At 36.2% G+C, this 144,179-nt stretch overlaps 7 protein-coding genes and 1 non-coding gene across 17 annotated transcripts in view; 4 read left to right on the top strand and 4 right to left on the bottom strand.

Moving 5' to 3' along the window:
- The window catches only part of LOC142984842 (lysosome membrane protein 2-like), a 36,086-nt gene extending 32,225 nt beyond the window's left edge, over window positions 1-3,861 (top strand). The window contains exons 10-12 of the mRNA XM_076132689.1: window positions 530-680; window positions 1,290-1,386; window positions 1,770-3,861. Coding sequence (XP_075988804.1) covers window positions 530-680; window positions 1,290-1,386; window positions 1,770-1,985 — 464 coding nt within the window. The 3' untranslated portion in view covers window positions 1,986-3,861. The remainder of the gene's footprint in view (window positions 1-529; window positions 681-1,289; window positions 1,387-1,769) is intronic.
- A 2,071-nt stretch (window positions 3,862-5,932) lies between these two features.
- ifc (delta4-sphingolipid-FADS-like protein ifc) lies at window positions 5,933-30,191 on the bottom strand. Its single transcript, XM_076132649.1, has 7 exons — window positions 29,890-30,191; window positions 16,765-16,941; window positions 12,502-12,641; window positions 11,878-12,091; window positions 10,079-10,144; window positions 9,112-9,257; window positions 5,933-8,404 (listed from the first exon to the last, which is right to left on the bottom strand). The coding sequence occupies exons 1-7, from the start codon at window positions 29,969-29,971 to the stop codon at window positions 8,264-8,266; spliced, it is 966 nt and encodes a 321-aa protein (XP_075988764.1). The 5' UTR covers window positions 29,972-30,191; the 3' UTR covers window positions 5,933-8,263.
- An 808-nt stretch (window positions 30,192-30,999) lies between these two features.
- RpS3A (ribosomal protein S3A) lies at window positions 31,000-36,454 on the top strand. Its single transcript, XM_076132553.1, has 7 exons — window positions 31,000-31,158; window positions 31,461-31,557; window positions 32,653-32,738; window positions 33,545-33,640; window positions 34,469-34,616; window positions 35,667-35,828; window positions 36,286-36,454. Exons 1-7 carry the CDS (start codon window positions 31,097-31,099, stop codon window positions 36,427-36,429), a joined length of 795 nt encoding a protein of 264 aa, XP_075988668.1. The 5' UTR covers window positions 31,000-31,096; the 3' UTR covers window positions 36,430-36,454.
- Window positions 36,455-37,539: 1,085 nt separating this feature from the next.
- On the bottom strand, window positions 37,540-46,332 carry pasi2 (Protein). The gene is made up of 6 exons (XM_076132713.1): window positions 46,037-46,332; window positions 45,153-45,285; window positions 44,593-44,722; window positions 43,334-43,428; window positions 41,519-41,755; window positions 37,540-40,906 (listed from the first exon to the last, which is right to left on the bottom strand). Exons 1-6 carry the CDS (start codon window positions 46,102-46,104, stop codon window positions 40,811-40,813), a joined length of 759 nt encoding a protein of 252 aa, XP_075988828.1. The 5' UTR covers window positions 46,105-46,332; the 3' UTR covers window positions 37,540-40,810.
- Window positions 46,333-49,196: 2,864 nt separating this feature from the next.
- On the bottom strand, window positions 49,197-51,806 carry LOC142984935 (cysteine and glycine-rich protein 1-like). Its single transcript, XM_076132816.1, has 5 exons — window positions 51,604-51,806; window positions 51,042-51,227; window positions 50,437-50,592; window positions 49,727-50,023; window positions 49,197-49,335 (listed from the first exon to the last, which is right to left on the bottom strand). Exons 1-5 carry the CDS (start codon window positions 51,722-51,724, stop codon window positions 49,328-49,330), a joined length of 768 nt encoding a protein of 255 aa, XP_075988931.1. The 5' UTR covers window positions 51,725-51,806; the 3' UTR covers window positions 49,197-49,327.
- Window positions 51,807-52,545: 739 nt separating this feature from the next.
- dia (diaphanous related formin 1) lies at window positions 52,546-122,205 on the top strand. 10 transcript variants are annotated; one of them, XM_076132460.1, is made up of 27 exons: window positions 52,546-52,671; window positions 54,324-54,387; window positions 86,198-86,377; window positions 86,971-87,072; window positions 87,734-87,930; window positions 89,327-89,492; window positions 90,188-90,328; window positions 90,770-90,878; window positions 91,408-91,516; window positions 92,233-92,361; window positions 93,029-93,159; window positions 94,120-94,298; window positions 94,757-94,811; window positions 95,533-95,577; window positions 97,028-97,066; window positions 97,592-97,752; window positions 98,332-98,463; window positions 99,235-99,335; window positions 99,651-99,828; window positions 100,589-100,765; window positions 101,622-101,774; window positions 102,266-102,384; window positions 103,081-103,216; window positions 104,234-104,398; window positions 106,890-107,563; window positions 108,270-108,349; window positions 110,026-110,316. In XM_076132460.1, the coding sequence occupies exons 2-27, from the start codon at window positions 54,325-54,327 to the stop codon at window positions 110,127-110,129; spliced, it is 3,825 nt and encodes a 1,274-aa protein (XP_075988575.1). In that variant the 5' UTR covers window positions 52,546-52,671; window position 54,324; the 3' UTR covers window positions 110,130-110,316. The 10 variants fall into 10 exon arrangements, with proteins under 10 accessions (XP_075988575.1, XP_075988573.1, XP_075988579.1 ...); XM_076132459.1 differs by lacking the exons at window positions 52,546-52,671; window positions 54,324-54,387; window positions 110,026-110,316 and adding exons at window positions 66,582-66,838; window positions 113,428-113,506; window positions 114,671-122,205; XM_076132458.1 differs by lacking the exons at window positions 52,546-52,671; window positions 54,324-54,387 and adding an exon at window positions 66,578-66,838.
- TRNAE-CUC (transfer RNA glutamic acid (anticodon CUC)) lies at window positions 100,389-100,460 on the top strand. Its single transcript has one exon. It is a non-coding gene; the product is annotated as a tRNA-Glu (tRNA).
- A 2,635-nt stretch (window positions 122,206-124,840) lies between the features above and the next one.
- On the bottom strand, window positions 124,841-142,926 carry nau (myogenic-determination protein nautilus). The gene is made up of 4 exons (XM_076132624.1): window positions 142,238-142,926; window positions 132,258-132,389; window positions 127,072-127,177; window positions 124,841-126,568 (listed from the first exon to the last, which is right to left on the bottom strand). The coding sequence occupies exons 1-4, from the start codon at window positions 142,517-142,519 to the stop codon at window positions 126,486-126,488; spliced, it is 603 nt and encodes a 200-aa protein (XP_075988739.1). The 5' UTR covers window positions 142,520-142,926; the 3' UTR covers window positions 124,841-126,485.
- Window positions 142,927-144,179: the final 1,253 nt, after the last annotated feature.

Raw genomic sequence — 144,179 nt, 5'->3', positions numbered from 1 at the left:
TAGTTTTTTTGGGTCTGGTTGTACTCTGTGTCCGTTGTTTGTATGTTTGTAAAAGTCCCCACGAGACAACCGGCAATTCATAGTGCGGAAGTTGTCTTTTTAACTAAAAAAACGAAGCTATCAGCGCCATTTAGTGGTGCTTTCTGAAACAAAAGCCCCCTTTTCAAAAAATGACAGTCTGAAACGCTGCGACGAGGGCTCAGGTTCCGATAGTAATATTGGTATTTTCCTATTTCTATCGGAATATTTCTCAATAGATGTATATGTATATCAGCCTAGTGTTTCTTCCAACTATGTTGGAGTAGGCTTCCAGTCTCACCGGATGCAGCTGAATACCAGTACATTACATGGAGCGACTGAATATCGAACCTCAACAACCCAGTTACCTGGGTAACTCGATACCCATCAGTAACTATTCGGGCTGGTTGTTAATAAATGGCGAAACGAGAGTGTATTTCATAATATGGCCTTACACTTTCAGGAATTACAGGCATATCTATCTTACATCATTTCTTATCTTCATCAACAGGTGCTCCAGCATTAGTCTCGTTCCCTCACTTCTACCTCGGCGACCCAGCTCTTCGCGAAGCCGTCACCGGCATGACCCCAGACCCTCAGAAACACGACTCCTACATCGATCTGCATCAGAAACTTGGCATTGCTCTCAGTGGAAAATCAAGGTGTGTAATGTAAAAAAAACATGTACAAAAACAATAAAAACAAATGTATGAAAATTACCAACAAGTTTTTAACAAATTTGCATGAAATTTGGTATAGAGATACCCGAGAAAGGACATAGGCTACTTTTTACTCCGGGAAAATGACGCATTCCCAGAGGAAAATTCAGGTGGCGGACGAAGTCGCGGGTAAAAACTAGTGCCTAATATACGACGATTTGGACAGGTGAAAGGTAAGGTTGAGGATTGAAACCTATGAAGCAATTTGGGAAAGACCTTTGCCCTACATTGTACAGCATAAATTGAGAAAAAGTATGTGTTGTGTATAAACGCTGTATTGAAAGACTAAAAACTAATAACGCCATCTATCAGTGAATAGCAAAACTAAAGCAACAGAAGTCGCTACGAATATTTTGGTATTCGATTTTAATGTTTTTAATTCAGAAGAAGCAGCAGAGATATATTTTTTTAAATTGATAGTTCCATTACCTTTTTATCAATAATTGGAGCTTAGCGAAAATTGGAATTTCCAATTAAGGTAGCATTTTGTTAAAACAAAAGTATGCTGTCTTTTAATAAATAATAATTAAATGGTGTAATTACGTTTTACAGCTTACAAATCAACATTCAAGTAAAGAAGAGCAGCATGTTCTCTTCTCTGAACTTCTTGCCTGAAGGAATCATTCTCCCTATTGCATGGATTGAAATGGTAAGTGTCAAACTTTAATTCCAAATATTATCAGCAGAAAACTAATTAAATCGCCATATTTCCTACCAAAATTGTTGGACATAATACCCTACAAAGTCCCTTGTAATTTTAGGGACAAAAAAACGCAGTATATAAAATTGTGTTTGGGTAACTACACCTTTTAGCATTTAGGTAATTATACAATCAAAAGGCTCCCTAAATTATGTTTCCCTAGCCTTAGCGAGTAAGTAAACCGTGGAACTAATAATGTTTTTTTCACCAAAAAAACAACTAAATATTTTGCTATGTTTAAAAATCAAAATCCTCAGAACTAACCACATTGGAAAAATGTACGCTCTTTTTACTTGCAATTTTTATTTCTAACTTTCCTTTTATTTTCACAGGGTGTTGAAGAATTACCCGAAAGTCTCCGGTCCCTCGTATACCATGGAACTTATTCTACGGCAGCCGTTCAACTCGGCCTTACAGTAATATGTATAATGGCATTCGTAGGCTCAGGCATTTGTCTCCTTCTCACGTACGTCAGGAGAAAACAAAGGCCGTGCGCCACACTCAAAGTAAAAATCGAAACTGAACTCATGAACAAAAATCAATCATGAATAATTTAGAAAAATATCTGTGAAAAAAAATTGTAAATAATTCCAAATGTTGTCTACCAAAGACAACGACGCCATTTTGTTTCGCAACTTTAAAAGTTCTTACTCTTTGGTATTGTCTGGTTTCCCGCCGTTCGACTGTCTTGCCAATGTAAAAAATCGAACATTTTTGGCGTCCACAATGTATACTGATTTAAAATTATGGTTAAGTTATTTTAGGATTTCTAACTACATATTATTGTTACCTAATAGGTTTTAAAATTGATTTGTAGGTTTACGTACTGTAACCTTTCTAATTTCGATACAAAATAACTTAAAGTGAAGTATGGTCAACGTGAAAATTATGAATACACACAACAGAAATGTTTTGTCACATCATGTTTAAACGCATTTTAAAATGAAAAAAGTGAATTAACTATATTAAATTTAAAGTAATTTTACAATCACTGCATATTGTTTGTTGACCAATATCAATAATTATCAATATTTTCATACAAAAAAGCTCAAATTCAAAAAGGTGACAGTGTACCTATACATATTTCTCAAAATAGCAGCAAGCGTAGAAGGCAAAACGTTAATATAATAGACATATAGGTACGCGGAGTGCGTGTGAGGGAACGAAAGGACATCGTTGTTACGTCTCCGTCACACGCACTTCAGTTCTTATTTTCACGCCTTATATAAGTCTATAATCATGACCAATTTTGTAATTTTATAAAAGAAAATACCATTTCTTTATGCATTTCTAAAAACATAATACGATTTAAAGTTATTAAACTATCGCGGTTTGTACACATAATACTAAATTGCTAACCGGCTTACATCGGTCAAAACGTCGGGTAACAAATAAGGTATCGTACATACATACATAATGACAAATTTTAATAAGGTATTGTACATACGTACGTACATAATATCACGCCTGTTATACCCGAAGGTGTAGGCGGAGGTGAATGAAATACACCCTTCGCTATTAACAATGTTAGTCCCATGTAATAGGGGGCTAGCCTTTTGCCATAAATTACATAAGGTATCGTAACCTTTGAAATTCTCATCGCGTTAAAGACCCGCTTAGTAATTTAGTATTATGATACAATTTTCACGCGAAATTTAGGATAAGTATAGATTTTATTTTAATGTATAAAAGCACAGGAATAAGACAAAGAAACCTATTGTAAATTATAATTTAATATGAATGGACGAGGGAAGTACAAATATAATGATGAATGAAATGATTTGATTTTTAAACATCAAATCAATGCGTAAGAGATCGAATGATTGATTTGATTAGTCCTAAGAGGGTTTATGAATGTATTTTTAAGGTTTTTAACCGAAATAAAGATTTATTTTAGTAAATATTTGTCGGAACTGGAATCTCTATAGGTTATAATGGCTGGTCTCAATATTATATCTTCAAATAGGGAACTGTAGGCTTGCTCCCGACAGTATCGAGTCAAAAATCAAATTTGATTGCTATGAACAAATGTCAAATCGTAGTTTTGAATTTGAACCTTTTCAAACCCATAAAGCTACTTAGCTCGGACTATTTCAGTTCTATTTTGATACCTAATTGTAGATATACTATTCTGACTGTCCGTAAAACTATTGCAAATTTATAATAGTTATGCTACTCGACACAAGATGTCACTACTGAAAATTGGTGGCATCTGAGAGTTCGTAAACGTCTTATATAAATTAAATATATACATAGGGAAGTTTATTGTATTTTCAGATTTTTATAAAAAATGTAAATATTATAATGCATTGCAATTATTCTGCTGATTTTTAAGTACAATTTCCAATATAACTTTGTTACATAAGTATACGTAAAATATAATCTTACAAAAGAAAACTGGTGAAATACAGATTTATTTTTAAACTTGTTGTTTTATTTTTTTCTTTTTCCAGACTTGGGAATTCACTTCACAGACCGTCATCTCATATTTTTAACAAATAAGTGAATGGGGTCGAATCACTCAAGACAAACATTTGTGAGACGAGCTGGACTGTCATATGAACAATTTAAATATACATAAGTACATTAAGTAGGTACCTACCTATATAAAAAAATACCTTTACAACGAGTCGCTATCATGGCTTATTTCGTTCAACATTTATGGGTAGGCAAGACTTCCTTAGTTATGTGACAAACAGAAAAATAAAATACTTGATATTTTTTTATGTTACACATAGGTACCTGCTAGGTAAATAATAAAGTTATGCATTCAAAACAGAATCACTCCGTACAAACATTCATTCATACGTATCACTTCGCCATGACTACAAACTATAACTTACGTGTACGCTGGAGCGGGAACGTCGCAAGGCTCGCTATCGGCGCCGGCGCGTCTCCTGTGACGACACTGACACTTCGTGCGGTGAAAACATAACTACCCACTTACGAGTTATTATCACTTAGGTATTGTTACTTATTAATCATCACTAATCACTTCGAGTGCTTGGAAAAGTAATGCACAATGTTTAAATTTTCACGTGTTTAATACGCCATTTTAACGGATACTAAGTTCTAATCGGTGTTGCATATTAGCGCGATTGCTAATAACAAATCTCCGCCCGAATCCAAGGAACGTATACGGTGTATAAGGCACCGTGAAAACAACACAAACACTCACTACCTAATAATAAAAATACCATCAATAACACTATGGCGTCCTTATCGCAATAGGTAAACACTTAACGATTTTAAACTGTCGCGACTTGTACACATAATATTATGACAATATTGTGTGAATACAATATTATGACATTTAATAATTTAACATTGTAATGCGATCGAAACGTCGGGTGAACATATAAGGTATTCTAACCTTTAATTTTCAATCGCGATTAAGACCCGTTACATTATAATATTAGGTAAACACTTATTATTATGTCTTTGTTACACAAAACAGTACGATACTATTGTCATTTAGGTACTAAAGGTTACTAAGTTCGTCACTACCCTAATATAAGATCCTTTTGTATATATTATCTTAGTAAGCAATAAATGATTTGAATTTAATTATACGAGGAACTCAAACAAAAACCATAAATAAGCCATCTTTTTTCGTAAGGTTATATTTTTTTTTTAAATTTTAGCGCGCGAAATGCACCGGTAAGTGCGTCAAGGCCACAGGTTTGGGCGGCACTGGCGGGATAAGATCTAAGGCGATTAACACACTGCCCCGCATCATGCTGCATATTGCGTGTCGACGCACCTACGCGCGTTCCTGCGGGAGTGCAGATCTGCATCATCGTGCGGGTTTTTTGCGCACTCACGCGCGTAGGTGTGTTTTGTAGATTCACGCACGGCGGCTCTCATTTATTCGCCGTTCTCTGTGGTGGTCGTGCAGTACTGAGCATCACGATAGTCTTGATAAAAATCACGCGCGGCACTGCGGGATTCGGTCTGCCATACCTTGCGTCTCGCCCCGTACCTACGCGCGGGGGTGCATGTTTCTCCGCGTGTATGCGCGTGATCCGCATGAACGCGCGTGGATGCATTTTCTGTGTGTTAGACTGTGCGTGTTTTCCATACAAACGGAGATACTTACAAGCAACGTTCGAACACGCATTCACGCGCTACGCTGCGTGGTGCGGGGCAGTGTGTTAAGCGCCTAAGTGCATCAAAAGTTGCGGTAACGTCAAATAGCAGAGTCGCAAAGAAAGAGAGGTTTTATTGTAGTAACATTATTTCTCATTTTAGTTTCATTGATTCAAATATCATATGACTCGTGAGCCAGGTGAACGAACTTTACTCGAGTTGGTTACGTACAGGCTGTGAAAATTTATTGATAAATTTTAATTGGTAATAATATACAACAATTTGTATTATTGTTTATTATTCTTCATTACCGAATTATAAACTTTAAAAACAACTTTATTAAGAGTTTTACATCATTCATTTTCACAGATGTTTTCATAAGGACCCGTAAAGTAAAACAGCAAAATTATTGAAATATATTTTATTACAACGAGTTACATAAATACACATATAGAAACATAGATCTTTATAATAAGGTCACTAGGTTTGCTCGCCATTGTATTTAGTCAACATTCAGTTATATCGATATTATTAAGTAAGTTTATTTAGTCGATTTTAGACACATAGACAACGCAAAATACAAGAAAACTAGCTTCGATTTAGTACGTGAAGCAAGTCTTACACACAAAATATATGATGCTAAACAATTCCATTAAGTAGTTTCTATGTGCGTTTAGTGTTCGTTATTGTATGTAAAAAACATACAACATTTACTTCTATAAAATTAGTTGAATTAATGGGCAATCTGTCTATAAATCGACTAAATAAAGAATCGATTGCAATATAATCTTATAGTAAGGAGTAACATTATTATGACGAACGAATCGACTAACTATTTGGTATGTATATAGTTCCCTTACTAATAAACTGTTTAAAGCGTTGACGTATTCGTTTATTCCAAGACCCTCATGGCCAGCGCGGTAGACTCAGGGCCTAACGCCTTCCTCATACGGGAAGGAGACTCTTGACTCTTGGTTAAACTTTAATGAATACATCGGTAGCTGACCCAATTTTAACCCAAAAAAGTAGTATTTTTCTTGGTCTGATTTCTAAAATGTATTACTGAAAGTTTCATAAGTTTAAGTGTTATGTAGTTTTTGGATTAGAGAGTAACAAACATAGTCACAAACCTTCCCCATTATAATATAAGTAGGTTTGAAAAAAGCAGACTTAACCAGTGTATTAGTAAGGGAAGCAAGTTTCAAAATCATAAATAATAACAATTAATGACTGCGAAAACAATTATTATTACTAAAAAAAATACTTTATTTGTGATACATATGCAATAGAAATTACTTTAAAACGATGTGATAAGTAAGAATTTGATGAGTATCGCAAATTTTTATCAAAATAAGGACATTGTGTATTTTTTAAATATAAAAGTCTTACAATTCTGATGTTTTAACATAACATGACGTACAAATGATATAATTAATAATATCTCAATTTTTGCGCCGGTTTCCGGTATCCAATAGATAAAGTTCGGCCATTATTCCTCTTGTTATCCGATACTTATCCAGCGGTTATGAAACCGGCAGATTTCTAATCTATACTAGCTAGTTACAAGCTCGTGTCTTCGCTTAAAAATGCAAGAAGTAATCTATAGAAACAAATATGAAGGTATCATAAATATCAAATGGGGTGTAGAAAATACCCCAACAAAAAACAAAGGTTTTTATACTATCAGTAACTGTTTGTCACATATTTCTAAATATGCGATTATCTATGTATATAAAAGGTACATATCACTGGGGTGCGAGAAATACCCCATACCTGTAAGTATAGTCGCTTTAATTTACCAGAAATAAAGCAAGCTACAGTTATAAAAGCTAATTTGAGTGGGGTGTCGAGGCACCCCAAAACTAATTCGGGTATTCAAATGAATTTAGTTACATAAATGAATATGATATATAAATATATTTTTAAATTAATTGGAATTAGAAAAATGCTCAACAATAAAAGAAAAAAGATTTAATCGAAAAAATAATTCAGTAATAAAATACACTACAAAGTCTTTAAAAATATCAGATTGAAATAATTTTCGTAATTATCAATTAAATACAAATTTTCGTAAAAAACACAATTACTTATATTAAAAAAAAATGGAGACGAAAAATACGAAAAATAAAATACTAATATAATAATTTCACCCGATTATGCTTAATAAAAATACAAATCTTAAATCAAATCCATAACTCGATAAAAAAGATCAACAATTTCTTATAATACTAAATATTTCCATTTACATTTCTCTCTAATAGATGGCGCTTGTGACATATAAGTATATATTTTCAAAAAAATATCTGTCATTTACACAAAAAGGTAATTATTTTTATTAAATGCAGTTGTACTGACTTAGATATAAAACACGAAAATGCATTACAGTTTAGCGTAGACTTTTATCGAACAAACAATAATTATATATATTTATATAAAGAAAGATTTAACACAATCTTTTAAATTTATGTTAGACCTCAAATACCAGCGATATTGAAAAATCTTAAGAAAACAGCAAAACAAAATCAAAATAATGCCAAACTGATAAACGTCACTATTTCCAAACAAATTAAATATCAACAGATATCGTTTCCATACCTAAAGTTGTAATCTACACCCGGTAGATGGCACTAACTAGATTACCTACACTTCAGTAGATGGCGTTAGTTGGTACTAGTTCGTGTACTACTCGACAGATGGCATTAATCACAAGCGCGATCTAGGATTATCTACTTTGGACTTAGCTCTCCAGACCGTGGTGTTTGCGCTTGATCCTCGCGTAGGGTCCAATTTCAGGGTCCTTTACGAAATCGTATAGGACCTTAGACCAACTGTTGTGTTGTGGTAGATTGTCGTAGAACTCTGGTGCTATGCGCTTTACCTGGAAACATGAAATACATTTTTATAGTTGAATATATAGTATTGTATAGTACAGTATCTATATTAATATTTATTATGAAGCTGAAGAGTTTGTTTGTTTGTGTGTTTGTTTGATCGCGCTAATTTCAGGAACTAAAGGTCCAATTTGAAAAAATCTTTCAGTGTTAGATAGTCCATTTATCGAGGGAGGTTATATCTATATCATCACGCTACTACCAATAGCAGCAGAGTACCAGTGAAAAATGTTACAAAAACGGATAACATTTTGACCCATTCTCTCTTATGTGACACAAGCGAAGTTGCTCGGGCTCACCTAGTAATATAATTTATAAGAATGCAGAGTGCAACGCGTTATCATAGTCATTTTAAAACTCTGAATTCTTATTCCACTTAAGAATATTGCGAAAAAACTGATATTTTAGGCAAGAAATGTACTGATAGTTTGACATCGAGGTTTTTGGAAGGACCGAGGTTTTTAAACTTATTTATTTTAGCCACCTCACGTGCCCAAAAACTGGAATAAACCACTTGTATTTTGCTTGTATAAATAAAAGTTAAAGCCGTCTACTGTATTCCAAAAATGTCGATACATCAATATCTGCAATCACAACTGTTATACGTCAACATGCGCCGAAACGTCAAGCAAACTAAGATTCAAGTGTATATTTTCATTAATTTCTTTATAATATTTTCGCTTTAAGATCTTACCTCAGGTAACCTCCTGCCAGGCACGGCTGGGAAGTCATGGTGCTCATTGTGATATCCCACGTTGAACGTGATCCAGTTCAACGGACCATAGTACGAGTACGTCTCGAAACCTTTGCAGAACATGTAGTGTTCTGCTACGAAGTGTCCTGAAACAAATGGGAGTGTTTATTTAATAATTAGCTTCTTAAAATATCGCCTACTGATGTTTTTTTGAATAAAAAAGTAGTCCAAGCCTATATTTAGCTGCCGGTTTTATTGAGACCAGTCAACTGTGTGTGGCACGTGTGTGCACAATACACAGGTACACTCTCTATTCCATCACTCTCATAGTCCGGTGGGACGATAGACACGACCAGTGAGAGGTCAGGCGCTGGCGAAGGCTTTACGTGCTCTCCAAGACAATCAGGTCTCCTACGACAATACTGATCATTTCTAGTCAGAATATTCAACAATAACTTTTTGGCACGATTCGGCAACACGAGATTTTTGTGCATCGCATACACTATGAAAAGGCTCCATGCCTTATTTTCAAACTCAATGGTTTCACACACCACTTTCAAATATCTGTCAGATACATTATCAGGTGGAATATTAACAGTTGTTTTAATACACTTGCTGTCACTTTATTTAGCAGATAAAGGTGACTGACTGACTGACATAGTGATCTATTCAAAGCACATCCCAAACCACAGGACGGATCGGACGAAAATTTGGCATACACGTAGGATTTTGATAAATTCTACCCCCAAGGCGATAAAATGGGGGATGAAAGTTTGTACGAAAAATCTAATACAAGTCATAAACCACGTGCACGAAGACATAAACTGTTGGACTAATCCTTAGTATTTACTAGCGTTATAAACTGCCTACACGACAAGTTATATCCCGTAATTCTTGCTTATAAGTGCAACAAACATGAATAAATTCTTCGCAAACTGTTGCCTAAATAATGAAAGTATGTACTAACCTGCGACTGGATGAACACCCATAGCTAGCAACGCTCCTATAATAAGGTATGCAAGGACTTTCCAACCTGAAACAAATAAAGAAAAACATTGAATAATATCTATATATTAATACTTGAAGCAAAAACTTTGGACCCCGTGTTACGAAAAATGCGCGGGCGCAGAAGTATGAAAGGAGATCATCCATTTTGGGCCTTTTTTCAAAGTGCCGGCCAACAAAAAAAAGTGGCATGTATCAATAGAGCTAGCCATTTGAAGCAATAGTTAGTATGGCACGAAACCGGTAGGATCGCTTTGAACCGAGTTATACAGGTTTGAAGATTCATAATATTTAAACATTAATTCATTTCTGAAAGTGCTGTGAAACATAAAATAATGATTTATTTTGCTAGAATTAACTATCTAAAGCAAATGACCACTCTGAAGTTGATTTAAGGTCGTAAGCCCACGTATCAACTCGGAAACGGGTCGTCAACGTATCAGCTCGAGATCATCAGTAGGTATTATTTGTATGTAATTCCCTACTGTAACACACTTATCGGAATCGTTATGTGATCGCCCCGGCTCACGACCATGGGAGTGGTTCGTATGCACATTATGCATACACCAGCACCCAGGGTGGAGTGCGGGGCTATGTGCAAATTCCGATAGAATTGTGGGCATACCTTCTAAACCGCAACATGTGTCCTCATAACAAGGGCCCTCATCACAAATCGTGCCCGAAGCACAAAATATTGTTCCACATGCCGATGAGTCGGACATAACAACCCAACGGCAACGCTCTAGATGACCTCTTACCTAGACGATGGTTTGATAGTTGCACACAACCGAGGGTGCGGCCCCTTAGGTGCGAGTTTGATTCCCCCAGCGCCTCAATGCGTCGTCACTGGACTGGTCACTGGCGACGAGCGCAAGGTCAGCGCATCCTCCCTTAGCGAACCCAAGGGGCCGCACCCTCGATTGTGTGCAACTAACAAACCATCGTCTAGGTAAGAGGTCATCTAGAGTGTTGCCGTTGGGTTGTTATGTCCGACTCATCGGCATGTGGGACAATATTTTGTGCTTCGGGCACCATTTGTGATGAGGGCCCTTGTTATGAGGACACATGTTGCGGTTTAGAAGGTATGCCCGCCCTTCTATCGGAATTTGCACATAGTCCCGCACTTCACCCTGGGTGCTGGTGTATGCATAATGCGCATACGCACCACTCCCATCGTCGTGAGCCGGGGCGATCACATAACGATTCCGATAAGTGTGTTACAGTAGGGAATTACATACAAATAATACCTACTGATGAGCTCGAGTTGATACGGTGACGACCCGTATCCGAGTTGATACGTGTGCTTATGACCTTAAATCAACTTCAGAGTGGTCGTTTGCTTCAGATACTTAATTCTAGCAAAATCAATCATTATTTTATGTTTAACAGAACTTTCAGAAATGAATAAATGTTTGAATATTATGAATCTTCAAACCTGTATAACTCGGTTTAAAGCGATCCTACCGGTTTTGTGCCATACTAACTATTGTTTCAAATGGCTAGCTCTATCGATACATGCCACTTTTTTTTGTTGGCCGGCACTTTGAAAAAAGGCCCAAAAATGTATGGAGCGTGGATGATCTCCTTTGGCTCACTTACAGTTTATGTGTAGGAGTGGATCGCACAAATGATGTGGGAATCGAACCCACGATCACCCGACGCAATGGTAACCATAACAACTGCGCCACGGAGGTAAGATTTTAATACCAATTAATAATATACTGCAAAAATTAAACCAGAAGAATGAAAAAAGCTACTCACCAAAAAGTTTCACAACAACAGCATCAAAAAACAGTTGTATAATTAAATTAATTAGTTCCATAGGTGTGGGAGGTTTGGGCCTCACGACCAATGGCCTGAAGGAGTAGAAGAGGGGTTGAAGGAACAACCAGAGTAGCTTCCCTCCCGTTGTACAGAATAACTTGGCTTCTATGAGCGTTGGGAGGTCCGTGTCGATTACCTCGTCACCTTGGTACTGAAAACAAACATGAATAATTAGGGATTGAAATCTTTCAGTATGCATTTTAAGATCGGTATGCGACAGAGACTTGCTACACACACTGCCGTCTTCTCACTATAATGCCGTTATCTACAAGAACAATTTTGTAGATAACGGCATTTTGTTTCTAGATATTCGCGAAAAGGAGCGAGAAAAGAAATATGCAATGCTGTTTCCAGATGCTGCTAAAGATATTTCAAATTGCAGTTTCCAGATAGTTACGAAACAGCATTGCATATTTCTTTTCTCGCGCCTTTTTTTTACAAGGAAAACTTAGGAATTGAGCCGGCTCCAGGATTCAAACCCGAGACTTTTGCCCGCCAAAAACATGCACTATAAACTACAGGGGCAGTAGCATAAATTAATAAAAAAGTAAAATAACTTACTCTGTGGTGTTCCAAGTGATATTTCTTGAAGCTGATCGAGATTGGTATCCCTATTGGAAGGTTCGCGAAGAAACCAAATAATCTGTTCGCTAACGGCCGATTGTGTCCAAACGCTAGGTTATGTGAAATTTCGTGGATAGCTGAAACAAAAGAAATTAAATATTATTTATTATGTTTTATTATATATGTATATATTTACTCGTAACTGGCGGTCCTGTATGATAAGATGTATGTATGTGAATGAAGCAAGGGAAGTTAGTGAGGATCGTACCAAGTGGCGTTCTTAGGTCTCTGCTTACCCTTTGCGAATAAGGCGTTATTTATGATATGATAACATCGCGCATGTTATACTCAAAGCTTTATGAAACACACCCACGGTTCACCATTAACAATTATTATCCCATGTGATACAGGGCGAGTATACTGCCATATACCGGGCACGTTACCAAACTTGGAAATACTATCAAAAAAATATTCTGTTACAAATTAGAATAGACCGTTAAGTCGTACATTGCGCAACCCGGGAATCGAACCTCAATCAGTTGGATACACTAACATCTCGGGATCTCCTCCCGGAATGAGGGAGGAGTTAGGCCTTGGCCCCGCTGCCCAAAGTCGAAAACACTACCTACGCGCAACAGAGGCAGTATAATTTTAAAATTCTCCGGTAACTTAATAAAATACCGTATTATTTATAGTAAATATGTCTAACTTAGATTTAACCTTGACGACAGGTGACCGACTGATTGTAAAATAAACTTCATGACTAAAGAAAACTGTATTATTTGACCTTATCAAGGTCGAAGTATTGACCGGAACGTAAACGAGAATATTGGGCAATTAATATATGAATAATTTTATTAGTTTTTAAAGTTAACGTGAATAACAATTAAAATTTAACACAATTTTCTGATTTAAGTATTTGGTTTTTAATAGCCTGTTAATTTTTTTAAAGACATTTCTGGCACTAATTTTGCTCTTGTGTCGCGGGAACATTTACATACATACAAACAACGAACACAAATTACAACCAGACCCGAAACAACCTTTGTGGATCGCACAATAATTGTTCCGTGCGGGAACCGAACCCGACCTCCCGACGCAATGGTAGCGGTGTGGCGACCTTAAACACTTTGTCACAGAGGCAGTCAAATAAATTTTGGGCTTGGTTTATTCACGCGAACGTATTATATTCGCAAGCAAAAGTTTATAAATGAGAAATCATATTTAAAACTAGCTGACCCGCGCAACTTCGCTTGCGTCACATAAGAGAGAATGCATAATTTCCCCCGTTTTTGTTACATTTTTTGCTGTTACTCTGCCCCTATTGATCGTAGCGTGATGATATATAGCCTTCCTCGATAAATGAGCTAGAGATTAGCGCGTTCAAACAAACAAACAAACAAACTCTTCAGCTTTATAATATTAGTATAGATTCTATAGCTAGCTCGCTTAGGAGAGTTTACCATGGATATAGTTTTAATCCCTGAGTAACAGAATAGGAAAACCGCGAAAGTCAACTAGTAAGACATTAAGGAGAGGTTCAGTGAGTAATTGAACAATACGTCACATTATGTATTTGTCCTTGTACATAGCTTGGAGTACAGACGTATTGAAGAATTACGTAATATAAATAGCGCGTCCCATTATGTGACACAATCAGTCTAGCCTTTCTTCCAAGGGAAGATGGGACTATCTTAACGTGCCGCCCGAAATACTGAGGAACTCGGTATGTATAACATGGTCTCTCTGGATGTGTCTCTACGGAACAACCTCGGCAAGCGTAGCTTAACCTTAGAGATCGATTATCGTTGTTACTTAGCCACAAGCTCCTCCTATTCACAATTTTTAATAGCGACGTCACATTATGTATTTGTCCTTGTATATAACTCGGAGTCATAACAGACGTATTGAAGAATTACGTAATAGCGCGTCTCATTTTATTTTGTGACACAATCAGTCTAGCCTTTCTTCCAACTATGTTGGAGACGGCTTCCAGTCTCATCAGATGCAGCTGAATACTAGTATTTTGCATAGAGCGACTGCCTATCGGACCTCCACAACACAACACCTATGAAATAACACCATAACCCTCATTAAGACTGGTTGTCAGACTTTCAAGCTTCTGACTACTGGTGACGATTTGTCAAAGATCTTTGAAAATGGGACATATAGGACAGCCTACAATTTAAAATGCTACCCGAAAAACAAAGAAACTCGTTCTGCATAATATGGTCACCCATCCACAAAACGACCTAGGCAAGCGTAGCTTAACCTCAGAGATCGATCCGCGCGGCTGTTGTTGCTTAGTCACTAGCTCCTCCTATTCACGATTTTTTAGATACGTCACATTATGTATTTGTCCTTGTACATAGCTTGGAGTCATAACAGAGATATTGAAAAATTACGTAATAGCGCGTCTCATTATGTGACACACCAATCTTATTTACAGGCTTTATGCAATTCATTCGTATAGTTTGTGGTCAACCTAGTATCAAAGTTGTTCAGGCCGCCCGAAGGCCTTTGACATGGCTTAACGACTGCTATCTTAATTGACGTCACCCGCTCTCCTTGCCTACTAATATTAGGTCGGGGAAAATGTCTTTTCGCATTATAGTATGTAAGAACTTGTAATAAAATCTCTTTGGCTTCAAGAATCACAAATAACAGTACACGGTTCATTAGATTTCTTTCAGTGAGCTCATGAGGTACCCAAATATCGAGCTTTTTTTGTGTAGAGAAAAGATTTTTTTGCAAGTTCATCCATACTAATATTATAAATGCGAAAGTAACTCTGTCTGTCTGTCTGTCTGTCTGTCTGTCTGTCTGTCTGTCTGTCTGCTACTCAATCACGCCTAAACTACTGAACCAATTTGCATGAAATTTGGTATGGAGATATTTTGATACCCGAGAAAGGACATAGGCTACTTTTTATCCCGGGAAAATGACGCATTTCCCGGGAAAATTCAAGTGGCGAACTAAATCGCGAATAGTCAATATTATAATGACATTGAAATAACAAAATTTCGTTGTCATGGCAACTGTTTTAATGGCGGATATGCCTTAGCGCGAGTTCGTTATATTAAGAGATATAAATAATTTTGAGAATATTTTTCGTGAAAAAAACATATTTTATATCATCACGCTTCGACCAATAGGAGCAGAGCCAGAGAAAATTTTGACCCATTCTCTCTTATGTGACGCAAACGAAGTTGCGCGGGTCAGCTAGTACATACCATAATGCGAAAAGACTTTTTCTCTGACCTAATATTTACATACATAAATTACGGCTGTTATACCGAAGATTTAAACTGAGGTACATGAAACGCACCCACGTTTCGTCATTAACAATGTTACTCCCATGTAAGAGCCAGCCTATTGTATGTATGTATTAGGTCGGGGAAAAAGTATTATCGCATTATAGTATGTATGAACTCGTAATAAAATCTTTTCTCTACACAAAAAAGCTCGACATTTGGGTACCATTGGGATTTTTAAAGCCAAAGAGATTTTATTACAAGTTACTATAATGCGAAAAAACTTTTTCACCGACCTAATATGTAAATACTATTTGTACAGTTATCAAAGCTTAATGCATTATAGTTGCCATACTTGAGGTGAATAGTACTGACACAAACGATGACAAGTTATTGTTTCAAGTGGATACGTTTAAAGATAGTTTATCTAACTATCTGTAAATAAGGTAAGTGGTTGCAGATACTATTGAAGTATGGTTATCTGCATAATACTTAGCCTTACGTAACCTTTTAAAAAGGGGGATTTTCTTAAATATATTTTTTGTACAATTTAAAAGATAATATTTCCCTTTTATCCAAATATTTTACCTTTTTCAACAGAAAACTTTACCTTGCTTAGCGCGTATGACGACAAATACTCTAATTTTGCCCTTGATTACCAGAATATGTTACCATTTTTTTTAAGAAAATATTACTCAAAGCCATTCAACTCTTCATTGGAACGTGAAATAGCCAATATTTGGCCAGATCAGGTTCTTTATTGTATTGATGATAGATATTTTCTTTTCATTCCAGCTATTTTGTCAGACCAATAGAGTTAATTTAAAGGCTAGGGGTAGCAATAGTTAACTATAAGAACTAAAATTTACCCACCTCTCAGAAATAATTACCCACTTTACAGAAAGAAAACACCTCTTACAGAAAAAATACCCCTTACAGAAAAAAATACCCATTTCACAGAATCAATGACCCATTCCACAGGCAAATTTACCCTTTTAAAACTTACCCAACATAAGCGAATGGTTGATGACCCCGCCGAAGCAGTACGCGACGACCAGCAGCCAGGGCCAGCTCAGGTGCTGTATAAACGGTAGCGATATGAACTGAACCAGCACCATAGCAGTCACCACCCATTTGAAGAGAGGATCGTAGCCGAACAGCTTTTTTATTTGGGGATATTTTTCTGAGGACAAAAGGGAAATATATTAATTTTTAATAACAAATTATTTGCAAAAATAATTGTAGTGATAGCCGAGTGGAGTAAACATTCGCCTTCCAAGCAAATGATCCAGGGTAAATTTAAAGTAAGTTAAAAATCAAAAAATGTATCAAAATCATGTTAGTCAGTAAGAGCGCATTCTCGCCTTTAAACTAATAAGTTTGGCGAATATAAACTAGATCAAGGTAAATTGTAAAAGTATAATTAATAAAATTAGATATGAGACGAAACGGCATACTCTTGTAAAACTTTTTTTGATTTCATTCTGTTCTTTAAAAAGTAAAATATTGGAGGGTAATGACCCTTAAAAACATTATGCAATAACAAGAACATTCGTACACAGTTGAAAATGAATCATAATAGACTCAATGTATAGCTAAATGATTGTAATTGATTGAGCGCCGCACTGTAATGTACCCATATATCTATCTACTAGCTGACCCGCGCAACTTCGCTTGCGTCACATAATAGAATGGATCAAATTTTCCCCGTTTATGTAACATTTTTTATTGCTACTCCGCTCCTATTGGTCGTACTGTGATATTATATAGCCTATAGCATTCCTCGATAAATGGTCTATCTAACACTGAAAGAATTTTTCAAATCGGACCAGTAGTTCCTGAGATTAGCGCGTTCAAACAAACAAACAAACATACAAACAAACAAACAAACAAACAAACTCTTCAACTTTATAATATTAGTATAGATTGTTTGCTACACGGAACAACTAACACAAGAGCAAAGGGCATGTCGTACTATTTCATTGAAAATGGCTGCAATAAATAACTAAACTATACTAATATTATAAAGCTGAAGAGTTTGTTTGAAGGCGCTAATCTCTGGGACTAGTGGTGCGACTTGGAAAATTGTTTTACTGTTGGACAGACTATTTATCGAGGAAGGCTAGAGGATCTCTCTAACATCTCGCTACGACCAATAGGAGCAGAGTACCAGTAAAAAATGTTACAAAAACGGGGATAATTATGACCCATTCTCTCTTATTAACGTTCTGCATTCATACACATAAACTGTAAAGGTGTCTGCCCACTATCCCGTAGCATACCATGACCGTACTAGGACCGTTTCAGACAAAAAACTATTCTTTGTATTGAGAAGTATGAGACTATGCCCACTAGACCGTTCCTTCACCGGCCGACACCGTAGCGTGCCATGCACGGGCCGCCAACTATTCGTCGGAGGGAATATTTTGCCGGTGCGGACACGCTACGTGCATAGCACGCGACGATGCCAGACCACTGCGCGCAGGCGGCTAAACGGTGACTGAGCGGGGAGTATGACCGTTGCAAACCCGTTTTAAATGCGTTGTAGCAGTGTTTCACCACTTTCACGCGTCTACGCAATACTGATATTTGTACGAGAATGAACCGATGCTTACGAGTGTATTGAAAGGATGCCTGCCGTGTTACATACGGACATCATACTGAGTAAATACGGGTTACATACGGGTCGTAAACGGGTTCAGAACGCTGTCGGCCCGCTTCAGTGGGCAAAATAGAGCGTATCGGATTGCTTTCCGTGCCGGATACGTTCCTAGCACGGTCATGGTATGCTACGGGATAATGGACAGAAAGCTTAAGTGTGCGAAATTTCATACTTTTACGTCCGCACATTTTTTGTAAAAAGGGGTCCAAAGTTTTTGTCACAAATATTAATATTAGGTCGGGGAAAAAGTATTTTCGCATTATAGTATGTATGAACTTCTTGAATCTTTTCTCTACACAAAACAGCTCGATATTTGGGTACCTCACGAGCTCACTGAAAGAAACCTAATGAACCGTGTACTCATTTGTGATTCCTGAAGCCAAAGAGATTTTATTACAAGTTTATACATACTAAAATGCGAAAAGACTTTTTCCCCGACCTAATATATGGATACATAAAGTAATTCGACGCGTGCTATATGTAAAATATTACGTGATAATCCTCACGTTTATTGATAGGACTATAATACAACAATCATAAATTATTTAATCATTAGCATCAAAATAAATATCTCTCGAATTGCGTTCTTTTGTTAGTCACTTCTTAATCTTTTGTTTATGCCTATGCGTGTATTTATTGCATGTAGGTATAGAGGTAGAATAGGGTGATTAATATGAAAGAGTTCGCAAACGGGGTGTAACCGGCATTTGAGTGTGCTCACAATGAAATAAAAGTCCCCAGACAAATAATGATAATGTTGTCCTGGTCGATTTCGGCTACGGCGGCCAATTTCATTGAAACCAGCCAATTGTGCAGGACACAGGTACACCAGCTAACTGTGCGGGACTTTGTTTATACGAAGTGCACAATACACAGGTACACTCTCAAATCTTTTACTCTCATAGTCTGTTGGGACGGCTAAACCGACGCGACCAGAGAGAGGTCAAGCGCAGGACAGACGGCTTTACGTGCTCTCCGAGGCACGGCGGCTCATTTGGCCGTGGGCTCAAGTCTTTACCGCACCCTCATTTGAGAGGAGACCCTTGCCCAGCAGTGGAACATTAATGAGTTAAATTTATTTTAGCATTTTTATATCTTACTAGCTTTCGTCCGCCATTTTCCCAAGGGAATGCGTCATTTTCCCGGGGTAAAAAGTACCCTATGTCCTTTCTCGGGTATCAAAATATCTCCATACCAAATTTCATGCAAATTGGTTCAGTAGTTTAGGCGTGATTGAGTAACAGACAGACAGACAGACAGAGTTACTTACGCATTTATAATATTAGTATGGATCATCGTCTCAGTTGAGCCGTGACACACACGTTCGCCAAAACCTCAAATATTACATACACAAATGATCATAAATACATTCCACGAGCAGGTGTACATAATACTGATAAGATAACGTTTAGTGCTGTTTTAACGATCACTCATTACTAAATAATTTGATACGGCGATACTCAATGAAAACTGTTGCTTATCATTGCGTAATACGCATGTTATGATCGAAGATGTAGGCAGAGGTGTTTGAAATACATGCAAACAAGTGCAAAGTCCGCACTTGGTCAGCGTGGTGGACTCAAGGCCTAACCCCTCCCTCATTTTGGCAAGTAGGGGTTGCCATCTCTAAAATTTGGAAAACCGGACAAGACGCGTGAAAACCCCGGATTTTAGCTCGGACGCTCCCCGGATGCCCACTGAACTAGGACAAATCCGGGGAAACCCGGACGGATTGCAACCCTACTGGCAAGAGACCCTTGCCCAGCAGTGGGACAGTAATGGGTTATTACTATACTCGGGCCATTTCGAACGTGCGAACTAAGTCATGTCACTTTATCGGAGTCTCTCGCTCGCACTTACACATTGTCATATTCCTATGATTCTTTTAATTACGAAGTTGTCCGCACGTTTGTAACGGCCTGAGTATAGTAGCAAATTGCCTGAGTCCTGCAGCGTGATTCTGTACAGTCGGTACCATCGAGTACCGAAAATTTTACATTTGAAATGTACTGCCAAATGAATTCCTACGACGCCCATTAGAGGCGCTGATCAGATTTTCATACAAAATTTATCGATGACTAGCCGGTTGTCGGTAGTCGATAGTTGTAGAGAATCGAACTACCGAAGGGTGTCTTCAGAAGTGAATTTGAATTCGATTAAATCAGGTTCGAGCTTACGTCAAATTGTATTTTTAAATTACAAATTAGCGTGTGATCACACACTGGTTTTAAAATGAAAATATTTCTAATTAAACAATCCTATAGGTAAGCTTCACTTTCAACCAGCGTTCAATCATGCGCTAGTTTGGGATTTAAGAGTTCGATTTGACATTACCTCGGATATGATTCAGTCGAATTCGAATTTGTCAAGAGCAAGCTGTACCGCGATTCTGTACAGTCGGTACTGTCAAGTATCGAATGTTTGGAAGTTAAAATATACTGCCAAAATAGTTCTTACGACACCCATTAGAGGCGCTGATCAGAATATCATACAAAATTTCTCGATGACTAGCTAGAGACTAGAATAGGTTGTCGGTAGTCGATAGTAGTCGAGAATCGAGCAACTGGCTGCGTTCAGGAGTCGTTTACACTACCTCCCAGACTACAGAGGCAGTCTTGGAAAATTTCAGTATGAAAATACGTGTGCATAATTTATATTTAAACCTTAATTAAGATATTATCTATGCATAAATATATTAAATACTTTTATCATAATTTAACACGCTTAGTGGATAATTGCTGAGAAATCGATTCTTTTGTTTAAAATAGCGCTGGCCATTGTTCTGGATTATTGCATGCCTTTACTTAGGCGTATTGTGTATTTCAGTTGACAACTAGTGTACCTACGTATATTTAATAGTCACTATGCAGTACATTGCTACTTAGATGTACTTAAAGTATTAACCACTATCATTTAAGGAAAACAGCGATGTACAGTGATTACCAGTTAGTTGTCAACCGAAATACAAAACAGTTACCTTGGACTCTAGGTTATAACACGATACCCTTTGGTAAGACTGGATATCAGACTTTCAAGCTTCTGACTAGATACTGGTAACGACAGTCAAAGATCTTTAAAAATGACAGCCTCCAATTTTAACGTGTCTTTCGAAAAACGGAGGAATTGGGCATGTATAATATAGTCACCCATCTACGAAACAACCTCGGCAAGCGTAGCTTAACCTCAGACATATAGCCGAGCGGCTGTTGTTACTTAACCACTAATCTGAAGCTGAATATATCAGCTTAGCCTTTCTTCCAAACTATGTTGGTATCGACTTCCAGTCTCACCGGATGCAGCTGAATACCAGTATTTTACATGGAGCAACTGCCTATCGGACCTCCACAACCCAGTTACCTAGGTTATAACATACTGAAGATGAATGAATGGGTAAAAAAACTCGTATCAAACCAAGTTGTTTGTCAAATGATAAAAAAGATAACATGACAAAATGCTTATCGTGGAAATCTTCTGCCTATCGGGCATCCTACTTAAATAGATAATAATACTTTACCTTAGATTTTGTGATAAACATAGGAATTTTTTAACACACCAATACAGGAAATAATAAATCTATTATTGTATAGATTGCCATCGATTGTGACGATGCTGCCAGCATTCTGGAAACGACGATGATTAGAAATATTATGACGCACGAAATGCTTCTGAAAATTATAGCTAGTGCTATAAAACTAAACTTTACTAAGAGCTGGAGCAATAATCTAATAAACCTCATATTCTTTTTATCGTATGGTTAGTGGTCAACCTAGTGTCAGTTGTTCAAGCCATAGTTCAAGCAATACATACATAACTTTGGAAAATTATTGATTTGTCGTCTTTGTCCGAACTTATGAACCCTTGACAGTTTGCCTAAAGTATTGTAAGTACATAATAATATTTCCGCTTATCTACCAAGTAAAAGTAGAAAACATAATGAATGCAGTAATATAAATCTTATTAATCTTATCAACGTGTTGGCACGTACACAATAATCATAATAATTATAGTTTCAACAAGGTATTTTATCAGAAATTCGTTTGACTCATGTTATACAATACTAACATAATATTAAATAATTAAATGGAACATAAACCTATTTTCTAACAAGTGGATAAAGAGGGATTTGACACACAGATAGTTTATAACATGGATTAACATAATAGGATACTTTTTTATCCTGAAAAAATCTTTTCACTCAGCCGAAGTTTAAGCAGTTAGTTCTATAGCTCGATTTTCTACTACTATCGACTTCCGACGACCGGCCTGTCATCGAGAAATTTTGTATGAAAATCTGGTCAGCGCCTCTGATGAACGTCGTAGGAACTATTTTGGCAGTACATTCTAAATCTTCTTCTTGTCGTATGGTTAGTGGTCAAACTAATGTCAAAGTTGTTCAAGCCACCCGAAAGGCCTTTGACATGGCTTAACGACTGACATTTTTAATTGACATCAACCGGGACCGACTTTTTACGTGCCCTCTGAAGCACGGAGACGCCCTGTTCAAATACCACTATGCGGTCACCCATCTATGGAAAGACCGCGCCAAGGTTTGCTTAAGCCACAGATCGTTTACCGACCGGTGAGCGCAACTGGCTATGGTCGCCTCACATTCTAAATGTCATACTTTTGATACTCGACTGTACAGAATCACGCTACTGTAAATGAGTATGTTTGTGTGAGAATGGATGGCCATTTGTTATTCTTTCAAGAAAACTACTGAAAGGATTTTATCAAATTTAACAAGAAAATCTATCTCCAGGAAGACCTAGGGTCAAACATAGGCCTTTTTTTGAGTACGGCACCTTAGAAATAATGTCCTACAGATATTATAAATGCGAAAGTTTGTGAGTATGGATTACATACATATGTTTGTAACTCTTTCATGAGAAAACTACTGGACGGTTATTAATGAAATTTGGTACACTGATAGTTTAAAACCTGGACTAACATATAGGATACTTTTTACCCCGAAAAAATGATTAAACACGAACGAAATCGCAGGCAAAAGCTATCATTCCACAATTTTACTTGGAAACACGATAAAAATGATTCAGACCAGAGATATAGAATTATCTTTATTATGAGATTATCTCAGTAAATCATTGGTTCATAGATATCGTTGCACGTGTGGTGAGTTACACGTTTTAGTTATATATCTGTAAATGGGTTTTTTAACCGATATGATTCACGTGATCCCTGCTATATTATACATACTCGCAACTCAGCCCGCCTGTCTCTTCATCATGTCTATAACACTGAACTACATGTTTCAGGTAGCGCCGCGTGTGGCGGGTTCGAATCTCACCCGGGATAAATATTTGTGTGATGAGCACGAGTATCTGTTCTGAGCCTGTTAATTATCTATATAATGATGTATTTAGAAGTTTATAAGTATGTTTATCAGTTATTTCGGAACCATAGTATAAGCCCTGCATACTTTACAACTTTGACAATAAACTGTAAATTGTCAATAATATTTATTTATTTCGTTTGAAACTAAAGAAAGGACTACGGTTATTGTCTATCCCGGAAACCCTACAGGAACACAAACTATGCAGGTAATAAGCCATATAAGTCTTGTCTATACGGACAGAGTCCCGGCAATAGTGGCTGGTAGGCTAGTATATCAATATGACAACCAACCCACACCCCCTGGAGACCCTAATACAACTTTTTGCTACACCCTCTTCTACCAGATTACCACAAAACTTCACCCCCTATATATTAGCTTAACCTTTGCTCCAAACTATGTTGGAGTCGGCTTCCAGTCTCAAAGGATGCAGCCGAATACTAGTGTTTTACATGGAGCAATTGCCTATCTGACCTCCACAACACAATTACCTGGGTTATAACACGATACCCTTCGGTAAGACTGGTTGTCAGACATTCAAGCTTCTGACTACTGTTAACGGCTTTCAAAGATCTTCGAAAATGACAGCCGGGACCCGCAATTTAACGTGCCTTCCGAAACACGGAGGAACTCGATATGTATAAGATGGTCACCCATCCACAAAACAACCTCGGCAAGCGTGGCTTAACCTCAGAGATCGCTCCGTGCGGCTGTTGTAAATTAAGCCACGAGCTCCTCCAAACTTCACCCCCTATTATCATTTAATGCACAAAAAATTTCTTGTCTCCATAGTTACTCCATGTCCGACAATGTGACTACAATAACAAAAAATAAGCTCATCGTTTTTCGGATTAAAATATTTATCTGAATAGATGTATGCCTAAGATTGTTATTTCGAAAGCTTATGAAGATTGATGCATGTTTATTATTCGTTTGTTTGCACCAAAAATACTGAACCGATTATGATGGAATGAATTTGATACACAGATAGTTCTTAAACATGCAGGATAATTTGACTCCTGGAAATTTTTCCACGCGGACAAAGCCGCGGAAGAAACTAACATCTATACTAATATTATAAAGCTGAAGAGTTTGTTAGTTTGTTTGAAAGCGCTAATCTCAGGAACGACTGTTCCGATTTGAAAAATTATTTTAGTGTTAGATAGCCCATTTATCGAGGAAGGTTATATATCATCACGCTGCGACGAAACGGAGCAGAGTAGCAGTGAAAAATGTGGCAAAAACGGGGAAAATTTTGACCCATTATCTCTTATGAGACGCAAGCGAAGTTGCGCGGGTCAGCTAGTCTTAATATAATGATATAACTCAAAGGTGACTGACTGACATAGTGATCTATCAATGCACAGCCCAAACATTGGACGGATCGGGCTAATTTGGCATGCAGGTAGACGTTGTGGCGTAGGCATCCGCTAAGAAAGAATTTTGATCAATTCTACCCCCAAGGGGATCAAATAGGGGATAAAAGTTTGTATAAATCTTCTTAGATTTTCGACTGATTGAAATTTACTTTGATTCAGTCATAGGATACTTTTTACTACGGGAAACCTCTTCACGTAGACGAAGTCGCGAGCAAAAACTAGTCAAATATAAGCAGCTTCTCCGTGTGCACAAAGTGATGATAGGTATACATATTTTGAGTAAAATTTGATAGGTATTAGACAGGCTAAGACCCATTGTAAAAAGGAAACATACATCTCCGATACTTACTCAACAATTCTAATCTTCAAACGACAACCGCCATACGATTCCATTGTTTGTTTGTCGTATGGTTAGTTGTGCTTCGTAAGGCACGTAAAATGTCGGTCGAGTCTGTTGTCTACTGAGGTAACAGTCGTTAAGACATGTCAAAGGCCTCTCGAGCAAGTTGAACAACTTTGACACTAGGATGACCACTAACCATATGAAAAACAAACAAATCCATTGAGGTTCATACAGGAGTCGCGGCGCCGACATTCGTCAAGCTACTGTCACATCGGGAGGTCGTAGATTCGATTTCCAAACGGAACAATTATTTGGAATTGTGCGATCCACAAATATTTTTTTCGGGTCTGGTTGTACTTTGTGTCCGTTGTTTGTACGTTTGTAAAAGTCCCCGCAAGACGAGAACAATTCTTAGTTTGGGAGTTGTCTTCAAAAAAGGCCTGATATAATACACTTATAACAGACATGATACCTATTATGTATTTTTTTTTATCTTGGCGTATATTATGAATCTGAATGAACAGTTTCCGGTCGTACAAATGAATCATTGTTTGAAATCAATCGATAGCTTGTCGATTTATCGATAACTGTATTGTTTAAAAGCACTCGAGATTTCCACCTTATCTCAAGTTCAGAAGAAAATCGTTATGACTTGTTACATGATAGTGTGAATGTGAATAATTTATTCAAGAAATAATACCGGTTTCTTTCGTTGTTTTAACCCGTCTTCTACTTATCGTATGGTTAGTGGTCAACCTAGTTACAAAGTTGTTCAAGCCGCCCGAAGGCCTTTGACGTGACTTAACGACTGTTATCTTAATTGACAACAACCGGGACCGACTTTTTACGTGCCCTCCGAAGCACGGAGACGCCCAGTTCAAATATCATTATACGGTCACCCATCTGTGGAATGACCGCGCCAAGGTTTGCTTAACCCACAGATCGTTTACCGACCGGTGAGCGCAACTGGCTACGGGCACTCGTTTTAACCCGGGTCTGTCCCACTGCTGAGCAAAACTGTCCTCTCAAACGAAGGTTCTTTCTTAGGATAAAGTTCTAACCTTAATTTCACCACGCAGGCCAAGTGCGTGTTGGGGACTTTGCAAACCCTCAAGAAATGTGTTAAACAACTTTAAACGCTATTTGACCAGAAAGCAGGTCTAATTAGGTCATTGTATGTATATATTGGCGGCATAGTGTTATAACCCTGGTAACTAGAATGTGGAGGTCCTATAGGCAGTCGCTCCATGTAAAACACTGATATTCAGCTGTATCCGGCGAGACTGGTAGCCGACTCCAACATACGTGGAAGAAAGGTTACGCTGATTTTTATTTTAATACAGTCACTCTACAGCGTCTCACTAAAATATCTTTGGAACACTAAAAAGGTATTTGTAACGAGTTTATAAAAGACAATTACAGCTCATTAGCGCTCAGCTAATTAAAACATAATGTTCGCACTTTGAGCAGCGTCAGTTACAGCGGGCTAATTGACACGTTCAACTAACTATTACACTTGTATTCTCTCGTAGTTTAACGACTTTTATAAGTGTGACTGTCCCTGTGGCGCATTCGGTAGTGTATGCGACTACGCAAAGGTCTTGGGTTCGAATCCTGTGCCGGGCAGAAAAGTCTTTTTTTTCAGAGATTGCCCGGACTTAGGAAGTTGAGGTCGAAGGTCTCTGTGCACCTAAGGTCGTCGGTCTGACGTTAAAATACCAAATTTCGTGGAAATACCAAATGTCTTATTACGGTTTACGACATAATAGAACCAGACAGACTCACAGCGGAATCTAAATACAGTCACGGTTGTACCATATAACGTATACGAAACCCTAAACTAAGGAGTCTGATTATTAAGAAGAATAAGCAAAAACGGTTTACCCAATTCAAAAATTAGGTAACCAACATTAATAAAATAGAATCAAATTGAGAACCTCCTCCTTTTTTAAAGTCGGTTAAAGAACATAGTCATTAAAAACCCACCAGTCACCAGTTATATACCCACTAACAGTGTAACCGCACCCATTACAGTACATATATCTATTTCAAGCATTATCTTGTATAAACAACCGCGCCGGGGAAACACGCGATTTCGACTACATACATTATATACTTATAGGATATATGTAATACTAGCTGACTCGCGCAACTTCGCTTGCGTCACATAAGAGAGAATGGGTCAAAATTTTCCCCGTTTTTGTAACATTTTTTACTGGTACTCTGCTTCTATTGGTCGTAGCGTGCTGATATATAGACTATAGCCTTCCTCGATAAATGGGCTATCTAACACTGAAAGAATTTTTCAAATTGGACCAGTAGTCCCTGTGATTAGCGCGTTCAAACATACAACCCTTCAGCTTTATAATATTAGTATAGATAAATAATATACAGCATAAATATATGTAATGAAAACACGTCATTTTAAAGCATTTTTATGATGCATAAACAGGTGATAATAAAATTTGTGGTAAAAGGTTCGTCATTTAGAAGGAAAAAATTATGACACCGGATTGAATAATATAATCGTCTTATCGTATGTGGTCAACCTAGTGCCGAATTCTATTTGAAATGGGCGTCTCCGTGCTTCGGAGGGCACGTAAAAAGTCGGTCCCAGTTGTTGTCAATTAAGATAGCAGTTGTTAAGCCACGTCAAAGGCCTTCGGGCGGCTTGAACAATTTTTGGCACTAGGTTGACCACTAACTATACAATAAGAATGAAGAACCATAGTATTATAAAAAACCTCATTACACAGACATAGATCACTCAAGTACCGATGTCATATTTTTTCTTTCTATCAGACTCAATGACATTTAAGTGTCAGAGTAATAAAATCTTATGGCTACAATGCGGCCTATGTTAAATTCTTAACCTAATCAAAGCTTGGGGAATAGCAACAGTTATTATTGATATTAAAATGCACTCCTAAGAAATGAAAATATTGTTGGTAAGTGGAACCCAGCTGAATACCACTAATCAGAAAATGGATACATAAATAAAAAACATGCTTTTTCCCTGGGAATTAGGCATAGACCAAATAACACCACTTGCTAGGATCCCTGCAAACTTTTTTTTTGCTTCATTCACATCCATACATCTTGTATACAGGACAGCCGGTTACTAATACTATGCCCCTGACTATTTTATAGGACAACACCAATATGATCTTATGATACCTACTGAAATAAAATATGGCCTAGGACTGTAGTTATGTCACTACTATGGGTATAAGATTGCCAATAAGAAATCTGAGATAATACTGAAATTCTGTACTATATCCCATGAATAATTGAATTTTCCAGTGTATTTTGAGCTGAAACTGTTGTATGAATATTTCAATCATGACCTATTAAAGTATAGACTGTACCTCAGTTAAATCCAAAATTATTTAAAGCAACAAACATGGTTTAAGTAAGTAACTAATAGTAAGTAAGTAAATCTTTATTGAAGTGACTGAGTACAGGTATAGATGTTATAATACATAATATTAGTAAAGTAATACTTAATATTAGTAATACATAATTATTAAAGATGAGTTGTGCTCAAAATCAGAATGCTGTGAACTTATTCTCTAATAGAAAGACTCAAGTGAGTCTAATAATAGAGAAATATCAATCAAAGTGAGATATACAACATTCACATCTACATAATGTGAAATGTGATATAATTACCAAGTGTAAGCTAGTTCAATTAACATAGGACATTGAACCAATATTGCTTATTTGACTTTTACTGGTCATTAAAGTTTAAAAAACACATTTTAAACTTTTTGTAAGTAGGTATCTACCTAGCAGTCAGAATATGCGGTAATAATAAACAACTAAGAATTTTCTAGTTTAACTTCTTTAGGACCATTCATTATATATTTTTAATAACATAATGTTAGAATTAGTAGGTATATAAAGTAGTAAAAATATTTGGGTTTTGATATTATTGTAAAGGTCAAGGTTTCAAAAGTTAAAAGGAAAAATTGTGTTAATATTGTGGAATCTAATAAAACTATTTGTACACAAATAGTTTATTAGTCATCTTATGCATTATTTATGTAGTGGGAGGGAAAATCCGAATAAGAAAATACTATTTCATCATAGAAAGAAATTCATCGAATTTGAAAACATATCTGATAATGCTATAGACCCGGACTTTTAAAAAATAATTCTTTTTTACAAAGCCTATTGTTTCATGCCAGTTACTACTTTTATCTTAAAATTTCTATTGAATTAAAAAAAAACATCGTCCCGTAGACAAGAGCCAAGCCTACTAGTCACGAGATCTTTTTTCTAATGGTCAAAGGCACTAATTTAGTGACAGCCAAAAATATTTCGGCACTTTCGATAACAGTACATGCATTGTATATTCAATACGATTTATATGCATACATGACGTAATTACATACCTAGGATTATTTTCCGGCGGCTTGCATGAGGTTCTTCCGTGTAAACCCACTCAAAATCAGTTCTGGACACATGAGCTCCCATGATTAGAAGCACGTATAAAACTGTTATATTTACAACATTAACCTTGTATTACTACGACCACGGTTTACTAACGCAAACTGTTCAAGATGGCACGATTTCACCGAATAATATTTATTTGTTCAAAAAAAATTAAATGTGTACAGTGCTATCGCTATCAATCATAGCGAGCGACCGACGAGCGAAGCAGTTGATTGAGTTTAATTGAATGAACTCGAAAAATTGAATGAACTCAATGAACCAAATTTTCAAGTTGACACGAATGAAAGTCTTGTCAACTGTCAATATCACTATGACATTTGCTGACATGTTTTAAAAGAGCGGTAACGTTGAACAGAGACAGCTGCTAGAAATGTAATTTAAAACAATAATTTCCGCACATTTTACTAATTAGGGAAATGTGTTGAAATTTAAATTTTCCTTGTTTATTTTAAGTAATGTTTTGTAATACCCATACACAAAATATACCTATAAAATATATCGAAATTAAGTAAGTCTCATAGGTACTCATTCATTTTACTCACGAGGCCCAAGATACGAACATACGCTTACCTTACTAGTATTCAAGGATCTGAATTTATGTTAACTAGGTTTAACAAACTTGTAAAAACTCTGTGATTTCAATTCAATTTTTTATCGTCACTGGTGACTTTATTCTACGAATCAATAAGAAAATGTTGAGAAACAATATTATTTTAAAGAGCTCACAAGACAAAACGACCAGAGCTTTAGTCTCTCTTCACAACAAAATAAATAAAATGTTGAGCCTTCTTTAAATGAAATTATTTCATAAAAAACCTGCTTAATAATTCAACTTCAAAACAAATGAACTGTATAGCTTTACTAAGTTCACAATTCGCACGAAAAAATACATCATCGTGTTATGGCTATAAATGCATTATTTCTAGGAATATTGTATTTTTGCATATAAAGAATAAATAAAATTATATTTGTTATAATAGAAATTAAAAAAACAATAGTATAAAGGTATTAATTATGCACGAATATTGAAATCGACTATTGAAATCGTCTCTGTGGTTTTTGGCTACGCCTGCTCTATGTTGTCATTGCACACCGCCAGTCGCAACCATAAACAAAATAAAGTCTTTCTGAAGTTTGATTGTGAACATGGCGGTCGGTAAAAATAAAGGCCTATCGAAGGGCGGTAAAAAGGGTGTTAAGAAGAAGATGTAAGTCTACAATAAACCTCAAATCTTTTAGAAGACGTTATAAGCTTTCGATAAAATCTATTTACGAAGTTGTGAAAATTGTGATGTCGCGAATATTTTCGGATAGAAGACTCATGTCTCGTGTCAGTATGTTTTCGGCAACTACTCAGGTTTTATTAGTGAATTGCTTGTTCAAGTGTTTAAATATGGTAAATTGGTGTGCAATAGATGATGTCGAATTGTTCTGTGTGTAATTATTGTGAGGTGTGGTAAGTTTTTTGGTTATAAAGTTGAGGTTATGCTAAATTGTTATTTTCTTTCAGTGTGGATCCTTTCACCCGTAAAGACTGGTACGATGTCAAGGCACCGTCTATGTTCACCAAGAGACAAGTGGGCACCACCCTTGTCAACCGTACTCAGGTATGTAAACTATTTTCTAACCTAACCTATGACTTTTTGTGGACACACCTGATGCCAAGGTACTACCGGTCTCCTAAACACTAGATTTTGTTAATTAGCCTGTAAAACTACTAAGTTGGTTTAGGAGGTTCCAATACAAACCCTCCACATTAATAAATAAATGCCACATGCCAGCATAATTTTGAGATACAAACTATTTATTGTATCTTTTCTAAATTGTTGATATAACCTTGAAATCTGCTAGCATTCATTCAGCAGCATAGTTATTGTAATCATTTTAGCACTGAAAGATCTAGTGCGAAATAAATTACTTTGTGATTTAGACTTAGAACCGTCTTAGTCAGCATGTGGTCTTTTTATAAGAATACGAAAAAGTTTTAAAACTACCCCCCATGCAGCAACATGCATGCTAAATAATAATATTATGAATTAATAGGGTATGTTAACCTGATAACAAAACTGTTCAACATACTCGAGTCATTTTTGGTGACCAGAGTACCATCAAGTATCTTGTGAGTTCACAAACAGTCTAGAATACTACACAATGGCTGTCTTACTAAAAATACAGGCTTAGCATAAAAAAGTCTGCTTCATCTCTCACAAGAAAGTTTACAACAATCTGGGAGTGTGAGAGACTACAGCTAAGGTACCTAGTATTATTAGTAAAATAGGTAAAGTCAAATGCTGAAACATAATCCAATTTTAAATGACACTCGAAAGTATTTCTGTTACTACAAAGTCTGGACCACAGACAGACAGCTTTTAACATTATTATAGACTGAAATCAACTTGGAAGCACATTATATTGTAGTAATAATAATGAGCTTTAAAAACCTTCTTTCTATGTTGATACTAGTCTATTATTACAGTCCTATGTGACTAAAACGCCATGATACTTAAGAGTTATTTAAAATTGAAGGATGTTATTGCATTTGCTCATTAAATTTACAATGATGATCCACCTAGCTCGCAATGATAAATATCTGATGAAAACTCTTGTTCCCTTTTGATTTATTGCTGAAAATACCACAAACAATATCAAATAATCGTATTTATTACGACAAATGTGCTGAATTGTACTATTTTTCGTTCAAGGGTACCAAAATTGCATCTGAAGGACTGAAGGGCCGCGTGTTTGAAGTGTCGCTGGCCGATCTTCAAGCTGATACTGATGCGGAAAGGTATGAACAGACATTTTCAATAACTATGGATTAGCTACTTGGCCATAGTTCTTCTTTAATGACAAAAATTGGTGAGAACATAACAGGACTATTTTGTTGAGTACACATAATAAGAAGCAGTTTTATAACTATGTGACTATCAGATAATATATTTGTTGATTAGGGTCTAATAAAATGTATGTTTTATGCCTTGAGGATAAGTGGCTGATAACCTATCCCATAGATATAGTCCTAGCAAAATTATAGAATCATCTGTCAATATTTTATTTAATAAAAATATTTTTCAAAGTAGTGAATTTAAGTTCTTTTTTATTTACTGCAGTCCAGCTATATGAAGGTACACCACATGGTCTTCATATCGTTACAGTCTGCAGATATAATATGCTACCGCACTGAATCGTCCCTGTGTTACACACACTTGGGCACCTTGTGTCGTTGCTACAAGCGCATTATAATGACGCTCTAAATCTAATTTATCGTAGTTTGAAAAGAGACGAAGTACTAGTTTTTACAGTCCCTAGCTTCTGCTCACAACTTTGTCAGAATAGTTCCTTAGGTAAAAGTATGCTAAAATAGGTTATAATCTAGGTTCTCATAAAATACTGAGTAGATCAAAAAATCATTAAGATTTTATAAGTAGTCGGTATGACGGTAAAGTCGCCGGCTGAAGCTTAGAGTATATCTTCAAATATTTATTACTACAAAACTGAAAATTTTCATCACATATTAGTATTATGTGTACCAACTGCGATAATTTCAAAACTGACTCCTATTCTCTTACTAATAATGTATACATTGTTATACAGGTCTTTCCGCAAGTTCCGCCTGATCGCCGAGGACGTTCAGGGCCGCAATGTGCTCTGCAACTTCCACGGAATGGACCTCACCACTGACAAGCTCAGGTTTGTATTGTTTAATATAACCACTATGCCCAAAACTGTAGGCTAAGTTTACCCACGTTTCGCCGTTTAATAATGTTTCATGTACCTGTTGCCATTTACTGGACATGTTATGGTACTCTGAGCATCTGAAAGCTCAATTTCGCTTAACATGGCCTGGTATATAGCAGTCTACTCATTACTACAGTGTTCGAAACTAAAATATATAAAAAAATACTTAAATATGTATGCTGATAGAAATACAAATGTTTTAGTGCACTGAATTTAGCTTTTAAAAAATGTGTTAAATCCGCCGATCTATGGTTCTATATAGTGTATGATTTCTGTTTTCCTGAAATAGTTTTCCTTATTTACTGCAGTCCAGCTATATGAAGGTATACCACATGGTCTTCATATCGTTACAGTCTGCAGATATCATATGCTACCGCACTGAATCGTCCCTGTGTTTCACGCACTTGGGCACCTTGTGTCGTTGCTACATTCGAATTATAATCGTATGGTTAGTAGTCAAACCGAAAGTATTTGACTAAAATTAAGGACTGTTATCCTAAAACAACCGTGCCCCACATTTTACGTGCCTTCCGAAGCACAAGCCGCTCAGCCTAAATACCTCTGGGACCAATGAAAAAAATCGCGGGGAAATACGCGCTAAAGTTGCTTAACTTAACTTTTCCTCTAGTTTTTCTTCAACAGAGATTTAGCAAAGGATTGCGTCTATCCTTTCGCTCACGGCTCTATCCGGTATCACTTGATTTTATTGTTGAACATGCAGCAGCTTGTAGCTGCACGCACAAAGTTATTCGGCGTACTATAATTGTTTATTGTCTACAGATGGATGGTCAAGAAATGGCAGACCCTGGTTGAAGCTAACATCGACGTGAAGACCACGGACGGCTACTTGCTGCGTGTGTTCTGCATCGGGTTCACTAACAAGGACACGCTCAGTCAGCGCAAGACTTGCTATGCCCAGCACACCCAGGTATTTACCACTGAACTCCATTATATACTGCAGATTTGAGTATTTTAGTATATTGTTTTGAAGAAAGCGCGATTAGTGCAGTTGGAATAGCAATGATGATTATAATTATATTGGTCTGTCTGATAAAATATAGAGCAATAATGGAAAAATAAACATTAGGGTTATACAATAATAATAGTCATGGTCATTTTTCTTTATACTAAAACTGACTATACAGTTGATATAAAAGTCATGTGGCAGCTACTTAGCTGTTAATGAGTTCTGAATTAGCTACTCCATATATATGAATGCAATTAACTCAGTAATTTTAGAAATGTAAAAAGAATAATGATTAACAATTTATTATTATTTGTTGATGAACTAATTGGTATTTAATTTGTATTACTGTCTATCTTTATTCTCTAGTTTGAACAGGTATGAGTTGAAAATATAGTTAAGTAGTTTTGGGAACTCAAGGAATCTACATACATAATGTTTATGATATTGTTATATAATAATTATCGCAGTCAGCGATACAAGGCGCTCGTAGGCGTGTTATTAGCGCTTTGTATTGGCTCACGCCGCTGCGTACATTAACTCGCAATGTCTCGATCGCGGCTCTCGGGCAGACCGTTGGCTGTTCGTTGACATGCTACATTCCCAACACCCACACAATAAATTATTATACAAGACAGCTTTATATTTAGAGGTCTAATTAATCTTAGAGCCCGAATTATTAGACCTAACTAATTGATTTTCGAGGCGGAATTTCAATGAAGTTTTGTTGGGTAAAAAAAGTAATCATTGCATACTTTGTTTTTTATTTAGTTAGTTTACTGGTAATTATTTGATACTCAGTTTTTCTGGGTTGGAGTTCTTAGTTAAACCTTCTGATTGGTGCAGACTTGAATCTTCTGATTTTGTCTTACAATTAATTAGCTGCAACACTCAAGCATTCAAACAATCAACAAACATCTACGATAAAACGTATAGTTAGCTAGTAAAAACTTAGCAGGCACCAAATGTTATACATTTCTATTATACCATTCTAACCTAACTCCTCGTCTCTAGGTCCGCGCCATCAGAAAGAAGATGTGCGAGATCATCACTCGCGACGTGACCAACTCTGAACTGCGCGAGGTGGTGAACAAGCTGATCCCTGACTCCATCGCCAAGGACATCGAGAAGGCGTGCCACGGCATCTACCCGCTCAGAGATGTCTGCATTAGGAAGGTTAGTTGTCTACGCTAACACGAAATAAGTCATTGTTTATGTTCAATAGGACCAGAGAGTCTTGAGTAATTTAGTGACTGAAATACCCCTTAGTGATAGACAACATGAAACAATATTGTGTAATGTTTACATTAGCAAATAGTTTTCACAGATACGTTTGTCTATTACTTGGTATTCGAATAAAAGACTAACTAGCTTAGTACAAACTAGGCATTATTTAGGTAACTTAGTTTTTCTATGGTCCTATTGAACTTTATTTATGTTTGGTATTTGATACAGGCTTACGTCAAGAATGTCCTTTTCTTTTCTACAATGATGACACACCTAGCTCGCAATGAAACAAATCTGATGAAAAATTTGTTCCCTTTTGATATTCTTCTGAAGCACAATACCCCCTAATAACATCTCAATTTCACCCCCAATTACCCCCATACTTATAAATAACTTGTTCTACCAGGTAAAGGTACTGAAGAGGCCGCGTTTCGAGATCTCCAAGCTGATGGAACTGCACGGAGAAGGCGGCAGTGGCAAGAGGGGCGAGGCCGGCGACAAGTCGGAGCGCCCTGAGGGCTACGAACCTCCCGTACAAGAGAGCGTTTAAGTTTAATATACCTTAAAAAATCTGATATTGCGTTTTATTTTGTAGGGACGGGGGCTTATTTATATAGTCACTCTATCATTCTGAATTTTATCCAGGATTTAGCTGACGACAGATCAGAGTGCTGAACGCAGAGCAAGTGATCTTTATAGAGTCCACATACGAAAATCAGCGACCAGCCGATACATGTACCTGCTACAAGACGCTGACATGTATCGATAGGTTGGTTACTTGTGTGTAGACTTCATAATGCGCTTTCTATTACGATAGAGTTACTGTGTGTAAAGTTAAATGCCCTGTTCTGCTTTTTCTTGAACATTTCAGAGTTATGTTCCTGTAGTATTTTCTTCTTGAAATGGTAAGCATTGTTTTTTATTTTACAGCGAAACGATCAATTGCAACTGTTTTTAAAAAGAGCGACCTTGCGAGTTACCTGCTGTTCCTTATCAAAAGTTTTTACGATGTTTAGAATTATATTATTCTTTTATTACAATTGCAAATGATCTTTTCCTATGTTTTGGTTAATTATTTTCTAATTACAATGATGACACACCTAGCTCGCAATGAAACAAATCTGATGAAAAATTTGTTCCCTTTTGATATTCTTCTGAAAATTACTTACAAACTCTTTACGTACATATTTCTTTTGACTATACAGCAAACTAATTAGTTTTTATTTTACAGGTTACAACTGGAGGGGAACATCAGATTTATGAAGACAAGTAATAAATTAAGAACTTAAAAAATAAATGGTTTAAAATTTCATTTATACTGTTTTATTTTGTAATTATCTTGCTATATGTCCTTCGCGGCTTCGCTCGCTTTTGTTGGAGTACCTATTACCCAAAATACATCCATAAAATCACGCCTTTTTCTTGTAAGGGTCAGCAGAAGCTAGAGAACGCCACTTGGTATGATCCTTACAAACTTCTATAAATTGCTTCGTTCACATCCATACACCTTGTCATACAGGACCTCCGGTTACAATTACTACTGACCTTTTTGCAAGACATCACTGATACGAGCTGTGTATGTCTCTGGGGGTCCCCTGGCATTTCCATTTACATCTCCACGGGGTAATTTAGTATACCCATTAAATAAAACTCATTATAAATCTTAATCAAACTTTATTTCCTTACAACTACGTATAAAGTACAAAATGCGATGGACGGACTTAACTAAGTCTAACACTATTCAGTAAATCAGTACAAAGCGTAAATACAGGACAATAATAGAATACATTATTTTATAATACTTAAGCCACTAGTCTACTTGATTGTCAATTCCTAAGAAAACGTTAAAGACATACAAATTCGTGCAATAAGTAGGCACTACTATAAGGCACTGAGTGATGATAATACTTTTCATTTTTGATATGGCGTTATTTATATAACAAACTACTATACTCGTGTTATTACAAACGTGCAAACTACGTCATGTCATTTTATTAAAAAAGAACGACCTATCGCAGTTTCTTCAGTCATCATAATAAGCTGCTATAGTTAAAGTTGGGTAATCTTATGAGAAGAGCTATCAAGAAACTCATGGCCGCTCTTTTCAATCGCCAAAAGGTTTACAATGTGGTTGATACAATAATTGATCATGCGAGGAGATGCCAACAATCAGCGATATAGACTTAAATGTCGATTACGTGGTAAGGAAAACGAATATAGCTAAGATTATATTAGTCTGATCATGCCGCATGTTGGCAGCATCTACTAACATGCGATGTTTATCCACCCTCACTTAAAGTTTACCATTTAAAATAGTAAGGACCAAGTGAGGGTAGGCGTAGAAACTCGCGCCACAAGGAGACGACGCTTAGCAGCCACATCAGTCAGTCCGTGACCTGAGTAACTCAATTAAAACGTCGGACAACAAAATTAAATAAGGTACTGTAACCTTTGAAATTCTTATTACGTTCAAGACCCGTTTAGCAATTTACTATTTTATTAGGTTGTTCGGAAAGACATTTCGTGTTTTTGTGTTGAATTTATAAAATTCAACATAACCGATTGAAAGGCCTATTATCTTCGAAGCTCGAAACTGTCTTTCATTTCCAAAAAAAAACCTAAGTTACTTTCCGGTACGTCATGTATATCGGAGTCTCTCGCTCACTACACATTGTCACATTTCTATGATTATTTTGATTATGACGTAGTAAGCACGTTTGTTATGGCCCGAATACTTATAAAATATTCATGGAACAAATTTTATGCTTTCAAACAGTAATAATTTATTCATAACCTGTTCAGTATTTTAAGCGCTTTACTACTCCTGAATAAGTATCAAATAGCTTATCAAATGAAATTTTGACTTGCTTTCAATTGTCACTTTATCTAGGCGCCCAGTTGTGCTCACCAGTCGGTAAACTATCTGTAGGTTAAGCAAACCTTAGCGCGGTTATTCCATAGACCGCATAGTGGTATTTGAACTGGACGTCTCCATGCTTCGGAGGGCACGTAAAACGTCCTGGTTGTTGTCAATTAAGATAACAGTCGTTAAGCCATGTCAGAAGCCTTTCGGGCGGGTTGAACAACTTTGACACTAGGTTGACCACTAACCATACGACATAACAAAAGTGTTAGATAACCTATCTGATTGATAAAATGACAGCCAATGTATGAAAACAACTATCAAAATGCCTTTGTTAAACTATCTGATAATTATCTACAAGTAGTAGTCGCGCATAAGTCAATTTAAAAGAGAAATCGTGGACATTCGACAATTAAGTCTTAAATAATAGTTTATAGTCAAAAATACGTACAAAATACACAATCTACACACATCGTGAGTTATACAATTTCAATCACTACGTATATTATTTACAATTAGTAATTAACAATTTTTGGACGAAATATGGTTTACGAAGGAATATTTTTATTTTAAATTGGTATAAGGCTCTGTAGAATGATTAACTATAGCAGCGTTTCTTGCAGGTCTCTTTCAGTGAGCTCGTGAGGTACCCAAATATCGAGCTTTTTCGTGTAGAGAAAAGATTTTATTACAAGTTCATACATACTATAATGCGAAAAGACTTTCCCCGACCTAATATTTTGGAAATTACCTGCGTTACAAAACTTTTCGCTCGCGAATCGAACTCGCTTTTGGCCGGTTTTCTTGTTATTTTGAGGTCCTTAAAATTAAAATTGTGCTTTTGAGATTGTCCGGGGACTAGAAAAGATTAAGAAACGCTGTCACAGTATATTCCTAGCTCTATTGCTCTGATGATAAGCGGAAATTTCAATTTTATTATTAACAAATTCTACTTAATTAATAAAATTGTTAGTTATTAAAATTAACATTGTAATAATATGAGATTCTATTATAAAATATTTAACTTATATTTAACGATATTAAAAGGACGGAAAATCTATAACAAATAAGGGCTTAATTTTAAATTAATATTCTTGATTTTAATATGTATACTATAAAAACAATAGGTACCTACAGCTAATTTTTCATTCATCAAATAAATTTCTTTCGAGAACACAATTAGATGATGTCATTTTTGTAAAAACTACAAAATTCATTCACTTTCACTATTACTATAAATGCAAAAACAACTCAGTCTGTTTATTATACTCATTACTGCGAAACGGCTACACCTATTGAGGTGGTTTCAGTGTAATAGCTAACATTGGAAAAGAATTTAGTCAACACTTCTTGCAAAAATATCCTCACGAAAAAAAAAATTTTTTACAGTATACATATTAAAATCAAATCAATTTAGTAAAAAAACTTACTAAATCATATAAGTTAAGCCGCGTGGACTTAAAAATCGACTTGTAACACAACTACGGTGGTCTTACATTGAGATTTTGGCCGTAATTTATATTTTGGCATTTTCCAAAACATTGGGCCTCATTTTACACCCCTTATGTGAATACAACACACCCCCTAAATTTTTGTGGGAATCGAACCCACGACTGCTCAAATTGTGATAGTGACGAGGCGACCATTTTAACCATTACATATATACCATACATAAATGCAATTTTTAAACAGAATCTATTAACGCACAGCCCAAACCACTGGACGGATCGGACTGAAATTTGATATGCAGGTAGATGTTATGACGTAGGTATCCGATAAAAAAGGATCTTTTTCCAATTCCACCCCCAAAGGGGATAGAATAGTGGATGTAAATTTGTAAGAAAATTCTGTCCTAAGTCACGAACCACGCGGTCGAAGTCACGGTCAAAAGTTAGTTTTATTATATAATGTTAATTAACAACGCGAAAGTTTTAAAAGTTCTTTTGTCTGTTATAAGTATAATATTCACTCATTTTTTATTGTATTATTCACTTATTTACTTTTAAACTGGTGTCTCAAGACTGTCAGGTTGCGGGGGGGCGAGGGGCAGGGCCTCTTCAGCCTCATATCAGATCTGCGAAGCCGGCATTGTAGACACCGTGCTGTGAGGGGTCGTGGGCCGGGATCCCGCTAGGGATGCGTTTAGAGACGCCATTGTACCCATCTGTGGAAGAAAACACCGGTTTTTAAACGATCTGCGGGTCAAGGATACCTTGGCGCGGTTATTTTATAGATGGGTGACCGCATAGTGGTATTTGAACTGGGCGTCTCCGTGCTTCGGAGAGTTAACGTTAGCGTAAAAAGTCGGTCCCAGTTGTTGTTAATTGATAATAATTAACAATATAACAGCTAGAGAAATATTCTAATTTACATTTTAAAAAAAACCAACAGCAGTTAGTTTCTTCTTCTTTTTAAAGACAAGTCTCGCACTAAGAATTACTCTTGTGCCGGGAGGACTTTTACAAACATACAAACAACGGACACAAAGTACAACCAGACCAGAAACAATTATTTGTGGATCGCACAAATAAATTGTCCCGAGTGGGAATCGAACCCACGACGCAATAGTCGTGGCGTGGCGACCTAAACCACTGCGGCACGGAGGCAGTCTGAGTTTGAGCTGGGAATCGAACCCGAGACCTTGCGGTAAGCAGACTCTTTATCTTAGGGGTGGGGGTACCAGTTAATGCCTGGCTGACACTTCGACCATTCCTGATCCTTTGTGTATAAAAAAAAGCATACTCTTTAAAATACTACAAAAAAAATGTTCACTCACCCTCAAATGCGCCAAATCCTCTAACTTAGTAAGATCAGCTAGCTCCAGATACAGGCTATACACCAGTACCCACCCGTAGCACCCCACCACACAGAACACGATCCAGCAAAGACACACTAACACGTTGTACGAGAATATCATGTCGTTCACGATGGAGGCAAAGATGAAAGCGACTAGACGGAATAATATGAACACGCCGAAGGAATATAGCCAGGGGACTACGCGTTTCTCGTATTCCTGTTGAGAAAATACATTTGGTTAGACATATTTTTTTATTCTATTTTTAGGAAAACCAGAAGTGGAAGCAAATAAAAGAAAATACTTATCACATAGAACAGTTTTACTATAAGTCACAATCTTTAGCGAATTAACAAGCTCTTTACACATACAAACTGAATCACTTCAGAAATCAATTACAGACAAATGAATAGTGAGAAAATACAGCGTGACCATTCAAACGGGCAGAGTTACCCCTTAGCTAGTGAATCCTATGGAAAAGAGAGCTCAGAATGAGCTCGCAGCCCTTTTAAGGACTCGGGTCAGGTGACCAACGTCACATTTCTTTTACTTCCTCTAATACATAATAATATGGTATTTCTTTTTCTTCCTCTAACACTATATAAAAAGGCAAATCCCGCACTAACCGCCAGTTTCTGAGGTACATTTACCGAAGGGGTCCCCAACCTTTTCTTAGTCCGGGACCACTTTCATATTATTCTTGCTAGCAGGGACCACTTCGTAAATATATTAAAAATAAAGTGTAATAATCATCTTGAAAATGTTTAATTTTAAAATCATGCGCGGACCATGTTTTGACTTCCACGGACCACTAGTGGTCCGCGAACTGGTTGGCAACCATTGATTTAGCGGTAGTTTATCGACCGTTAAATGTGCCTCAGAAACTGGGTATAAGAATTGCTCTTGTGTCGCGGGGACTTTTACAAACATACAAACAACGGACACAAAGCACAATCAGACCCGAAACAATTATTTGTGGTTCGCACAAATAATTGTTCCGCGTGGGAATCGAACCTACGACCTCCCGACACCAACCGTCTGGTTGTACTTTGTGTCCGTTGTTTGTATGTTTGTAAAAGTCACCGCGACACAAGAGCAATGCTTAGTGCGGGAGATGTTTTTAAAAAAAAATAGAAAAAATAGATTTAAGGAGTTCTAGGAAGTTTGTACTATCATTATCTTGGCCGGCGCGGTGGACTCAAGCCCTAACCCCTCCCTCATTCCGGGAGGGGTTGCTTGCCCAGCGACGTGACAGGTTTTAAAAGCAGTTAGCAAAATTTTCGACTTTAGAAGTGAGTATATAAATAAGAAAAAGTGCATGAGTAATGTTTTAGTGTACAAATAATTAGCCAATTATAAATACCTTGTTCTTAGCTTGCGCTACTAACTACAGGATGTGAGCATGAATGATGAATGAATGTGGATTAGTGAATGAGTTAGTGAACAGAATAGGAATGACTATAATAATATTATACCTAGTAGAAAAATATTCAGTAGATGTTTGCAAAAAGCTTGACAATTCTTTTTAAATAATAATCAAAATAATTTAAATCTTTAGCATTTCTACATGGGAATAAATTATCACATGTTTTTTCGATTTTTACTTGGAATGTAAGGCAGATTTTATAATAAAAGAGCTATATAAGTATAAAAATATTATTTTTGCAAAAGCCCTGATTATTTTTAGATTACATTGTAAGTCCATAACAGATTAATATTTAATAAGTGTTACTTGTGATACCCAATGAAGTGATGAGCTTACTAAAATAATAATACATAATATAGCAATATAATTACCTTTCTCAATGCATTAATGAGTATAATACTTGTCACTAGTACCACCATAGAACCGAGCCATGAAAACAGCGAGAATATTATCAAAACGTTGCGCACTGAAAAATAAAAAAAACATTATTTTAAAGGCGCTTCTAAACGGGCCATATTTTCCTGCAATATGTGGCTGCAACATAGTGGCCGGACATATTGCGAGCAACTCCAGCCATACTACGCAATATTGCAGCAATGTCTTAGACATATAGCCACACATTTTTGATATTGCAGTGAATGGCCGATATTGTTTTGATAGGTTGCCGGACGATCGCTGAGCTACCGATTTTACTGCAATGTTGCCCGGCCAGTTTTATTGTTGTTTCAGTCGCTCACTCTTGTTATGATATAGTGCATCCTTTTCTACGCGATTTATATTTATTTTATAGGTAATTTATTATTCAATTTTTTATCAAGCATTAATTCTTGACATAAATTGTCTAATGTTTTACGCCTATTGGCGTAAGGTCGAATCCACTGTCTCTGCTTTTTCCTTTTTGATTTTTCTCCTAAAACGATATAGGCTGCTGCGACGAGTGTCGCAGCAGCCTATATACCTACATGGAAGATTTCGTCGCCTATTTAATTAAGGTCGAATCCACTGTCTCTGCTTTTTCCTTTTTGATTTTTCTTGTAAAACAATATAGGCTGCTGCGACGAGTGTGATTTCGTCAGCCATTATTGCCGGTTTGTGTGGCCCGTTTAGGAGTCTGCATCATGCTCCATACTTTTGACAGACATATTGCAACACATGGCTCGGCCATAGATTGCTCGGCCATCGTTGCAATAAAATATTTTTGTGATGGCCGAGCAATAAGTTGCCAATAGTGCAGCCACATATTGCAGGAAAATATGGCCCTTTTAGAAGCGCCTTAAATTAAATTATCATAAATATTGATGGTACATTTTAAGGACTTTATCATAATCTGTGTAATGTCATTATGACAACGATATTTTTTTTTAAATTTTCTTTTTATACTAGACCGCCTGTTTTACCCGAAGACGTAAGTAGATGTGGAAACTGAGATGCTTACATGCATTGCCATACAACAGCATATTGCCATACATAAGTCCAAATCACGAAATTCTGAGCTACTATTGAAAGTATTGAGTATGCGTCAGTCTGTCAATTCATACAGAAGTCAAAATAATGTTATTTTTAAATCACAATAGTAGCCACACAACTTAAGATATACGTATTTCGTATTTCATTAGTATATTGATCATACCTGGAGCACTGCCTACGTAGACAAACTGGTAGCTGATGACGTAGTAACCGGTGTGAGTGAACCCTGGCGTCGCCATGTACAGACAGTATAAGTCGAAGATGCTTTGTGCAAATGTGAAGAGAGAGATGAACTGGAAATAAAGATGATAATATTATGTTTTGTTAGTCATATTGGACTGACACATATAATGTGTACATTATAATAGTTAAGACTACAAATTTTACAATAGTATTCAGGAACTTCAATGAGATGTAAAGTTTCACGGCCTTATAAAACGGGTTAATATGACAACCAGATATTAAGGAGTGAAAATGCTGTTGATCATTATTATTAACAATTTTCTGTAATTTTGGAAATGTAAATGTATATTTTTCTAGCTACTTTACTAGTTCTTGACAGGTCTGCTCAACCATTGTCTCCTGATTTTAAACAAGTCTACCATGTATACCACTTACATCAGTATGTACTTTAACCGGCAGTATCTGTAAATAGCTATTTATTAGACTGTGGTTGTTACAATCCTATTAAATAATAATTATTTCCTAATTATTGCTACTTACTAATGAAAAGAATCCAGTGAGCAGAGATCCTCTCTGTAGATCCAAGAAGAATGCATCATGAAGTATAGGCTTCTGATACCACGGCACACGAAGTGAACGCACCGATTTTGATGATCGGAGGTTAGTAGATGACCTGATATTTATAACAAAATAAATAATTTTTTAAACATTAAAATTGGTCAGAAGGGTTGACATCAGGTAGTAAAAAATCTGCTATATCTTTTTACAGTTTGCTTGTGAGAACTAAACCATGGTGTGCAGAAGCTATTTAACAAGACAAAGAATGATTTTGGGATCAGTACCTATTGTGATGCAGCAAGACTTTGATGTGTCATGGTCTATGAGCATATTATAATAAGACAAATACCCTAGATCAGAGATTCCAATAGTAAAATAAAGAGTGTGCAATAACTTTGGCTCTGTTTAGTAAAAAGATCAACGCTTAACAAGTATTTTGAATATAATAAATGCACCATAGAGTAAAAGCTTATCAAAATGTCCAAACATATTCAATCATGTCCACAATTTCTTATTGGAAACTTTGATGTTATTTAACAGGACCTAATATTTCTAAATTAGGTCACAAGTTTATGAACTGTGATAAGGAATAGACCAGACTTATTATTAGAAGCTAAGAAGTAAATTAATAAGTAATTAAGAGATGTTTGTGTTTCATAGTTTCATTACTAAGAGCATTAAAAACATTCCGATTATACAATGAAAGGAATATAGATATGAAAGGCATTTCATAAACATTTTACGTTTTATTGACCGGTGACCAATGACCTGTAGAATGCTTATTTTTTAATGTATGTAATCAAATATGTCGCACAGGTAACTGGTCTTAATGCCTAATAAAGGTAAATATAGTATTGTTTACTTACTTTCCCGTATAGTGTGAATACACTGACGGTGTAGATCGATAAGTAGAAGGAGTTTTGCGTCCGTACATGTTTATTTTTCGTAACGAATCGGTAAGTCAACGCCCTATCTTATTTCGTATTCAGGCACTTATTTCACAACAATATCTGTATATAATACATTACTAGCGTAATAATTAACAACTATAAATCACATTTATGCAGACTTGTTGGCTATTTAATTCATAAATCACTGTTTTCTTCAAAAAAGCCACGCCTGAAAATTGTTTGTTGCTACTTTGCAACTTTCCGTTGTCAATTTCAACAGGTATGCAACCAAATTAAAGATGACTCATGTTTCAAATATGTGGCGACAACATCATTCTGTTTTAGGGTGATGGAAAGAGAAAGAAGATAAATCTCGATATATTAAAACTAATCGAGTTGCACATAAGAGTGTTTACGAAGATAGTTTTGACACTTAACAAGTTTCGTTAACGAAGCGTTTTTGTGGTCTTTTATTAAAGAAGAATTATTTAGATCAGCGTCTAAATAAAGAAAACTCATTGCAAAGATAAGAAATTAAAAACTTACTTTCCATAAAAAATTGGAAGAATGACATATGTCTGGTAAAGTAAATCAAAATTTTATGTATTTTTATTTCTTGAAGCTAAATATTTCTATAAACTTAAAATTATGAGTGAGATAAGTCCAGACTCCACCTCCAGTTCTAAAGAAGATAAATTAGGGTCGAAAAGTAATTTCAGAACTAATTGCGGTATATGTTGTAAGTACACCTACATCCATTCATTTCTTATTTTGCTATTATTTTTTTATTCTTACTTTGCTTGTATATGCTATTTTCGTTGCAGGTATTTGCCACGTCCCTCCTGTTCACTCAAGAACATACTACGGTCATGTGTTTTGTACGGATTGTTTTTACAAATACATCTTCAATGCAAGCAGAACGAGTTTCACAGCACCCCTTCCCAATAAGGACATCACTGATGATGAGAACGTGATGTAAAATATAAATTTTCAGCAAATTTTTTCCCTTGTTTAGTCGTTTGAAGAAAATTTTATTTCTATCTGGAGATAAATGCGTTATGTAGTGGAAAAGTAAATAATTTATTTGTGTGTTGTTTTTGAAACAGGAAATAAATTTGTGTAATCTTATTCTTCTTTTTCTTAGCCTTAATCCAACATTCACGTCTATACAATTAAGTCTCTCATAAATGCCCCTCCTCATTGTACCTATAGTACTTCTGAATGGTCTAATGTCCCTCTTTAGGGCGCGTTCCCGACATATTTTTTGCAGTGACGACAGATTACTGTGACAGTGGCTAGTGGGGATGGCTAGATACGACAGTCGTCCAACGATAAATTAATCGTTACGACATATTGGGAACGCGCCCTGACTCTGTATTGTTGACTGAACACTGAGTAAAGAGGGACCTCCTCTTAACACACGAACAGCCCACCTCACCGTTTAGGAGCATAAAGTCAAAAGCGCGAAATGACAAATGATCGCAAATGGTCAAAAGCGCAGAATGTCAAAGGCGCAGAATGTCAAAGGCGCAGAATGTCAAAAGCGCAGAATGTCAAAGGCGCAGAATGTCAAAAGCGTACATAGTCAAAAGCGCGTAATGTCAAAGGCGCACAATGTCAAAAATCATGGGGAGTCAGACTCGCGTTACTTTATGGGCCATGAAATAAAAACATATATTCAAATCAACAAAAAAATATTAATTTTTAATCTAAACGAAATATACACAAATTTTTATTATGCATTAGTGAGACAAACGAGATTAATATGTTATATATGAAAATAGTGGTTAATATAGGTAATTAACTACTTTCCCTTATTCAAAGATACCAAACTATAGGTATGTTTAAATAAATTATGTTAATTGTACTCGTAATTAATAATTGCTGACTTTTCCTCATTACTATCTCATCTTCAATATTTTCCGGGTATTTCATAATATTAGCATAATAAAATACATCGTTTTGATAGAATGGAACGTAATCTGTTATTTCATTATAAATTATACTATTAGAGGGTAGTTTCAAAAAAGTTTGTGACTTGTCAAATGAGACAAGTTTTTTGTTTAGGAGGTGTGTTGTATTACGTGAGAAAGTATAAAGATTACAGTTATACAATATTACAAATAATATATAGTGAATCGTTATTGTAAACTAGTATAAAACATTACTGCTACACATATATTCGCAGTTTGTGATGGATGATCAAGAATTTGAGATAGTTACAAATCAGAAGGGTAACTTGGCACTACTACGTGGTGGACTCCCCATGATTTTTGACATTGTGCGCCTTTGACATTACGCGCTTTTGACTATGTACGCTTTTGACATTCTGCGCCTTTGACATTCTGCGCTTTTGACATTCTGCGCTTTTGACATTCTGCGCCTTTGACATTCTGCGCCTTTGACATTCTGCGCTTTTGACATTCTGCGCTTTTGACATTCTGCGCCTTTGACATTCTGCGCCTTTGACATTCTGCGCTTTTGACCATTTGCGATCATTTGTCATTTCGCGCTTTTGACTTTATGCTCCTAAACGCCACCTCACTGAACATAGCTTCTTACTCAATTGAACCTCTCTCCCACTGTCCCTCTTTAATAAAAGTACATCTAATCAACGCCCCTCTTTTCTCAGTATCTCTCCCTCTAATCAATACCCTTAACTTAAAACTCCCTCCGAGAATGTTTTTACTAGCTAACCAAAGCAGGTAACATTTATCTCTGCTTGGAAGGATATGGTATAGGGAGGGCCTTAGTAGTGTAGGTGTGTGTATGTGTACAATAAAATAAATAAAAGCAAGTTTAAGATAGACACCACATTTTATTCATAAATAGGCATCTCCGCAACAAACTTCGTTTTGCAAATATTCACTGTTTACAAAGATAGGACCGCACTGCCACAAACACTTAGGACAATTCAGCTGGGTTCTGGACACCTTCGAGTCTTGCATATCGACCCAGCCGCAATACGCATCGAAACCCAGACCCGAGGTAGCTGATAATTTATCCAACTCATTGAAGTTTTTCCATTTTTTCAAACGTTTTTCATTAAAATCTCTCTCGTGTAGGTATTTTGTAAGGTTTTCGATTTTTTCCGCTGCAGACACGTTACAATTTTCAAGATTTGCTGATTCTTCGATGGCGATGCACGACTCCGGAATGTCAGACACTTCGGTCCGGTTTTCAAACGAAAGGTCCCAGGTCCCGAGGGACTCGTCCCCAATAGAAACTGCCGGTGTCGCAGCTGTGAACATTTTTCATATTCAACTCTTACGCACCTACAAGGATAAAGGGAAAGTTATTTACTTATTAACTAAATGCATAAGAATCCGATGAACGAAAGAATATCCTACTTTTGAGTCCAGCCAGCCAGTCCATCTTTCCACTACCCCAATGAACACCGAAATTTGAAAGCGCTCGTAGTTATTTGTGTTACCAGTTTCCGAAACCATCAATGGAGTGCATTTTATTACAGCCATCGTAGCTGGATGGGCATGATGGTGGTTGTTAAGTTGGGCGTCTCCGTGTCTCAAAAAGCGCTTAAAAAGTAGGTACTATTTGTTGCCAAAGTCATTTGGTCAAGTCAAAGGTATCCCAGAAGCTTGACATGTAGGGGGGGCACTTGAAAATCTAAATTTGGAAAGCTACATCAATAAAAACAGCACTTACATTTCTTAGGCTCATTGCTCTGGAACCATTCCTGAGGTCCAGTCCCGCACCTGCAAAAGGGGGGCTGTTGACCTTGCATCATGAAAATAAACGGGGCATTGTCCTTATTCCCCGCGAGAAATTCCCTCATATTTTCAGCAAATTGAGCGTTATTCTGCCACTGTTCGAAGCAGTTCTTGAAGAACTCTGAAGGATTGTCCTTGCTTCGGTTTAGAACGTGCTTATTGAAGCACTCCTCGCAGAAAACTTGGCCGTAGTAGATCTTTAAGTTGTCTTTGGGTATTGCGTGGCAAAAGTCTGAAAGGCAAAGTGTATTGACATGAAATTGAAGCGGGCCAGTAATTTTCTTACTATTTTTAATTTAGAAGTAAAGCGTTCTAGTGAGAAGTTGGAAAACTGAAATGTTATTTAGAATATATGTTTTTAATGCATGCAGGGCTCCTTAACATACCACCTAAAATTAAAGGTTGTTAGGTAGCATAATTCCAGCATACACTCGAGTCTACTGGAAAGTTGTCATGTTTGTCTGCGCGCACGTCCAATTTCCTGTTTAAACACTGCACAGGTCGATACTATCTATCTGCGTGAGCGAGCGTGTGGCCGCTATTAGCGGTACATGTTGAATGCAAATGAAAACCCTTCCGCATGGATAACTACCATATAACAGCTACTTCTAACCAGCCAAAGAACTAGAAGACGAAGTAACTCACAGCATTTAGCGCATTGTGGGTGGAAGTGCTGTCCGCCAACATCCACCTTGCTGCTGTCGTCCACAGCTTGGAGACAACGCGCGCAGATACAACGCTTCGTTGGCTCCTCCTTGTCTTTGCAGTCAGCCTTCTCACGGCTTGGTTCAGTCGTATTGGCTGGAAAAACGATGATAAAACAATGTTACCAAAGGGAATATATTTAATATTTGTCCAGCTGAACTGGCACAGTTATAGGCTGGACGAAATAAAGTGTAGAGAATTGTCTCTAATTAATTCTATGCAAAAAAGCCACATTTTGTTTTTGATTGTCAGTACACCGCTTAAACTGAGTTGTCACCAACATTGAAGGTGCAAAGAACCGGCAAACAACATAAAAACATGATGAAACAGGATAAAGAAGCGAGTTTAGATACCATTCGTCACGATTGCAGCATCCTATTGCGTTATTATTTTTATTTATTAAACATCTTATATAGTATCTTATCTTAGTTCATGTTCCACAAAAGTAACGACGTAGTTTGGCTAGTATGGCTATTATGGTACCAATTTTACCACGCAGAGCAGCTACTAAGGGTTGCGGCTACGGAAAACCATCCAACAAGTACCTTTATCTTTATTCTCGCTAGTTTCCTGGGGCTTCGCACCAGGTGCCCACTGCATCCACCAGCTGTTGGAGTGGATGCGAGGGTTCTCCCCCTTGAACCTGGCCAGCACGTGCGTCTTGAAGCAGTCGTTGCAGAACACGTGCCCGTAGAACATCTTCAGGGAAGGGGGTATTGTCCGACATACACCTGGAAATTAAGATTAGTTGAGTAACCCATATTTGAGTCACAAATTTACCTCTACATATTCTTCAGGTATTTCATATTATCGGTAATTAGTAGGTATATCCTGCTCCAAAGGTACAGGAACAGTGTATAATAGTCGAAACAATTGGATTTCTCTAAGTCTAACTTGGGCATTTTTTTTCGGTTAGAGTGTCATCAGCAGCGCAAATCATAGCTAAAAAACCAAGGTAAAAGGTTTAGGTCATGTTTAGCCTAACTTGCCTATACCAAATCGCTAGAGATTGCCAGAGATTCTGGCAGGCATCGTGACAGTCCAGGCTTATTTCAACAGGTGATTACCCTAGTACAAAGCCCAGTCTTTACAGCTAGAAATACTCACAGCACATGCTGCAGATCCTATGGAAGCTTTGACCTTCAATATCCACTCGGTCTTCTGAGTCGACGGGAAGGAAGCATCTCGCACAAAAACATTTCTTCGGCGGTTCCTGAGCCTTCTCCATTTCGGAATTAAGAAATTACGTTGAAAATTTTGTTTAATAAAAAAAAAAGAAAAATTTTGCTGTAGAGTCTAGTGAATCAGCAATTTTATTCCATGGCAGATAAAGGGACGTTGGATAATGAATAAAAATAATGAATTTCGAATTCAAAGAAAACAGAAGAATCAATTTTGAATTTAGCTTTTTTGAAATTTGATTTTATGACAGCATTTTTCAAGAAAGATTTAAATACTTCTTGTTGGGGAGTGGGGACATAAGAATAAATTACCCACTTAATTTTAATGTTCGTAGATTAACCAAGCAAGGTAAAAGACAGATCCAGTGTCGTCGAAGGGTATTTATAAGCACTCCATATTTTAATTTCTTTGTAAAATACAAATACAACATCGAAACGGTTTTCCGCATTCGAATTAGTATTTCTAATTAAGCATAGATGGCGTTCATAGTAGTCGACGAACGGCAATTAAGTTACATCACTACTTTAGTGACGAATCTTGATTGTAAAGTACCTAGGTACGTCACTAACGTGTTGCAATGTTTATAAGGGTTGCCAAATGTAAGTTATTTCAGGGCAAATCTACCGATTTTCTGCGACTGATACAACGAAAGAGATAGGTATCACGGTAAAAATTTTAATACCACGGAATTTCAATTTAATTAAATTGGTCTTTCAGAGTAAAAAAACATATTAAGAGGCCCAAACGGCATTTATTTCACCATCTTGTCATCAAAAGTCTACCTACTTTCGTAAAGGTTATACCTGCCTACCTATTTTTCTATCTCTTCGCACATCTCCCGATTTTTTGTTGACACTTACGGTATTTCAAAAGTCGTGTGTGGCAACATTGAGTGTATGTGTGTTGTAAAGTTGTTTGTGTTATCTATCATGTTTTTATCAAAAAAGTGATGTTTGTGAACTTGTATGGAATTAAATCTACGTTTATTTAGTGGTAATGTGGATCTATTATCTTATCTTTATCAGTTTGTTTGGCTAAAAGTCTTTATAAGATAGTTAGCATAGGTTATGATGAACGTCGACCGTTGTGAATGTATCTGTTCATGTTTTTGCATTTTTATGATTGAAAAACGAACGTTTGGATACGGATGAGGTGTTTAAACGATAAATCACCCACACAGTCATCGTATTTGTTACTTATACTGTTGTTTTTTACGATATTTTAAAAATTATGAGCGAAAGAACATTGCTACTGGGTTGTCATTTGTGTTATAAACTTTTTTCTGTATCGCGATGACCCCGTTGGTTTACTGTTTGGGGCCTTAGCCTTTGGCGTTAACTGTAATGCCAATAACACCAATGCGTAAAAACCTCGAGGCATGCAAACTTTTTGTGTTTACTTACTTTTTGCATTGTGTGCAACAGTAAAGTAATTATTTTTTAACAAAAGGTAAAATAATTACTTTCCGTGTTTGTAGTCCGCCAAAAAATTTTAATAAGTAAATAATAGACTAACATTTTTTTTAGTATGCATTTATTCTTTTTTTTAAACAAAACTTTTTTTATTGGACTTAGGTAACTTTTAGGTCATCAGCCTATAATGTTTTTATTGTTATAAACAAAACAATGGTAGGTAATGGAATTATTAAAATATCATTATGTGTATGTAATGACAACATTCCTTTTAAATGAGGATTTATTCTGTATTTCTCAAAAAAAAAAATATTTTATCTTTTTTCGCAGTAATTATAATAATTTTCTTCATGCTTTGATAACCTGACATTTTAAAACAACTTATACCAATTTACACTAAATAAACAAGTAATTAAACAAATAATATAAATGTTTATATTTCTGCATAAGTTATGATACACTTTTCCAAACATTTTTTTGCCTATGGCTGTCCCACTGCTGGGCAAGGGCCTCCTCCTGAACATAAAAGGGGTTAGAGTTTGTGTCCACTATACTGGCCAAGAGAGGGTTGGAGACTTTGCATGCCTGAAGAAATGTGGAATGAAATGCTCTGTTTTACACTCTTCGTTTCAGATACTTTATTTACAAAATAGTATCTATTTGTTGCCAAATTACTTGTAGGCCTTTTCAATGCCATTGCTATATGCCATTTTAGAAAAAAATATTCTTACATTTAAATTATTCTCATTATAATATGTATGTTATTTAAGCAAAATAATTAAAGTGATACTTTATAATTATAAATTATCTTATCTACTAAGTGGTTATTGACAGTCTGCTATTGACTTCAAATGAAAAGGTTCAGGCCTTGAGTGGTCGCTGCCAGGCTGGGGACTTTACATGCGAGAAATGTGTAATAAAAATGCAACTTTTGTGTAATCTAATGTAAGTGGGCAACTGATATATTATTATACCAGTTGTTGCTCCTGACTTTGGCCTGGTATGACAAGATTGTCCATAGTCAAAATTGTCCTATGGTGTAATCAAGGTCATGAGTTGTTGTGTACCAATTTAATCTGTACATCTTTGGGCATAACAGGTGTACTGTTATGTATTTATGTCCAAACATATATAATATATTTGCACCATGTGGGAATCAAACCCTATGCATAATGGTAGTAACATGGTGGCCACCTATGTACTAAGCTTATGTTTTCATTAATATTGTTGCAGAATGGTCCACCTGGATGTTAAAAAGAGAAAAATGTCCCGCCATGAGAAAGCAAAGAGTGGCTTTGTAAGTACTTAGAATTAATTTATTACTTAAACTTCATATACTCAGGCCGTTACAAATATACAAACTACGTCAGCATTCCTATGATACTTTCGATTATGACGTAGTTCGTACGTTTGTAATGGCTCGTGTATAGATACGTTACAGTGGTAGCGAATATAACACCTGCGAAAAGGTCGTGGATTCGTGAATTTTGGAGACAGAAAACTGAAATTCAGTAAACAAAGTTAGCTTTGAATCGATTTCATTTAGATAAATTCGACTATTCGTTTATTTATGTTTGTCGTGCGATTTCATCGCCATCTGTAGATATCATATGTTATCTTGGCTGTCATCGATTCTAAAATAATCAATGTAATTATTTACTAGGACTTTTATTTTTATTTTTAGTTAAAAATATTTTTGTCATCGAATTTACCTATTATCCATACTATACTAATATTATAAATGCGAAAGTAACTCAGTCTATCTGTCTGTCTGTCTGTTACTCAATCACGCCTAAACTACTGAACCAATTTGCATGAAATTTGGTATGGTGATACTTTGATTCCTGAGAAAGGACATAGGCTACTTTTTACCCCGGGAAAATGACGGGAAAATTCAGGTGGCGGACGAAGTCGCGGGTAAAAGCTAGTATAATATATTTTTCTTATTCAATGTCAGTGTAATAGTTATGTGTAATGAAGCACATAAGGAGTGCCCCCGCTCGTGACAAACTAACGTTTTGTATAACGCGTTATACCGTGACATTGCCTTACTTAGAATAGGTACTGTACGCAGAATATTGTAGAAATTAACGCTGTTTTTACCCGACTGTGAGATGTAAACGAGAATGTTGTGTTTAAATTTGTTTTTTGGTTATATGAGGTCTTAATATTATTGATGTGTATTGTGTGGCCTCAGCCAATTTCTACGAGTATATCACTGCTTTTTGGCGGTAGAACTTACAGCTTTTGTGACAATTTTCTCTAACAAAAAAAAATATTGCGCCTTTTCTTCTTCTTTAAAATTATTTCTTTCTTTCTTTTCTTTTTTTTACAACTTCCGCACTAAGAATTGCTCTTGTGTCGCGGGGAATTTTACAAACATACAAACAACGGACACAAATTACAACCAGACCCGAAACGATTATTTGTGGATCGCACAAATAATGTCCCGTGTGGAATCGAACCCACGACCTCCCGAGGCAATGGTAGCGGCGTGGAGACCCATAGCACTGCGTCATGGAGGCAGTCAATTTAAAAATGTGACTTAAACCCGACTGGAAGACTCCTTTTAAAATGAAAGGTCAGATCCTGACTCCATTATGAAATCCAAATGTGACTTATTTCTATCTAACGATGAATAAAATACCTTTAATTCTAATCCGTATTACAAAAATCGTCGCTGACATTGTACCGATTATCGTGTAAATATTTACAATACCTGTTATCTGTACCTTGTACATACATGATTACGTGTAAGTTTCTTCTATGTACAGTTTTCAGTAGTTTTTCAGACGTCCTTCAGTGTAACGGTGATTCTAGTTCGTGTTATGTGATAATTATTATTTTTATGTGCTTAAAAAGGTATATGTAGTAGGCAGATCGGTCGTGCTGTGTGTTTTTATAATAATTTTTATGTGTTTAAAAAGGTGTATTTTGTGGTTATTACAGTGGTGGTCTTCAGTGAAAACGGTTGCCTTTTGATAGTGGTTATGCGAGTTTAATGTATTTTGGTGAAGTGGGAATTAATACGTCGCAATAGTTTTTTAGTCTTTTCTAAGTCGTAAACGCGTACCAGATGGATAGATAGAAATTTATCCTTTTACAGCTTACTGCCCGCAGCTTAACCCGCTAGGAATTTTTGACGTTTCCAAAAATCCTCTCTTGAAAAAATCTACTCTACTCTTCCTGAGGAATATTCATACTAAAGTTCAACTCTCTACTAGTCTCTACACTCAGTTGTTTCGGCTGTTATCCATCTGTCCACAACCCGCACTTGCCCAGCGTGGTGGACTCAAAACCTAACCCCTCTCTCGTATGTGAGGAGACCCTTGCTTGGGTTAAATATATTTATATCATTTATGGTTATTGATAGGTTGCGTTCAAGGAACCATACACTTTGTATGGTTCTTTAAACGCAACCTTTTAATGCCCACCGCTGGGCACGCCTCTAAATATGAAAACGCGTATAAAATTAAATATAATAGTTAAATGTTAGTAGAAGAATGTTGCCGGTGACCGTCGGCGTCACAAGGTCGGTCATGCCTTACTAATTATCCACGTTACCTATGTGTTTGTGTTAAATATTGCATTATATACTTACTAGCTGACCCGGCAAACGTTGTTTTGCCATATATAAATAAAAAAAGTGTCACTGAGGGGTATGAAAAATAGATGTTGGCCGATTCTCAGACCTACTCAATATGCTCACAAAATTTCATAAGAATCGGTCAAGCCGTTTCGGAGGAGTATGGCAACGAAAACTGTGACGCGAGAATTTTATATATTAGATACTTATACAGATTGTTCTTATAATGAACTCGCTCTTGCCCGCTACTCCGTCTATGTGAAGTGTATTTCAAAATAGCGGCTTCACCCCATACACACCCCTTCCTCTTGAATCACCCTGTTTATTAAAAAACTGCATCAAAGCAAGCATACATAGTTAGTTTTCCCGTTTTTACAACATTTTCTATTCCCGCTCCACTCCTATTAGTCATAGCGTGAAGTTCTCGCCTTCCTTAAATGGTCTTTTCAACACTAAAATATGATTCAACCGTTTCTGAGTACCACATCGTATCCCAGTTTCTGAGATAGGCATGGGCATTAAAAATAACTTTTTAGCATAAGTTTATTAAGTTATTTATTTTGTTAAGTTTATTTATTACTAATTAGAAACTGGAGGTAATTAAGAACTACAAAAAAAAAACAAACCGTTGACACGAAGAAGAAGAAGCATAAGTTTGCTATTAAACCAAGTTTCTTCATAATCTATTCAGTAGTTTTGGCGTGAGATTAACAAATATCCAACCACAAATCAAAACTTTCGCATTTATAATATTAGTATAGATATCCCTAAAGTACTTGAGATTGGTATTTAATTAACTTTATCATTTGGTTATACAATCTATGAGCGTTGGCGTTACCGTGAAACTGGCTACGACAGTTAAGCAACTATTGTGTAATGCTTACCGGCAGTTTTCCGATTGGAAATTGTGTTAAAACTGTTTAATTCAATGGTAGACTCAACAACAGCTGCTTTTAGTTGTATGTTCCTAGTAAAATGTTATTCGGCTTGGATGTTTAATCATTTTTAGCATAGCCGGTTGCGCTCACCGGTCGTAAACCTTGGCGTGGTCATACTAGGTATAGATAGGTGACCTCATAGTGGTATTTGAACTGGGTGTCTCCGTGCTTCGGAGGGCACGTAAAAAGTCGGTCCCGGTTGTTGTCAATTAAGATAATAGTCGTTAAGCCACGTCAAAGGCCTATGGGCGGCTTGAACAACTTTAACACTAGGTTGACCACTAACCATACGATAAGAAGAAGAAAAAGCAGATACTCGGAGTTTTATATTTGAGTTTTCGTGTTATAACCCATGTAACTGGATTGTGGCAGATAGGCAGTCGCTCCATGTAAAAATATCGGTACTCAGCTGCATCCGGTGTGACTGGAAGCCGACTCCAACATAGTTGGAAGAAAAACTAGGCTGATTGATTTGACCTGGAGATTTGAAAAGGGTGAATAGTAAATATCTATTAAATTTATTATAACGGTCTCCGTGGCGCAGTGGTTAGTCGTTGCCACGACACTATCAGTGCGTCGAGAAGTCGAAGGTTCGATTCTCACATGGAACAAATATTTGTGCAATCCACAAATAGTTGTTTCGGGTCCGTTGCTTGTATGTCTGTTAAAGTCCCCGCGAAATAAGAACAATTATATGTAATGATGTATGTTGTATTGTAAAGATCCCCAAAATATGGTCCACAAGCTCCCTTATATAGTCATTTTCATAAAGTTTATGCAATCGCGTCACAAAACAGTTTCTCTTTAGTAGATTAGTGTGAAAATTATCGTCATTTATGTTTGCCGCGTGTCGTAATGTTTTAAAATAGCTAACAGGATAGTTTGTTTATATTGTTTAATGTATGTTAATGTTGTACTGTATGGGAACAAACAAGGGAATGTGGTAGTTCCTTGTTTGACGGAGTAAAATACACGAACACAATGAATATATCTTATCATACTGATATCATGAATGCGAAAATTTATGAGATAGTTTGTTACGCTTTTAAGCGAAAACTACTGAACGAATTTTGATGAATTTTCGTAAACAGATAGCTCATAACATAAATTAGCACTTCATACTTTTTACCAGCAGTGGGACATTAATGAGTTAGATTTAGTTATTATTGTTATAACCAAAGGTACTGAAATTCGATATTAGTAATCAAATTTGTTAATTGTGCCTTTTAACCTTGATAAATGTCAATTAATTACTTTGATCATTAGTAACTAATCATTAGTGACTAAAGTACTAATCATTAATAACTGAAGTACTATCATGATTACCGTGTCATCCTTATAGAGCCTCTTATTTAGTTATAAACTAATATCTATTAAAAAATTGGGCTAATTGATTACACTTTTCGTTAAAGTAACAGAAATAAAAAAATATAAAAATATTTCGCCCGTAGCAAAATTCGATCCTGAGAACTTTTAGCAAGTACTCGCGGATATGCTCATATCTTTTCAGATCTCTCATATCCACATGCATGCATGGATGAATACATGCATATGGATGCATGATGCATGGAGTATGGCAGAGTAATGTTATTGCTACTAGTATTTAAGGAAGTGTAAATACAAGTAGTGTACGTTTACATGAAATTATGTCAGTTAGATGATTTCATTGTTATAACACGGTACTCGTGTAGTAGTGTGAGCATGTAAGGGCTTTTATACATTGCGAGTAAAATCCTGCTACATTTTCGAAGATTATTCCACTAATCGTGGCGGAACTTAGCACAGGACAGACAGATTTGAAAGGAAAGAGGGGAGGCCTTTGCCCAGCAGTAGGACACATAAAGGGCTAATAAAAAAAAATCCACTAATCTTTCAAAGATTGATGTATATTTGATTAATATTGTATAACATACAGGGCCACGTTACATACTGGACGTTCCAAGTTGGATTATAGGTGGTTTTTTAGATTTGCTCGCCTACCTGATGTCTGCCCTCCGTAGGAATCATACGTTGAACAGAAAATGTTGAGGGGTTTTTGTTTGTCGTATGATTAGTGGTCAACCTAGTGTCAAAGTTGTTCAAGCCGCCCGAAAAGGCCATTGACATGGCTTAACGACTGTTATCTTAGTAGACAACAGCCGGGACCGACTTTTTACGTGCCCTCCGAAGCACGGAGACGCCCAGCTCAAATACCACTATGCGGTCACCCATCTACGGAATGACCGCGCCAACGGTTGCTTAACCCACAGATCGTTTACCGATCAGTGGGCGCAACTGGCTATGGGCGCCAAATTTTGAGGGGTAATTGGAACAGTGATGGTGACGCGAGTATAAGAATCTAGGATATGGATCTGGGTTATGGGGAAGGAGTACAGGCTGCCGTGGCTCGAGTAGGTTCGGATCACATGCTCGAATGTCTCTATTCTATGATCAAACAGAACCATTGATAGATGAATATATTTGTTCTGAAAAATCTTCCCAAATTTGCTTTCAAACGTAAGGGAAAAAAATCTTTCGTACATTTTCCAAAATTCTCATTGGAAGCCTTCAGCACAAGTCCTTATAGTTCCATATATTTACAAAACACACCATCTAAATAATGCCCCGCATCTCACCGTTACGCAACTACAGTTATTATATTGAGATTGTTTGTAAACAACGATGGTTTACAGACGGTAGTAGATTGTGTTGTGTCCAAGTGGTTAGTGGTTTGTGATGTGAATAAACCGGGATTATGGCACGGATTTGACTAGGTTTGGGACTGAACCCTGGGTTATAGTGAGGTTAATGTGTGGTACTGTGTCAACGTTCAATGCATTGGTTAGGTGCCTGTTGGGGACTTAGGATATTTTTGTATATTCACTTAAGTATATTGATAATATAGACATACGTTTCTTATTACTGACCAATTGGTAGGCATGAACACTCTCCATAATATAATTGGGGTTAGACCCAAACACGGGTTAAAATACTCATGTTTTTTAATGTTCTTCTTTGACTTGATAACGAGTGATTTTTATTTCTTATACACACATAACTTGGAAAAGGCATTAGTGTTGCCTTACTTTTGAAAATAGACCACATCAAGGAGGCGAATAGACCACTCGGATGTCTCTACTTTTTGTGTTGTGACATAACTATCCATGGATGTGAATCCTTTAAATTTTTATAGATTATCCAGCACATTCATAAATCCTGTAACGAGTCTCTATTATTGAAAAATATATCAAACTAACAAAAAACTTACGTCTCGATCCTTCAGTCTTTCAACGATTTTGTTTGGCAAAGTTTTTCTCGTTTTTTAACTGGCCGTCGTTTCAGTGGTAAATCGATATCGTCTCGAAACTTGCCTCTTATAAGTTTCAAGTTTTCAGTCGTTCAGTGAGTTTAGTTGTTTGCGGAAGTAGTTATTGGAAGGACGTCTTTACAGAGTGAGAAGTTACTTAGTGCTTTTCAGGATTGATTGTGGAGATTAATTTAACCCTGTTTTACTAACAAACGTAGTGTAAGTTCTGATTATTTATACAGTGGTATGGCCGTTATCTAATATGTTAACCCTCTTATTCATAAACACACTAGAAACTTATTTTAGTTAATAAACGACTATAATATGTTTTCTCTTATTCATTTCGCTAAGGAGTGAAAGGAACAAAACTCTTTATAAGCGTTTCATAACTTCATATATTTTTATGAATAAGAGGGTAATGATATTAACTTTAATTTACCTTCGTTTGCTTCACATTTCGGCGCAGATTGTTGATCGCAAAACTGCTGATTGCATGATATACATAGGTTTAAAATTAGAGGTCTCAGCATTACAATCTCTTGAATATCCCTAATTATCATATCGCTTCAATTATTGTCAAAAACAAATACTTGCTAATTACTAAAATTATGTATACTAAATTTTACTATGCAATAGAGCCAAAAAACTACCTCATCATCATCATCATCATCAATTAGTCCCAATTCTCTTCACATATGGTCAAAAAATTGCCAAAACAAAAGCAAGCGAAATGTATCACTTGAAGATAAAATGGAAATCAGTAATAATTGAGAAATTCCTTAACTAATACAGTACGATGAATCGCTATCTTTTATCTGATAGCTTATCACTAGCTGTTCCATTTACTGTCGTGATATTCTTCAATATACTTGTGTTTTTGTTTAAACAAAAAACAGTTATTTGTACAAAATTTTCGTCTAAAATTGAGTATTATTGTTGTAAGTTATCACAGTTTTGTGTGGTCGGTGTTTAACCTAGTGTTAAAGTTGTTCGAACAGTTTAAAGGCGTTAAAGTGTTACTTTCAGAACTCAATGATAAAGTGATAATAATATAGTTTACTAATTATCGAAAGTGATTATTATTTCGAGTGGTAGTAGTGGAAAACGTTAAAAAACACGGCTTTAAGGATCTCTTAACGAAAGAATCGAAAGAAATTATGATGCAGTTATTGATAGGCTGTCAAAAGTTATAGGTTGTTAATTGTCATTTTTATTTATCTCGTAACTGTCCTACAGTTGGGCAAAGGTCTTCTCCTGAATGAGGTGTCAGTTCTTGGTTTCACCACGCTGGCCAAGTGCGGGTTGGGGACTTTGCATATCGTCGAGAACTGTTATAAAGAACTCTCAGGCATGCAAGGTTGCATCACGATGTTTTTCTTCACCGTTAGAGCAAGTGATTACTATTTCTAATGCAAACAAACAAGTAAAGTGTCACCTTAGGTTTCATGAAGATATACCTAGCATACTCTACCATCCACCCTGTTTTTCATACACCGCAGCTTACACCTTCGGGTATAACAGACATGATATTATGTTTGTCTGTGTGTATACCTTTCATGACCATATTGCACGGCACATTTTAGCCCAACCGTCTGCAATTTTTTCCGTAGAACTTGAGCATAATGAACATTAAATCCACCCTAATTTTAATACAGTGATTCATAAAAGGGTGTGTTCTTGTGGCTTCGTTCAGACGCCATATTTTCATGAAATTGATTAGTATAGTACTAGTATTCAATTCAGTGTGACGTTAGTGCCTCTAGAGAGTCTAGGCTAAGTGTTTTTGTGCTACTTGATTAATGTTTTAAACAGATTTGTACCAAAAAGATAGTGGATTTTTTTCTGTGTTGCTCGTCATAGCAGTTTTGAAAGAATTTGTGTCGATTAGTCCCGGAATTGGCTGTCGTTTGTGCAAATCATGTTTTCACGTGGAAAGCTAATGTGTCCTACAGATTTGTATATATTTTCCTTTTTATTTCATGACTTTTAACTGGGTGAACTGAAGTTGATGATTATTATATACGCAAGTTAGTATCAGTTTAATAAGAATTCAAGAGGTTTTGAGATTTAACTCATACTCTCGCGTTGCATGTTTAATATACAGGGTGTCCCAAAACTCAACGATAATCCGAGACAGGATGAACGGCCAAGTCATACCGGTTCTAGGAAAAATAAAAAAAAAATTCCATGTCACTTAGTTCAGCAATAATAGACACTTTTCAAAAAAGTTGAAATTCCACACCCTTGGTCGCATTTTCAAGTCCTGTGATCACCAATGTCACAATTTCGCCGTGTTTTTTAGAATTTCGTGATCTTCATTAAATATGCTATTAATCGTAAAACAAATTAATGCACAAAACATTGTCAATTTAATAAAAAAAGTTAAGTTTTAGTGAGTCATGGTTCACAAAAATATCGTTAGTTAACTTTGACGCTTCATATTGAAAAAAAATGTACTACACTACCCTTGGCAAGTTATTTCAAAAGTTGGCGCATTTAATCAAGATTTCAAAATAGTGCAACACTTGCCACTTTTCTTGCCATTAAAAATGTTATTTTTATTTGAACGACGAGTATCCTCGAAAATGGATCGGATGGAGTGGTACAATTGTATGGCCTCCTCGTTCACCCGATCTAAATCCAGTAGATATTTTTTACTGGGAATGCATAAAATAAAAAGTCTATACAAAATCTATTAGAACTTCGCCAGAAAATTGACACAGCGTCAGAGGAAATAAATGCAAGCAATTTTGCTTGACTGGTAAAAAGATCTTTTGTACGCCGTTGAAGAGCATGTATTCGTGCCAGAGGAAAACAATTCGGAATTACTTTAGTTTAAGGAGAATAATTAAATAAGAACGATGGTTCGTTCATTCTTTTTTTTTTATTACTATTACCTATTATGTTTAAAACATTAAATATTGGTTATGGACTGACTCAATTACCTCTCTACTAAAAATAATTGCTTTCCTCTGGCACGAATACAGGCTCTGCAACGGCGTACAAAAGATCTTTGCACCAGTCAAGCAAAATTCCTTGCATTTATTTCTTCTGACGCTGTGTCAATTTTCTGGCGAAGTTCTGATAGATTTTGTATTGATTTTGAATAGACTTTTTATTTTATACATTCCCAGTAAAAAATATCTACTGGATTTAGATCGGGGGAACGAGGAGGCCATACAATTGTACCACTCCATCCGATCCATTTTCGAGGATACTCGTCGTTCAAATAAAAATAACATTTTTAATGGCAAGAAAAGTGGCAAGTATTGCACTATTTTGAAATCTTGATTAAATGCGCCAACTTTTGAAATAACTTGCCAAGGGTAGTGTAGTACATTTTTTTTTCAATATGAAGCGTCAAAGTTAACTAACGATATTTTTGTGAACCATGACTCACTAAAACTTAACTTTTTTTATTAAATTGACAATGTTTTGTGCATTAATTTGTTTTACGATTAATAGCATATTTAATGAAGATCACGAAATTCTAAAAAACACGGCGAAATTGTGACATTGGTGATCACAGGACTTGAAAATGCGACCAAGGGTGTGGAATTTCAACTTTTTTGAAAAGTGTCTATTATTGCTGAACTAAGTGACATGGATTTTTTTTTTTATTTTTCCTGGAACCAGTATGACTTGGCCGTTCATCCTGTCTCGGATTATCGTTGAGTTTTGGGACACCCTGTATAATAGGATACGGAAATTAACGCGAACACGCATTTTACCTGAAAATGCCTAACGTTTCGGCGCAGGTTGCACTCCCCGTGGAGTGGCAGGATTTTTGAGGTTTACTTAAAAACTGGTAATTCTATCTACATTGATGAAATGGTCATGTTTCGTAGTGTGTGCTGAGATTTTCGTTTGAAGTCTTTTCTGTAATTATTCTTTAGAAACTTAAGTAACAGCTGTTTGAAATTGTTTTTCCATATTCATAATTACAATTGCTTTTTTTATCTTCTATGTTAAGTGCTGTTGTTATAGCTAAAACGTGACTGTTAAGCGTAGTCAATCTTTACATACGATTATATGTAGTGAGTCATTTTCTTTTTGTTTCTTTATCTGTTAGTTTTCATAGCGTTTTGCAATGCTTATCTTGTGGATTGTTATTAAGTTAATTTTTGGCCGTCACAACTTTATAAGTGTAGTAAATTTGATGTGGTTTTGACAGTTCTTCAGAATGTTTTCTGTGAAAAACTTTTATTCTTTATGGATGGGTAAATCTATAAAGAATATAAATTACTAATCATCAGGATTATCCTCTCCTTCATTCCGGGGGAGACAATTGCCCAGCAGCGGTACATTAATGTGTTAAATATTGATATTGTCAGGCTGACGTTGCAATTTTTACTGTGTGCAATTTTTTTGCATCTATTGGTTTTTTGGCTTTATTATATCTGGGGTCCAAAATGGCTCTGATTCCAGATTTTGAACTGTGACAATAAAATATTCTTCAGCGGATTTATTGAGCTTACAGAAAAATATCGGTTTTTTTACCCATTACTGTCCCACTGCAGGGCAGGGGTCTCCTCCCAAACGAGAGGGAGGGCTTAGGCCTTCAGTCCACCACGCTGGCCAAGTGCGGGTTGGGGTAATATCTGTTAAGAATCAATTTATTATAGTGCATTTTTATGTGTACTTATTTTCGCCAAATTGGATTTTCCTAGGAAAATATTCTGCGCTGGAATTTTGAAAAATATTTCCTCAAAACTCCTGCGCCTTATCTGCATTGAATCATATTTTTTAGTACTTGTGCATTCTGGTAGTCATGAAATGTTATATCGGTGATCATAAAACTGCAGGATTTTATTAAGTCAGCTGCGTTTTATAGGGCTTTCGATTACTGTTCATTTTCTACGAGTTTGTGATTCAAACCAAATTTTCCTTTAACTCCTAGTTTTCGTCCTTTACTTAAATTTCAATTTTCATTCAGTAGTTTCGGAGTGATAGCTATACAAATGAGCAGATACAATTTTATGGTTGTTTGATATAATGTAATCTTGCACTTCTTTGATCATTATGTGCTTAACTAAAGTGGCACTTTTAGTTATCGTTATGTTAATTGCTATAGATTGTTTTTATCACGATTTATTTGCATGAGAGTTTACAGGGATCAGAACACCTTTAGTAGGAACAATCTATGCTTACAACCTTTGCTTTCTCAAAATTGTGTAGGTATACTTACTAGTTTTCGTCCATTGAGTTTTTTCATTAAAATCGTTGTTTTTTTACCCCTATTTAACCCTGATCTCCTAAATAAACTATTTTTTAAAGGCTTTCTTATCAGAGATTTAGACTTTTAAGACTTATAAGTTGTCTTTTTTTTAAATAGTAGTATTATTGCCAGCCGGTTCCTCCTTTCATTGATCAAACTAGCGATTTCTATTCTACTAACAATTTAAGTTTATCACGCGTTGAATTGGTCTCATGTGTTAATAAATTCTTTCTTTAACTAAACCAAACTAACCTTTGAAAATGGCAAAGTTAAACTTTGTCTGAAGAAAATATTGTCTTATAGATGCCAGCCGGTTTCTCTTTTCATTAATCATTACACTATCAAAAGCCTAATCTCTGACCAGTGCAATAAACAACTTACATATATCCAACATTAAGTGATCATTTAACTAATAGTTATTTAGGTAACAAGCCTTAGAAGGTCCAGCAGTGGGATACATAAAAAAAATTAGGCGTCTGCCGATTAACCACCAAACTAATAGACTAAAAAAAAAATAGGTATCTGCGGAATAACCACGAAACTGATGTCTAAATAAGAATGTTTACAAAGTACAATGCGACTGACCAGTGTTAAAGTGATTAACAGTGCGAGATAATATAATATAATGTGTAGTGTGACGTGAGAAGTGAGACAATGAGTGAGAGGAATTATAACAGTCTGCCGCGGCTCAAGCGGAAAGAAACCTGGAGAAAGAAAGGGGTAAGGACTAGTGTTTTTTCCTTTTTATAAGACTCCTGCACTGAGAATTGCTCTTTTGTCGCGGGGACTTCTACAAATATACAAACAATGGACACAAATTAAAACCAGACCCGAAACAACTATTTGTGGATCGCATAATTAATTGTTCCGTGTGGAAATCGAACCCACGTTCTCCCGACGTAATGGTAGCAGCGTGGCGACCACTTTAACCACTGCGTCAAACTAGTGTTTTTTTTTTTTAATTTTTATGTATTGTGCTGTTTCTACATGGTTAGGAGCCCCTGGCTTAGTCAACAACAGCCGCACGGATTGATCTGAGGTTAAGCTACGCTTACCGAGGTAATTTTGTGGATGGGTGACCATATTATACATGTCGAGACACACTTGTGGATCCCGGCTGTAATTTTTTGAAGATCTTTGACAGTCGTTAACAGTAGTCAGAAGCTTGAAAGTCTGACGACCAGTCATACCGGAGGGTATCGTGTTATAACCCAGGTAACTGGGTTGTGGAGGTCAGATAAGCAGTCGCTCCATGTAAAACACTGGTACTTAACTGCATCCGGTGAGACTGGAAGACTCCAACATAGTTGGAAGAAAGTCTAGACTGATATACTCTTTTCGTACTGTTATTTAATTTGTTAGTTGTTTAACATCCACAGATATATCAACTTCAACTATCCTATTATAACCCGCTCATCCCTTTTATAGCAGTGGTTATAATCACAGATGTTGCTATAAAACATAATATTTCAATGGTAACGCGTCGACAATGACCTAGTGATTTCATAGCGTGATCTCATCGCAGATACTTTGATACATATGGGTGTGGCTTTAACATCATATGTGATTATGAACTTAGGCTCTCATAGTTGAAGTCACTGGTAAGTAAACGATGTGTCAAGTGACGTTTGGCTCGGTCATTCCATAGATGGGTGGTAGTCAAGTTTCGGGTCTCGGCGTTGTCCGCGTGAATTTTTGCTACTTTCTGGGTGAAATTGTATAATGCCCTCTTAGTGCTACCTTACACCCTCCAAGGAATGTACCCGAAAAGAAAACAATTTGTTGCGTTTAGTAGTTTTGGCTGTCCCTGTCTGATAGTTAGTCAATCAGTAACGGAAGAGTTTCATGTACATAGATTCAGGTTTAGGAGCTTAAAGCCAGTTGAACCCACCGGTCGGTAAACGATCTGTTAAGAAACGCTTGGCGCGGTTATTCTATAGATGGATGACAGCTTATAGGTGTTCGTTTAGAGCGTCTCCGAGCTTAGGTGAAAAGTCAGTCCCGGTTCTTGACATTTGAACTGAGCGTCTTCGTACTCCGGAGGGAACGTAAATATCGGTCCTAGTCATCAATTAAGATAACATTCGTTAAGACATGATTAAGATTTTTCGAGTTTGAACTAACTACCATAATGTTGATGAGTAAATACCAATTTCTAGCAAGAAATTTATAACCAAAGTTTGAACAACAGCCTTCAAGACTATTTTCTTTCTTCCCACCAATAACCTCTAAGCATAAGCATTGCCAATAACAATAACCTATTACATTCGGTGTCTTATAAGGCACGGCTGCAGCCTTCAATCGTGCCTAGCATACTGATGAACCAGTCCACCTAGGAGCAAATCTAGGTCGAGTTTGTGATTATACTGGGTGTGTTGCGGAAAAGCTTTGAGTGTGATATTGAAAATATTATTGACAGATGGATAAGAATAAGTAAAGATCGTTCCAAGTGGCGTTCTTTGGTCTCTGCCTCCCCCTATGAGAAAAAAGCGTGATGTCACGTAAAAGAAAGTTCTGTTGGTTACACTATTTATAACTCAAGAACAGCTGAATTGATTTTGCTGAAAATTGTTAAGAGGCAGTTTAGAACCAGGAGACGGACGTAGGATACTTTTTATCTTGGTGAAAGAACAGACCTGACCAGACTAGAATTGTTTTTGTAAAATTGTGTTTAAAAAACGGGAACAGCATTTTTGGAGAGAAAAAAAAAGCGTGAGGGGAGCTGCGCGGATCAGCTGGTATTAAACAAAAATTATTTACAAAGTGGTGTTGATATTAATAATATTAGGTCGGAGAAAGTAGATTTTAATACAAGTTCATACACACTATAATGCGAAAAGATTTTTCCCCCGACCTAATATTAAAATTAAATTCTTATTCCGTGACCCGCAGACAGTTATAACATAATTAATGAAATATTAAAGTTAATAACAGAATGAAACATTAAGAATGCAGTTGGACGAGAGTACCGGATAGTTTTTATAACAAACGTGTGCCGTTATGACCTTATGGAAGTCACGAGAGCATAATGAGTTGGTGGTGTTAGTGATAGCGGTTTAGGATTTAATCGCTTAATGCTTATGAATCAAAGCTTTATTGTTTCAATTCAGAGTGCTTTAGTATTTACTGTATCGGCTGGCTGGTTATAAAAGCGAAAGTAAGTGAGAATGTATTTATGTTTGGATGTTTGTTACTCTTTCACGCAAATACAACTGAACCGTTTACGATGAAATTTGGTATATAGGTAACTGAAGACCCATAATAACACATAGGCTTTTAACCCCAGAGGAAGGATTTCCACGCGATCGAAGTCGCAGGCGGCCTCTAGTTTATGATCCCTACTTATAAAAAAAACTAAGCTAAAAGGCATTTTTGAAATCAGGCACGTTGAAAAACTTTTATGGCTGGTTTTACGGCCTACGGATATGTATACGAGAATTGTTTAGTAGCTCTGAACATAAAAAAAATAATTTAACCCATTAATGTCCTACTGCTGGGCAAGGGTCTCCTCTCCCGGAGGGTTAAGTGCACCACGCTAGCCAACTGCGGGTTGGGGACTTTGCATACCTTCAAGAACTGTTCTAAAGGATTCTCGGGCATGCGAGGTTGCATCACGATGTTTTCCTTCACGGTTGCAACAAGAGATTACATTATTATTTAAAATCCACATATAACTTGGAAAAGTCATTGGTGTATTGCCTCAATTTTTTGAGCATTATATTCTTGTAGTAAACTAATCGTAATTCGCTGTTAATCAGACCCTATGTATTAACGCGTAGATAACTATTTCCAGAGTAATGTCCAGATAATTCAACAATGCATATTTTACCGTGCCCCATATAGGTTAGCCATAGTTCCTGTCAATTATTTACTAAATGACCTTCATTATGTATCAATGAAAAAACGTGAATTTTCTGACTAACTGGTTGATCTCCGCGGCTACGCTTTCGGTACTTGAATGGGAATGGGAAAGACAAGTAGGCTGTGTAATTCCGTGTCTTCAACTATTTATTATTATTCAATGCATCAAAATTTGTCTAGAGGTTTAGCTGTGAAAGCAATAAAAATGTTAGCATGAGTCTGTAGTTTAGTGAAGAAGGTTTTAACAAGCGTTACGTTACTTAAACAATATGTTATACGGAAATAAATGTTAGTTATTATGCTTTTCTCTTTGAGATAAAAATCTGAAGATAGTCCTTTTGAAACTTTATCAAGTAGAGTATTGGCCGATTAGGTTCAGACAGGTGAATCATAATATAAGAAAACAATATACTTTATAGGAGTTTTATTTTTAAAATTTTCTGCCTCTGGTCGGGGCGGTAGTTCTGGGTTCGATTCCTAGGATGAAGCTAAATCAAAATATTTCACTAAAGTATCCGAGAGTTTAGTAAAGCGTCCGGTAATTTGAAATGGCCCCCTGTTTCATTGGACTAACATTGTTAAATAAATAAATAAATAAATAAATAAATAAATAAATAAATATTATTGGACAACTCACACACGGTCATTTGATTCCAAACTAAGCAGAGCTTGTACTATGGTAACCAAATAACTGATAAACATACTTATATACTTCTAAATACATACTTATATAGATAAATTGACAACCAGGCTCAGAACAAATAGTCGTGCTCATCACACAAAGATTTGTCCCGGGTAGGATTCGAACCCACCACAATGGCGAAACGTGGGTTTGTTTCATACTATCTTTGCCTACACCTTCGGGTAAAATATGATGCTACGTGTGTATTAGGCCGGGGAAAAATAAAATCTCTTTGGCTTCAAGAATCACAAATGAGTACACGGTTCATTAGGTTTCTTTCAATCAGCTCGTGAGGTAGCCAAATATGGAGCTTTTTTGTGTAGAAAAGTGCAAGTTCATACATACCATAATGCGAAAAGACTTTTTCCCCGACCTAATATAAATAGCCACCCAGGAATAGGGTAATTATAAAAGCTGGCAACTCTCAGGAGTATATGACGTAATCACCACGATATCCTGTATTACTCACGTTTTTACGAGTGAAGGTCGTTCGTGTATTAGTTATTTATGTTTGTATTCATGTATGATTAGACGTAGATATCTCCATTGCATTGTTTGTTTTTATGTTGCGCGTGAGTTTGGCATTATAGTTTTCTTTATACTTTTTAATTGCTGTGACTTTTATCTGGTAATAGGCAAAGATAAAAAATGTTAGATCATTTAATGAGAGACTTTTCCTGAACATTGCAAGAGTACTAGCAGTATTTATAAAAATCAGTCTAGCTTTCTTCCAATTATGCCAGAGTCGTCTTCCAGTCTTACTGGATGCAGCTAAATACCAGTATTTGAAATCTATCGAGGTAGTAAGAGTAATCTATACTTAATATTATAAAGCTGAAGAGTTTGTTTGTTTGATTGTTTGTTTGTTTGTTTGAACGCGCTAATCTCAGGAACTACTGGTCCGATTTGAAAAATTCTTTCAGTGTTAGATAGCCCATTTATCGAGGAAGGTTATAGGCCATATATCATCACGCTACGACCAATAGGAGCAGAGTACCAGTAAAAAATGTTACAAATACGGGGAAAATTATGACTCATTCTCTCTTATGTGACGCAAGCGAAGTTGCGCGGGTCAGCTAGTTACTTATAGAACTTAATGATTATGTTCAATAATGCCTTTTTCGCAAGGGACTTTACTATTCTAATCAATGATGACCAGTCTAGAAAAGAACCTTTTTCTCTTGGTCCTGATTTTATGCATAACACAACTGGGGCATAGAAAATGAGTAGTATCGCGGGGACTTTTTACAAACATACAAAGGACACAAAGAACCATCTGGCCCGTTTAAATTATATTATTTGCGGAGCGCATCAATTATTTTCAGGACATTGATATTATCATGTTATGGGTTTAAAAAATGTTTTTCATCATTACAATAAGTATTAACAATGGTCCTTAATTACTAAACTATTCGATTTTCTTATTAATTACTCTAGTTTCGTTAAATAACAGCAAGTTGCTTACTATCTCGATGTAATACGATTCTAATAACCACGTGCACACCATATGCACAGAAATTCCTACAAATTTAAACATATGTGAAACTAATTTTATAATATTTGTACATTTGGGACCTAGCACATCTATTATAATCTAGATTTGAATAATTCAAAGAATTTAACCTTTGATTTGATTCTATTTTGAGAGATGATTATGATTTGCATATGTCCAAAGTGTGAATCATTTTTAAATCATGTTTGTAACATATGTTTTAGATTTTATTGTTTACTTTGTTCAGTTTAGTGCTTATGACGTCATTTATTCTATTATATTGTCTGCTTACTCATATTTGTATATAATTCTAAAGATTTCTTTATCTTGCGTCATCGATTACCTTTTCTTTGAAAGATGACTGCCACTGTGGCGCAGTGGTTAAGGTCTGGTTGTGCTTTGTGTCCGCTGTTTGTATGTTTGTAAAAGTCCCCGCGACACAAGAGCAATTCTTTGTGCGTTTGTCTTTTATAATAAAAAAATCAAATAAAGATTGCAGTGGACCTAACTAAGATGTCTCCTTGGGGAGCGCCTGCTCATTTGTGAACGTTTAGTTCTATAAAAGATGTGAATGTTAATAAAAGGCTTTGAAGTGTTTTTTCTTAGAGGTTATCTAATTAAATCTATTTAAGTAAAGGACTACGAGTAATTTTGTAACTGGAATATCCCCCGCAAAGCAATGTAGCGGCGTATTCATACTGGTTGTAATTTCAACTTATTACTGGTGATTTTAATGTTTTTCTATTTAATCGGACGTTTAATATTATACTTATATTAGAAATGCTAATGTCTGTCTATATGTTTGGACTCAGACCCATCAGCCTAGCCTTTTTTCCACTATGTTGCAGTCGGCTAGCATTCTCACCAGATGCAGCTGAATACCAGTATTTTACATGGAGTGACTGCCTATGCACAACCCAGTTACCTGGGTGCACGACACCTCTCAGTAAGACTGGTTATCAGACTAGTAATATCACCAAAAAGCGAGCGCAGAAGCCGACATAAGCTAGATTTATTATAAAATTATTTAAAATTTTGATCCTCTGTCAACTAAAATCCGTAAATAAATATAATGCCTAAAATGACATGACGCCTTGCAATTATCCTCATAATTAAAGATTATGTCATGTTCTACCTACTAATGAAGCAGTAAGTACGGGACATCATATGGCTGTATTTATAGTAGTGATGTTATAGCTTGTGTATCATCGTTCTTTAATGAGCAAATATACTTTGGTTTAAGAAATGATGATATTATCTATTATTAACATCATTTTTAGATAAATTTTAGATCTAGTGTAATCTTCCCGAAAGAGACAGGACATTAAAGATTTTCCCTCCGCAAAAAATGTCAATTGCAATTTGTACGTAATAGCCCGAGTGTTATTTCTATTCGGAACTAGTACTTCATAACATTAATGTGTGTAATTTACAGATTTTTGTTTTTATTGTTTTCAATGATAAGTACAAAATAATTGTACAGCTTATGGACTTAACTTAAGCTATAAATAGCAAATAACATTATTGTAGAGCTAAAACTAAGGACGAAAAAAAAATTGTTTATGTAAACAAAAGTACATCTACAAATATTCCAAAACAGACTTTTACAGATGTTTTAAATCCTATCACATTCTTTTTTAACGTCTTATAAAGTTTGAAGCACAAAATAACTGTACCACAACTTTAAATCACCATTATTATCCATATTAGCATAATACTAAATCAATCAAGCAACACTATGAATAAGGCGTATGGCGTCAGCACATGTAAACACCGCGGCCATTCCAGTGCCCGTACTAATTTCAAAAATATCGGTCGCCAAACATGTGATTCTTAATTGTGATTGGTGAATTTTGTAACGGTTTTTTAGTGACGTCATTGTGTTGGATATTTGAAAAATGATTTCGGTAATGTATTTCTTTTTTATATATATTTCATGTGCGAAAGTTTGTGAGGTTGGATGTATGTTTGTTATACTGTAACTTAAAAACTAATGAATGGATTTGAATGAAATTTGGTGTACGTATAGTTAATAGCCTAGATTAATTAATAGGAAACCTTTTTCACACGGGCAAAGTCACGGGCGGAAGTTTAGTAGAATTTTATAATTATTGATTAATTTGAAAAGTGGGGTATTTAGGTTAAAGGCTCATATATCTGATTTTTCTGCGGTCTTTAAGTTTACAGGTCATTTAGTTTTGTCTATGTGTATTACAGGCGTGTTGTATGAAACATAATTCGTAATATTTGCAAAGATTTTGTTTTATTTTTATTTAATATAATTGTTTGTGACATTAATGTATCCATTTTCCTTAAATGACTCCTTTAGAGGGCGAGGCATATTTCTGCGTAATAAATTCTTTATTTAAAGTAGTGTCCAATATGATTTATTTTGAATGCCTTTAATCATTTGTTTACTAGACATCAAAAGTCTCATTAAATCTCTCTTGTGTTTATCAATCTAATAATAGTTCCTTTATTAACATCAAAAGTTTGATCAAATTCATTAAAATCGGATCAACAGTTTAGCTGTAACATTAGACAGACAGCTTTTTATTAATACTGTGCCCGGTATATGGCAATAGACTCGCCCCCTATTACATGGAACTAACATTGTTAATGGCAAAACATGGCAGTATCTTATAGAATTCTGCCTTCACCTTCGAGTGTAACATGCTTGTATGTATGTTTGTATGTTTACAAATATAAGACGTAATCGATCACGAGTGCTCAATGACCTCACAACTACACTCAGTAGGAGGGTACTGGCAATTCTCCAAACGGTCAGTCGTGATGATACGTTTATGTACAATAAAAATAAACTTGTTATATTTTTGTAAAGCTATATTAAGTTCTGATGCTGTTTATTAAGTAGAAGTTAATTTTAATTTTGTGTATTTTATGTTCAGGAGCCAAGCTATACTTTAGCTTCTTACGAGTTGACTGATGTTTCGTCAGATTTTTTTAAAGAATAGTTAGTTCGTTTGACTTAACGTGTAAAGTTCTTTATTTTATCATTTCGTGGTCTACCTAGAGCTAAAGTGGTTTTTGTCGCCCGAAAGACGTTTGACATGGCTTAACGACTGTTATCTTAATCGATAACAGCCGGAACCGACTTAAAAAGTGCCCTCCAAAGCACCAAATACCTGTAAGCGGTCATCCATCTAAGGAATGACCGACCGGTGAGCGCAACTGGCTGTAAAATTAAATAAATCTGGTAATGAAAAGTAAGCGTTGGCTATAAGTCAATGAAAAAATCTTTCCTCTAGGGGATTCTCCAAAGAAAGATTGTCCTTTCACCTAACAAAATAAATTAAAACACACTTTATTAAAGAATGATCCACAAATATATCCTTGACTTCAGTACGTTATTTATAAATGTACTTAATTATTTCATCCATACTAATATTATAAATCCGAAAGTAACTCTGTCTGTCTGTCTGTCTGTCTGTCTGTCTGTCTGTCTGTCTGTCTGTCTGCTACTCAATCACGCCTAAACTACTGAATTTGCATGAAATTTGGTATGGAGATACTTTGATACCCGAGAAAGGACATAGGCTACTTTTTACCCCGGGAAAATGACGCATTTCCCGGGAAAATTCAGGTGGCCTACGAAGTAGCGAATAATCATATTATAATGACATTGAATTAACAAAATTCCGTTGTCATGGCAACTGTTTAAATGGCGGATATGCCTTAGCGCGACTTCACTATATTAAGAGATATAAATTATTTTGAGAATATTTTTCGAGAAAAAAAAGCATATTTTGTTATTAAGGAATAATTAAGCTTTGTATTACTAAAAAAAAATCGTGATATAATTCAGAAGCGTCCCACCAGACTATGAGAGCGATGGAATAGAGAGTGTACCTGTGTATTGTGCACACACTTGGACACTATAAACAAAGTCCTGCACAGATGGCCAGTTTCAATGAAACTGACCGCCGTAGCCGTATATCGGCTAGAAGGACATTATTATTATTTTTAAACAACTGTCAGACATGTCATCCCTCATGATTGTTTCTTTCAAACTACCTTCACACAAGAACTATTGAAGAACTTCAATGAAATTTGGTAGACAGATCCTACTAATATTATAAATGCGAAAGTTTGTGAGTATGTATGTATGGATGTTTGTTACTCTTTCACGTATATACTACTCAGCAGATTAGGATGAAGTTTGGTATATAGGTAGCTGAAGACCCAGAATAACACATAGGCTTTTTACCCCGGAGTTCCCGAAAACACGCTAATCTAACGAAAAAACCAAATGGCGTCTAAAACAATCAGATTCGCCAAGGCTCAAAATATAAGTAGTGACCTAAGTATTATAAAGCTGAAGAGTTTGTTTGTTTGATTGTTTGTTTGTTTGTTTGAACGCGCTAATCTTAGGAACTACTGGTCCGATTTGAAAAATTCTTTCAGTGTTAGGTAGCCCATTTATCGAGGAAAGTTATGCGCTATATTTCATCAAGCTACGACCAATAGGAGCAGAGAACCAATAAAAAATGTTACAAAAACAAGGAAAATTTTAACCCGTTCTCTTATACTTCTTTTCTATGTTTCAATTATTTGAATAAAGTAAAAACTGATTTTTTTACACTAGATTTTATCACACCAGACCCCTCAATTTCGACCTGTCCCCAGTGCAATCTCCAACTTAAAAATTAAATTTTGAAGTAAAATTTCCTCGAATACCTCAAAATATTTTGGTGAATTCGGTTAAAATTAACTTTTTTTTCATTCCAATGAAGTACAATTGTAATAAAATGTTATATTTATTGAATAAAAAAATATTTATTGTTGTCCCCGAAATTCGCCCTTTCCGGACATGTCGGGTTTGTTACCACGATTTCTTGCGGAAATTCCTTACTAAAACGTACTTTGTTTTATTTTTCTAATATTTCGACTCATGTGCAAAGGATCGGCAATTTTTAAAACTAGAATTTCGGTGTTATTTGTCGCCAGTGGAAGTGAGTTGTGTGCGCAGCCGCAGTGAACCAAAATTTACTGTCAGGTTTGTAACTAATTCATTTGTAACTGTACCATACATGTTTTATATGGTTGCATTCATGTAAAAGAACTAGTTTTAATAAACAATTTGGTGCTGATAATTTAACCATAAGATAAATAGAATTACTAATTTATTTTTTTGAAAGTGCGACGGGCTGATTATGTTACTTCGGTTTTGTTACTATACGTAAGGTAACATATAGTCGGACCGAAAAAGTAACAAAACCGACGTCAAAAAGCTAGTCTTACATGCTGGTGTTTCGATATTGATATTTTACTTGTTAACTACAAAATACGTTAAAATTACATTAGAGATTAGAATTATTTGTATGTTTACAATTGATTAATCATTATTTATTTGAGATATGTGTATATTTATAATTAAAAAATTCTTTTTTTTATTTACAGCTAAACTATTCTGCAACTTCTGGAGCAATATGTGATAAAAAAATATACATAAAATAAATAATTGTGATATAAAAACCATAAAAATATATTATGTTGAATAATTTGTAAGTATTAATGAGTAAATAATGCCTGTATGTTTAATTCGTAGAAACATACAATTAGTTGCGCTTTAATATTATGCCATAGGTCCGTGTAAACTAAACCTTACGATTTTGTTACTTTCGGTTTTGCTACTGTCCCTCAAATATTTCTAAGGTTTTTATCGATTTTACGAAAAACTCTTCAACCTATGAAAAAATATGGGCTCTGGATCCAAAGTTATTGATATTTAACGTTTTTTTAACAAATTTCTGATGAGATCTGGAGCATTTCATGTTAATAGCATAAAAAATAATTGTCGATTTGGAACCCATGGTAACAAAACCGAGATAAAATTGATTGCATTTAATTTTAATATCATTATTTTCGCCTTGATAATTCGCCAGTAATTAAAAGACATTTTTGCTATCCAGAAAAAAATATTAAATTGCTGGAATTCGGTGTTGTTTCATTTATATTCAATTTTAAGTTTAGTATCAAAACGGACACTTCCTACTTGCCTACCCCCAATTTTAAGCATTTTTCTCCTTTAATCTTAATGAACATGAAAAAAAACTATTTTTTTTACAAACTAGATACTATGATTATTTTAATTTCATCCAAAATAGTATCCTAGAGCATCATTAAAATTTTGAATAAGAAATTCAAGTAGTGTGCCATTTTTTTGAAATTCCCCAAATAGCAGTTAATAATGTTATATTCTTAGAATAATAATACTCCCTTTTATGGTGAAGGAAAATATTGTAAATACGACATTCTTGAGATATTTGTATGCATATAATAAATTGTTTATTTACATCTACTAATATTATAATTATTAGGTCGGGGAAAAAGTCTTTTTGCATTAGTATGTATGAACTTGTAATAAAATCTCTTTGGCTTCAAGAATCACAAATGAGTACACGGTTCATAAGATTTCTTTCAGTGAGCTTGTGAGGTATCCAAATATCGATCTTTTTGTGTAGAGAAATGATTTTATTACAAGTTCATACATACTATAATGCGAAAAGACTTTTTAATCGACCTAATACGTAAGTATGTACCATCCACTGAACGAAGTCGAAAATCTATTTAGTAGTTTTTGGTCCAGTCATACGGAGATAAGACTTTCATAGTATTTTGCGTTAAAGAAAGACCTGCCATATATCTTCGAATATGATGAAGAGTCTATACAGATCAGATATGGTCATTGTACCATTCATATTTAGAGTCCATTAAGCTCCATTAGTCGTCCGTTCGGCTCAAGTCGATGACCTCACTTCTTTTATGTATGTTTGTATGTATGTGACCGTGCAACTAAAATAGTACCGATGCCAAATATATCCAGTGTCATTGTTTATTAGTGTGTAGAAGTAAAATTTGTTTGTTTGTGTCGTAGAAAATGGGAAACAATCGGTAATTTAAAAAAAGTATAATAAAGTTAGCTATGGTATACCTAAATGTATCGTTGATTCAGTCAGCCTGCGACCACGGTAAATGTAACTTGAGCCGAAACGTCAAGTATTCTGAAGTAAAATGAGTGTTGACGTTTATTCCCTTATTCTATTGTATGACTAGCGAACGCCCGCGACTTCGTCCATTACTGTTCTTAAACCCCTCATTGATTATTTTGTAAAATTAAATATTCGTTGTAGACACACGCCATTTTTTGCCGTTTTATTATATAGATGTAGATAATGATGACCTAAGTCATATTTTTGACAAAGTTATAATGCACTTCGTATATAGTTATCCGAGTCTTATCCAAAAGTGAAAAAACCGGTTGTAATTATATTAGAAGTGGTTAGTGACATTTCGTCGTCCGCAAATATAACTTTGTCGTGTGTTGGAAAGGTGACAAAGATGCTCTTGAATATTTTTGAAGGTTAAATTATGTTGTCAACAATGCTGTTTAAGGATTTTTATATTATTGTTTAATTTATAATCGGATGTGATTAAGCTCTGTGTAGACCATGTCAAAGGCCTTCGGGCGGCTTGAACAACTTTGACACTAGGTTGACCACTAACTATACGATAAGAAGAAGAAGAAGAAGAAGCTCTGCGTCTTTTTGGAAATAGTCCTTCATGTCACCTTTTTATTCACCTTTTAAATACTTATAACCACAAAGTTCAGGATTCGAGCCGAAAATAGACCTACGCTTTGCAATTTCATATGACAAAATGACCCTAAAGTCTAATCCAAAAATTATTCGTTTATTTATAACTCAGCTTGTAACCTCAAAGGTATAGGCAGAAGTGTATGAAATACACTCGTAAGCCACCATTAACAATGTTATAAACGTACTAGCTGACCCGGCAAACGTTGTTATGCCATATACCTAAATAAAAAAAGTGTCGCCTAGGGGTATGAAAAATAGATGTAGGCCGATTCTCAGACCCAATATCACAAAATTTCATGAGAATCGGTCAAGCCGTTTCGGAGGAGTATGGCAACGAAAACTGTGACGCGAGAATTTTATATATTAGATAAGGGTTAATATCCGTTTGCCTGGCCCGGAAATCGAACCTTGTTTACCGATCAGTAGTCGTTTATATTACCGCCCACAATTTTACAAATTTCGCGTACTCAAGAAATAAGATAATATCTATCTTTACTTATTCAAAATGACTTCATATTTAAATCAGCGCGTACTCTCACGCCAATTATTTTCAGATGGGCTTCCAGTATTCGGTCTACCTTTGAGTAGAGCAGATCGCGTGTGTTGTTACTGTGATTGTGAATCTTATTGTCTTAGTGTTAAGATTTAGTTTTTTTTGTGGAATGTTTGTTTATTTATGTGTCTAAATAACAGAAAAGTTGTTGCTTTTGAGATATTTTGTAGGGTTATGTTTATGATGAAACTAAGCTTCTTATAAGTAAAACTTTACGGTTTTTTGGAAATAGCCACTTGACGTTTAGTTTTGGAACTTTTCAGAATAATTGTGAAAAAGTTATTGAAGTACTTTTCCCATTATTTATATATTTTATATATTATGTGATGCTACTCTCTTGAAACCCTAAATGTGTTTTTAAAGGGCATATAGATTAGAATAGTGAATTGCAAGATTATCAGAAGTAACAAAGTTTACTTTTCATTTTATTTTCCCATTATTTATAAATTATGTGATGCAAATCTCTAAAAATGATAGGCGGGCAGTGGTGACAGCTATTTTTGTTGTGCCCTAGCTAATTCATATAGGACTATTCCAATAGGAATTTGTACCGATTTCAGACCTTCTCTTTTTTCAGCTATTTATCTCTTTAATGAGGCTCTTGTGATCCATTTATAAAATATTTAGTGCGTGAGTTTGGAGGTGAATAAAATTTACCCAAACCCAAATAGCATTCGTTTGGCTATAAAACAGAATCCCAATTTAAATCCAGATAATTTAACTTTCTATGAAACTAATATATTAAGAATGTGTTAATTTTACAGTGACCTTCACAAGTTAAGTTAACCTTGTTATAATATTAGTATAGGTCATTTTCAGCACACATTACTGTACTGAACAAACATTCTGAGACGGAGAACACATAAAGCCTTGATGATGCAATTATGACAAATACATCATATTCATGTTCAAGGTGCTCTTGTGTGTAAAGTTATGCAGATTTTTAATAGGTTTTTATTTTATGAAATGTACTTTGTTCATACTCACATTTTTGCTAGTCATATATTTTAGTGGAGAGGTCAGCCTTCCTAATGTCTCTCCTTCTATTCAATTTTTATTTTCTTCTGTTCTCTTCCTGATATTCGTTCTCAAGAAATGTATAGTCTTCTGTATGTTTGACAAACAAACCCATGAAGTCCACCAAGCACTATTTTTATAACCACGAAATCAGGGGACTAGGTTACCTGCAAAGGGAAGGTGAAGGGAGTCTGATTTTTCTACGAATTCTAGTCCCTTCTTTCAAACGCTTTGTATGAATTTGATCTGAATAACTTTAATTGAAGTACTTGGTGGCGATTTTTACTCAACTTAAAAATAAATAACATTGATAGAGTAAACATTTTAATTTTTCTATTCTTAATTTTTAAGTAAATAAAAAGATCATTGGATTGGATCCATCATTGATGATTGGAACCAGTTGGTCCGTATATATCTTAAGATATTTGCTATTGGAAATAGCTACTAGATAATTGATAATATTTACTTCCTCACTTAATACATAACACGTTTTGGCAGAACAATATCGATACCTTTACTCTTGCCAAAGTGTTCTGAGATCATTATTATCTTAAATAAATATGATCTTAGAGAACAAAGTGGGTGCGTAGGATTATTTATAGCGAATTTTGTCTTGTTAGAGTGCCCTAGACTGTGGGTTTCCTTTAACGATTTTAAAGTATTTTTTTGTAAGGGTACTGTTGTCCACTGCAGTGCTTAATGGAGTGAGTAGTCTAGTGGATTTAGATGTTACCAGAAGTCATTACTGATTGATGGCCTAAGCTTTTAGAAGTTCGAGATTATCTCTTTATTTATTCGCTACTTCAACACTCTTTTTTTGAGACGTCGTGAGTTGGATTCCCACAAATAGGATTTTTTGAACTTGGTACTATTTTGTGGTTTCTGCTTCTATGTTTAATAGAGTTTCCTTTACATAAGAGAATAATTTTCCGTGTATGTAAGGTGTCTTAAACAAAAAATATATAAGTTCAAATAACACTGTAGGAGTCATAGGTTTATTATAACCCTACAACTTAGTAGAGTGCCAATGCATGTATGAATTATCAAGAATATAATGAACTATTCAGAGTATTTCTAAATTAACGCAACTGTATCTGTCAGGCCACCGTCAGCTGTATAAATCTGCTGATTCTTTAAATTCTACATTGTAAATCTCCATCAGCTGCGAACCTTGCGTACGTGGCTCTTTACTAAGTTGTCGCACTATTATATAGTTCCTATAGTGAAAGAAATTTTCTCTCCCCCCATCGTGCTATTGTTGTCATACAATAATATAAAACGAATGCTATGTCCTTTGAAATATCTCCATAAGAAACTCTTTTCTCAAAGGCACGCCATTCTTTAATAATAAATAAACATTCCACATAGATTTTCTTCGTAGCTCAGTAGTTAACTGTCGATTAATCGTTAAGTAACTAATCTTAAGCGATCGTCTCAACTATTTGCAGTACATTGCATTTTTCCTTAAATCTTAGTGATTAATCTTTGACGTCAAAGCAGCAATGTACAGCAAAGCTACCTAAATTGGTTAAGAGATTACAAAGTGGCGTTCTGAGTAACCTAAACTCAACTGTCGGTAGCTAAATAGATAGATAGATTGCTATCTGTAGATATCATATTGACAACGTTGGTCGCCTAAAGATTGGTTTTCTTAGATTTTCGATAGTTCAAATTAGTTATTAGTTTTGTTTTGCTATAGGTTTATATGTGTTTTAAGTGATATTAAATAAACGTGCGATGTGCTTGAAATAATGGATACAATCAAAGTAGTGGGCGAATTTGTAAAAGAACGATCGCCGTTTTCGGTAAGTTTACCTGTAAGAGAATGTCAAACTTTATGCATGTAACTAGCTTTTGCCCGCAACTTCGTCCGCGTGGTTTGTGACTTAAAACATAATTTTCATACAAACTTTCATCCCTATTTTATCCTCTCAAAAACAACTCTAGAAAACAAAATTGATGTCATACGGTCTGCAAATTCATAAAAATGAAAGTTTTATAGTTAAAATTGGCAACTGTTTCGTTGGGGACACAAACAAATACGTCAGCAGAAATATTATAAAGTGGGTCATGAGAATGAGATGAGATGAGGTCATTGTTCCGAGCGAGGCCAAATGGGAGTCTCTTTAAGTCTACATATAAACGATTTACCCCCGGTTTAGTGGTAGTTTATCTATTTAATAGCGTTTTTTTTGGTATGACTTTAATCGCTATTTTGTTCGTTTGGCATGCAGGTAGATGTTATGACGTAAACATCTGCTAATAAAGGATTTTGATCAATTCTACACCTCCAGGGGATAAAATAGGAGATGAAAGTTTGTATGAAAATTCTGTTCTAAGTCACAAACCACGCGGACGAAGTCGCGGAGAAGAGCTAGTAATATATATTTTGCGTTTAACTTTGAGTACCTACCACAGTAGATCCCTACTTAATATTCAAGTAGCAAATGACACACAAATATGACGTCACGTGCTATGCAATTCGACGAACTTCATCGACCTTGCGCAAGAGTCTCTTTGCAAAACATTACTAAATCTTATTTGTATATTTATCACGGTTTTGACATACGAGGTTTGGTAGAGAATATTTTTGTCTATATTCGATACGCGAGGTTCAATTCCCTTTGACAATCTTGATGGGGTTCGATTCCTAGATGTCTAATGTGATCCATTACCATGCGTGTAATTAGTTACTGGTGTATTATTTTAATTGCTATATTACTTACTGAAGCAATTTCGGCAAATTTATAGGTCTACGATCTCAACTGTGAGTGGCCGTGAGTTTCTTGCTAGCTCTTCTCATAAGGCTCTACCTCCTTTCCGAGCGAGTGATAGATTCAGTAATTGTAACGACTATCATAAGTGTCAATACTTGACCTAAATGAATAAATGATTTGATTTTGAACTACCTTACTCCGAGCAATCTAACATACATTAACAAAATCACGCCTTTTTCGCAACAGTGGTACGCATAAACCAAAAAATTTGGTTCGTTCCTTACAAATTGATTCATTAAACAGAAAGAAAGTCTCTTTATTTAATCATTTGGCCCGAGGCGGGATTCGAATTCGACATCTTTTCAAAAGCAGTATCTTCTATACTTATCCAAATTACACCTGAGCCTAAGCGGTCATCCATCTAGTACCCGACCTTATCAATGAAGCTTAACCTCGACAATTTCTCTCATACAAAAAGCAATTGAGGTGTCCAAGCAATATTTAGGACGGACATTGTGCTATTGTGTTACGTTTAAGGGCAAGCATTGTGTTACATGTTGCAATTCATCAATTCATCAATGTTAATCAGTAGTATTCAGTAGTAGGTCGGTGTTGTGCGATGCGAATCGTCTTCCGTCACTGTTGCCTTAAGGTTTTTGTTTGTTTGTTTGTTTTTGTGTGTGATTTAGATACAGGAACGTTCATATTTGTGTGTATGAGGAAAAAAGTGTGTGTGTTTTAGATCTAAAAACTAGCTGAAAGAAAACTATTGTGTTAAGGTTAAAGAGAGACTGTTTTTGTGTGTGTGTGAGTAAAAGTGTGTGTGTTTTGTAAAGGAACTTATGTTTGTTAGTAAAAAATGTGTTTTTTATATAGGTTCTCATTTTGTAACTCTGTGTATGTCAGAAAAAGTGTGTTTTTGCTACTGGGACTTGTCGATTTGTGAGTGAAAAGTGTGTGTGTAATATTAAGGACACTAAAGTGCTATTGTGTTACGTTTAAGGGCAAGCATTGTGTTACATGTTGCAATTCATCAATGTTAATCAGTTATTCAGTAGGTCGGTGTTGTGCGATGCGAATCGTCTTCCGTCACTGTTGCCTTAAGGTTTTTGTTTGTTTGTTTGTTTTTGTGTGTGTGTGAGAGAGAAGAAGTGTGTTTCGGATTTTACAGGAAATGAGTGGTAGATAAGTGTTTTCAAGTTGCTGGTATCATAGGACTGAAGTGAAATGCATATTTTTCATAATTTTTGAGGGAGATAAATGAATGTTTTCCTATAATTTTCTTAATATTTATTTACACGATAGATAGGCTGTGGGTACTTAGAGCTACTTGTTACATTGTAAAATTTCATATTTATAATATTATGGTCATAAATGTTTTAAGCCTACTTAGTTGTAAACCGAAGATATGTTTGCGGTCAAAAAATTATGGATATTCCATGTAAAGTTCTTGCGTTTATATATTTATTAGTGTTCGGATAATAAGGCGTAACTAGGCATATTATTGTAATTAAAATTAGTTATTTGTACTAAGATAGGTAGGTTTATGTTAGGATGGGAATAATTGAGTTTAGACATACATATTTTGAATTATTCATTTAGTAATTATAACAAAAAGTGTTTCCAAATTTATATAAGAATATTGCTCGCTTCCTATGACTCCTATACCAAACACTGGTGAATTTTATATACCGCGGTGAATGGTGTTGCTGGGAGTGTAGTAAAAAAATATGTACTGAAATAACGATTTTATTGTCGCAATTTGGTAAAGTTTTTCTCTATGATAACAAGATGTGCATCGTAAATTTTAAAAGGCTCGCCCCCAATTACATGGGACTAACATTTTAAAGCGAAACGTGGATGTATTTCATTTACCTCATCCTACACCTTGGTATCAGTGGCGTAACTATACCGTTCAAGGCCCGTGGCAAATTCATCAGATGGCCCCCCTCTCCCAATATAGAATGCTGAAATGTACGATAAATAAAAAAAATGAGTTGGGATTTTCCTCTGATCGGGGGCCCTTTCCGGCTGGGGGCCCGTGGCATTTTGCCGACTTGCCACCCTATAGTTACGCCACTGCTTGGTATATAACATAGTTATAGTATCTAATGCATGTAAATTTCTCTTGCCGACAGCTGGACACATGGTTCGGGCGTCCGAAGAAAGGCGGGGCTCAGATCGAGCGGGGCTACGACACGGTGCCCCGCTCGGAGCCCCGCGCGGAAGACGACGAACCCTCAGCCACCGCGGAGTACACCAGCAAGATAGATGCGCTGGATGATGCTCAGCTGCATAATCGCTTTGAGGAGATGCTGGTATGTATTATATATGCCTATTACTTTAATTTTTGTTCCTTACGTCGAGTAACATTTTCTACTTTCGTGCCCAAAAAATATTATACCTGACACCATAGCAAGATGACATTTGTGATCGTTTCTTTTGTATAAAAATACCGAGGCTCTCCTCATTACTTTACTTTGTTGAAATTTGGCAACTGCAAGTGGAATATATTCAGAAAATATGCCCGAATGTATGGCGAATACGGTATATCTTCTTTTAAAAAAAATTTCACCTTAATGATGCTAAGTTTTATTTTTTATTTGATATTTTTGACAGTCCTCAGTTAAGAAATTTTACTTGACTTTTAACCTTATGCTTCAACTACTATTTCTTTATTCTATTTTATTTGCCCTTATGTGTCCCACTGGGCAGATGCTTTCCCCTTTTTTACTGCCAAATCTGTCTGTCCTGTGCCATACCCAGCTACGATGGACTCGCAAAAAAGAATTAAATTCATACTATTAGCAAGAAGTATATTTTTATTGCCTGATTAAACTCGAATAGCCTATAGATCGTAGGTCACTTTTTTCTGTCTTTAAATAATTGACTGTAATATTGTACGTTCCAGGCGGACATGAATCTCAACGAAGAGAAGAAGGAGCCTCTACGGAAGTACCCTCGCGATCAGAAGAAGAAGATGCTGGTAGCTTATAAGTTTGTCAATACACAGGTAAGATAAACTTACTTATAAATGCTTTAGGTTTGAACCTTCGACATCTTGCATGAAAGGGTATATTCCCAGTTGTCTCCTGTAACACTGTCCCCCGGGGTGACTACTGGGAATAAAAGTAGGAAGAAAATTCCCAGTTGTCCCAGGTGACAGCGTAGAGGGGACGACTGGGAATATACGGTATTTACAGCGCTGTTGTTTCATCTTATTTTATGATGATTTATGTAGATTAGTGGTAACCTAATGGCTAAAGCAATGGACTTCAAATGAAGAGCTCGTGGATCATAAACCTTCAGTGTTAGTTTTAGACTTAGTTTAAATCATTGCTAGTATTAACCCCTCAATGATAAGTTATCATTTAAAAAAAATCACCATTATGTGTGGCAATCGTTAAGCTACCAATAGCTTGGATTCGATTTATAGTTATCTTGCCACCACGGCCAGTGTAACCTGTGCCGAAATTGTCAGGTATTCCTAGTTAAAGTTCATATTCGAGTACTTGGTGAAATATTTCCCATGATAGACCTTAGATAAATTTAGCTTCCTTAACATAGAACCACAGCATGGGACATTGTTAACGACGAAACGTGTCCGTATTCCATATACCCTAAAACTTTACATATTAATGAATAATAACACATACTATTTCTTTAATTTACAGGAAGGCCGTTCAAAGTTCGAGAAGCCGTCCGACTACGTAACATACTTAAACCAGCCAGAACTGTCGGTGGGCAAGATGCACGGTTGTTTAGAGAACCTGAGGATATCACTCACAAACAACCCTCTCTCGTGGATCGAGGAGTTCGGCACTAAGGGCATCGAGAGCTTGCTGACTACCTTGAACCAGTGTTATACTAAGTAAGTGGGAGGTTTTATTTGAATATTGTTTAGTGCTATCGGGGCTATGAATACTAATGTAAAAGTTTGCCATTAAGCGGGTTCGATTCCCATATTGGGAAAAAAGTTATTTATTGGTACAGCAATACCAATAGGTCAATTGGTAGATCAATAAATTTTAGGCGTAAGTTTTAGTTAAAAGAGATATGATTCCCAGGCTGGGAAAATTGTGTAATTTTTTTCAAATCTTTTGGTGTAGTGTAAATGCTAGATCACGTTGTTACAAAATGGCCAGTCTAGGGAAATGGACTCACTTCTATATAAAATGAAATATACACAAAGGTGTATTATACACTTCTACCTGCCTCTTTATTCTGTGTGGTTCGATTCCCAGGTCAGGCAAGGTTCAATTGTAAATTTCCTTTAAATAGTAGTTTCTTTAAATTTAGCAACATGCTCAGTATATGGCAATAAGCTCGCTATATTTTTTATACATACTAGTACAGTCATACGACTTCTATTAGGTATATTGACTATGCTCTCGTAAACACATTATCCTATCATAATAATAAATGGTTTTAAATCTACGCTGCTAGTGGAAGTGGATTTTATCGGTAAGTACCTTGAGTGATCACCTTCCATTTAGAGTGTTGTATCATGTGCCAAGTGCGCTTACAAGATCTTTGAGACGTCATACATAAGTGCCGGTTAGTAGTCATAGATAAATTAATCCCATTACTATACCACAATTGACTTTATAGAAAATTTTATCCCTGTTATGACATACTGGCACTTTTCCTTCGTTCTGAAGGAAGAATGCCCAAATGCCCACATGCCCAGCAGTGGGACAGTTCCTACTGGCATTTATTCTTTTCCCTAGGGGCAGGCCTATGCCCAGCAATGGAAAAGTCTTGGGTTATATTCAGTCTTCTCCCATTTCTGCGTCTATTATGTTACTGAAATGAAAGTTGTATATTTTGCTTGCTTTCAAGAACTCTCTAGTATGAAAACTATAGAGGAATAGACAATTTATGTCTATATCTGTAATTCATAACTTAGAGAGCCTGAAATATAGCTATTTATATATATTTTTTTAACCCATCACTGTCCCACTCCTGGGCAAGGGTCCTTTCCCGAAAGGGGCAGAGTTGGGCCTTGAGCCTTAGGCCTTAGCTATATTATGTATATTATCATCATCATTGGCCTGTGTCCATCTATTACAGATGATTCAGGTGGCGTCAGACAGAGGAATATTTGTTACAAAGTAATATCATCGTTCGTGGCTTAAAAGACCTATGCGGAAGTGACAGCCGCGACCGCAGTTTTGGCAGATGAAAGAGCCTAGCCTTAGCTATATTATGTATATCATGTATATACATATAGCATTGAAAAAAATTATTAACTTTTATGTTTCCAGCGACTCCCGCTACGACCGCGTACAATACGAGTGTATCCGCTGTCTGTCAGCCATACTGAACAACACGGTCGGCATCCGCACCATGTTCGAGTGTCGCGAAGCTTTGCCGGTGCTAGCGCGATCCCTCGACGCCAGGAAACCGCATTGTGCACTAGAAGCTGCTAAGGTAAGATAAAAAGCGTTATATTCAAGTTTTTGTAGTGCTAGTAGATCCTACTATCCTACTAATATTATAAATGCGAAAGTTTGTGAGTACTTTTGTTTGTTGAGTTTGTTACTCTTTCACGCTAATACAACTGATACGATTGCGATGAAATTTGGTATATAGGTAGCTGAAGACCCAGAATAACATATATATCCTGGAGTTCTCAAGGGATCGGGATTTACACTGGGAGGGTTTCCACGCGAACGGATTCGCGTGTGGCCTCTAGTATGAAATAGTGAAGAAGTACTTCGTTAATGAATCTTATACATAGGTGCCTAATGTGGTCATACCGCCCCCTAGTGAACGCCAGCTTTTGATGTGTAGCGTTACTGGATTGAAAGTCAATAATTGATAGATTGCAAAAAAATGCGATGTAATATTTTAATTTCTTTGAAGCGTTTCGAAACCTTTGATCTTATGGGAATAAATAATAATGTCCTCCTAGCCGATGTCCGGCTACGGCGGTCAGTTTCCTTGAAACTGGCCAATGGTGCAGGACTTTGTTATATTGTATTTGGGACCTGGTTTATTTTTGGTCTGGTCGGCTACTGCCATTTGTTCTTTCCAATATTGATGATAGTAAAGTCTTTTAAAAGTCCGCTACGAAATTTTGACAATTTTTTTTTAATCCTTACGTGCTATTTTTCCATTTCCAGGTGCTTGCTGCAATATGCCTGATACCCAACGGTCACGAGAAAGTCCTGGAAGCCATCACTATGGCTGGCGAGTCGAGCAGAAAGCCACGATTGCTGCCCATCATTGAAGGTCTGGAGACCAAGACACCGGAAAGCTTGAAGGTAGCGTTTCTTTTTAAGGGTTTTTTTTTTGTTTAATAACAGATGATACTTTTTAAATAGACTATTAATGGTCAACATCTTCGCATGGAAAATAATAGTTCATTACGTAATTGATGTGATTAAATCTGTAGCGTTATAGTAAAGGAAGCCAAAACATTGCTTTCATAGCGTACAGACTTAGGTTCGATTACCATATGAAACAAATTTAAAATTTTAAGGTGTCTTCTGTTCGCAAAAGAACATGAAAAACATTTATTTTATATTTTTAGATTGTACAAAACCTTTTTCAAAAATCTTGTGTGCAATGTGCACCAAAATCAAACATTACGAAAAAGAGAATTAATATAAGTGTTAAAGATTTTACCTTCTACATCAGATATTCAGCGACAACCTAAAATAGAATCTATACCTATATACTTAAGGTTGTTATTACAATTACAGACTGGCTGCATGCAACTGATGAACGCGATCATCACGGAACCAGAAGAGTTGGAGTTCAGGATGCATTTGCGCAGCGAGTTTATGAGAACTGGACTCTATGACTTAATAGGTAAGGTTAATTTAAACCCTATACCCGGGTTATAACCCAGGTAACTGGGTTATGGAGGTGAGATAGGCAGTCGCTTCATGTAAAACACTGGTATTCAGCTGCATCCGGTGTGACTGGAAGCCGACTCAAACATAGTTTGGAAGAATTATAAGCCATGATGATTTAGTATCTTTAAGGTATACATAAAAGATACCGGTCATACGAGATAGAAGAGTACGTGTTTTTAAGAAAGAAATCGAGAATAAGACTGATGATTATGAAGTCTGGAATTTGATGCCCGGGTCGGGTTAATTACTATTGATCTTCTAATTTGTATTAAAATATTTTTCAATGGTAATCTGGAGTTTAGTAACGTGCCCGTTATATGACAATAGGCTCACCACCTACTTATTATATGGAGCTAAAATATTGAACGATAAAGGTGAGTGTATTTCATACACCTCTGTCTACCCCTTCGGGCATCACAGGCGTGATATTATGTATGTATATATTATTATTGTGGTATTAATAATTATTATGTGTATTATAGACGAGCTCCGAGCGGGCGCGGAGGGGGCCCGGCAGATCCAGATGACAGTGTTCGACAACCACGCGGCCGCCGACCAGGATGAGTTCTTAGCTAAATTCGATGACGTCAGGTGTGTATTACCATATTAACTGTACATAATTGTAAGAAAAGTACAATTAAGTTCTTCATACAAAAGGTTATACTCAGACCGTTACAAACGTGCTCACTACGTCATAATCAAAAGAATCATAAGAAAGTGACAACGTGTAGTGAGCGAGAGACTCAATAAAATGATATGACTTACCCCCAGTTTCTGAGGTACATTTCGCGGTAGTTTATCTATTCAATAGCGTTTAAACTCAAATTAAAAAAAAAACGCTATTGAATAGAAAAACTATACTCAACAATTAAAGTCTTCAAGCGACTTGACAGAACATGGCGTAGTGGTTAAGGGGGTCGCCATGCCACTACTGTTGCGTTGGGGGGTCGTGGGTTTGATTCCCACGGGGTAACTGTTATTTGTGCGATCCACGCATATTGCCAATATTATATCGTGGGACATACATGAGACCACAGTCTTATCAATAACTAGCTGACCCGCGCAACTTCGCTTACGCCACATAAGAGAGAATGGGTCATAATTTTCTCCGTTTTTGTACCATTTTTCGTTGCTACTCCGCTCCTAATGGCCGTAGCTTTATATTATATAGCCTAAAGCCTTCCTCGATAAATGGTCTATTCAACACAAAAATAATGTTTCAATTCGAACCAAACAAACAAACTCAGCTTCAACTTTATAATATTAGTATAGATGGCATTCTTTTTATAATTTTTCTGTACTTTCAGAGTGGACTTCCACGACGTGAACGAATGCTTCGAGCTGGTGAAGAACCTGGTGATGGACACGCCGGCGGAACCGTACTTACTGTCTATTCTACAGCATTTACTCTTCATAAGAGACGATGAACTTATTAGGTAAGTCTTTCAATGTATTTTAAGCATTTAAGAGTTACTTTCATGCCCCTAATGTCCCACTGCTGGGCAAGGGTCTCCTCCCGGAGTGAGGAAAAGGTTGGGCCTTAAGTCCGCCACGCTGACTAAGAGCGGGTTAGAGACTTTGCATACCTTCAACAACTGTTCTAAAGAACTCTCAAGCATGCAAGGTTGCATCACGATGTTTTCCTTCACCGTTGGAACAAGTGATAATTATTTCTAATACACACATAACTTCGAAATAACCTGAGGAGCTCGTGGCTTAGTACCCAACAGCCGCTGATCGATCTGCGAGGTTAAGCTATGCTTGACGAGGTTATTCCGTGGATGGGTGACCATATTATACATACCGAGTTCTTCCGTGTTTCGGCAGGCAAGTTAAATTGTGGGTCCTGGCTGTCATTATCAAAGATCTTTGACAGTCGTTAACAGTAGTCAGAAGCTTGAAATTCTGACAACCAGTCTTACCGAAGGGTTTCGTGTTAATCCAGGTAACTGGGTTATGGAGGTCAGATAGGCAGTCGCTCCATGTAAAATACTATCATCCAGCTGCATTTGGTGAGACTGGAAGTCTTAGCCCACTGGTATATCATTGTTCTTTGATTCTACTATTATAGGTACATAATAAAATTATTATGTTTATTTGCAGGCCAGCATATTACAAGTTAATAGAGGAATGTATAACGCAGATAGTGTTGCACAAGAACGGCTACGATCCAGACTTCAGACTGACGCAGCGGTTCAATATCGATGTACAGCCGCTCATTGAAGGACTCATAGGTATGTAGTACAATATTTATGTATTTACAAACAAAAATTTATGTAATTACAAATTTAAATCTATTTACACACAACACGCAAATGGATATATATTTTCATGATTTAAACTTTTCATCTCGGGGTGCCCATAGCCAGTTGCGCTTACCCGACGGTAAACGATCTGTGAGTTAAGCAAACCTTGGCGCGGTCATGCCTTGGATGGGTGACCGCATAGTAGTATCTGATCTGGGCGTCTCTCTGCTTCGGAGGGCACGTAAAAAGTAGATCCCGGTTGTTATTAACAGTTGTTAAGTTGCTTCAAAGGCCTTTGGGCGACTTTAACATATTTGGTACTAGGTTGACTACTAATCATACGATAAAAAGAAGAAGACCATATCGGAAAAAAGAACCGCATGTTATTTTAGTGGAAATTTTGTATCAGGGGTTCTCACCCTTTTCTTAGTCAGGGACCACTTTTATAATATTCTTGTTAACAGGGACCACTATGTATATTAAAAAAAAGTGCAATAATCATCCTGAAAATTTTTAATATTACCATCATTCGCGGACTATATTTTGACTTCCACGGACCATTTTGGGAACCACTAAGGTAGGCGGTACCTCTGGGGCAGTGTTAGAGGGAATTACTGGGAATATACCTAGTGGTTGGTTGTAAAGACATCAGTTAAATCCAAAGGGGATTGTTACACTACAATGTGTTTTGAGAAAACACGTTCTGGCTGATTCCATGTGACGTGGAGAAAGGATAAGATAGAGATGAGTTAACCGTGTGTGCCCACACATACACTAGTGGTCTCAATTTCGTTATAAAGATTGATCGAATCGTCGAATTTTATATGCGGATGCGCGAGATTGTTATTTTAGCGGTTTACGGTTACATATAAGGCGAGCTTAGGGGTGTTTTAAACAGCGTTTTAAGTAAACAAACGTTCTTATATATATTAACTTATGTTTTTATAGAAAAATCCCGCGCAGAAGAAGAGAAGAAGATCGAGGATCTCCGCAGTAAGCTGGAGGCCGCCATCGCGGCGCGGCAGGAGGCCGAGGCGCGCGCCGCTCACCTGGAGGAGCGGCTGAAGGCGGGCCCGCACCCCGCGCCACAGGGACTCACGCATGGGAATATTGCGGCTATCGCTAAGGTACACTCAATTTTCCCTTATTATTATGAGCCTATATCGTCGGTATAATGAAACTAATTAACTCTGATTTTGGCCGAATTGACCTTTTACTATTTTAGTGATCACCAAAATATGCCGCATCTTTTGGTGTAACAAATATTGCTATATCTTAACCCAGTCTAAAAATGTGGCCATTTTTGTTGAAATGGATAACTTGGTTTTTGATTTTTATTGTTTTTTTTGGTTCATTGAGAAAATTTGATTGATCCATCATACAATTGAGAGCAAACAAGCATATAAAATTGTCTACAGTGAAAATGTTCCCCATTTGTTAGTGATGTCAATTGCTAAGTCTTTGCATTAATTCTATTGCCATAGCTGAAGACAGTATTTTTATATTATCCTATTTTTATAGGAAATTCCCATAGATCATAGGCTACTAAACTATACAATTCATAATGTTCCTTGTTATTTCACAGGCGATAGGCAGTCCCGGAGGTCCGGCGCCGCCGCCCCCGCCACCGATGCCTGGAGGTACGTTAATACATAATATACTATGCTATAGTAAATAACAAGCTCTTTGTTAGTTAATAAGCTTTAAACAGAACCTTCTTTTTTGTCGTTTAAAGAATAGCGTTGCCGTCTTTTGATGTCGCTAAGTGCCGTTAATCACTTGTGGTTAACCGCGGTAACGGCTAACCGCGAAGTTACAGTTTAATATAAACCGTCTAAAATTCATGGCGGTTAAGTGCGTAGGATCACAGACGGTTGCTAAAAACTGTAACCGCGTGATAGAGCGACTAGCCGCGCCAATAGTCGCTCCCGCGGTTAACTGCTAGTGTGTAAGAGGGTTTAAGTTTAAACGTATCTGTGCTTTTGACGGCTTGCTTTATTTAATAGATAAAAAAAAAAGAAAATGTTATAAGTATAATAATTTTTTATATACAAAAAATATGTAGCAAAAGAGGGGGTCCATGTTCTGTCAAGAATTACAGCTTGCTATCTTAGATAGCCAAAGTGATCTATCATTGACAGATTCCAATAGGAATTTCTATCCATTAATGGGTTACAAAACCAAAGTAGCTATGAAATAATAGTCAGTGGATAGATAAGGATATTGAAAACGGCCATATATTGACTGTCACTTCGTATTTGCCTTTATAGTTCTAAGTATATAATACCACATTGTTATAATCATCACCTCTCTCTGTCACTCACCGCATGTGTTCTATACATCTGTCTCTTTCCCGCGTAGGGGCCGGGCCGCCGCCTCCGCCGCCGCCGCCTATGCCTAACCAAGGTAAACTAATATTAACTTTATATACATGTTCATGTACTAAATGCATGACGTATGATCCATGCATGATGCATGATGCATGCATGATGCATGCATGATGCATGATGCATGATCCATGCATGACGCATGACCCATGCATGATGCATGATGCATGTATGACGTATGATGCATGATTTTAGATATATAGTGATCTATGCTATGCATGATGCATGTTATTTTTTGCATGATTTTGGGTTTAAAAGTCAACTCCTGCACTTAGAATTGCTCTTGAGCATTGTACGTTATACAAACATACAAACAACGGACACAAAGTACAACCAGACCCGAAACAACTATTTGTGGATCGCAAAAATATTTGGAAAATATGAGTTTAGTCGTTATCATGACTAATGCTAGAAAATCTTCGACTGCCTCTGTGGCGCAGTAGTTAATATCGCCACGCGTCGAGAGGTTGTGGGTTCGATTCCCACACGTAGCAATTATTTGTGCGCTCCACATACAGTTGTTTCGGGTCTGGTTGTACTTTGTGTCCGTTGTTTGCATGTTTGTAAAAGTCCCCGCGACACAAGAGCAATCTTTAGTGCGGGAGTTGTCTTTTAAAAAAGAGAGAGAGAAAAATAGAAATCTCTTTTATCTAACAGAAAAGACGTTTCAGAGATATTTGTACGCTTTTGTTGTTTTTGACACGTTATCCATCGGATTGTAAGATGGGCATTTTGTTATTTATATAACTGGCTGGCTATTTCTATAGCTGGATTATAGATCGCCAAAAGATTTTTTCCTTCGTTGCATGTTTTGTAGATAGCCCTATTTCTCCCATATTATGAAAGTTTGGTGTCTACGGGAAAAAGATCTTTGCCCATCTGTACATGGGATACCTTTATATTAGTGGGCTTAATTGATTTATAACTAGATAGTATTTTTTTTGTATGTCCTTTCCAATTTGTAGATAAAATTTACAATCAATATGCATGTTCTATAAAACTACGCTATCTGTAGAATTTTCTATTTCTTAAAGTTACATATACAATAACCCTCTTATTCATAAAAATATATGAAGTTATGAAAGGCTTATATAGAGTTTAGTTTCTTTCACTCCTTAGCGAAATGAAAAAGAGAAAACATATTACAGTAGTTTTATAACTAAAATAGGTTTGTAGTGTTTAATGTATAATAGAATACGGGAATTAACGCGAACACGCATTTTACTACTACTGAGTCAGCCTGCGACCACGGCGAGTGCAACCTGCGCCGAAACGTTAGGCATTTTAAGGTAAAATGCGTGTTCGCGTTAATTCCCGTATTCTATTATACATTAAACATGCAACGCGAGAGTTTAAAAGTAAGGTTTATAGTGTGTTTATGAATAAGAGGGTTAGTGTGTATCTTCTATCTCACTCGCACGCATGTTAACCAACACTATATCTGTCTCCCTCTCGGTGTGTGTTTCTAGGTGGTACCGGGGCACCGCCACCACCACCAATGCCGGGAGGTAAGTGGGATGATGATATCATTGCATGCAGAAAAAGTATACTATATTATTTAATTTAGTCTTGATAGGAATTTGTTTAGGGGTTGAAGTTCTATTTATTTTTAATTTTGAGAGGAATAGTTTTGACGAAGATGATGTATGATCTGTCTATAAAGTATTTTTCATCAACAGTATATATTTTTTTGTATATTCACAACTTATAATGATGGATTGTATTTGAAGAATCTGTCTTAAGTTAGTAAATTATTCCTTGAGAAGACGTTGACATAAAATGTTTTTATTTTTGTGATGTTGCCTGCTATTCTTTTTTTTTTGGCTTGTGGTTATTCGAATACAAAATTGATATGTAACGTTTTTGTAGTCGATTGAAATTCAATGATACAAGCATGCCTAAGTTATGCCCAGACCATACTTAGTGTAGTTACACAAAATATAAACAATATTATTTCATTTTCCTTTGTTCAATTAGAAAAACAATCAAAAGCCTCACCCCCAGCCATATATCTAACATTATTATTATTCCAGCAGGTGGAGGTCCCCCACCGCCGCCCCCGCCTCCAATGCCGGGTGGACCGCGTGGTCCCCCACCACCCCCCATGCCGGGCGGCGCTGGACCCCCGCCACCTCCGCCTATGATGGGAGGACCCAGGCCTCCGCCCCCGCCTGGAGGATTCGCGCCTAGAATGGTGAGTTACCAGTATAGCAATAGCTCATGTTATTTCATATTTTTTGGTTTTACCGATAGTGTTGATCTTTTTATGAAAATACTAGTTGATTTACCCCCGGTTTCTGAGGCACATTTAGCGGTAGTTTATCTATTTAATAGTGTTTAAACTCATATAAAAATAACGCTATTGAATAGATAAACTACCGATAAATGTACTTCAGAAACCGGGGGTTAGTCTCATCTTCGAATATAATAATCTATTATGCTGTTACATTTTGACCGAAATTGTTAGCTCTGTTATACAAACTAACGCAACACATTAATTATTCGTTCAAAACATTAGTTCCAATTGTTTTTGAAAAGATAGCATTTCTTTTTTCAACCAAAATGTTCGTTTAATATAAACAAACCATGGGATATTTAATAGATGGGTGACCGCATTATCATAAATGATATGAGCAATTTTGTTTTCGGATGACACGTAAAAAGCTAGTCCCAGTTGTTGTCAATTAAGATGACAGTCGTATCTAGGACCTTTTGAAACAATTTATACGCATGACCCCTAACTATACGAAAATAATACTGTTGTTATTTCCAGCCTCAACCAGACGTAATCCTGCCTCATGGTCTAAAACCTAAAAAGAAGTGGGAGGTGGAAGGTCCACTCAAGCGTGCCAACTGGAAGACTATCGTGCCGCAGAAGATGTCGGAAAAAGCTTTCTGGGTTAAGGTAACCAAGTCACAACTTATACAATGTCGATAAAAGAGAGAGGTATATAAAAAAACCTCATATTTTGGGTATTATTATCAAGTATACACACCAAAAATCTGAATTAACATAAGCAATTGTTTATTCACATTCATGATTTTTTTCTATTACTTTATTATTTATTATTAGTGCAGTGATAGCCAAGTGGTTTAAGTTGGCACCTCCCACGCAAGTGGTCGCAGGTTCGAATCCGAGGCAACACACCAATGACTTTTCGAAGTTATGTGTGTATTAGAAATAATTATCACTTGCTCTAGCGGTGAAGGAAAACATCGTGAGGAAACCTTGCATGCCTAAAATTTGTTTAATACATTTATTGAGGGCATGCAAAGTCCCCAACCCGCACTTGGCCAGCGTGGTGGACTCAAGGCCTAACCCCTCCCCCTCGTTTGGGAGGAGACCCTTGCCGTGCAGTGGGACAGATATGGGTTATTAAAAAAAAAAAAAAAAAAACTTTATTATTGTTTTTTAAAAGACAACTCCCGCACTCAAAATTGCTTTTGTGTCGCGGAGACTAAAAACATACAAACAACGGACACTTTGTGGATCGCACAAATAATTGTTCCGTGTGGGAATCGATCCGACGACCTCCCAACGCGAAAGTCGCGGCGCGTTGACCTAAACTACTGTGCCACGGAGGCAGATAATTATTTAATTATTTGCCTCTTTGCCGATAATTTAAAACATTTATGTTTATGTATTTCGATATTCTGAAATATTGTTTTGTTATAGGTGCAAGAAGACAAGCTGGCGTCTCCAGATATTCTGACAGGCTTAGCGCAAAAGTTCTCCAGCAAACCTGTAGCGAAAAAGAACGAGGATGCTGTTGATAAGTAAGTAATTAATTACCTTGACTTAATTATACTTCTTTATTGTTTTATTGACAACTCTCGCACTAAGACTTGCTGTTGTTTCGCGGGGACTTTTTACAAACATACAAACAACAGAGGCAAAGCACAACCAGCCTTAAAACAGCTATCTATGGATCGCACAGATATTTGTTCCATGTGGAAATCGAAACTCCGACTTTCCCGACGCACTGGTAGTGGCGTGGCGATAACCTTAACCACTGCGCTATTCGTTTTAATATTGATATGACTCGTTGCATATGAATCTTAAGATAATTCTATTTTCTTTTCTTTCCCCAGGGTCCACACACTGAAAAAAGTGAAAGACCTCAAAGTGCTGGACAGCAAGGCGGCTCAGAATCTGTCCATACTGCTGGGCGGCTCGCTGAAGCACATGTCGTACGAACACATCAGGACGTGCGTGCTGCGCTGTGACACCACCGTGCTCACCGCCAACGTGCTCGACCTGCTTATACAGGTACATGACCCCCGAGACTCCATGACCCCACAGACGCCATGATCCCACAGACGTCATGACCCCACAGACGCCATGACCCCACGGACAACATGACTCTACAGACTTCACTACACCACCGACCACTAGACTTAAGTGTCTCCCAGAATTCTGTAGCTCCGCAGATCCCATGACACTAAGACCGCAGTCACCACGACCCCAACGGTCCTACGACCCCTTAGACACTGATCTTCCAGACCCCGTGACCTCAGAGACCCCGGGTCTACTAGAACATTCAGAACTTTCACGTCTCCCGATTTCAGGAAGATCCGTGACCTTAGACACCCGTGACCCCAAGATTAGAGTCCCTTTCACTCCTGAGATAGGCACCTGTGTGTATTAGACCCAGTGTTCTGTGATTTATGAGTCTAAGACTATACTCCATCTGACTGTAATGTCTTGTAAGACTCGTAATGTCTAGACAATGTTGACGTCATCGGTGACGACAAGAAAAATATTTAGAAAACCACATTTATTAATGTTTCAAATCCATGGAATGTTTAAATTCGGATGAAGTTGTATCATCCGATATGGTCTAGTGGCTAGGATACCTGGCTCTCACCCAGGAGGCTCGGGTTCGATTCCCGGTATCGGAATATCTTTTTGGACATTTTAAATTTTCCGTTAACCTACTGAAACACCAAATCAAATACAAAAGACCGAAAGCGCTTTAATATTTCTTCAAGAACAGTTAAAAATATATTACATTTTTATTTTTTCGCAGTACCTCCCTCCAGCAGACCAATTAAAGAAGCTAGCAGAACTAAAAGTGAACAGCGAGGAACTGACGGAAGCGGAACAGTTCGGTGCCACCGTGGCTGATGTGAAACGACTCGTGCCGCGGCTTAGAAGTCTCGCGTTTAGAGAACATTACGCCGAGATTATTTCTGAAGTTAAACCTGTAAGTTTTTATTTATACTAGCTGACCCGCGCAACTTCGCTTGCGTCACATAAGAGAATCATAATTTTCCCCGTTTTTGTAACATTTTTCACTGGCACTCTGCTCCTATTGGTCGTAGCGTGATGATATATACCTGTGCCTGTTTGTTTGTTTGAACGCGCTAATCTCAGGAACTACGGATCCGATTTGAAAAATTCTTTCAGTGTTAGATAGCCTATTTATTGAGGAAGGCTATAGGCTATATAATATCACGCTACGACCAATGGTAGCGGAGTAGCAACGAGAAATGTTACAAAAACGGGGAAAATTATGACCCATTCTCTCTTATGTAACGCAAGCGAAGTTGCGCGGGTCAGCTAGTTTCTTTATAAAAATGGTCATTTTGTAGACGGTAGTATTAGTTATTTTTTATTTCAAAATCTCTCTTAAAAATTTATGAACGGCTATTTTTCCTATTTATTTTAGTCCCTAGTACCTACATGGGACTACTATGTGAATGGCGAAACGTGGCTGTATTTCATACACTTTTGAATACTCCTCCGAGTATAACAGCCGTGATAATATGTATGTAGCCTTGGTAGGATTTGAAATAAATCTTAAGTCTTGTTTCTCTGCCGTTCACTAACAAAGTGATGTGTAAAAATTGTGATACTAAATGTGATATTTATGCCCGGTTTTAAAGCACATTTAGCGGTAGTTTATCTATTCAAACTGTCTTTTATATGAGCTTAAACGCTATTGAAAAGATAAACTACCGCTAAATGTACCTCAGAAACCGGGGATTAGTATTTTTACGAGTACCACGTGATTAAGGAGTGCTCTAAGGAAATACTAAAAAGTATTTTTTCACCAACAGGACATAGTATCCGGTACAGCGGCGTGCGAAGAGGTGAAATCTAGTGAGAAGTTCGCAAAGATATTAGAACTGTTATTGTTGCTAGGCAACTATATGAACACGGGGTCGAATAATGCAGGCGCTTACGGATTTGAAATCAGCTTTTTGACTAAGGTGAGACAAAATATAGTACTTTCTAGCTGACCCGATCTATTCTCGTGAAATTTGACAAAATCAATAAGTATTTTTGTCAGGATATAGTATAATATTTTTATTCCGTCTATCCCATTGAACTTTATAACAAAAAAAATGTCCAATTTACTTTAGCTATATAATAATAATATAATAATATAATAGCTAATGATGAATGCTAATGATAATATTGAATAGTTAACGGTGATTCATTTTTTTAATATAAAATTCTCGCGTCACAGTTTTCGTTCCCATACTCCTCCGAAACGGCTAGACCGATTCTCATGAAATTTTGTGAGCATATTGACTAGGTCTGAGAATCGGCCAACATCTATTTTTCATACACCTAAGTGACACATTTTTTTTTATACGGCAAAGCAACGTTTGCCGGGTCAGCTAGTATTTATATATATTGGTCGGTCTTTAAGAAAGAAAGATAATGTTTTCTAAATAATTTTATATTTGTTCCACAGTTAACAGCGACAAAAGACTTGGAGAACAAACAGACACTACTACATTATTTAGTAGAGACCATAGAGAATAAGTTCCCAGATGTTTTGACGTTCGCTGAAGAAATGCCGCACATAGACAGGTGAGATATAAACGATTTTGAACTCTCGCGAGCTGTACACATAATACTATAATGTAATAGGTCTTAAACGCGATTGAAAATTAAAGGTTAAATAAAATACAGTCAACTTGGGTAACTTTGAATCATTTGGGTAACATTGACAGTGGGAATTTGAACTAGTTTCGATTATTTTTTCATATGAAACCAACAGAATTGATAAAAGTTTGCAAAACTAAAATGAATCTTTATCAATTGTGTTGGTTTCATATGAAAAAATAATCGAAACTAGTTCAAATTCCCACTGTCAATGTTACCCTAATGATTCAAAGTTACCCAAGTTGACTGTACTTTATTTGTTTACCTGACGTTCGAACGAATTACATCCACCGTGGTCACGGGCCGACTGATGTGTTCCAAGCGTCGTCTCTTTGCGGCGCGAGTTTCAACACCTACCTTCACTTAGTCTTCACTGAATTTATATTGTTCGGCATTGTCAGTACTTCGACACCATGGCCGATGTAATGTCTATGTGAACCTGTAATTTTCAATCGCGTTAAAGACCCATTGCATTATAATATTATGTGGACAAGTTGTGAGAGTTAAAAATCGTTAATTGGATATTATTTTCTGCAGAGATCTTTTTCGTCCCCTATTCTATTCTTCATTTATCCCCTTATTTAAGAAAATCTCAAATCTAATTTATCTTGTTATTCCCAGGGCCGCTCGCGTCTCAATGGAGAATCTTCAAAAAGCACTAAAGAAGATGGAGAACGACATCAAGTCATTAGAGATGGACTTGAATAACTCACGAGTACCGCAGTGTCCTGACGACCTGTTCCATGAATCTATGAGTGTATCCTTTATACATATAAATATATCAATCAGCCTAGCTTTTCATCCAACTATGTTGGAGGTCGGCTTCCAGCAGCTAAATATCGGTATTACATTTAGCGGTAGTTTATCTATTCAATAGCGTTTTTTGTATGAGTTTAAACTCGTACCGTACCGTAAATGTACCTCAGAAACCGGGGATAAGAAACGAGCTCCTTTTTAACACAAAAAGAAACCGTTTTAATAATAATAATGAATATTTTGTGACAACTCACACACGGTCACCTGATGCCAAACTAAGCAGAGCTTGTACTATGGTAACCAGACAACTGATACCTATAAACTTTAAATAAAACAACCAGGCTCAGAACAAATACTTGTGCTCATCACACAAATATTTGTCCCGGTTGGGATTCGAACGCGCCACAAGCGGCGCTACGGTCATTCCGGCGAGGTGACAACGTTATAATCTATCCGACCGATTTCGGCCATGGCGACATTTGGCTCCTAATTTAATAGGCGCTGATGCACACGCAGATGGCTTATATAGCCAATTTTATTACAAAACTCACGTGTGCAGTGCGGACATGTGAGTTTACCGCTTATATAATTATATACAACAGCAGCAGGTGGGCGAGCCTTTAATTAGTCACGTTTTGAATCGAGGTCATTTTTGCGCCTCTCTTCAAATTCGTGTATCTGTCTTTTAACTAGGGTTGCCATCCGTCCGGGTTTCCCCGGATTTGTCCTAGTTTAGAAGGCATCCGGGGAGCGTCCGGGAAAGGTTTCAGTTGTAGACCGGGTTTTAAAAAAAATATAAAAAAAAATGGGCCGCCTGCGAGACACGCACTATGCTCACACACCACGATCAACCGACGAACCAAGTATATTCACCGTTCCCCCACTTCTCCCGTCGCGGTTGCTCTTCTTGTTGACATGTCCGGCTGTCGGACTCTAACCAACCTACTTTTAACCAACCCGCGCCAAACGTGCAGTTGACCAAGTTATTTCTTCTTAATATTCCTGAGCAAGCACCCAGTCGTTCGCAGTAGAAGCCCGCGAACAGTGTGACCTGTTACACTCGATGTTCCGCAAGATGGAGGCTCTGTACAACGAGCTGGCCGAGTACTATGTATTCGACCCGCACAAGTACACGCTCGAAGAATTCTTCTCGGATATTAAGACTTTCAAAGACTCTTTTATTGTAAGTATCTATACTAATATTGGTCGAAGTAAAGCAGAAAGGACTCAATCCACACTTTGACTATTCTCTGGATCTTTTCTTTGTACTCTCCTGAGGGTAAATTTTTACACTCTTGATGCTGTGGGTTGAGTCGAGGTAGTAGGAAAAGTCGTTTGCATGTACATTTAAAAAATAGGGATTTCACTACATCATATATTTGACTCTCAGGAGAATGATTGCATACTTAACTCCATTGTAATCAAAGTGTGGATTGAGTCCTTTCTGCTTAACTACGTCCTATTATAAAGCTGAAAAGTTTGTTTGTTTAAACGCGCTAATCTCAAGAACTACTGGTGCGACTTGAAAAGTTATGTAATTGTTGGATAGCCTATTTATCGAGGAAGGCTATATGATATAGCATCACGCTACGACCAAAATTGTTACAAAAGTGGGGAAAATTATAACCCATTTTCTCTGATGTGACGCAAACGAAATTGCGCGTGTCAGCTAGTAATTAAATAAAATTAAAAATACCGGTAGTATGGGATTACTTTTAAAAACAGGGTTTTCTGTAAAATTTCAAGAAGTGGGCATGTTTAAGGTCAATCACACTGTTTAAAATGAAACAATTTTATTCACAGTGATGTTAACTAAATAATATTGGACAATTGAACTTATTTCTAGCTTATTGTGCCAACTATTTACTTATTTATGTTATTAAATTAAACTTCAATGAGTCACACCAGCACATCAAAATATGACTATTAAACATACTGCATTTAATTTGTGTACTTATGCTGATAATAATAGTTTTTGTTTTATCAAAATCGGATCAAAATTACCGAAGTTACAGCGTTATAAAGTTTCACTGCTTTTTTAAATTTGCGTTGCTTCGCGCGCTATGCGCTGACGTCACGACGCAACAGACACGCTTGTTCGACTGCGGGTGATGCGGAGTTTTGATTTGAAAAGTGATTTGTATTTAATATTTAAAGAGTCTGAGTATGTGTATGTGTTATAAATTTAATCATCGTGTTTTTTGTAAAATAAGATATCCTCGATCTCGATCGCCACGCACACAATCATCAACTAGACCCAGGTAAAGAAAGTTGAACTCGTATACTACTAATAATATTTTTGTGTGTAGTTAACAATAAAATTGAAAGTTTGTTAGAACTGGCATTACAAATAATGAGTGTTACGTACCTACCAAGTGTAAATTTGGAAAACATAGTTTTAAAATAATATTATAAAAAAAAAAGTTGTCACCCCTGCCTCTGACTTTAGTCAGGTTGATGGCTATCATATGAACGCATGAATCTACTCTGTAGGTAGGTCGTCTTATATGATTGGGTGTGTAATGAGAACTTTTAAACTAACATTTTAATTTTGATATTATTAGATTTTAAAAACATGGGTTCTTTTTTCAAAACAAAAAACCAACGCCAACTCAACCGCCGCGCTCGGCTCGCCGCCGCCTGTGAGGTCATTGAAATGCTTATTAAATAGTATCAACTGTTAGGTAGAAGTTCATTGCTAGGTATGTATGAACATGATATGGCATCTTGATCTTGAGGAAGTGTTCAAAAGGCAATAAACTTCTATTTAACATTTGCGCTTGACAGTATCAAAACCGGGCTTTAAGTTTTAGATTAGGTGTCTTTTGCAAAAATATAAAACAGTTTACATGGTACAGAAAAAAACAATTTTTGGGGTGTTTTTTCACTGGAGTTAGTACACATAGGAACAATACAATATTTTCTAACCATTTTGTTTGTCCACTATAAGCAAAACAAATTATTTAAAGCGAAACCGCGAGAGCGCAACGAGCCTATGTAGGTATCGGCAAGTACTGACGAAATAGCAGTGTCAAGAGATGACGTCACACGTCCGTGCGGCCGCTTCGCCGGAGTTTGGTGCGAAGGCCATACTTTGACGTTTAATATCTCGGTCATTTTTGAAGATACGAAAAAAATAAAAACAGATTTTTTATCCTTGAAGTACCTAGTTTTTAAATATGCTCATAACAAAAATCATTGGTGTGACTCATTTACTTAAAGTTACCCCGTTCTACGGTACTTAAAATAAAGATTAGACAGGCATTATACCTAAGATGTAGTAACGTGTATGAAATACTCCCGTGTTTTGCCATTAACCGGATTTGCCACAAGTTACTCAACGGGCACCGATAAGACACCTTTACACAGACACTCTATCGCGCATGAAACAACAATCGCACGTGAAAGAGCGCGCGTGTAAGGAAAAATGAAAGAGCACGCGCCGCGCTCATCTGTCAAGTCCGCGACGAAAATTACGAGCGAAGACCGCGCTCTTTACGCTCCTAAGAACGTGCGATACATTGTGTGTGTGTAAAGGTGGCTATTGTATGTAGTTTGCGCTCAGCCTTCATCGAAGCTGAAACATGAGCTATATAAGATCCGTGATCGCAGATCACGGGTTCACCTGTGAATATGAATCGTTTACATATTAAAACCCAACCATTACCCCCCAGGCGGCCCACACAGAAGTAGCCGCAGCCCGCGAAGCCCGAGAACGAGCAGCCAGGGCTCGTACCGCGCGCGCCGCCGCAGACAGAGAGAGGAAGGACCGCACGCACCGCTACCAGCAGCTGCTGGACATGAACCAGGCGCAGGACGGTGTCATGGACAGGTACATACATACATACATACACACATATATACACACGCGCGCCGCCGCAGACAGAGAGAGGAAGGACCGCACGCACCGCTACCAGCAGCTGCTGGACATGAACCAGGCGCAGGACGGTGTCATGGACAGGTACATACATACATACATACACACATATATACACACGCGCGCCGCCGCAGACAGAGAGAGGAAGGACCGCACGCACCGCTACCAGCAGCTGCTGGACATGAACCAGGCGCAGGACGGTGTCATGGACAGGTACATACATACATACATACACACATATATACACACGCGCGCCGCTGCAGACAGAGAGAGGAAGGACCGCACGCACCGCTACCAGCAGCTGCTGGACATGAACCAGGCGCAGGACGGTGTCATGGACAGGTACATACATACATACATACACACATATATACACACGCGCGCCGCTGCAGACAGAGAGAGGAAGGACCGCACGCACCGCTACCAGCAGCTGCTGGACATGAACCAGGCGCAGGACGGTGTCATGGACAGGTACACGTACTCTTGAACATTCAGCCTAGCCTTTCTACCAACTATGTTGGAGTCGGCTTCCAGTCTCACCGGATGCAGCTGGATACCAGTGTTTTACGTGCAGCGACTGCCTGTTGGACCTCCATAACTCAGCTCGAAATCAGCTATATGATTTAACCGTGAAAACATAAAAGTGAGGTCAAAACAACCCGGTTTTTTAGTACATTTAAAGGTAGTTTGTCTATTCAATAGCGTTTTTTTTTGTATGAGTTTTAACGCTATTGAATAGATAAACTACCGTAAAATGTACTCAGAAACTGGGGGAAAGTAACTAAGTTTCATGATGAACAGCAAACTAAACAGAGCTATTATCTTTAAAATTAACTCAAGGCAAAATTATAAAATACAGATACAATTATCCGTTATACTTTGGGCGTTATACTATCGTGGCAATCTCTCCATAAAAATATAGTCCCATCCAGGAAAAGCTATATACAATCTATACTAATATTATAAAGCTATTGGTTTGCTTGTTTAAACGCGCTAATCTCAGGAACTACTGGTTAATTTTGAAAAATTATTTCAGTGTTACATAGCCCATTTATTGAGAAAGGCTATAGGAACAGAGTACCAGTAAAAAATGTTACAAAAACGGGGAAAATTTTGACCCATTCTCTCTTATGTAATGAATAAATTATTCTATTAACGCATACATTTATTTCCACAGTTTAATGGAAGCGCTACAAAGCGGATCAGCGTTTAGCAGAGAACGGCCGAGGAAGAAAGCGAACCCACGAGTGGCTGGAGGTAAGATACATAAAATATTATATACTAAATACATAATATTAACCCTCTTATTCATAAAAACACATGAAGTTATGAAAGGCTTATAAAGTGTTTTGTTTCTTTCACTCCTTAGCGAAATGAAAAAGAGAAAACATATTATAGTAGCTTTTTAACTAAAATAGGTTTATAGTGTGCTTATGAATAAGAGGGTAAATTTATATCACTTCTATACATAATAAGTTAGGTTCATTTCACAAGTATTTGGTTTAAATCAGGCTAGTCCGTATAAATAATGGTGATTACGGAATTGCGAAAAAAATACGAAAAACTATGTTTTGGACATATTTATGAAGCCTTTCTGATCACTATAAAGGAAAGGAGAATGCTCGAAATGTATGGGAAAAAAACCCAGGCCGTACACAAACGGTGTGTAACTCAGAATTTTAGTGATACTGAGTGATTCAATTCCAGATATTCGCCTCTATCAAATTCGATGGCTAAATACTATTTTTTGCTATTTAAAAGGTGAATTTAAAAAATAAATATTTTTCAAACATTCATCACAATGATTATTTTTTGAATAATATAATTGTATCGAAACCGCACTACGGGCGCCAGCTAGTAGTGTGGGCGGGTATGTCTTTTTTATATTCATGATAAAAAATATTGAAAATACATTAAAAACCCCTACTGAAAAGTAATAGCAATATAATATGTTTAGCCATTGAATTTGATAGAGGTAAATATCTGGAATTAATTACACAGTATCACTCATTTCTCCCATTGCTCCCATGCTGGATTAAGTTAAGAGGGGAGGCTCGTGCCCCTCGGTGGGGACATATATGACCTGGTGATGATGACTCATTTTTCAAAAATATATTTTTTAATATTTCTAATTTGTAACTCAGTTACATACCTATATAAAAATGTGTGACTCAAAAAAGATTAAACATTTATATAGGTAACTTATTTAGTAGTAGTAGTAGTAGTTTTGTACTACTCAGTTACATACCTATATTAGAAAATATAAAAATATATTGAAAACCCCTACTGAAAAGTTATAGCAAAATAGTATGTTCAGCCATCGAATTTGATAGAGGTAAACATTGGGAATTCAATTACACAGTATAACTAATTTTTTGAGTTACATAACTTTTGTGTACAGCCTGGGTTTTTTTTGAGCATTATCCTTTGAATTGAAATCGTCTTCATTGTTCAATAGATATTTGTGTCACTTACCATTTTTTTAAACAAAATATTAGAGTTGGTAATTTTGTGATAAAAAAAACCGCAGTATTTAATTTCAAATATTAAGCTATGGTATCTATATAATTAATTTCAAATATAAATTTGTCAAAATAACGTTTACCTGTATACAAAATTGTCAACTCTTAAACACATATAGTCCAACAACTTAGTATAGAGTCTTGGAAGCAACTTTTACGACTAGCGGAGTTATATAGAATTCCGACTATCAGTGAACCGCTGGCTCATATAACTGAACTGTATCATAGCTCCTTTATTTAAAAAGAATACAGAATTTTTAATTATAAACTAGACAAATTGAGCATACCATGCCAGTGCCATGACTGGCTATGCCATGCCATGCCAGATCAGTGCCATGCCATGCCATGCCAAGTCTCTGTACTGAGTTGTCGGACTATAGTGGTTACAATTACAATCCCACACGCGCACAGAGGAGCTAACCGAAGTTAGTGACGAGGAGGGTCTTGTTCATGCAATACTGCACAGATTACAAGGTACGGACACTCGCACTACATGCACTATGTACTGCACATAAGGGCCAGTTTCAATAAACTATCGACAGTAAGACCTTGTCCAGAAGAGGCGAATTCACCGCAATTCATCGCGCGTATTTCGCGTGAATTTTCCGTCTACTAGGAGCTGATGAATAGCATCTTGGTAAAGAACTCGTGCGAATCGATTTGCGGCATTCTGGACACGGTCTAAGAGATAGGCGTATTGTGTTGCAGACGTTGTAGTCTATTATATTAATAGGATGCTCGATACATAATGATGCTTAACCTTTTGACAACCACCGTCGGCTATACTCGGCAAATCAGAACGTGCGACGCTATATTTTTGTCGACATTTGCCGACGAAAGTGTCGCGAGCACTTTCTGATTTGTCGAGTATAGCCGACCGTGGCGGTCAAAGGATTAAATGGCTCGATATAAAGGCATTCGATTCAAACGATTTTTGTATCGATATAATGATATGAACGGAAAAAATCTGGTTAGCTTTTTTAACATGATAAAGTAATGTATCGTGCTTCAATTAATTTGTTTAATCGTGCATAGCATAGATACTTTTTTAACTTTTTTATATAGATTTTGCTAGAAATGACTGATATCTTATTATACAGTTAATTTTCGATTCCAAGCAACTTAATCTTACTTTTTATCTTTGACTGGCGATAGGTTATTGAAATTGGCCGTTAAGTAGTTAGAATAAAGATTTTTGCACTAAGTAGATCATATTATATGCAAAAACATATTTCGATTTTGTATACATTAGTTGCAAAGAATGTTACACTGTTAGCTTTCAATACGCTTTTTTATAGATATTTATGACATAGTATTGTTTTTACTCTATTTTCCGATTTTCGATACCTTAGTGAGAGCTGGAGTCTGAACTAGGTTTCAGACCTGTATGACAGATCTCCAGTCTAAAGTATGTATTACTAGAAGCCGCCCGCGACTTCGTCCGCGTGAAACCCCTTCGCGTGTAAATCCCGATCCCTCGGGAACTCTCGGATAAAAAGTAGCCTATGTGTTATTCTGGGTCTTCAGCTACCTGCATACCAAATTTCGTAATCGGTTCAGTAGTATTTACGTGAACGAGTAACAAACATACATACATACATACTCACAAACTTTCGCATTTATAATGTTAGTAGGATACTGGTATGTAATATAGTGTGTCCTACGTATAGAGGGTGTGTGTGCGCGCGCCCTGCAGCGAGGTCACAGAGTAGACGACAGAGACTACGCGTGTGTGCTGCGACACTACAGACAAGTTATTATATAGCGTTACACTTTACATATGTGTTATATACTAACTATCAATATACTTGCAATTCATGAAAGACACAAGTATATAAAAAAGACAAAAATTCTATAAGTCTGCCAGTCAGATAATTAAAAAAAAATTGACTTAAGTCCCCAATCCGCACTTGGGCAGTGTAGTGGACTCAAGCTCTAACCCCTCCCTCATTACGGGAGGAGACCCTTGCCCAGCAGTGGGACATTTATGGGTTTTTGTCAAAAAACTATATAAAGCTTGCTTAGTTAATAAAGTTACGGAGAGGGAGTCACATTGTCGTATATTATCTACTACAACGTGACTTCATGACACTTTTCAACTCAATGTTGAAAAGATAAATAAGAGAAAAGTTTGTGTTTTCATGAATTGTAAGAACCGACAGCCTTTACTGTGTTTTGATGTTATAATATTTATTATTATAATATAACGGGTCTTTAGCATGATTGAAAATTAAAGGTTAGAATACCTTATTTGTTTACCCGACGTTTCGATCGCTTTAAGACCCTTGACATTATAATATTATGTGTACAAATCGCGAAAGTTTAAATTGCTATAGGTAATATTGCAAGTAAATCCTTACATATCTTTCAAGCTTCAATATTTCTACTTATTTTCTGTATAACAATTAGTATTTTAACAGTCGGACGACACGCACGTGTCGCCGTCGGTCCTGCGCCTGACCTCTCACTGGTCGTGTCGGTTATCCGTACCACCGGACTGTGAGAGTGAAGGAATAGAGAGTGTACCTGTGTATTGTGCACACACTTGAACACTATAAACAAAGTCCTGCACATATGACCAGTTTCAATGAAACTGACCGCCGGAGCCGGATATCGGCTAGCAGGCAATATTACCTTCTTATGTGCCCGTTTTAGAACAAACGAGTGTGTACGGAGGTGTATTAGGTCGGGGAAAAAGTCTTTTCGCATTATAGTATGTATGAACTTGTAATAAAATCTCTTTGGCTTCAACAATCACAAATGAGTACACGGTTCGTTAGGTTTCTTTCAGTGAGCTCGTGAAGTACCCAAATATCGAACTTTTTTGTGTAGAGAAAAGATTTTATTACAAGTTCATACATACTATAATGCGAAAAGACTTTTTCCCCGACCATAATATATTGTTATGCACGAATACCTATTATTTTAGTCCAGTACCCGTTTACCCAATTGGGTACACGGGTACCTTATTTAGTTACCCTTTTAAAGTTAAAATTTTGTTTGCTGTTATTTTTTTTATTTAACTTTAAGCTTTTGATGTTGTTACCGTGATGTGTGTATGTTTTTTTTAGGTAGTTTACTAAAGTATTAATTTATTGATATTGTATTTTTTATTAATATGTATAATCTATGTTGTATTTTATACTTAAGGAGATAAATATAAATTATATTTATAAGTGATTTTGGTTATGATACGTTTAGATCGACAACTTGCAGTCATTAACTTTAAAATAATCTCCAGATAGGTATAGCCGTTTTAAGATATTTTACACGTAGATAAAATAATCTTATGAAAGCACTGATTTTGGAGAATTCATTTACTTTTACTTTTTCTTATAATAGAACTAGCTGACCCGGCAAAAGATGCTATGCCATATGCAAAAAATTGTGTCACTTAGGTGTATGAAAAATAGATGTTGGCCGATTCTCAGACCTAGTCAATATGCTTACAAAATTTCATGCGAATCGGTCAAGCCGTTTCGGAGGAGTATGACAACGGAAACTGTGGCGCGAGAATTTTATATACTACTATAATAAGTAAATATGATTACGCAAAGGCGTCTTATAATTGGAAAATAGTTTAACTGTCGACTATCTGAACTAAAAGTATCATTAAACAGGATGAAAAAAATTATGACCATGGAGGGAAACTACCTTAAATATTAAAGACATCTTAAGTTCTTAAGCTTTATAAAAAAATACACCCCAAAGATTTTTTGATAAATGCCAACATGTACTGGGTATATAACTCAGTACTTTTATTTATTATGTTTAGTTATACATTATGTTTTAACCATATGTTTTGTGTTGCAGCTGAGAGAAGAGCGCAGTTGAGTAGATCGCGGTCCCGCTCCGGACTGACGGGGCCGCTCACCACGCGGGAACTAACCAAGTAAGTTATATACCTGTTCTTCTTTCTTTATCGTATGGTTAGTGGTCAACCTAGTGTCTCTGAAGTTGTTAAAGCCGCCTGAAAGGCCTTTGACATGGCTTAACGACTGTTATCGTAGTAGATAACAACCGGGACCGACTTTTTACGTGCCCTCTGAAGCACGGAGACGCCCAGTTCCAAATACCACTATGTCACCCATCTATGTAATGACTGCGCCAACGGTTGCTTAACCCACAGATCATTTACCGACCGGTGAGCGCAACTGGCTATGGGCGCCTAGTCTCTTATTATTACATAGATGACTAGCCTTCCTCAAGTTAAAATATTATACTAAATATTATTGGACAACTCACACACGGTCATTTGATTCCAAATAAGCAGAGCTTGTACTATGGTAACCAAATAACTGATAAATATATTTCCAAATACATACTTATATAGATAAATTAACAACCATGCTCAGAACAAATACTCAAATTCAAGTTTTTTGGCGATACCTATAAATGTGATAACTTTTGACTATAACGCAATTCGCTTGTTTGTAATGGCCCTAGTGTAGTTTTCGAATTGTATTTATATGTATAAGTTTCCTATATAGAAGTACTAGCTGACCCGCGCAACTTCGCTTGCGTCCAATAAGAGGGAATGTGTGAAATTTTTCCCCGTTTTTGTAACATTAATTACTGGTACTGTGCTCCTTTTGGTCGTAGCGTGATGATAGCCTATGTCCTTTCTCGGGTATCAAAATATCTGCATACCAAATTTCATGCTAATTGGTTCAGTAGTTTAGGCGTGATTGAGTAGCAGACAGACAGACAGAGTTACTTTCGTATTTATAATATTAGTATGGATATAAACTGCACGTTCCGCGCGGCGGTTAACGTGATCATCTCGCCGCAATAACCATAGCGCTGCGTGTGCCGGGTTCGAATCCCACCCGGGACAAATATTCGTGTGATGAACACGAGTATTTGTTCGCCTGGTTGTCAATTTGACTATATAAGTATGTGTTAAGAAGTATATAAGTTTGTTTATCAGTTATCTGGTTACTATAGCACCAGCTCTGCTTAGTTTGAAGTCAGATGACTGGGTGTGAGTTGTCCCAAAATATTTATTTCTTTTATTTATATGTATTTTTATTAATTGTTATGTATTTGTCCACAGTGAGTTGCTGGGCAACGCGTGATGAATCCCGTACGAAGTGATATTAGTAACTAAATGCATTGTAAATGATATGTCGTGTTTATTATCATACTATATCTTATACATATACCTCAAGTTAATATATATTACTAGCGACCGGCCCCAATTTCGCTAGTTATTCTACAAAAAGACCTTTTCAAACCTTTAGAAGCAGTCAGCCGATCGCGGCGAGTGCAACCTGCGCCGAAACGTTAGGCATTTCAATGTAAAATGCGTGTTCGCGTTAATTCCCGTATTCTATTATATTGAACATGCAACGCGAGAGTTTAAAAGTTATGAAACCTTTATACATAAACCTTTCGTGAATCACTCTATTTAAATAAACCGCATCAAAATTTATTGCGTAGTTTTAAGAACTAAGCATACATACATACAGACATACGGATAGACGCGGCAAATGCAGAATAAATAGTAAAAAATATATTCCAACCGTCTTATTCATAAAAATATATGAAGTTATGAAAGGCTTTTAAAGTGTTTTGTTTCTTTCATTCCTAAGCGAAATGAAAAAGAGAAAACATATTATAGTAGCATTTTAACTAAAATAGGTTTATAGTGTGTTTATGAATAAGAGGGTAAATCTTTTACAAATCTATTTATTTACTAGTGAGCCCGTAGTTTGGTAACGTGCCCGGTATATGGCAATAGACTCGCCCCCTATTACATGGGACTAACATTGTTAATGGCGAAACGTAGATATATTTCTTTCATCTCTGCCTACACCTTGGGTTATAACAAGCGTTATGTGTGTATTAAGATATCGTTTGATTGTAAACACGACTTTATCAAAATAGAATTGTTTTTGCAATTATTATAGTAAATAGCTGACCCGCGCAACTTCGCTTGCGTCACATAAGAAAGAATGAAAAAAAAAATCCCCGTTTTTGTAACATTTTTCGTTGCTACTCCGCTCCTAATGGCCGTAGCGTGATGTTATATAGCCTAAAGCCTTCCTCGATAAATAGGCTATCTAACACTGAAAGAATTTTTCAAATCGGACCAGTAGTTCCTGAGATTAGCGCGTTCAAACAAACAAACAAACAAACAAATAAACAAACAAACAAACTCTTCAGCTTTATAATATTAGTATAGATTTAAGAAAAGTAACCTATTAATGTCCCACTGTTGGGCAAGGGTCTCCTCCCGTAATGAGCGAGGGGTTAGGCCTTGAGTCCACCACGCTGTGGGTTAGTTTTTTTGTTATATTTTCTATAATAATTGCAATATAAATTGTATAATAGTATAAGTATAAATAATAATGTGTAATTGAAAATGCGAATAATCGACATTTGTAAGAACATTGTAACATAAATATAGAATTACCACTTGTGGAAAATAAATAAATTTAACCCATTAATGTCCCACTGCTGGGCAAGGGTCTCCTCCCGTAATCAGGGAGAGTTTAGACATTGAGTCCAACACGCTGGCCAAATGCCGGTGTGAGCTCCATTTTTTTTTTGGAAAAAACATATTTCAAGATATCTGAAATATTTTTATTCTTATCGCGACAAACCCCAAAATCTTTTAAATATTAAAGTCACCCCCACCCCTAACGCTTTAAGCCCCAAGCCCCCCTCCCTACAAGCGGCTAGACAAACTAAAATTCTGGATCTGCCGATAAAAAGACGTTTTTTCTATTAAAGAGAATTTCTTAAATCTTACATATCGTAAAATCAGCCTCTATTTACCCCCTAAAGTATCCCATAAGTGATATTTCCTCACTTATATGACCCCTAAAGTAGTAATTGTCCCAAAATTTATCAAATAAAAGTTTTCCTTATTATTATTTTCAAAGTGGTAGTTCTTAAATAAATAATTTCGCAAGAAGTGAATTGTAATATGTAATGTTTGTGATCAAGATAATGTGTTATCTATGAATATTAAATATTATCAAATTATTAACTGTAATTATAAATATTTGTTGCATTTCGGTTAACTTGGTTAAAAGATAAAAAAAAACAGACTGCAAATTTGCAGTTGTGGTGCAGTCGAACTGCAAAAATGTGAAGATGTACTAACTCTGTCCCAACACGTTTATTTGTTGTATTCTACGACTGCTATATACAGTTAGTATGCAGTCCGACTGTAGTGGAACTGCAAAATTTGTAGCCGGTAAAATTTTTTGCCATTCTCAAAATAATGTTATATTTTTTTACTTTCAGTATTATTTTAATATTTCATGTTAAACTGTGAATGTTGCCATTTCAAATAAGACTTATAGTAGATTCGATTCCCACGCGAAACAAAAATTTTTGATAGTTTTTAAACAAAAATATTTCTATCAACCACGAAGTCTACTGACTTTTTATTTCAAAATGTATGCCAAGTTAACCGAATTTGAAAAAGAAACTTCCATACATATATTAGTACGCGGTATTGTCTGTATATATTGCTGTTGCGTATATAAAATATTGTTATTAGGAATTGCTAACATTTAGCTGCATGAAGTCTATAAGGCAAGATGGATTGAACTGCAAAATTAGACATTTTACTACTTATGGATAAGTCCTGGATAAGCTATCTGGTAAATAAAGTGATATGTTGACAATAAAACTAACCCTCTTATTCATAAAAATATATGAAGTTATGAAAGGCTTATATAGAGTTTTGTTTCTTTCACTCCTTAGCGAAATGAAAAAGAGAAAACATATTATAGTAGTTTCATAACTAAAATAGGTTTATAGTGTGTTTATGAATAAGAGGGTAAATATTTAGCGTGATATACTGGAAACTGGAAGCCGACTACAACATAGTTGGAAGAAAGGCTAGACTAAAAACAAAAAAACTATTAGACACATATTAAGAACTAGCTTTTGCCCTTAACTTCGTCCGCGTGGTTTGTGACTTAGTACAGAATTTTCATACAAACTTTCATCCCCTATTTTATCCCCTTAAGGGTAGAATTGATCAAAATCCTTTCATAGCGGATGCCTACGTCATAACATCTACCTGCATGTCAAATTTCAGCCCGATCCGTCCAGTGGTTTGTGCTGTGCGTTGATAGATCACTATGTCAGTCAGTCACCTTTGAGTTATATATTTAGATTGGTGAACTTGTACAGTCCAGTTTTAAGTGTTAGATAAACTATCTGCTAAATAAAAAGACAGCGAATGTATAAAAATAACTGTCAAAATCCACCTGCTAAATTATCCGATACTTATTCAGTAGTATTGAATTAGCATTGATATAATAAAATATATTTTTACAATAAAATATTGTTTTTGTCATTAAATATTTGTCATTTTCGTCGACCTTTTATTTTGATACTAACTAATGTATGTGTTATAACCCAGGTAACTGGGTTGTGGAGGTCAGATAGGCAGTCGCTCCATGTAAAATACTGATATTCAGCTGCATCCGGTGAGACTGGAAGCCGACCCCAACATAGTTGGAAGAAAGGCTAGGTTGATGATTATGATAAAAAAATTCTTTCCCGGAGTATAATCTGTCAATTTGTCAAAGATATCTAATTCGGTTCAGCCGTGAAAGTGTAACAAATAATAACTTTGGCTACTATAATAATACATAACATAGATTTGAAACACACTTGATAATTTTGTATGCCATATATTTACTTAAACAATTTAAATACTGTACTGCAACAACTTAGTAGAGGGCTTTGTATGCAAAACTCGCAACTGGCGGAGGTATACAAAATACAGAATTCAGAATTTAAGTGACCCGTATATGCAGCCGATGGTGGCCTATTTGATACCCAGTTTAATTATGGTTTGTATGCCGAGGCTTTCTACTAAGTTGTAGAACTATATATTCAGTATAATTCAGGTGTGTATACCAAGACTTTCTACTAAGTTGTCGAACTATAAAATGTATCCATCTTGCCTTATAGTCTGTCGTGCTAATAACATTAGGTTGTGGCCTTATTTAGATTAGATATATTGGCCTTATATACTACATATGTATTAAAAAATTCACTACGATCATTAATTACTAATTATTTGAAATATTTTAATAGTTAAAAACCGGCCAAGTGAGAGATGGACTTGTGCACGACGGGTTCCGTACCAAAAACGTACGTTTATTGTACGGGAACTCCCCGTAACATTTTATTTTTAAAATTTTTAGTATTTGTTGTTATAGCGGCAACGGACATTATTTGTGTAAATTTCAGCTTTCTAGCTATCACGATTTATGAGATACAGTCTGGAGACGGACAGAGAGCGGAGGCTTAGCAATAGGGTCACGGTTACCCTTTGGGTACGGAACCCTAAAAATCAACAATCAGAATTTATATATACATAATATCACGCCCTTCTCCCAAAGGGGTAGGCAACGACCAAAGAACGTCACTTGGTACGGTCCTTACAAACTTCCCTCATATCTTATTCGTTTCCGTAATGGTGTATGAATACTATAAATGTTCATAATATCTTAACACCATATTATAACCACGGAGACGCTCAGCTCAAACATCGCTTCGCGGCTATCCATCTATGTAATGTCCGCGTAAAAGTGGCTTAACCTTCTGATCGTTTTGTGACGGCCAGCTAGCTATGAGCGTCTGTGGAAGTAATGATCGTAGCAATTTTTAAAACGTATGTAGTAAAAGCCATGGCCTGTAAAATTAGCTTGTGATATTTTATATATTCCATTAAATGTACATAATGTTCCATCCTTTTCTTACACACGGTGAAAGATACGTACTAGAAAGAGATACATACATATTCTTGTAGTTTATAATTATTGTCTGAATCGGTTTTGTAGAGATGTCGATGTAAAATAGTTCTTCAAAAATACACAATGGTAAATCGCTTTTTTTTTAGCTCGATTCTCTACTGCTATCGACTACCGCCAACCGATCTGTCATCGAGAAATTTTGTATGAAAATCTGATCAGCGCCTCTGACGGGCGTCGTAGGAACTATTTTGGCAGTACATTTTAAATGTCAGACTTTCGATACTCGACAGTACCGACTGTAGAGAATCGTGCTACTGGACAATTATTTGATAGAATTCTGTTTCGTATTATGTACCTTATAAATGGTGAAAGTTATATTAAAATAGGTACAGTGGTTACGGAGATTATGCCTTACATATTCAAATACAAAATTGTCGCTCTCGCTTCATACTAAATTGTCGTACTTGCTTTAAAATAGTAGTATAGAAAAGATTTTGTCTGGTTTTCAAAAAAATGCCCTATAGTTAGCAATCAAAATGTATTTTAAATTGTAAAAAATGTCTACTTATTTGATTTAGTATCATAAATGACTGTTGAAGGGACATACTCGTCATTTGAAAATAATTTGAAAAATACAGTTTTTTTAAATACGGCGGTACGCCTCAACTCATATTTGTATAGAAATTATAATTATTAATTTTTATTTAGTTTTTAACATGCATTTGTTTCTATCACACGAGCAAGGAAAAGAGTATGTAAATTTAAATGAAATTATTTGATATTTTATTATTATTTAAAATTAAAATTAGTTTTTTTATTGTTTATTTTTAGATAGGTACATACTTTCAGCGACATTTATGTCATAATTTTTTACATAGGATTTAAAATGACTGTCTCCGTGGCGCAGTGGTTTAGGTCACCACGCCAAAATTACTGCGTCGGGAGGTCGTGGGTTCGATTCCCACACGGAGCAATTATTTGTGCGATCCACAAATAATTGTTTCGGGTCTGGTTGTGCTTTGTGTCCGTTGTTTGTATGTTTGTAAAAGTCCCCGCGATACAAGAGCAATTCTTAGTGCGGGAGTTGTCTTTTTAAATTCAAAAAAATTCAAATTCAAAATTGTTATGTATTGAAAACCCAGTTCATTACTTTGCTTAAAAGAATGAGTGTTGTGGATATTCGCACCCGCAAGCGCAAACTTCTTTTTCAGGATTTCTGAAAACAGGTATTCGCAACCCTACTTATAACTTACTATAAACTAAATTTATATCTTTAACCCTCGGTTTCTGAGGTACATTTAGCGGTAGTTTATCTATTCAATAGCGTTAAACCTCATTAGAAAAAGCTATTGAATAGATAAACTACCGCTAAATGTAGTGAAAACCGGGGGTAAATCATCTATCCACAAATAGTTGTTTCATGTCTGGTTGGACTTTGTAACCGTTGTTTGTATGTTTGTAAAAGTCCCCGCAACGCAAGAGCAATTCTTAGTGCAGGAGTTAGTCTTTCTAAAATATACTGGACTAGCTGACCCGCGCAACTTCGCTTGCGTCACATAAGAGAGAATGGGTCAAAATTTTGCCCGTTTTCGTAACATTTCTTATTGCTACTCTGCTCCTATTGGTCGTAGCGTGATGATATATAGCCTATTACCTTCCTCGATAAATGGGCTACTTAACACTGAAATAATTTTTCAAATCGATTAGCACGTTCAAACAAACAAACAATCAAACAAACAAACTCTTCAGCTTTATAATATTAGTATAGATTGGTCTGTATCAGTGAGACAACAGCAAAAATTAAGTCCCAATGTTTTTGTAAACTTATTTAAACCAATTGCCCAATAGTGGGCTTATCCCGTATACGACTATTGCCCCAATAAGCACAAAAATATAAATAATTGTAAAAAATAGGGATGATGACTGAATTGATAGAAACATCGTCATTTGTTCAATAACAAGAGCGAGTTGGACTCGAGTACGAAGGGTTTCGTAGCAATATTTAAAAAACGGCAATAAAGTTACAGGCAACCTGGATAACTTTGAATCATTTGGGTAACATTGACAGTGGGAATTTGAACTAGTATCGATTATTTTTTCATATGAAACCAACACAATTGATAAAGGTTTATTTTAGTTTTGCAAACTTTTATCAATTGTGTTGGTTTCATATGAAAATATAATCGATACTAGTTCATATCCCCACTGTCAATGTTACCCAAATGATTCAAAGTTACCCAAGTTGACTGTATGAAATATTTACTTTATTCTGTTTTTTTTTGTATTAGTTGTTATAGCGGCAACAGAAATACATAATCTGTGAATTTCAACTATCTATCACGGTTAGATACAGCCTGGTGGATAGACAGACAGCGAAGTCTTATCCCCGGTTTTTGAGTACATTTAGCGGTAGTTTATCTATTCAATAGCGTTTAAACTCGTATAAAAAATGTTATGAATTTAGCGGTAGTTTATCTATTCATAGCATTTTTTTTATATGAGTTTAAACGCTATTGAATAGATAAACTACCGCTAAATGTACCTCGGAAACCGGGAGTTAGTAATAGCCCGTTCTATCCTTTGGTTGTGGAATCCTAAAAACGAATATATTATGAAAATGTTCTCTGTATTAAGTTGTCGGCCTATATTTTTTAATCTACGAGTCGGACTAGAATATAATACCCTCATTTTTCAATACGCAGTCGGGTAAACAGACGTCATAATTTCTTTTTGTATTGAATTTTGTAAATGATGTAAGTTAATGTATTTGCCGCTGATTGTACTTAGTATGTAATACATGTAAATATATTTTTGTAAAATGTTACATTTTTACTTAATTATAATGTTTTTAAAACTATTTTTTGATGTTTTATTGATTACTCTCTGACCCGCAACTTCGCTCGTGTCACATAAGAGAGCATGGGTCATGATTTTCCCCCTTTTTGTAACATTTTTTACTGGTACTGTTTTACTTATGTCATTTCCTTTTGTTGAAACATGAATGGCATGAAAAGGCATGTTTTAAATACTTTCAAAGATCTACATTGTAAGGTTTATTTCTCTAAAAAGTGTTACAATCTACTATTTACATACTTTTAACATTAATAAAATATAGTACTAAACTATGAATAATTAACAAAAAATAAATTATTTACAATATATGCAATGCATACAAAAAGGAGTGCGTCACGCGTCGAAGAATTTCTCCTCATCATCGTCGATCGATAACGTAGCCAGAATGCTGATAATACTAATACCTTTAAATGAATTTGATTTTTTTATAAAATATTGTGGGTTATTCCGCTTTTGCGCTGACAGCCTCATTTAGATAGTGTGTTGTGGTGCGAGTTTCTACGCCTACCCTCACTTGGTCTTCACCATTTTAATTAGTTCGAAAGAAGCCTTCGCCACGAGAAGACGACGCTTTGCAGCTACATCAGTAACCCTCAACCACGGTGGGATTGCATCGAAACTTCGGCAACAAATAAGGTATCGTAAACTTTAAATTCTCATTATATTTACGTAAAAGACCCGTTTAGCAATTTCTATTAAACTTTGCCTGCGGCAAATGCGTGGGATTTGGTCAACCATATTAATTTTCGTGATCAGTATAGGAAAATTGTTTTACACCTTTTCAGAAATTTTGTTTTATATTTTTCTCTCCGTACGAACCACACTCGTACTTCAAGGAATATTATTAAAAAAGATCTAGCGTTTGTTCTATTGGTCTCGAGATTTGCCCTTAGTGTGAACTTGTGAAGTATATTCAGCGATTGTTGTTTATATTATAAAAGATATCATTTTAATTAGGCAAATTCCTTAATCACTAACGACTAAAATACAAACAACAACATCAAACAAAAAGCCCATTTCAAACAGTGTAGTATCTACTCATAAATATCTTTGATATTTACGTTTAAACATCAAATATAATATGTACGGGTACAATCGTTACATTGTGCGGTGGGCGGGGCCTGCACCGTGCCAAGTCACGCCTGTCGGCGCACGCGCACACTCCACCATTAGTGACGATCTCGAAATAAAATTTAGGTTAGAGACCACCTACTTGATCAAAGAAATTAGATTATATCGCTGTGAGGAAAGGACTTACGTCTTATCTAATCACTACAAATTAAAGTCTGGCTGTCGGTATGTTAGTGATAAACTCGAAATCTTGAGGCGCCCATAGCCAGTTGCGCTCACCGGTCTGACAACGATCTGTGGGTGAAGCAACCGTTGGCGCGGTCATTCTATAGATGGGTGACCGTAAAGTGGTATTTGAGCTGGGCGTCTCCGTGCTTCGGAGGGCACGTAAAAGTCGGTCCCGGTTGTTGTCTACTAAGATAACAGTCGTTAAGCCATGACAAAGGCCCTTCGGGCGGCTTGAACAACTTTGACACTAGGTTGACCACTAACCATACGATAAGAAGAAGAAGACTCGAAATCTTCTAAACGGGCTTGAATGCGGTTTTCACCTGTAAAGCGATTACAATTTGTTAAGGTTTTGAGTTAACATTATTAATGCAAACCGCGCGGAGCAAGGGAGAGTCGATTTCAACTACGAAATTGGTGCTAATCATTAAGAGATATCACAATATAAGAACATAAAACTCTCTAATTATGTCTAGAATATAGGATTAAAGAAGCAAAAAAAAATATTATTAGTGAATAGGTCTGTAATTTTCATAAAACATTGTGTGTTATATTAGTACTAGTTTTTTACCCGCCCGGGTTACTTTTAGCGATCATTCTGCTAAAAGAATTTATGTCTCTGAGAAGCTTAGCTGTAAAAAGAGCACCATACAAGTTTTTCGTGAAAATGGTTTCAAAGATGTGAACAGGGATACATCATTTTTAAGATATTCGCATTTGGCCATTTTCAAAAAGGCGTCGATGCCTGTGACAATGGCAAAATGATCTTATTACTGTACTGTAGACACTAAGACAATTTTCGTAAATACTAATTCCTCTACACTTGTTCTCGTCTCATCTTAGGGGTGGGTGTGCCAGTTAATGCCTGGCTGACACTTCGACCATTCCTGATCCTTTGTGTCACCCCCTCCTTTGCTACTCTAGACGTCGGGGGGCAATACTTAGCAGTTTTGCTATGCACCCCACCGGAAGCAGCCTGTAGTCGTCTGGCTTATGGTAACCGCATCCTAGAAGATGCATTCTTTTCCTTCCTAAAGCATCACACTCGCACTGTTTCATGGTTTCTGCTTCTTCATTGCAGTGCCTGCATTTAGGGTCATCTATGGCTCCTATTTTATTAAGCATGTAGTTCGTGCCGTAGTGCCCTGTGAAAGCACCAAGTATTTTCTTGATGCTGTCTTTGCTGAGGTTTATTAGGTTATTACTCTACACTTGTTACTATGTAACGGCATATAAATTATGTAGGTACTCAATATTCTCAAAGTTGGTTGGTTGGCGAGATTCGAGAATTGAATAGTTTCAATTGAATTACTAAATAAAACAACGTATATATTGCAAGTCCTTATATTATTTATTGTCGTTTTAACAAATATTGAGCATTCATGATAATATCTAATCACAACGTAGTCTATAATAAATAGTTTACTAACTAAATAAGTCTAATTCCGACCACACTGCGAGTACTATCTTTGTTATACATAATAGGATTAATATTGTATATTTTTTGCTACACACATATACAGCAGCGATTCTTTATTTCTATTCACTATCGACAATTGGTTACCTATCGAGAAATCTAATATATAAAATTCTCGCGTCACAGTTTTCGTTGTCATACTCCTCCGAAACGGCTTCACCGATTCTCATGAAAGGCGAACGGCAGGTTTGTATGAAGAATTCGTACAGCTTATAAAATGTCATGTTTAGGTTTACTTTTTGTTTTAATTGATAGCTAATATGATAAACAAGCTTATTTTAAAATTCTTATATTTTTAAAAGTTGGGAGGTAAAAGTTATGTCCATTTGAAGAAGCCCCGTTTTAGTTCGCTAAGTTGCTCAGATGCTGTCAAAACCACAATCCAAAACAACACGGATGCGTAGACGTCAGACTAACAGTGACGTCTGACGAGATTTTCTTTTTCTTTAGTTGTCAAATATAACAAACAAATATGATAAATATAAGCCATAGACCAAAAAATATTATTTAATCAATCAAATCTTTCTTCCTGAATTATTAATTAATCCGGACTTCTAAAAATAATACTCCCAAATAAAAATAAGTGACTTAGTCCCCTTGATAAGTGGTACAAATTCTGTAACGAAACAACACCAACTTTAAGCTGTACGAAATCTGCCGTTCTCCTTTGTGAGCATATTGAGTAGGTCTGAGAGTCGGCCAACATCTATTTTTCATACCCCTAGGTGACACTTTTTTTATTTAGGTATATGGCATAACAACGTTTGCCGGGTCAGCCAGTATTGTATGAAAATATGATTAGCGCTTCTATCGCTGCCTCCGTGGCGCAGTGGTTTAGACCGCAACGCCGCTACCATTGCATCGGTGTAAAGAAGTCGTGGGTTCGACTCCCACACAGGCAATTATTTCTGCGATCCACAAATATTTTTTTTGGGTCTGGTCGTACTTTGTGCCGTAGGTCCATCTACACATATTCGATTTTGCCGCCCGGCAAGGCCAATAAATAGCACCAAATATGTGTGTAGCAAGCCTGAGAGGTTTTAATCTAAAATTTGTTTATAATTATTTAACAGTCACGGGCCGCGTCACACCTTACAATTGAAAACCAATTAGGTGTGATATTAATTTTCCGGCAGACTTTTTTGATACCAGAATAATTCCCTAACATTGTCCATTAGATTTAAAAAAGTTGTATTTGACTTAACTTTTCGCAGCCGGCAAATTTCTGTTGGAAATTCTATTCAGCATTTTTTTTTAAATTAACTGAGATATGTATTGTATGTTTCAATACTTGTTTCTTTTATTTATTTTTTATCTATTTGTATATATAATTAGTTTATTGTTGATGTAAATAATTTAAAATGTCAATAGCTGAGATATACTTTTACAAGGCAAAAATCCATCTTAAACCTTAACAAATCTAAAAATTCTATATTTTCTGTACTTGATCAGTGTGGTGGACTATATTCTCAACTGAGAGTCCCAGCAGTGGGATTGTAATGGTGTAATCACGGTGTTTCTTTGCTAGCCAGTGCTTGAACGATGCATCGTAAACGAGCCAGACTGTTCACACCGCACGACGGACTGTCATCTGAAAAAAATATGTCCATTGTAAAAAAATATCGAGTAATTTTGACAACAACATTTTTATTTTGTGATTCGAGTGGCAATTTACGTTTAAAACTAAATCAAATCTTCTCATCGCTGATCACAAAGGTTCGATTTCTGAGTCTGGCAAAATGTTAATTAGTTGTTCTTGTTTCTGTTGGTCACTTGTTGTTTTGTCACTTTCACTCGCATACAAAATAGAAAGTAACAAAAATAAATCAGGGCTTATAAGACGTTTATTAGAGAGACAGTTTATGTACACTTTTTAGAAGTAAATATGCATGTAATTAGTTAAGACATACACAGGCCATATCGGCGATGTCTCTTTAAATACGTTTTTTATCATAATAAGTAGATATCGATCCTGTATAGGCAAGGGAAGTTTGTAACGATCGTACCAAGTGGCGTTCTTTGGTCTCTGCCTACTCATATGGGAAAAAGGCGTGATAATTTGTATGTATGTATTTTAAAAATAGTAAAACTTACTATTTAAGAAAGGTTTTTCCTTCTCGGTCTTGGTTTCTCTGACGTCATACTGTCGTTGTGACGTCACGGGCGACTCCATGTAACTTTTACAGCTTTCAGACTCTAACTGTAACAAAAAAACAAAAGTTAATATTTCTTCTTCTTATCGTATGGTTAGTGGTCAACCTAGTGTCAAAGTTAACTTTGTTTAACTGCACGTTTGGCGCAGTGTTTTCAGTGGTCACCTCGCCGCAACAACCGCGGCGCCGCGTGTGGCGGGTTCGAATCCCACCCGGGATAAATATTTGTGTGATGAGCACGAGTATTTGTTCTGAGCCTGGATGTTAATTTAGAAGTATATAGGTATGTTTATCAGTTGTCTGATTACCATAGTACAAATTCTCCTTAGTTTGGAATCAAATGACCGTGTGTGAATTGTCCCAAAATATATATCTATGTATTAAAGTTGCTCAAGCCGCCCGAAGACCTTTGACGTGGCTTAATGACTGTTATCTTATTTTGACCTCAATATATTATAATAATATATTATTATGTTTGTTACTCCAACGCGAAAAAACAAATAGACAGATGTTGATGAAACTTGGTACACTGATAGTTTAAATTATAATCTGGATTATTACATAGGAAACTTTTTATCTCGTGTAACCTTTTGACGCGGTCATATTCGTGGAAAGAATCCTGTTAGTTTTAAACGTAAAAAGAACATATTACTCCCTAATGTCTCTGGATTTCATTCAACAATTAAACTCAGGTACTTGACGCGTACAATTAAACGAATCGCCCGACGTCTCGTTTGTTATAATCTATCAAGCTTGGTTCGTTTTATTATTACTATTTTAAGGTTCAATGCTGGATACTTGTGTGGTCTTTGTGTAGGGATTTCTAAGTGAATAGTTTTTTTCAACGTTTTCAAGGTATAAAGTAAAAAATCGCCTATGATTTTTGCCTGCCGAATATATGTCTAATGTTGTCCAAATCAGTTAAGTCGTTTTCACGTGAAAAAAGGTCGAACAAACAAACGCATTTTATAGTCATTACTTAAAATGTTTTTATGGATTCGTATTTTCTTTTGAGAAATACTTAATTTCGGGGTACGTTAACTTTTGAAGTTTTATTAGGCTAACAATACATATATGACGAAAAAAGTATAAAAAACCGAGTTTTTTATAAAATGCATTAAGACCCAATACCAATATTTAAAATCAAGAAGCTTAATTAAGATATAAATAAATACATTTTCTCTAATTTTATTTTTTTCTTAGCCCGGTATTTTATCCTTTCAATACGAAAGAAGTTCTACAAGAATAAAAACAAAAATACTAAACCTAAACCATCTAATTATGTTGAAATCAACTTAAAGTAATGCTCACCACAATTTATGTACGCTCTTAACGCGAATCTTATAGCAATTAAAATGATTCCGTCTGTATTTGTATCTGAGTAGCGTTACCATGAGTCTGGGATGAAACAGGACATAGTCCTTAGCACCAGACGAATAACCTAACTACTGACAACCGTACCTCGATTCTCTACCACTATCGACTACCGACAACCGGCTAGCTATCGAATTTTGACATTTAGAATGTACTGCTAAAAAGGTTCCTACGACGCCCGTCAGAGGCGCTGATAAGATTTCCATACAAAATTTCTCGATGACAGGTCGGTTTTCGGTAGTCGATAGCCATAGAGAATTGAGCTACTGTAGCTCAATTCTCTACCACTATCGACTACTGACAATCGGCTAACTAACTAAAAATGTTGTATCAGAATCGGTTCAGCGCCTCTAGCGGGCGTCGTAGAAACTATTTTGGCAGTACATTCTAAATGTCAAACTCTCGATACTCGAAAGTACCGACTGTACAGAATCGTGCATATCTATCTATAGTTCAGAATCGATTACTTTTTATTATATCGTATGGTTAGTGGTCGACCTAGTGTCAAAGTTGTGCAAGCCACCCGCAAGGCTTTTGACATGGCTTTTCATAGTTATCTTAATTGACAACAACCGGTATCCGACTGCTGAACACGAGGTCTCAGGCACGATTCCCGGACGAAGACCCACTTTTATTTCAACTAGAGTTTGGTAACGTGCCCGGTATATGGCTATAGGCTCGCCCCCTATTACATGGGACTATCATTGTTAATGTCGAAACGCGGGTCTCTACCTTCGGAGATAACAGTCGTAATATTATGTGTTAAAATTATATCACGGTCGTCCTTTTTCCCGTCGTTTTGTCCGACTTTTTAAACAATCATGGTGATCCTACTAAATATATATGTTAAAACTAAGTTCGTATATATTTCTGTGTATTCTATTTCGATGTTGCTTGCACGTGTACGTATAAATAATGCGCGGACGCATATTAATGACGATTTAACATCTTGACGGGTGACGCTTGAGAATTGCGATCTATGTTCAATGTACTAGGATTGTACTGTGGCTGCACTCGCTTGTGATAATATTTCAGATATGTATACTATATGTGGAAGTAATTCTGTCTGTCTGTGTATTGCTGCCTGACCCACTGAACCGATTTGTATAATATGAATATTAGTTGAAAAATTGTTGGCGACCCGAGAAAAAGCGTAAGATAATTTGTTTCCTGAAAATCCCACGGGAACTTCGCATGTTATCATCATTATATATTTTAAACTCTTCCGTTACTGACAACGCACAGCCGAAACTACTGAGCGTAGAAACTTGAAATTCGGTATGAAGATTTCTAGAGGAGCACTAAGAGAGGATTTCCAGCGGACGAAACTGAAAGACAATAGACTTTCGAGTTTTTTTTTAATGGCAGGCAGTCTTTTCCAGAATATTACATCGCAAAATATATCGTCAATCAGTCCAGTAGTTTAGCCGCAAAAGCGTAACACACAAACAGACAATTCCACTCTGCCATTCGTAAGGATTAAGTATGGATGGGTTAGATTCTACTTTTGGCTTTGATGCATTAAACAATTTACTGAAAACTTCAAACTGGTTTCAGTTTATTATGAAACTGATCTTAGAGAGTAGCTTTATGCCAGTTTTTTTATCATTATAAGTAGATATCGGTCCTGTATGACAAGATGTATGGATGTGAATGAAGTAAGGGAAGTTTGTAAGGATCGTACCAAGTAGCGTTCTTTGGTCTCTGCCTACCCCTACCAAAAATAGCGAGAATTTACGTATAATGTATATAAATTAATACTCTAACTTTATTGATAGAAAAATATCAAAATCATGTCTTTTAAAAACAGGGCTAAAATATTTTGTGGTTCCCATACATATTTTCCCAGAGATTGTAATAAAATTACCTGAAATTTTACGTATTATTATATTTATGATTTTCATATACATATATTATTCTACGGCACCGCCTCTTTACATCATAAATTCATATTTATGTGCTACGGGACTGCCTTAAAACAATTCTTTAAAGAAAAATGCAATAAATTATGTTTATTATCTATAAATTACTATGTTGATACGCCTCTAAACCGATATAGAAAACATAGTATCAGCAATGGCACAATAATTATAAGATTTTGTAATATGTAGCAAGACGTTTCATGCTCTCAATGGAATGAAAAGAGATGCAGCCAAAGCCATGCGAAATACTATTTATACAGTTATACTATACTAGCTTTTACCCGCGACTTCGTCCACCATGCCACCTCGGGAATGCGTCATTTTCCCGGGGTAAAAAGTAGCCTATATCGTTTCTCGGGTATCAAAATATCTCCATACCAAATTTCATGCAAATTGGTTCAGTAGTTTAGGCGTGATTGAGTAACAGCCAGACAGACAGACATACCGAGTTACTTTCGCATTTATAATATTAGTATGGAGTATGGATTTTATTTAAGTACACACTGCATGTACCAAATTGCATGAAAATATATTTAGTATTTTTGTCGAAAAGAGCAAGATATTATGTACATATGTACATGTACAGTCAGCTCCAAAAGTCGCTGAACAGAATTAAATTTACAATATACCCGTACACAATAAAATGCTATAAGTTATTGTCGCGACTAAAAAACAAAATATACACCGGAAATTTTATTAAGTACAGGTATTTAGTAGATTTGATCTGTTCAGCGACTTTGGAAGGTGACTGTACATACTCTTATAGTCTGTCATTTTCACATTTTAAACTGTTAAGGCGCGTTCCCACTATGTCGTGACGACAGATAATCGTTAAGTGTCGTGGCTTATATGTTTAAATGGAGGTGTTCACATATAGAACGACACGACTTACTGTCGACGGACGGCTAGATATGACAGTCTCTAAACGATACATTTTTTTGATGGCAAACAATCGTTATAATGAGAACAGCTAGAGACGACAGACGTCCAACAATAAATTAATCGTTACGACATAGTGGGATCGCGCCCTAACCTGACAAACTAAATACTTAGTAGGTACCTACTACTGGAAACTAGATTATATTCTAGGTATGTAGGTACTTATAAACGCTATTATTGTGACCAAAGCCGTGGGCATAAACTAGTACTATTAATATATTCTGAATTTTGTAGTGATGTTGCCCACTGCACATATCAAATTAATTAATTTTGACAAACAGCCGGTTCCCGGTACACGAGCGCATATGATTCTCAGAAATTCTCGTCTACTAAGTCTTGTTGTTAAAACATAGATTTAATATTAACTTGTTCCGTTTATATAACAGTAATAAAATAAATGCGAAGATATGTGATGATGTATGTTTGGTGTTCGATCACATAAAAACAAATTTAAAAATCTTTTTACGCAAAATAAGTCGCGGTTAGAAACTCTTATTAACAAAAAGTTTGCAAGTTTGGATAGATGTTTGTATGTAGTTACTCAATCACGCTTAAATTAATGAACGGATTTTGATGAAATTTGGTACACAGGCAGTTTATAACCTCGATTAACACACAACCATACTTTTCAGCCCGGGAAATCTTATCCCCGCGGACGAAAACTAATCTAAAGATTATCACGTTATCTAAATCGATATTTGTCTTTTAGGTTTAGAAAATTCAAATTACATACAAACGAGGCTTGGAGTTAAAGTAAACTTGGGAAGAACTAACCATAATTCTGTTGTTTTTCTGTGGTTGACCAATAACCAAACGAAAAAAACCGATTTTTTTTGCGAAGTTTCTTCCTCGTTGAATTATAATAGGCGCTTCTTAATGTAATGTAACGTACCACAGCAGCGGCTCTCAACGCAGCCTGCAATCTCTCTATGTGTTGTATGGCAGCTCTCAATATCTCCAGCTTGGGCAGTCGACCGCTCCCGGCGCGCGCTCTTATTCTAAGCTCTTCAAATGCGGCGTTTACCTGTGCAAAAACAATCTATTTAGTTAATTGTGTTACATATACATCAGTATATTGTAACTTACTAGCGGCCTTTAAAACTTTTACACATAAACCTTCCTCTAAAATCACCCTATCTATTAAAAAAAACCGCTTTAAAATCCGTTGCGTAGTTTGAAAGATCTATACATACAAACATACATTCTCACAAACTTTCGCATTTATAATATTAGTAGGACACATTCAGTGATATATAAAGTACAATCGTATACATATAAAAAACCGTATTTAAACATAAACAAGCCACAGGTATAAGAATAAATACATTTTAATAAAGAAATCCCGGAAATATACATCGCTCCGGTGCCTCCATTTTATGAAAAAAAACGAAAAATTTAATCCCGACTTAGATTACGCGCGGGAAAGATTTCTTTTCGGGGTTCCGTAGCTAAAGGATATAAACTAAATCGCATACTAACCCTCTTATTCATAAACATACTATAAACCTATTTTAGTTAACTAACTACTATATGTTTTCTCTTTTTCATTTCGCTAAGGAGTGAAAGAAACAAAACTCTTTATAAGCATAACTTCATATATTTTTATGAATAAGAGGGTAAGACTTATCTGTCTGTCAGCAGGCTGTATCTCATGAACCGTGATAGTTAGACAGTTAAAATTGTCTTAGGTGATGTATTTCTGTTGCCGCTATAACAACAAATACTAAAAAACAAAACAAAAAATATTAAAACGAGTTTGCATACAACAAATTTGTTTTGACGGCCTCCGTGGCGCAGTGGTTAAGATTGTCACCACGCTTCTATCAGCTCATATCAGCCGTCGAGAGGTAGCGGGTTCGATTCCCACGCGGAACTAATATTTGTGCGATCTACAAATAGTTGTTTCGGGTCTGGTTGTACTTTGTGTCTCTTATTTGTATGTTTGTAAAAGTCCCCGCGACACAAGAGCAATTATTAGTGTGGGAGTTGTCTATTTAAAGTAAAATTTAAAGTTTTGAAGACGTATTTTACCGTTGTTATAGATTTATTTTAGTACGGAACCCGTCTTGTGTGTCTCCAACTCGCGCTTAGCCGGCTTTTTTTAATTTCGCGTTCCAGGTAAACGCCGAGGTAAGCTCTTGAAGGAACGATTAAAAAGTTTTTACCAAAATATAACTACTTACCGTAGATTTCCCTTGTAGATTGTTAAGTATTGTTTAGTTATGAATAATTAATGTGTATTAAAAGGTCTTGTATATTGTATATTAATTATTTATTTAGTCTTCTTCTTCTTATCGTATGGTTAGTGGTCAACCTAGTGTCAAAGTTGTTCAAGCCGCTCGAAGGCCTTTGACGTGACTTAACGACTGTTATCTTAATTGACAACAACCGGGACCGACTTTTTACGTGCTCTCCAAAACACGGAGACGCCTAGTTCAAATATCACCATGCGGTCACCCATCTACCGAATGATCGCGTCAAGGTTTGCTTAACCCACAGATCGTTTACCGATCGGTGAGCGCTACTGGCTATGGAGTGAAAAGCGACGATGCGTCAAAATAAGTCAAAATAACAACCAATAAAATTAGAATTTATAAATTGTTACAACACATTTGAATTTAGGACATCCGCCATGTTGGCGTTTTCTTTTTTTTTTAACGGGTCGGTTGAATTCAATGGCTCATGCCTAATAAGCCACGGTTTCAAAACGAAACTTTATTTTAGTTGTATTATCTGTAATTTATGAAGACAGTTCGAAAATTTATATTTTTTTACTATTTTAAATGTTATTTTCGTACACTGTCATCTAAGAGAAGTTGTTTGAATAATTAAATTAATGATACAATTAGAGAATTCATTCATCGCTGGTTTCTAGTTTTGTTTGAAAACTTCTTATAGTTTGACGTTTAAAATATTAGGTAAGCTATGAAATTTGACTTCAGAAGAGACTTACGACGCTTTCAGCATCAGTGATCGACGAATATATTACTTTTTGAAATGTCTATGGCGCATCTTAGAAGTTTTAAGGAACTAACTCGTAATGATTATCGGAATGTGTTAGGTCGGGGAAAAGTCTTTTCGCATTATAGTATGTATTAACTTGTAATTAAATCTTTTTGGCTTCAAGAATCACAAATGAGTACACGGTTCATTAGGTTTCTATCAGTGAGCTCGTGAGGTATCCAAATATCGAGCATTTTTGTGTAGAGAAAAGATTTTATTACAGTTCATACATACTGTAATGCGAAAAGACTTTTTCCCCAACCTAATATTCCAGCTTCTGTCCGAGACTTCGTCTACGGAATAAGATTGTCCGGGATAAACAGTATCCTATGTGTTAATCCACGATTTTATTAAATTCCGTTCCGTGGTTTTAGATTGAAACAAACATGAAAACTTCTGCAATTTTAATATTACTCGATTTCGCCCTAAGCCCTTTTGTTAATCCAGGTTATAAGCTATCTGTGTACCAAATTATATCTAAATCCGTTCAGTTATTTAAGCATGATTGAATATTAAACTTTCGAATTTAAAATATTATAACGACGCGGCGACACGTCTAATTAATAACATAGTAATTACAGAGAAAGTATAAAAAACCTATAGCGTTTCATGCTTATAGTATTTAGTTCAAAAATAGGTATCCTAAGTTTAGACAACTCTGGTCACTATTGGTTATCTACACGAGCTCTTCAGGCTGAACGCGACTGAAATCGACATGAGATTTCCGCCACCAAACTGGTAGAAATATCGCTAATCGAACTGTCAACCGTTTTCAGTGATTTCCTGAAATTCAGTATGAATTGAATGTTGTACAATAACTACCATATTATTAATACCCTATTATAATCCGTACACAGTATAGTCGTACTAATAATAGATTATACTTATTAAGTATATTTTCTTTTGTCTTATGTTGTGGTTAGTGGTCAACTTAGTGTCAAAATAAGTCAAAACGCCCGAAGGCCTTTGACGTGCTTTAACGACTGTAATCTTATTAACAACAACTGGGACCGACTTTAACGTGCCCTCCGAAGCACGGAGACGCTCAGTTCAAATACTACGCATTCATCCATCATAGAATGTCCGCGCCAAGCGTTACTTAACCTACAAATTATTCCCCGGCTGTTCTTACTTTTACAAAGTCATGATCCGTGATCTCACTATTTACTTTTATAAAACACGCAAGCGAAGTCGCTTGCGTCACATAAGAGAGAATGGGTAAAAAATTTTCCCGCTTTTGTAACATTTTTTACTGCTACTTTACTCCTATTGGTCGTAGCGTGATGATATATAGCCTATAGCCTTCCTCGATAAATTGACTATCAGTACAGTATCAGGACCAGTAGTTCCTGAGATTAGCGCGTTCAAACAAACAAACTCATCATCTTTATAATATTAGTATAAATATATAACGAACAACGAATAGATAACAATTCTCACAAGGCCGATTTAAAACAATAATCTCAAACTATTTCAGGGCCTTTTAAAACTAACATTTTTAATGAACAGTTCAAGATTTATATACGTTTCATTAGATATTTACGTAGGAGTACGTCAGATAAGAAAGCTAGAACACTTATCATTTGCAATTATACTACTGTAATGTCAATTAACATTAAAAATTCAAAATGTACGTAATTTATTCCCGCATTGAGACTATTAGGGCCGGGTTACGATGTTTATAAAAATGTGTGGTTTAATTGAATACGGGTTAAGGATAGTTCATATTGATGAAAAGTTATTTTTTATGAATATTTCACTGCCTCCGTGGCGCTGTGGTTTAAGTCACTCGTGGGTTTGATTCCCACATGAAACAATGACTCACAAATATTTTTTTCGGGTCTGGTTGTACTTTGTGTCCGTTTGTATGTATGTAAAAGTCCTCGCAGCATATGAGCAATTCTTAGTGCGGGAGTTGTCTTTCGAAATATGAACATACATCTATCTAAATATATATAATTCAAAGGTGACTGACTGACTGATATAATGATCTATCAACGCACAGCCCAAACCACTGGACGGATCGGGCTGAAATTTGCCATGCAGGTAGATGTTATGGCGTAGGCATCCGCTAAGTAAGGATTTTAGTTAATTCTACCCCCAAGGGGATAAAATAGGGGATGAAAGTTTGTATGAAAATTATGTTCTAAGTCAGAAACTACGCGGACGAACTCGCAGGCAAAAACTAATAAAATTTCTACGCTGTACCTATGTATATTACAATCTGAATGAAAATATAACAAAAAGCTGTACCGTTGTGAACGAATTCTTACATTAAAAATAGCCACTGAAACATGCAATAAAGTTTAAAATTTACGCGACACATCTTAATTTCACATAAAAACAAATTTACTACCACCGTCAAACGGGCCACCATTTATTTTTAAACAACTATCCCACCATTTTGTAAAGCCGTTTATATTATGATTGTTTTACATAAATCTGTCAGAATTAAGGCAAACGTTGACTTATTATAAAAATATAAAAAATATCAATAAATGTTTTTTTTATTTTGCTTTTTGAAGCTTTTTTTGTGAGCTTTGAAGTATATTTTGTGTCGATTATTCATTGGTATTGTAAAGTACTTATGTAAGTTAATATTAATTTTGCCGCCAGCATTCTGGGTACGTTACCAGTCGACGATGGTGAGGAGAAATTCTACGACGCGTGACGCACTCCTTTTGTATCCATATTTTATATTGTAAATATATAGTTAATAAATGTATTTTCTCATGATAAACTATTAGTTTTCGTAAATACAAAGTAAAATATACCAAGACAATAACTTTGCAAGGATTGTAGCATGTAATGTTATGTATCTATGTATGTATTACTAGAGGCCGCCCGCGACTTCGTCCGCGTGGAAACCCTTCCCGTGTAAATCCCGATCCCTCGGGAACTCCGGGATAAAAAGTAGCCTATGTGTTATTCTGGGTATTCAACTACCTATATACCAAATTTCGTAGTCGGTTCAGTAGTATTTGCGTGAAAGAGTAACATCCATACATACATTCTCGCAAACTTTCGCATTTATAATATTAGTAGGATATACAAATTACCAACAGACTATTAGATTGTGATTTGATCTATTTATCTTTACTAATATTATAAAGTTGAGTTTGTTTGTTTGTTTGAACGCGCTAATCTCAGGAACTACAGGTCCGATTTGAAAAATTCAATGTTAGATAGCCCATTTTTGAGGCTTTAAGCTATATATCATCACGCTACGACCAATAGGAGCAGAATACCAGTAAAAAATGTTACAAAAATGGGGAATATTATGACTCATTCTCTTATGTGACGCCAGCGAAGTTGCGGTTCAGCTAGTTAACTATGATTATAAACAGAAACTACTAAGTGGGTAGGTAGTGGGAGTGTAAAGAGTATTAGTGTAGGGTGTTGAGTGGGCGTCCTAATACTAAACTAATGTAACTTGTAAAAGGTCGCCAAACTTTTAGGTTTTGTTATAGGTCACACTGAAACTAGATAAGTTGACGCTTAATAAGTGATTTAAGTTATGCGTCGAGTGAAATTTCGTTTTACTTAATAATATTACTTTTATTGATAACAATAAAAACATATTTGAATAATAAACTGTCTAAAATAAAACTGGAAAAAATAAGGTTTACTTAAATATTAGTTATTACTATAGGCTACAAATCTGCCGATATTTGTGTATTTATAAGTAATTAATTTCCTGGTATAACAGTTAGACTACCAAAATTATATCTTTTTTTTTTAAGACTACTCCCGCACTAAGAATTGCTCTTGTGTCGCGGGGACTTTTACAAACATACAAACAACGGACACAAAGCACAACCAGACCCGAAACAATTATTTGTGGCTCGCACAAATAATTGTTCCAAGTGGGAATCGAACCCACGACCTCCTGACGCAGTGGTATCGGCGTGGCGACCTAAACCACTGCGCCACGGAGGCATCATATTCATTTGAATGAGAACATACCTTTTCCTCTTTTTTCACCCTAGCTTTGTCACTCTGCTTAATGTCATAAAAATCGACCCAAGTACCAATATAGATTTAACATTATTTAAAATTTTCATACTTATATACTCCGCACTTAAACTAAAATCTCCCATCTTCTATCGCACAGGAAATAATTAGTACATTTCATTCTTAAAATATCCCGAATTAAACTAAACTGCTTCGACAGATGAGTGTTGGTTTAAAAGCTTCAAGTTGTCACGTCACTTTATTGTAGTTAAAATGTCAAAGATCCCAGGGGAAGTCACGCGCACGTGTTAAATCACCCTTTTAATAGAGATTTGATGGTATAAATTTTGTTCGGTTATTGGATTCAGATTGCTAGGGAAATGGTTTATTCATCAGCCTAGCCATCAGTATTTTACATCGAGCTACTTCCTTTCGGACCTCCACAACCCAGTAACCTGGGTTATAGCACGCTACCCTTCGGTAAGACTGGTGGTCAGACTTTTCAAGCTTCTGACTACTGTTTTAACGACTTTCAAAGATCTATGAAAATGACAGTCTGGACCCATAAATTAACGTGCCTTCCGAAACTGGGAGAAACTCAATATGTTTAAGACCTTTAAGATCGCGGGGCCGTTGTTAACTAATTTTAAAGGGCCCTTTTTCGTGGTTGGTTATACTTTATACTGTAAACGAGGAAGTGAATGTGTGGTCTAATTTGGACAATATTTGGTAAGATGATAATAATATATAAATATTGATATATTTTCATTGTAATTTGGGAACCCGTAGCGAGCATTCATATCGCGATCTATGTCCTAAACATCAACATTAACAGTATTTAAACAGCAATTACTGACCTTTGCAACCCTTATATTGCTCCATATAAAGATATACATACATACATTAATAACATCACACCTGTTATACTTGAAGGTATAGGAAGAGGTGTTAAAAATATCCTCGCGTTTTGCCGTTTTGCAATATTAGTCCGTATAAGACAAATATTCATAAAATACTAAAATGGGAGATTTAAGTATCTTCGTTTATTTTGGTAAAATAAATACTAAAAACTATATTTAGCCACAATGTGCTGTCACATCATTTAATTGTATTTAAAGTGCTTCACGTCCCTGGAGACTAGATGTCACGGTGAGTTAGAAGCGCGCGCGCACGTGTCTGCCGACCCTTTTAGATTATAACTACCGCTTTTATAAGGCACCCATAGCCAGTTGCGCTCACCGGTTAGTAAACGATCTGTAAGTTAAGCAAACCTTGGCGCGGACATTATATAGATGGGTGACCGCATAGAGGTATTTGGACTAGGCGTCTTCGTGCTTCGTATGGCTCGTAAAAAGCCGGTCTCGGTAGTTGTCAATTAAGATAACATTCGTTAAGTCACGTCAAAGGTCTTCCGGCTTGAACAAATTTGACACTAGGTTGACCACTAACCATACGATAAGAAGGAGAAGAAGCCACAATAGCAGTCTCATCATTAATTGTATTTAAAGTGCTTCACGTCCCTTGAGACTAGATGTCACTGTGAGTTAGAAGCGCGCGCGCACGTGTCTGCCCACCCTTTTCGTTTTAACTTTAATGCATTATTTTATGTTTATCGTTTTCAGGTTGCAATTTTATTAATAGGTTGTTACTTTTTGAGGGACAGTGTTTATGTATTTTTGAAGATTTTTGGTAGCTTTTGAGAGGTAGTAAATTCGACTGAAATGTCGTTTTGTGATATCAAAATATCAGATTTTTATTATTTTATATGAAGCTCTGGTAATAAGTAATTAATAAAGTATATTGTTTATCTATCTGTTTGATCCGAGTTATATCCGAGACTGTTGGACCGTTTTTATCAGGACTTTTACTGCAAAGTGGGTTCGTATTTTGCTAAAATATCTAACTAACTGATGGCTCCCTAGATGTTTAATAGCATATACACAAAAAAGCTCGATATTTAGGTACCTCACGAGCTCACTGAAATAAACCTAATGAATCGTGTACTCATTTGTGATTCTTGAAGCCTAAGAGATTTTATTTCAAGTTCACACATACTATAATGCGAAAAAACTTTTTCCCTAACCTAATATTTTTACATGTTTGTTTTGGGGGGGTTTGGACCATGACAAACATGGACAGAGAAGAGGACAGCCTACAGAGGGACGTCGCCGTCGGGGCAGACCAAAGAAGCGTTGGCGTGACGATCTAGATGCCTTTAATATTAATTGGACCCGAATAACAGGAGATAAAGGGGACTGGAAGAAAATGGGGGAGGCCTTTGCCCAGCAGTGGGACAGTACAGGTTAACAAAAAAAAAATATTTTTACTAGTAGATGTTCGTATTTACAATATTAGCATGTTAACTAGCAGTCGCCCGCGACTTCGTTCACGTGGACTTTGGTTTTAGAACCAAAAGTGTCTAAGACTAACACGTCGAAACTTTTTAACTTTATATTATAAGCATAGACTTTCTTCCATTTCAGTTTCTCCCAAACCCCTCATCCTTCGTTCATCCTCATTTAAATTCGTTGCTATTCTAAACCGGAACCACAGTCATAACTATGTTTAACAAAATGGTTGACATTCGAGCAGTAACCTAATCTTTTAATCTTAAATACGTGACGGAACGCGCCGCCATATTTATTTATACGTGTGACGGATTAAAAGTGCGCTTTGAACGTTCTCATGTGTAAGTTGAAAACGTGATATTGGTTGGATTGGTTAGAAATGTCTTATTTCAGAACATAGTATAAAGCAAAGTCGCTTCCCGCGTCTGTCCCTATGTTTAATGTATAATAGAATACGGGAATTAACGCGAACACACATTTTACCTTAAAATGCCTAACGTTTCGGCGCAGGTTTAAAAGTTAAGTCCCTATGTTTGTATGTATGTATGCTTAGATCTTTAAAAGTTTAAAAACTACACAACGGGTTTTGAAGCAGTTTCGAGAGGAAGGTTTATGTGTAAAAAGTAGGTATCAAGGTTTTTTGTAAGATAACTTTTTAAACTAGGCGAAGACGGGACTGGCTCCTAGTTTTATAAGTATGTATTTAGAAGTATATAAGTATGTTTATCGGTTGTCCTGTTACCATGTGTGAGTTGTACAAAGATATTTATTATTATTATTTTAATTAAAAAAAATCTAGTTATAGTCGTAAAGCGTTCGAAATTTAACCGTACTTATTTATAAAAAAAATACTCGTTTTATCCGACTATTGATCATACGGTGTCGGCTTCGATTCCCACGTCGAACAAAGTGCTAATTGGTTTTTTTCTAATTTATATCTATTAAAATTTTTCTTAATAGCAGTCCGGAGTTTGGTAACGTATCCGGTATATGGCAATACTCAATAGGCTCGCCCCCTATTACATGGGACTAACATTGTTAATGAGGAAACATGGTTTGTTTCATACACCTCTGAATCCACCTTCGGGTATAACAGGCGTAATGGTACACTTGCTTTTAGTCAAAGAATAAAGTTAACCCTACATTACTTCTCATTAAGTTAACTATATGTATGACCATGAATTAGTTTACATTAAATTAAGACGTCTAGTCTAGATTGTCGTTCCTCCATTAAAATGTTAATTTTATTACGTTCTTCAGTTGCTGTAAATACATTTTAACTTAAACTTTATTTGTTTCGGTTTGCTCATGTCTTCCTTACACTTACAACTGTTACTATGAGTAACACAACAAATAGTTCTTTACATAGTTACTCAACTAAGTTTTATTAATAGTTATTACAGAAAGAAAGCTATATTTCCACAAAAACAAAGTTACGAAAAACTGTCCTTTTCCCGAACAAGTGAAAAGTTACAATCCTAGCGGTTTAAAAGCTAAAGTAAGAAGTTAACTACTTAAAACTTATAGGAGAGACGACGAAAACATAAAAATCAATAATACAACCTACTTTTCTGAGCCGCCGTCGCTCCCTCAACGTAGCCGCTTTCCGTCGGTCAACGGCCGCCGTTTTTCTCTTACAGGCTTTACAAGCCCAAGCCAAACACCGCCGGCTTGGACCCAACACATGCTGCACATGACTTTCCTCCTTTTCTTCCAAATTTTCCCCACTTTTGTGCTCGTTTTTCACCTGGCAACACTGCTCGTTCAAAACTTTTTTTTCATCTTTTTGAAATTCGAACTCTTTGTAGTTGTTGTTGTTGTAGTTTTCGTACATTGTGTTGTAACTCATTTTTTTATTTGAATTTTTAATTATTTTATTATTTTACCTACAATTTAAGTAGGTTAGATAAAAATGTGCTATTTGTAGGAGCTTTTTGTTCATCCGCTCAAGTCATGATGTCTTTTGAATGTTTAATTTATGACTACTAAAATCTCTTCTTTTGTTCCGTGATTTATATCCCACGATCGGTTAAAAATTCTATAAAAATTTGTCACAAAAGAAAACGTCTTACGCATTTTCTATTTAACTGCACATTTTCTTTTAATTATAAAGTTTTAATAAAAAATTAATTAAATATCACGAATAACTTTTTACAATAAGCCCTTAGTTCACAACACTTCACAGTAAAAAAAAAAGTTCAAATGCGCGCCAAAATGTGACAGATGACGTTTATTTTTTTTTCGGGTGACGCGGCCCGCGACTCACGCGACACTGAATTCAGCCGAGGGTTGATCTCAGCCGGAGATTTACAAAATATGTAATCTATTAATAAACTGTCTAGCTCTCACAACGCTGAGAGATGCCAATTTATTAGTGTTTGGATTGAAATTGATGCCGGCAATATATTCCATTTAAATTTGTTGCGTCGAAAGCTCTCTGACATTTTTATGTATCTCGTTTTCGTGTTTCGAATCGATTTTTAATGTGACTCTTGAATACTTTTTGTTTATTTTATTTTATCGTTGGTTTATATTTTAAAACATGATTATGGATAAAAGTTTGGTGATAAATAATGGTTGACCAATCGAGAATGAAAGTTTAAGAGTGTGTAGTAGTAACTCTTTTATCACGTAATACAATTTTATAGTTAAAATGAGATAGCGTGGTCTTTGATATGGTTTTTATGTGAACTACTTATTTATTAACTCGTAGAGGTGTGTATAGATTTAGTGTGCATTTTATTTTGTGTAAAAAGGTTGTTTCCTGAGCTTTGGAGAAATAATTTATGTAAGGATTATAGTATTTTCGTTGTTACGATGAAGCTACGCGTTTACTAGCAAACAAAATAAGGAAAATATTTGTGTATTTTTATACTTACATTTATGCCAAATTGTATACTTAAACAAGTTTTATTGTAAAGTATGAAACTTGAAATATTGAAAAACCGGAAAAAAGCATCCGTAGGTGCAACCAAAGTCCACCACAGGGCACTATTTCGAGGCATTCCTGTTACAGTTTACTGAAATATTTACAGCTTTCTAAAAGCAACAACTACCTACTCAATTTTGATCAAGCACATATTAATAGTTAGGCAGATTTTAATAGCTGTAAATTAATCTACATAAATATTATATAGAAGTATATACCTAACTAAGTATGTTTATCAGTTATTTGGTTACAAGCTTTGCTAAGTTTGGAAATTAAATGATCGTGTGTGAGTTGTCCAATTATATTTATTTATGTAATTAACGTAGGAGTTTAATAGGACTCTTTTTACTACACGCATGGAGTAGACGCAAATAAAAATACTTCTATTACTACCAAATTTCTATGCCATATCACTGCCTGTCCGAACAAAAGGCGCTGAACCGTATTGTAAATGATTTAACTATTGAGATAGATGTATTTAGATGAGGACAGATAAGACGTGATGTGGGTACGACGGTTTGTTCCAGTTTAGTACTAAACAGTGGACACTGTTGAAAGCTTTTGTAAATTTGACCGTTGC

The sequence above is a fragment of the Anticarsia gemmatalis genome, chromosome 28 (assembly GCF_050436995.1).
Source record: "Anticarsia gemmatalis isolate Benzon Research Colony breed Stoneville strain chromosome 28, ilAntGemm2 primary, whole genome shotgun sequence".
NCBI lineage: Eukaryota > Metazoa > Arthropoda > Insecta > Lepidoptera > Erebidae > Anticarsia > Anticarsia gemmatalis.
Note: the sequence above shows the minus strand (reverse complement) of the source record. Positions and strands in the feature narration are given on the sequence as shown.

Excerpts from the sequence above, each read along its gene's own strand:
- RpS3A (XM_076132553.1), top strand. The coding sequence starts at position 31,097 with ATGGCGGTCGGTAAAAATAAAGGCCTATCGAAGGGCGGTAAAAAGGGT. Across the intron at positions 31,159-31,460 it reads AAGGGTGTTAAGAAGAAGAT|TGTGGATCCTTTCACCCGTA; the intron begins GTAAGTCTACAA and ends ATTTTCTTTCAG. Across the intron at positions 34,617-35,666 it reads GCTATGCCCAGCACACCCAG|GTCCGCGCCATCAGAAAGAA; the intron begins GTATTTACCACT and ends CCTCGTCTCTAG.
- ifc (XM_076132649.1), bottom strand. The coding sequence starts at position 29,971 with ATGGGAGCTCATGTGTCCAGAACTGATTTTGAGTGGGTTTACACGGAA. Across the intron at positions 16,942-29,889 it reads CCGCCGGAAAATAATCCTAG|AAAAATATCCCCAAATAAAA; the intron begins GTATGTAATTAC and ends TTTTGTCCTCAG. Across the intron at positions 12,642-16,764 it reads CAACCATTCGCTTATGTTGG|CTATCCACGAAATTTCACAT; the intron begins GTAAGTTTTAAA and ends CTTTTGTTTCAG.
- nau (XM_076132624.1), bottom strand. The coding sequence starts at position 142,519 with ATGAGTTACAACACAATGTACGAAAACTACAACAACAACAACTACAAA. Across the intron at positions 132,390-142,237 it reads AGCGACGGCGGCTCAGAAAA|GTAAACGCCGCATTTGAAGA; the intron begins GTAGGTTGTATT and ends GTTTTTGCACAG. Across the intron at positions 127,178-132,257 it reads CGTTGAGAGCCGCTGCTGTG|TTAGAGTCTGAAAGCTGTAA; the intron begins GTACGTTACATT and ends TTTTTGTTACAG.
- pasi2 (XM_076132713.1), bottom strand. The coding sequence starts at position 46,104 with ATGTACGGACGCAAAACTCCTTCTACTTATCGATCTACACCGTCAGTG. Across the intron at positions 45,286-46,036 it reads TATTCACACTATACGGGAAA|GTCATCTACTAACCTCCGAT; the intron begins GTAAGTAAACAA and ends TATAAATATCAG. Across the intron at positions 41,756-43,333 it reads TCATTAATGCATTGAGAAAG|GAATACGAGAAACGCGTAGT; the intron begins GTAATTATATTG and ends TTTTCTCAACAG.
- dia (XM_076132458.1), top strand. The coding sequence starts at position 66,773 with ATGAGTGAGAGGAATTATAACAGTCTGCCGCGGCTCAAGCGGAAAGAA. Across the intron at positions 101,775-102,265 it reads AAATCAGCTTTTTGACTAAG|TTAACAGCGACAAAAGACTT; the intron begins GTGAGACAAAAT and ends TTTGTTCCACAG. Across the intron at positions 102,385-103,080 it reads GAAATGCCGCACATAGACAG|GGCCGCTCGCGTCTCAATGG; the intron begins GTGAGATATAAA and ends TGTTATTCCCAG.
- LOC142984935 (XM_076132816.1), bottom strand. The coding sequence starts at position 51,724 with ATGGAGAAGGCTCAGGAACCGCCGAAGAAATGTTTTTGTGCGAGATGC. Across the intron at positions 50,593-51,041 it reads TAGCGAGAATAAAGATAAAG|CCAATACGACTGAACCAAGC; the intron begins GTACTTGTTGGA and ends TCGTTTTTCCAG. Across the intron at positions 50,024-50,436 it reads CCCACAATGCGCTAAATGCT|ACTTTTGCCACGCAATACCC; the intron begins GTGAGTTACTTC and ends TTTGCCTTTCAG.